The 144,179-nt window shown below is 34.3% G+C and overlaps 6 protein-coding genes across 12 annotated transcripts; 2 read left to right on the forward strand and 4 right to left on the reverse strand.

Annotated features, from left to right (window-relative positions):
• The first annotated feature begins 6,064 nt into the window (after window positions 1–6,064).
• LOC135122964 (protein NDNF-like) lies at window positions 6,065–30,391 on the forward strand. The gene is made up of 6 exons (XM_064047459.1): window positions 6,065–6,153; window positions 12,829–13,004; window positions 28,653–28,973; window positions 29,199–29,748; window positions 29,798–30,078; window positions 30,133–30,391. Exons 2-6 carry the CDS (start codon window positions 12,829–12,831, stop codon window positions 30,281–30,283), a joined length of 1,479 nt encoding a protein of 492 aa, XP_063903529.1. The 5' UTR covers window positions 6,065–6,153; the 3' UTR covers window positions 30,284–30,391.
• A 955-nt stretch (window positions 30,392–31,346) lies between these two features.
• Window positions 31,347–32,541, forward strand: LOC135123176 (atypical chemokine receptor 3-like). The gene is made up of 2 exons (XM_064047670.1): window positions 31,347–31,614; window positions 31,660–32,541. The coding sequence occupies exons 1-2, from the start codon at window positions 31,357–31,359 to the stop codon at window positions 32,539–32,541; spliced, it is 1,140 nt and encodes a 379-aa protein (XP_063903740.1). The 5' UTR covers window positions 31,347–31,356.
• Window positions 32,542–33,455: 914 nt separating this feature from the next.
• Window positions 33,456–62,892, reverse strand: LOC135123295 (uncharacterized). 5 transcript variants are annotated; one of them, XM_064047819.1, is made up of 8 exons: window positions 62,803–62,892; window positions 62,580–62,744; window positions 56,304–62,325; window positions 51,903–56,271; window positions 51,575–51,849; window positions 51,426–51,520; window positions 51,301–51,366; window positions 33,456–34,023 (listed from the first exon to the last, which is right to left on the reverse strand). In XM_064047819.1, exons 2-3 carry the CDS (start codon window positions 62,586–62,588, stop codon window positions 56,500–56,502), a joined length of 5,835 nt encoding a protein of 1,944 aa, XP_063903889.1. In that variant the 5' UTR covers window positions 62,589–62,744; window positions 62,803–62,892; the 3' UTR covers window positions 33,456–34,023; window positions 51,301–51,366; window positions 51,426–51,520; window positions 51,575–51,849; window positions 51,903–56,271; window positions 56,304–56,499. The 5 variants fall into 5 exon arrangements, 4 of the variants coding, with proteins under 4 accessions (XP_063903889.1, XP_063903890.1, XP_063903888.1 ...); XM_064047821.1 differs by lacking the exon at window positions 33,456–34,023 and adding exons at window positions 50,734–50,973; window positions 51,060–51,246 and having other exon boundaries at window positions 51,575–56,271; XM_064047820.1 differs by having other exon boundaries at window positions 51,653–56,271.
• Window positions 38,211–44,052, reverse strand: LOC135123300 (uncharacterized). Its single transcript, XM_064047827.1, has 2 exons — window positions 43,985–44,052; window positions 38,211–41,245 (listed from the first exon to the last, which is right to left on the reverse strand). Exons 1-2 carry the CDS (start codon window positions 43,997–43,999, stop codon window positions 39,068–39,070), a joined length of 2,193 nt encoding a protein of 730 aa, XP_063903897.1. The 5' UTR covers window positions 44,000–44,052; the 3' UTR covers window positions 38,211–39,067.
• Window positions 62,893–78,930: 16,038 nt separating the features above from the next.
• On the reverse strand, window positions 78,931–90,303 carry LOC135123294 (uncharacterized). 2 transcript variants are annotated; one of them, XM_064047817.1, is made up of 6 exons: window positions 90,244–90,303; window positions 80,227–89,210; window positions 80,058–80,177; window positions 79,933–79,992; window positions 79,286–79,849; window positions 78,931–79,168 (listed from the first exon to the last, which is right to left on the reverse strand). In XM_064047817.1, exons 1-2 carry the CDS (start codon window positions 90,256–90,258, stop codon window positions 80,952–80,954), a joined length of 8,274 nt encoding a protein of 2,757 aa, XP_063903887.1. In that variant the 5' UTR covers window positions 90,259–90,303; the 3' UTR covers window positions 78,931–79,168; window positions 79,286–79,849; window positions 79,933–79,992; window positions 80,058–80,177; window positions 80,227–80,951. The 2 variants fall into 2 exon arrangements, with proteins under 2 accessions (XP_063903887.1, XP_063903886.1); XM_064047816.1 differs by having other exon boundaries at window positions 79,933–80,177.
• A 28,759-nt stretch (window positions 90,304–119,062) lies between these two features.
• Window positions 119,063–127,037, reverse strand: LOC135123297 (uncharacterized). 2 transcript variants are annotated; one of them, XM_064047822.1, is made up of 8 exons: window positions 126,792–127,037; window positions 126,569–126,733; window positions 120,538–126,317; window positions 120,367–120,489; window positions 120,185–120,319; window positions 119,809–120,056; window positions 119,440–119,754; window positions 119,063–119,313 (listed from the first exon to the last, which is right to left on the reverse strand). In XM_064047822.1, exons 2-3 carry the CDS (start codon window positions 126,575–126,577, stop codon window positions 121,236–121,238), a joined length of 5,091 nt encoding a protein of 1,696 aa, XP_063903892.1. In that variant the 5' UTR covers window positions 126,578–126,733; window positions 126,792–127,037; the 3' UTR covers window positions 119,063–119,313; window positions 119,440–119,754; window positions 119,809–120,056; window positions 120,185–120,319; window positions 120,367–120,489; window positions 120,538–121,235. The 2 variants fall into 2 exon arrangements, with proteins under 2 accessions (XP_063903892.1, XP_063903894.1); XM_064047824.1 differs by having other exon boundaries at window positions 119,809–120,064.
• Window positions 127,038–144,179: the final 17,142 nt, after the last annotated feature.

Below are 144,179 nucleotides of genomic sequence, written 5' to 3' on the forward strand. Positions count from 1 at the left end.
TGTTAGTTAGCCGTATGCATTTTACCTGGACTTGACCATTGAAGTACACGTACTCAAGACCCTTTCTGTGAATAGATTCCGGTGGTTTGGGTAATAAAATTTTATTATAGGATTGGAAAAATACTCCATAGATTTTATGACTTTAAATCCTTACTTCCGTTGATAATGAATCAAAGCTTTTAACCGGATGTTCTTTTTCGGCATTTTGCGGCAAGACGTTGAAGATTTTCTAGAAAAAAGGATTATTGTACCCAACTACCTACCTTAAAATTTTTCTAATGGAAACTTTTAAGTAAATGAACCGTTTATATCACAACCATCAGTCTATCGCATCTGTCGTAGTACAGTGTTATACGTGGTTCTCCCTTGTTACATGTTGAGTTCTTTTTGGTAATATTACTAATATTTTAAAAGAATGCCGAAAGCAAAATCGACGCCGGATGAGTGAATAAGGGATTTTCCAGAATTAAAATTAGAAAACAACAAAATATTCTGCAGAGCTTGTGTGAAAACCGTAAGCCCACTAATTTTTTTTATCTATTTCCTTTGTTAATCCTGTATATGTACGTTGTTTTAGATTCAAAGTGATAAAAAATATAACGTGACGCAACATGTTAGAACGACTCTTCATGTAGAAAGGAAGAAAATGTTTGAAGTTTCTAAAATTAAACAGCAGACCATACATGAATCTGTTGCATCTACTTCCACAAAAGATGAGCAGTTTCAGTTTAATTTCGAATTATGTAAAATGATGATCCAGTCCAATATACCTTTAAAAAAATCGGAGAAAGGCCCTCTTCAAGAATTCCTTGAAAAACACTGCAATCGACATATTCCGGTTGAAAGTATTCTCCGAAAAAATTATGTAGGGCCAGTGTTTCAGCAAGTCTACAATGAAATTAAACATCGCATTGGAGATAATACTTATTTATGGTTCGCTGTCGATGAAACAACCGATAGTTGTGGAAGATACGTGGCAAGTTTAATTGTTGGAATCTTAAATGAAAATTTCCCTAGTCGAGGGTATGTAGTAAGTTTGAAAATGTTAGAAACAAATTTACTATTTTTGCCAAATGCCGTACCGGCGAATAAAATTTTATTGATGATCTCGGATGCAGCTCGTTATATGTTGAAAGCAAAGGAGAGAAGCTTCGAAGAAAGAATCAATAATTTAGAGAAGAAGGTGGAAAAAAAGAGAGGCAAGAAAGAAGAAACAATTTCATAATTACGGGTATGGAAATAAGGGAAAGAACAGATGCAAAAGAAGTAGAGGAATTTTTGAAAAAAGAAAATGAGGTAGAAGTAAAAGTGTTGGAAACAATAATTATAAGGAAAAAGGAAAGCAAGAAAATACTGGTTAAGACGCTTTGGGAGGAAAAACAAGAGGTGATGAAGAATAAAAATAAACTGAGAGGAAAGAGAATATATTTTGATAATGATTGGACAGTACAAGAGCAAAAAATTCAAAAAGAAATTAGGGAGATAGCTAAAGAGGAAAGAAAAAAAGGATACACAACAAGGGTGGGAAATAAGAAGCTGGAAGTAGGGGACAAAATGTATATATGGAATGAAAATAAAAGACAATTGGAAGAAAAATTTCTCAAATCAAGTCAGCACTAACCGAAGAAAGAAACACAAAGGGGAGGGGTAGTAATGAGGGGAGAAATAAAGAGTTTAGGTTTAAGAATGTACATTTTGTACATAATAGGGGAATGGGAAAGAAGAATGGGGAAGATAAAAGTGGTTTAAAATTACTCTTTTGGAATATTGCGGGTTTGAAAAAGAAAGATAATTTATTTTGGAACTACGTGAAAAATTTTGATTTTGTGGAAGTAACAGAAACATGGATACTAGAGAGAGACTGGAACAAACTGAAAGACGTGTTGCCAAAGGAATTTCAGTGGAAATTGCAAGAGGCAAAAAAAGAAAAACGCAAGGGTAGAGGAAAAGGTGGAATCATAACAGGAGTGAAGAAAGATATAAAAGAAATAGGAGAGGGGGCAATAGAAATGGAAGGCTTAGCTGAAAGAAAACTGATTGTAAATAAAAAAAGATGGAGAATCTGCACAATATATAGTAGAGGAATGAGAAACACGAAACAAGAAATACAAGAAAAATCGAAGAGTCCGAAGAAGAATTTCTATTGTTAGGAGGGGATTTTAATGTCAGAATAGGGAACAAAAGCAGGGAAAAAGACGGGGAAAACACACGAAAATCGAAAGATAAAGTAGAAAATAAAGACGGAAAATTGCTATGGGAATTAATTGAAGAAAGAAGTTGGGAAGTCTTGAATGGGATGAAGGAAGGGGACGAGGAGGGGGAATTTACCTAGATAGGTAAAAGAGGGGAATCGGTAATAGACTACGTAATAGTAAACGGATTAGCAGAAGAAGAGGTAGAAACATTCAAGATAGGAGAAAGAGTGGACTCCGATCACATGCCACTAGAAGTAAAAGTGAGGGGCATAAGTAGAGGAAGCGGATGCTTAAGGAATGAAGTAGGAAAAAAGAAGAAGATATGGGTATGGAATGAAAAAGAAATTGAGCATTATAAAAAAAAATGTTGGAAGTGGAATTTAAAGAAAAAGGAACTGAAAAGAAAATGGAAGAATTAAAAAGAGAAATTGAAAAAGAAGCCATAAGAAAAGAAATTGTAACGACAAATTCAGAAAAGAGAAACAGATGGTGGGATAGCAGATGCAGAGATTTAAAAACAGAAGCAAGGAAATGTTTACGAATGTGGAAAAAGGGGAAAGGTATAAAAGAAGAGTACTGGCAAGCAAAAAATAATTATAGAAAACGATGCAAAGAAAAGAAAGGAGAGATACAGCAAGAAGAAGAAGAAAAAATTAAAGCCATAAGAACTGAGCAAGAGGTATGGCAGTATATAAATAAAGAACGGAAGAACAAAATCACGATTAGTGAAGACATACCTATAATACAGTGGAAGAAGCATTTTATGGAACTGTTGAATGGAAAGGAAGAGAGAATTGTAGCGCAAGACAGTAAAACCGGGAATGGTGGTAGAGAAAGGGAGGCGGAGATTCGAGTAGAGGAAGTAGGAAAACAAGTAGGAAGACTGAAAAGACCGCGGGATGGGTTGGTAAACGAAGTGTGGATATTTGGGACGGATGGGATGATTGGAAAATTGAGCGAGTTAATGAATGATGTGTGGACGGGTAAAGGTTTTCCCAGGGAATGGAGAATAGGACAAATATGCCCAATTCATAAAAAGGGTAGTAAAGAAAAAGTAGAGAATTATCGGGGAATAACTCTTCTAAATACGGCATATAAACTGTACGCAATGGTGTTAAATGAAAGGTTGGTGACAGAGATGAACGAAAAAAGTATATTACCGGAAAGTCAAGCTGGATTTAGAAGAGGTAGAGGGGCTATGGACAATGTATATATCCTGCATCATCTAATAGAAAAAGAGTTGATAAAGGAAGGAGGTCGGGTATATGGACTGTTTGTAGACCTAAAAGCCGCGTTTGATACGGTGGACAGAGAGTGTTTATGGGAATGCATGGAAAGAAGAGGACTGAGTGAAAAGTTAATTGTAGCAGCAAGAGAGATTTATAGAGAGACAGTGACTAGTGTGAGAGTGCGAGGAATAGAAAGCGAAATGTTTTGGACGACGAAAGATTGAGACAGGGATGCCCATTAAGTCTCAGTCTGTTTGCTTGTTACATACGCGATATCGAGTAAATGTTTAGAGGAGTACAAGCGGGAGGAATTGTGGTGGGGAGAGAAAAGGTATGGTGTTTGGCATTTGCAGATGATTTGGTAATATTGGCGAAGGGTGAATGTGGAATGAATGAGATGAAAAAAAATCTGCAAACATACTTTAAAAGAAAGAAACTGGAGCTAAATGTAGAAAAAACAAAAATGATGGTGTTTAGAAAAAAAGGGAGAAAAGGGGAGGAAAAAGTGTGGCGTTGGGAAGATCGAATCATAGACACAGTAAAGGAGTTTAAATATTTAGGATTTAAGTTTACAACAACTAACACGGTAAAAGCACACATAAGAGAAAGAAGGGTCAAAGCAATGCAGATAATGGGAATGGTGTGGAGTATAGGTGAGAGAATATTTGGACATGACGTAAGAAGAAGGATGAAAATGTTTGATAGTTTAGTTAGGAGTGTATTAATCTATGGAGTGGAGATATGGGGATGGAAAGAATATGCAGAGATGGAAGCAGTACAAGAAAAATATTTGAGGTGGATGTTAGGGCTACGGAAAGAGACGCCAGGCTATATAGTAAGAGAAGAATGTAAACGAGAGAAACTAAGAGTATACACTGGGAAAAGAGCTGTAAAGTATGATGAAAGGTTGAAAGAAAGAGAGGAATGTAGGATATTGTATGAATGCTGGAAGGAAAAAAAAAGGAAGCAGGGAAAGAACATTACAAAGGTAGACAAGGATATTATAAAAGACTGGGATACGCATGGATGGAAATAGAGAGAAAGAGAGAAATGGGGCTGAGTATGAGAGAAGAGTTGTTTATGCGTGACAGAGACATAGATAAACAAGAGAGAAGAGCGAGTGTAAGTAAATCTAGGTACAATGCAGACTATAGAAAGATAATAACAGAAACAATACCAAAGTACCAAGACAGAGAAAGCGCGAAAGAAAAAAAAATAATTGCGAGATTTAGGTGTGGAAATGAAGAAAGAAATAATAAGTTTTGGGTAAGCGAAGGTGAGAGAATGTGTAGGATGTGTGGAGAAGGGCGAGAGACGATAGAGCACATGCTGCATGACTGTGAGGAAAGCAAAGAAAGAGAGGAGAGTGTGACAGAGATATTGAATGAAGACGGAAGAGGGGTGGAATGGATGAAAGAAGTGGAGAGGACAAGAGTAAGGCTGGGGCAATGGGGGATGTGGTAAAGGAAAGAAAAATTAGTTATTTAGTTTATAAAATGTATTTATTTGGTTTTTGTTAACTAGTGAAAAAATTGTAGTGTCAAGAATCTTTTTAAGCCCGTAGGGTAAAAAATAAACACTTACTACTGCTAATCTTTACTAATCCTAATATTTTATTTGCTTTAGAAACAATATTATTTATATGAAAAGTAAAACAGAGTTGACTATCTATCAGTAGTAATTAATACCTAAGGCACAGTGTTGGGGACAGATACTTTTAAAAATATCTAGATACAGATGTAGATATATGGAAGATAAAATTATCTAAATACAGATACAAGAAAATAGATACTTTTTGAAGCTTTTTCGAATAAAATAACTGGAAACATGTTTATGTATTTTTTTATGTATTGTTTAATGAATTTTTTAAAATTAACAACATTTCGAACGTATTGTCACCTAAATTATTTCTTCTTGGTGTCAGAATTTTCAATTAATGAGAAATCGATTGATAATTTAAAGGAACTGTATCAGGGAACTTACAATTTAATTGTTTGAGTTCAAAGATTGAATATAATTCTCCATATTGTCTTAGCAGGTACTAGCCCCGCCCACCCACCCTCTCTTTACTTAGAAGGTATGTTATTTGCCAAAATCAGTTTTATCTTAGCAGATACTAGCCCCGCCCACCCACCCTCTCTTTTCTTAGAAGGTAGGTTATTTGCCAAAATCACTCTTATCTTAGCAATTACTGATGACTAACTCTTACAAAAAATGATCAAAATTTGGAGACATTGCGAGCTTATGCACAAGGCAGAAATTTTGAACATCTTCTCTAGTGTTGAGATGATATGCTTTAATTAATTTTTCTTTTGTTGGTTTTGTTTCTGTTTGTAATTTATAATTTTGCTCATTGCCTAAAATCGGAGCTTCTCCCCCTGTTAAAATAATCCCCAAACGCATGCCACACTTTTCCCTCCTCCCGAACCCCACGAGCCAGCTCTCCTCTCGCCTCCCGTCCCACCCCATCCCCCCTTTCGCGAAACAATCGCACAAAACGCTCCTGTCGCAGGTTTAAATTTACACACTCATTTCGGTTTGAATGAATTTGTAAAATGAGGAGGGGGCCGGCGCGGCCGGAGGGGGGCTCCTCTAAGGACTCCCATGAAACACTATTGTAAGTGGCAAGAAGTCGCTGAAAGAATTACAGCAGGCAGTGAGCTTTCAGGCCTGAAAAGTGACAGTGGTGTCGTGGTCGATTTTCAGTCTTCGCCGGCATTAAGGTCAAGGTAATTCTATTTTCAAGACAATGCGGATTATGCTAAGTCGGGTAATGGATACGCTGTGAGGTTTCGGATTAATAGTGTCTTTGTCGTTTTTGAGGCTCCGCTGGCTTGTGTGGAGAGTTGCTGATCTAGTTTGTTTTTGTTGGTTTTTTTTTCGGCGATGGGCCGTGTTTTAATTAGGAACTAATTTAAATCTAATTATTTTTAGTGGACCGGTCGGCGAATGACTTAATTGTGTTAATTAGGAAGGATAGTAATGGAAATGGAATAGAAGTGGGCGGGACTGAGGGACACCTGTTGGATGATTTTGGCGAAATTAACATAATTCGATTAGTCGAGATAATTGGGTTATTATGTAAACATTAGCTTGCGGTTTTTGACAGTCGGAGTAACGTTTCTTTTGTCTTGTCGAGGGTTAGATAATGTTTTATAAATGATCACACATATTTTTGTTCAAACACCCAGTATTTTTTTCCCAAGACTGGTCCTGGAATCAGTTTCCACTTCGCTTAAAAATGCTCATATTTACATGTTTTACACAAAATTGGTGTATTTCAGGCACGTATTTGTATTTGGAATAAAAATACACTCACAAAACATGTTCGAAATTAACACAATGCTTTGCAATTTGAACTTTGAATAATTCAAAACTGAAATGGAGAATATATTAGCGATCGTCGATGTATAATTGTTGTGTGCAGTTTCAGCTTTCAAAATAAGTATGTATTGTTAAAATTAGCAACGAAATTTTCAAATTCTTGACTGTAGAAAAGTTTTTTTTCATTTTGTCAGTTTCAGTTTTTGGGTCACAACATTAGAAAAAAATCATAAGTTTACTACGAAAACTGTTTTTTTTTATCAGATTTTATCTTAATTTATGAATTCGTTTTATGTTATTCAGTTAACTCAAAAATTAGCCAAGAAAAAAATCATGTTTCTGTTATTGAAAAGAAATATTCAGCTTAGGTCACAAACAGAAATTATCGGTTTCGTTGTTTGACAACGCCCTATATTTACCTTGAAATATTTTGAAATAACAGTGACAGTTACAGAAAATGAAATTCTCATACGAAATACTGGGTGATTATTCATGTTTGTGATTTTTTTTTGGTAAGGTTGGCAACATATTTAAAACTGACAATCGTCATCTGAAATGTTAACATTGCTGCCAAGAATTCAGAATGGCCAACACAAAAATTTGTTGGCCTCTTTTTAGGCTTTACAATCACATTTTATTTTTGAAATTACGATGCGACGTTGCCAGGTTATTCCAATTTTCCTGAAATTTTTTGACATTTTTTTCACAAAAATTCACAGTATGGTTATTTTTTTTTTAATTTGTATTACAACATTTTGTATAGAGATAAAGAAAGGTACGTGCTTTGTTGTGGTATAAATGGATTAAATTATCATATACAGAGTGTTTATAAAGATGTTTTGATTTTTACAGTTCTAAAATATCGATATTTCAGTTTTTTGAAATAGAACATTTTTCTATTTTTGTTTTCTTTTTTTTTGGTGAGATTTTCTATATATAAAGTCGAAAGTTATAGGATTTTTATACTTCTTTAATAGACACATCGACATATTAGAAGAATGAGAACAAAAAACTGAGTAAGATGCAATAATAAAATACAGGGTGTTTCGTTTGAAAAAACCGAAATAACGATATTTGAAAGTTTTAAATTTTTTAGAAACGCTCTGTATGGTTAAATTTGATTGAATTTAGCTAACTTTAGAATGTAGTCCTCAAAAAACCGTACAACTTTGTTTTTTTTGGATAAAATCTTCATTTGAAAATAATATCTTTGAAATTAAATATATATCCAAGTATAAAATTAATATTCAATCATTTTTTGCTTTTAGTTAACTTAAAATGAAAGAACAAAATCTTATTTATGTTATTGAGAGATATAACTTTCAGCTTAGGTTAAAAGATGAAATTATCGGTTTCGTTGCTTGACAACGCCCTATATTTACGTTCAGATTTACAGAAAATGAAGGTCTTATATGAAGTACCTAGAAATTAATTGCAAGAAATTTTCTTAGAATACTCTCTAATTATTTCAGAAACAATTTTTGGGCAAAATTTTCCCTTCGGAAAGCACATGTTGAAAATTTAAAATATGCACTTGTAAAATTAATAATCAGACTATTTTGTGTTATTTATTTAACTCAAAAATTAAAGAACCAAATCATGTTTATGTTATTAAGAAGATAAAATATTCAGTTTAGGTCACAGGCGAAATTATCGGTTTCGTTGCTGAATAACGTCCTAGATTTACGTTGAAATATTTTCAAATAACAGGGTTACTTACAGAAAAACAAATTCTTCTACCAAATACTCAGCAATTAAAGTTAAAAAAAATAATAACAGAGTACTTTCTATTTTTTTCAGAGACAATTTTTTGAATAAAGTAGTAGTACTTGTCAAGATAAGACTGATCTTGGCAGATGACCCACTCTTCTAAGAAAATAAAGGGTGGGTGGGCGGGGCTAGTACTTGTCAAGATGAGACTGATTTTAGCCAATGACATATCCTCTAAGAAACTAAGGGAGGGTGGGCGGGGGGCTAGTACTTGCTAAAAATTACAAAACTTAAAAATCAAAAAATGACAAATTGAAAAATTGGATAAATGAGAAATCGGAAAATTGTACAACTGTTTAATCGGAAAATCAAAGACTGAAATATCGAAAACTTGAAAAAAACAAATCTTATAAAATCGAATTCAGAATTCCAGTTTTCATTTTTTTCTTAGTTTTTAGATTTTCCAACTTTTGAATATTTCTTTTGATAATTTGTTTGACAATTTTGCAGTTTTTAATTCCAATTTTTTGATTTTTCAAGTTTTCACTTTACAATTTTGGAATTTTTTGATTTTTAATTTTTCAAGTTAAAATGTTTCCTTTTCACTATTTGTCATTTTTCAATTTTTTAACCAAGAAAAGAAATTTATTCGAACCGAAATTATGAAAAAAAACTTAAAAATCAAAAAATGACAAATTGAAAAATTGGGTAAATGAGAAATCGGAAAATTGTACAACTGTTTAATCGGAAAATCAAAGACTGAAATATCGAAAACTTGAAAAAAACAAATCTTATAAAATCGAATTCAGAATTCCAGTTTTCATTGTTTTTTTAGTTTTTAGATTTTTCAACTTTTGAATATTTCTTTTGATAATTTGTTTGACAATTTTGCAGTTTTTAATTCCAATCTTTTGATTTTTCAAGTTTTAACTTTACAATTTTGGAATTTTTTGATTTTTAATTTTTCAAGTTCTCTAGTTAGAATTTTTCCTTTTCACTATTTGTCATTTTTCGATTTTTTAACCAAGAGAAGAAATTTAATCGAACCGAAATTATGAAAAAAACTTAAAAATCAAAAAATGACAAATTGATAAATTGGATAAATGAGAAATCGGAAAATTGTACAGCCGTTTAATCGGAAAATCAAAGACTGAAAAATCGAAAACTTGAAAAAAATAAATCTTTTAAAATCGAATTCGGAATTCCAGTTTTCATTTTTTCTTGGTTTTTAGATTTTTCAACTTTTGAATATTTCTTTTGATAATTTGTTTGACAATTTTGCAGTTTTTAATTCCAATCTTTTGATTTTTCAAGTTTTAACTTTACAATTTTGGAATTTTTTGATTTTTAATTTTTCAAGTTCTCAAGTTAAAATTTTTCCTTTTCACTATTTGTCATTTTTCGATTTTTAACCAAGAGAAGAAATTTATTCGAACCGAAATTATGAAAAAAACTTAAAAATCAAAAAATGACAAATTGAAAAATTGGATAAATGAGAAATCGGAAAATTGTGCAACTGTTTAATCGAAAAATCAAAGACTGAAATATCGAAAACTTGAAAAAACAAATCTTATAAAATCGAATTCAGAATTCCAGTTTTCATTGTTTTCTTAGTTTTTAGATTTTTCAACTTTTGAATATTTCTTTTGATAATTTGTTTGACAATTTTGCAGTTTTTAATGCCAATCTTTTGATTTTACAAGTTTTAACTTTACAATTTTGGAATTTTTTGATTTTTAATTTTTCAAGTTCTCAAGTTAAAATTTTTCCTTTTCACTATTTGTCATTTTTCGATTTTTTAACCAAGAGAAGAAATTTATTCGAACCGAAATTATGAAAAAAAAACTTAAAAATCAAAAAATGACAAATTGAAAAATTAGATAAATGAGAAATCGGAAAACTGTGCATCTGTTTAATCGGAAAATCAAAGACTGAAATATCGAAAACTTGAAAAAAACAAATCTTATAAAATCGAATTCAGAATTCCAGTTTTCATTGTTTTTTTAGTTTTTAGATTTTTCAACTTTTGAATATTTCTTCTGATAATTTGTTTCACAATTTTGCAGTTTTTAATTCCAATTTTTTGATTTTTCAAGTTTTAACTTTACAGTTTTGGAATTTTTTGATTTTTAATTTTTCAAGTTAAAATTTTTCCTTTTCACTATTTGTCATTTTTCGATTTTTTAACCAAGAGAAGAAATTTATTCGAACCGAAATTATGAAAAAAAACTTAAAAATCAAAAAATGACAAATTGAAAAATTGGATAAATGAGAAATCGGAAAATTGTGCAACTGTTTAGTCGGAAAATCAAAGACTAAAATATCGAAAACTTGAAAAAAACAAATCTTTTAAAATCGAATTCGAAATTCCAGTTTTCATTTTTTTCTTGATTTTTAGATTTTTCAACTTTTGAATATTTCTTTTGATAACTTGTTTGACAATTTTGCAGTTTTTACTTCCAATCTTTTGATTTTTCAAGTTTTAACTTTACAATTTTGGAATTTTTTGATTTTAATTTTTCAAGTTAAAATTTTTCCTTTTCACTATTTGTCATTTTTCGATTTTTTAACCAAGAGAACAAAGTTATTCGATCCGAAATTATGAAAAATCAAAATTACTTTTTACTCCCTTCTAAGAACTTGGTGACAAAAAATCAAAAATCGAAAATTTTAAAAAATAAATATCTATTTTCGGGACATTTCAAAAAATTAAATAATTGAGAAATCGGAGAACTGCCAAAATTATGAAATTAAAAAATCGAAAGTTTTTTTCAGTTGGCCAGAGATATAAAAAATCGAAACACAGATCAAAAAATTGAAAATTGAAAAAGCAAAAAATTGAAAAATTCTAAAATTGAAAAATCGAAAAATTGAAAAAGTTAGTAGTATCCATTATGATAAGACTAATTTTGGCAAATTAGAAAAAAAAAAATCTTTAAGACAACAAAGGGCGGGTGGGTCGCGCTAGTATTTGCTAAAATAAGACTCATTTTGGCCAATGATACTCTTAGTCAGCAATGAAAGTTTAAAAAAATTCACAGAATACTTTCTAATTTTTTCAGAAACTATTTTTTGGATAAAATTTCTCCTTGAAAATCGAATGTTGAAAATGAAAAATATGCAATTATTACAAAATTAATAACCAGTCATTTTGGGTTTTGGTGCCTAACAACGTTTTATATTGAAATAACACTGATAGCAATAATAGTGACACAAAACGAAATCAAGTGGAAATTTCACTTAAACTCTCCAATAAATTCAAACTCAAGTCTTTGGTCAAAATTCTTTATTTAAAAATCGTGTATTGAATTAATAATTATTAACAATTAATCGAAGCAGCTCTATATCTGTTTTTGGGTCAAATTAATTTTATTTATATTTCTTTTCCGAACCGATTACGTAATGCTAATGACATTTTCATGTAGACTAAACTAGGTCCTGGTTAATTATTAGTTTCAAATTAATGGAAGCTTAAAAGCCACCAACAAATTGTTTTTGTATATTTTACTTACTATGAGAAATCTCTAGCCGATCAAACCTGAAACGATTTCATTAGTAGTCTTGTTTGTATGTTTAATAATGAATTTAGTTCAATACATCAATCGTTTATTATTTAAACAAATACTGCGTTTTTATCAGAGCACATTCTTACCTAGCACAGCCAAATTTTTGAAACTTGAAGAAGTTTCTTAAAAAAAAATCTTTCTAAAGAATAAAAGCAATCCATTGATGGTAGAGTTAGCAGCAACCGATAGCAGGTTATTATCCAGATCGATAAAGTAAGGTACGATAGTACCTATTCTTAAAAATAATTGTGCGATTGTTTGGTTTGAATTATCGTTGGCGTCGATAGACCGATGATGTTATTTCAATTGCTTCTGTTATCACTATTTTTCTAGCAATGTCCACAAAGAACTATTTGTCTTCGTTGTGTTGAAAACTAACCACGTCGTTAAAGAGTGATATAATCAGAATCTCAATTAAGTGTGTGAATTGTGTGATAAAAAAATAGTAAACACGAGATAAAATTGATACTGATCATTTCGCCTGAGATATCCTTAAATGAAGATAAACGAAGTTGTTTCAACTCGATAAATAAAAAAGATGTTCCTCTTTTAAATCTTAAATCTTGATGCTGCGACAATATCATTCTCCAAGTACCACTTTCACCGTCATCCCAGCGAAGAGAAGCACTTCCTGGTTTCCATTCCCGTTAGGAATTAATAAATATACCAATATATTTCAACATTAGCAACCGTACATACCTACATATATAATAAACGCACTAACAAATCGGAATTTATTAACGAATCCGGCCCATTGTCATTCTAATCAGCTCGAACCAGAGTCGTAACGCTTTTTTCTCGTAGATGGTGGCCAGGATGCTGAGTGCGTTGGTCGTCCTCCATTCCGTCTTCGAGTCCGGTAGCTGCTGCGGGAAGAAGCAAGAGGCCAAAATGGGACCTTCCTACCATGTGCATCCCAACGATACGCTGCCCAGCGATTTGCAGATTACGGCCTTCTTGGTCAAGGGTGAAGGGAAAAGGTAAATGATAATACGTGTTGTGTTTTCGTTAACGATATTGATTTTCTTAGTACAGACACGAAGAATTTTAATTTTACATTACAACATTTGACAAATTTATAATCTGTTTTAAAAAATTAGTCGACAGTTATTTCAGTATTACACTACGGCCAATAAAACAAGTTTCATTTTTTTAGTTACGACAACAATAAATTAGTGTATAAAAGAGACAAAATATAAGACTTTTCCAAGCTTCTTTTTAATTATTTAAAAAATAAAAGACTAGTACCCTTCAAGTTTGTCCTGAATTTTTTTGAACAACAAAACCTTAGCTCAGTTACAGGAAGTTCCTAGTATTTTTTCTATATTCTTAAAAGAAGACACTAGAGGCTCTCAATACTGCTTCAAATTTTTTTAAAATCACGAGGGTATTCCAAAAATCTATCACTTGATCTCAAACACATGGATTCTGAAGATTTTTTTCAAATTATATCAAAAACAAAGTAACAAAGGGCCAACAAGATCGTTTAAATTTTCTAAAAAAAAAAAGTTTTCCATATTCATACAACTTTTTTGCGGATTTTTGAGTCCATTTCTTTGTCGCTATTTTTATTCCCTTTTTTTTTATTTGTTATTTTTTACGGTCTTGGCCGTTTTCGTTTGTCGCTTTTTTGTAGGCCTTTTTGTCGCCTCTATGTGGCGTTTCTTCCATTTGTTTACGCCTTCTTGTTCTTGTTGGTGCTTTTTAGTCGCGGTTTTTATCGCCTTTCTTGTCTTTTTTTAATGACTTTTTTCTCCACTTTATTATTTAAAATTTTTGTCCATTTTTACTTTTGTTGTTTTTTTTTTGTCGTAACTTTTTGCCTTCATTTTTGTCGGCTTTTTAAGCACTTTTTTGTCACCTTTTTTTTGGCCCTTTTTGACGGTATCTATTTATTCTTTTTTTGTTTTTTCTCGTCGTTTTTCTTGTCGGTGTTTTATCCATTTTTTTTGTCCTTTCGTGCCTTTTTTTATCAGGATTTTTTTGGCACCTTTTTTTCGTTTTTTTTTCGGTTATTTTATTTTATTATTCTTTTTTTTACATGTTTTTTTGGATTCTTTTTTGGCGCTTTTTAATGCCTTTTTTCTGATTGTTTATTCCTGTCCTTCTTTCGTCATCTTTTTTGATCGCTTTCGCTTACCTCCTTCCTGGTAGCCTTTTTGTCGTCCATTTTATTACGTTTATCTTGGAATTTTGTTTGTCGCTTTTATTTTTTTTTTCGTCGTCTATTTTTTGTCACTTATTTTTGTCCCTATTTTTACCTCCCTTTTTGCTGAAATTTTTAGTCGCTTTTTGTCATCTTTTTTGTAATCTGTTGTCTCGTCTTTCCTTTATGACGTTTTTTTTCGATTTTTTTTATTGTCGTCTTTTTGTCGATTTTTTGTCGTCTTTTCTTGTCCTCTTTTTGTCATTTTTGGGTTCCGTTTTCTTGTCTACATTTTGTCGCGCATTTTGGTAAGCTTTTCACACTTTTTTAGTCACTTTTTTATGGTCTCTTTTCTGTGGATCTTTTTCTTGTTACTTTTTTGTCAGTTTTTTTGTGTTTTTTTGTTTTCCTTTCTTGGTGTTTTATTAAGGAAAATGACACAAGTGTTGTTTCTATCTCTTTTTTCGTCACCTATGTGTTGTTGCTTATTTTGTCGTTTTCTTGTCCCGTTTTTTGTGGTTTTTTGTCACCTATTTTATCGCAAACTTTTGTAATCGTTTTCCACTTTTTTTGGTATTTCCTTGTCGCTTTTTTATGGCCCTTTTTTTGTTTTTCCTCCCTCTCTCTTCGTCACATTTTTTTGGCATATTTTTCTGTTATTTTTGGTCCCTTTTTTGTCGCTTGTTTATGTCACTATTTTTTGTCTCATTTTTTGTTAGCGTTTTTAGTTGCTTTTTTGTCATCTTTTTTTTTTTTAGTGGGTTTCTTTTATCGATTTATGAGTTTTTTTTGTGACATTTGTTTGTGCTCTTTCTTGTCGCCTTTTTGTCGTTTTTTTATCCTCTTTCTTGTCGCCTTTGTGTCGTTTGTGGTCCCGTTTTTTTCTCTACATTTTGTCGGCCATTTTGGTAAGTTTTTTGCTTTTTTGATGCTTTTTGTCCAGTGTTTCCTTGTGTATTTGTCGTTTTTTTTCTTTTTTTGTCGCCTTTGTGTGTTGTTTTTTGTAAACTTTTTTATCGCGATTTTTCACCTTTTTTTGGTCGTTTATGTTTTTGTCGATCTTTTTCTTGTTATTTTTCGTTACCCTTTTTGTACTTTTTTGTTCTTTTTTCTTTTCTTTTTTTTTGGTGTTTATTAATGAAAATGACGAAAATGACGTTGCTTTTTTGCCTCATTTTTTGGCGCCTTTTTGTTGAAGTTTTTTTCAAAACTTTTTTGCAGCTTTTTTTTCGTCACCATTTTTTTCTTTTTTTTGTCGCCTATTACTTACTTGCCAACTCACTTACTCACTGACTCACGCACTCACTGACTCACTCACTCACTCACTCACTCTGTTTTGTTGTTTTCCATTTTTTCGAGTTTTATGAGAAGTGTCGTTTTTGTCGTCGTTCTTGTCGCCTTTTTTGTAGTTTTGTTATCTTTTTTTGTCCAATTTTTTTAGCTAATTGTTTAAAACGTTTTTATGAATTTTGACGGTTTATTTATCACCTTTTACGACAAAAAAAAACACAGAGATATTTTTTTATCTCTTTTTTACCGCTTTCTTAGTGTTTTTTTGTGTCGTATTTTTCGGAAATTGGATTAGTACCGTTTTTTGTTAAGTTTTTGGCGCTTTTCTTTTATCGCTTTTTTTTCGTGTTTTTTGTCAACTTTTTGCAGTTTTTCTAGCGATTTTTGTCTCCTTTCTTGTCGCATTTTTGTTTTCTTATTTCGCTGCTTTTATTGGAAACTTTTTTGTCGTTCGTTTTTCACCGTTTTTTATCCCCTTTTTTAGCGATTTTTAATGACTTTTTTTGACTTTTATTTCGCCCATATTTTTCTTATTTTTTTGTTGCTTATTTGTCACATTTTTTAATCACGTCCTTTTGTTGATTTTTGTTGCCTATTTTTGTAATTTTTTTGTGATCTTTTTTTCCTCTTTTTTTGTGGTATTATTTTAACGAATTTTTTCTAGTGTTTCTTTTCTTGACTTTTTTACTTTTTTGGAGCATTTTTGGTGTTTTTGGTGGCCATTTTTGCTAGCTCTCTTTTGTCGCTCTTGATTTTTTTTATAGTTTTTTCTTGTTAATTTTTATCACCATTTTTTTTATTCCATTTGCTGTTGTGTTTTTTTTTATAACATTTATTGCCTAAGCACTGAAATCATACATAATATTTGTAGATGAATCAAAGTTTTGTCTTTTTTGGTGTTTCCTTTTGTTCAACTTTTTCTTGTATTTTTTTCTCTTTTTCCTTGTCGTGTCTTTTCCAACTTTTTTGTCCTCCTTTTTGTCTCGTTGTTTATCGCCTTTTCTGTTAATTGTCTCTTGTCGCTATATTTTTTTTTGTTGCGTGTTTTGTGGATATTTTATCGCCTATTTTCTTGTCACATTTTTGTTTTCCATTTTTTATCCAATTTTATGAGAAAACGACAGAAGTGTATTCTTTCTTGTCTTTTGTCATTTTGTTCTGTCCTTTTTTGTCCTATTTTTTTAGAAAATTGTTTAAGACTTTTTTGGTGAATGAAAATGAAGTTGAGTTTTTATCATCTTTTTTGTCTCTCTTTTTATCGCTTTCTTAGTCTTTTTTGTCGCATTTTTCGGAAATTTGTTTAGGACTGTTTTTTTGTTGAGTTTTTTTTATCCTTTGTTTTTTACCGATCGTTATCTTATCTTTTTATTGGTTCTTTGCCATATTTTTTGTATTCCCCTCCTTTTTTGTTGTTATTGTCTCCTATCAGCTTTCTGTCGCATTTTTATCACGTTCTTTTGTTGATTTTTGTACCGTTTTGTGATTTATTTTTCCTTTTTTTTATGGAGTTTTATTTTTTGCGATTTTTTTCTGGTGTTTCTTTTTTTTGACTTTTTTTCTTTTTTTAACGCAGTTTTTGTCGCTCATTTTTTTCTCGTGGTTTTTTTCTTGTAGCTTTTTATTACCATTTTTTTATTCCATTTGCTGTTGTGTTTTTTATTATAACATTTATTCCTTAAACACTGAAATCACACATAACATTTGTAGACGAACCAAAGTTTAGTCTTTTTTGGTGTTTTCTTTTGTTTTTTTGTTGCATATTTTCTTGTCGTGTTTTTTTTGTAGCTTTTTTGCCCTTTTTTGATTTTTTTCTTCATTGTTTTCTTGTCTATTTGTCGCTTTTTTCTTTTTTGTCGATGGCTCTTTTCTTCCCGTTTTTTGCCCCGATTGTTGACCCTTTTTTTGGTCACGTTTTTATCGTCCCTTTTTTGTCGATCTTTTTCTTGTTTCTTTTTTTATCAGCTTTTTGTGCTTTTTTGTTTTCCTTTCTTGGTGTTTTATTAAAGAAAATGACGAAATGTTTCTGTCTCTTTTTTCGTCGCCTATTTTTTGTTGCTCATTTCGTAGTTTCATTGTCACGTTTCCTTGTGGTTTTTTTGTCACCTATTTTATTGCAAAATTTTGTAATCGTTTTCCACCTTTTTGGCATTTCCTTGTCGCTTTTTTTTACCCTTTTTTTTGTTTTTTCTCCCTCTCTCTTCGTCACATTTTTTTGGCATATTTTTCTGTTATTTTTGGTCCCTTTTTGTCGCTTATTTTGGTCACTATTTTTTGTCTCCTTTTTGTTAGCGTTTTTAATCGCTTTTTTGTCATCTTTTTTTATTTTTTTTTTATCGTCTTTCTTTTATCGATTTATGAGGTTTTTTGCGTGACATTTGTTTCTGCTCTTTCTTGTCGCATTTTTGTCAATTTTATTGTTTTCCATTTTTTTTTTCGAGTTTTATTGTCTTCTTTCTTGTCGCCTGTTTTGTAGTTTTGTTGTCTTTTTTTTCTTCTATTTTTTAAAAAATTGTTTTTTGTGAATTTTGACAGTTTATTTATCACCTTTTTTATCTCTTTTTTACCGCTTTCTTAGTGTTTTTTGTCGTTTTTTATCGTATTTTTCGAAGATTTGTTTAGCACGGTTTTTTGTTAAGCTTTTGGCGCTTTTCTTTTATCGCTTTTTTCGTGCTCTTTGTCATCTTTTGACAGTTGTTTCGTCGATTTTTTGTCTCTTTTCTTGTCGCATTTTTGTTCTTTTATTTTATTGCGTTTATTGGAAACTTTTTTGTCGTGCGTTTTTCACCTTTTTTTCTCCCCATTTTTGGCGATTTTTAATGCCTTTTTTGTCTTTTTTCTCGCCCATTTTTTTCTGATTTTTTTGTTGCTTATTTGTTGCATTTTTTAGTCACGTCCTGTTGTTGATTTTTATTGTCCATGTTTAGAATCTTTTTGTGATCTTTTTTCCCCTTTTTCTTGTAGTATTCTTTTAGCGATTTTTTTCTAGTGTTCTTTTCTTGACTTTTTTACCTTTTTGACGCATTTTTTGTGGCCATTTTTGCTACCTCTAAGGCTCCTGTTTTTTGTAGTTTTTTTTGTTGCTTTTTATCACCAATTTTTTATTCCATTTATTGTTGTGTTTTTTTTTATTGTAACATTTATTTACTAAGCACTGAAATCATACATAATATTTATAGACGAATCAAAGTTTAGTCTTTTTTGGTTTTCCTTTTGTTAGATTTTTTCTCGTATTTTTTTGTTCTCTTTTTCCTTGTCGTGTCTTTTCCAACTTTTTTGTCCTCCTTTTTGTCTCGTTGTTTATCGCCTTTTCTGTTACCTGTCTCTTGTCGCTATACTTTTTTGTTGCGTCTTTTGTGGATTTTTTGTCGTCTATTTTCTTGTCGCATTTTTGTTTTCCATTTTTTCTCGAATTTTATGAGAAAACGACAGAAGTGTCTTTTTCCTTGTCTTTTGTCGCTTTGTTTTGTCTTTTTTTTGTACTATTTTTTTAGAAAATTGTTTAAGACATTTTTTGTCGTATTTTTCAGAAATTTGTTTAGGACGGTTTTTTGTAGTTTTTTGTCGCTTTTTTTTGTCGCTTAGTTTTGTAAACTTCTTTCATTCTCCTTTTGAAGTTTTTTCATCGCTTTTTTTTCGTGTTTTTTGCCATCTTTTTAACATTTGTTCTTGTCTCATTTCTTGTCGGATTTTTGTGCTCTTTTTTATTACGTTTATTGCAAACTTTTTTATCTTTTGTTTTTCACCAATTATTATCTTATCTTTTTACTGGTTCTTTGTCACATTTTTTGTATTCCCTTCCTTTTTTGTTGTTTTTGTCTCTTATCAGCTTTCTGTCGATTTTTTATCACGTTGTTTTATTGATTTTTGTCTCGTTTTGTGATTTTTTTTCCTTTTTTTTTGGAGTTTTATTTTGGCGATTTTTTTCTCGTGTTTCTTTTTTTGACGCAATTTTTGCGCTCATTTTTTTCTCGTGTTTTTTTTTTCTTATAGTTTTTTAACACCATTTTTTTTATTCCATTTGTTGTTGTTTATTCCTTAAACATTGAAATCATATATAATATTTGTAGACGAACCAAAGTTTAGTCTTTTTTGGCGTTTCCTTTTGTTAGATTTTTTTTCATGTTTTTTGTTCTCTTTTTTTCTTGTCGTGTTTTTTTTTTCATCATTTTTTATATACTTAATTTTTATTACAACTAAACACTGAAATCACCCAAAATATTTGTTGGCGAACTAAACTTTAGTTTTATGTAGATGCCAACGTGGTTGGCGGAATGCGTCAATAAATATTTTGTATGATCTGAACATTTTGGGAATAATAACAAATTTGTTTAAATTTTTTTTATCTTTTTTTTGTTGTATTTTTTGTCGCATTTTGTTTTGTTTTTTCTAGTGCTGTTTTCTTTTCAATTTTTCTTTCTTACTTTGTCACTTTTTTATTACTTACTTTGTCGTTTTTTTAATTGTCTCTTTTTTGTGTGTTTTTATTCATCTGTATTGTCGACGTCGTCGCAAAATTTTGTTAAACACTTGAAACGAATGGTTAACGTACTTTTTGACCTATAATTTAACAATTCACACATATTTTTATTTGAACTTAAAGAAATTTTCTTAAAAAATAAAATGAAACTGACAATTTTTTTTATTTACCCAAGAAATTCGCTTTATTGACTTTGACCCCTAAAATACAACTACTATTTCGAAATTTTTTCCGCAAACCTATAAGCACAATGTTAAAATTAAAAAAGTTTGATTACGAAATAAAGGTTACAAAGGCAATATTATTTTACCCATTTTGGCGAAATTTGGAATACGTCATCATAATTTTAGTGGAATGAAGACACAAATTTTGAACAACAAATTTCCAAACTTGAAGTTAGTATCTACATAAAAAAAGAATTTCCCCACCATATTAAAAAATTGAGAAATTGAAAATTATCAGTTTTCTCATTTATTTAAGTAAGCTTTCTTGGACACCATATTCATGTGGAAGTTTACTTTACTTACTGAATTCATAAGGTAATGAGGGTTAATGTAGTAAACAAATCTTGCTGATTTTGAAAATTTGGACCCAATAAAGAAAAAAATGACGAAAGTGAAAATATTTAGTCCAGACATGCGACAATTGTAAAAAAATCGACCTCACATCTGGTAACGTAGGTTTAGGCGAAGATTTATGTAATTTGATTTACCAACAACGAAAATAAATACTCGGTTGTAGTCTCAGTTTCCACAAAGCTGAAATACTGCACAAGTGTTAAAGCATATGTTATTGTCGTGTACATTCATAAATCTGAATAATTTCCTCGGCGCTTGTAAATTACCAGATGCACTTTATTATTGTTTGAATGTCAAGCACCAAAACATCAGTTAAAAATTTTTGATAAATGTGAAGCGAATTTTTGTGCGCCACACAAACTCCGTCACTAAATAGTAGTCAAACAAGACTGGAGTGTCAGACCCATAAAAATAGGCAAATCAACTAATAGTAAATAAATCTGAGCCCACCTCCCAACCTCGACCACCGTGGCCTAGGTCTAGGTCCTTCGGCCATCTGTCGCTGGCACGGCGGCGGCTCTCGCCGTTTGTTTGGGTTTATTTGTGAACGTGCGTAAATATATTTAGATGGCGACGGACTTTATGGGTTTTGGATGGATGAGAATTGGAGTAGTTTACGGTCCTGGGTTTTGTTATGACGGCCGACTCTTGGCACCAACAACCCGACCCCAACCACTCGAATTCTTACGCAAATTTCCACCTTAGCCCGTAATCGGTGCCCGAAATTTCCGTTTCGTCACCTCTCATATTTTCGTCTTCGACTCCCTAGCCTCTAGGTTCTTTGTTGCCGGCCGTAATTTATACTCCTCGCAGGTGGCGTTTTTCTGCGAATCTGGCGATTTGCTGTCCTTGCACAATTAAATTTAAAATGATTTCGTTTGAATGCGGTTCGGGCCACCATTAAAACTGTCGCTTTTGTGAAATATCGCGGTTTCCGACTTCATAGACGACCATTAAAGATATAATATATCGACAAGGGATGCCAAAATGTCTCGAAATAAAAAATTCAGCCAGACGATCAGCGGGTCTATTTCGGGCGGGTATGGAGATGTGGACAGAGATGGGTAATTAAGGGGTTTATGGGCGAAGAAAGACGTTAAACTTGCTTCGACTGGGAGGCATTTACATTGTATGCATTATGTATCGGAGGATTCGGAACGGTGTCACGCTGCTGGGAAGTGGGACAGGGTGGGACACGAGGGCCGCGTGGACCGAAGGTAATGGGCTAAAGTAAACAGGTAAAGCGTAGGAAGTGCAATGAGCAAAAGTCAATGGTGTGACGGAAAAAGAGTAAGGAATATTCTGCATCCTAATCCTCTTGTGGCAATATTTATTTCATTTCGTCATAATTTGGAAACAAACCAACCCAAAGAAAAGCTTTAGCATGTCGGTGGTTAAACCAGAGAACATAGAGAAGCGTCATAGTTTAAATTAAATGACGGTTGAGGACTCTTCGACTTATGTTGGCAACAGTGTTTGTTTCTAACTAGGAATAAAATTAATGTCATAATATTTTTAACGACTCGTTTTACTTTCGACAAATTGACACTAGATTTATCAAAATTTTACAAGCTGCTTAGTGTTTCCTTCATTTTAATTCAGGTCACACGAATTACAGTTCGTCGTCTGAGAACTTGTTTGATCTACAGACCAGAGCGCACTCAAGCCAAAGTCGACTCTAAGCGTTCGGAAACGATTTGATTTATAAGCCATGATTCGTGATCTGTTACTCTGTTAATTTTTGGATTTTACAATTTCTCAATTTTTCAATTTCTCGGTTTTCTTTATTGGTCGATTTTTCAATTATTTGATTTTTCAAGTTTTTTGGTTTTTCAATTTTTCTTTTTTCTCAGGTTTCGATTTTTCAACCTTTTATGATTTTTCGATTTCTCATTTTTTCAATTTTTTAATTTTGGGATTTTCAGTTTTTCGATTCGTTAGTTTTTCTTTCATTTTTCAGTTTTTCGATACTTCAGTTATGGGATTTTGCAATATTTCTGCTCTTCGACTTTTCCATTTTTGACTTCTGGATTTTTCGATTTGTCGACTCTTTACTTTTTTGATTTTTAAATTTTAGATTTTTCGATTTCTCGATTTTTCATTTCAGTTCTTCGAATTTCAGTTTTTCAAGTTTTAAAATTTTTCAAATATTTTGATTTCTTAATCTATCTATTTTCCGACTTCCCTGTTTTAGATTTTCTGTTTTTCAACTACCGTTTTTTCAAATTTTCGATTTTTCAATTTTTCAAATTTGACATTTATAAACTGCCAATTTTTCGATTTTTCAATTAATCGATGTTTTGATTTTTCCATTTCTTGACTTTCGAGGGTTTCGTTATTCCTCATTTTTCAGTTTTTTAAGGTTTCGATTTTTTGACTTCACTCTTTGGATTTTTCGATTGCTTAATTTTTCGACTTGTTAGGTTCTTAGTTTTTAGATATTTCAGTTTTCAGATTTTTCAGGTTTTCCATTTTTCAGTTTTTCGATATTTTCAGTTTTGGAATTTTTCAATATTTCGACTTTTCGAAATTTGGCTTCTGCAGTTTTCGATGTGTCGATTTTTTTACTTTTTCAATTTTTCAATTTTTCGATTGCTTAACCTTTAGATTTTTCGACTTCCCGGTTTTAGATTTTCTGTTTTCAATTGTCGTTTTAAATTTTTCGAATTTTCAATGTTTTGATTTCCCCGATTTAGTTTCCCATTTTTAGTTCTTCTTTCATTTTTCAGTTTTTCGATATTATAATTTTGGGATTTTTCAATATTTCTATTCTCCGACTTTTCGATTTTTAACTCCTGTATTTTTCGATGTGTCGACTTTTTACTTTTTCGATTTTCAAATTTTAGATTTCTCAATTTTTTGGTATTTTAATTTTTCAATATTTAAAATTTTAGATTTTTCGATGTCTCGATTTTTCATTTCAGTTTTTCGATATTTCAATTTTTCAAGTTTTCGAATTTTTCAAATGTTTTGATTTCTTAATCTATCGATTTTTCGACTTCCCTGTTTTAGATTTTCTGTTTTTCAACCACCGTTTTTTCAAATTTTCGATTTTTCTATTTTTCAAATTTGACATTTATAAACTGTCAATTTTTCGATTTTTCAATTAATTGATTTTTCAGGTTTTTTGGTTTTTCAATTTTTCTTTTTTCTCAGGTTTCGATTTTTCAACTTTTCAATTTTTTTTTAGATTTTTCAGTTTCTCGATTCGTCAGTTTTTCCTTCATTTTTCAGTTTTTAGATATTTAAGTTTTTGAGATTTTTCAATATTTCTGTTCTTCGACTTTTCCATTTTTGACTTCTGGATTTTTCGATTTGTCGACTTTTTACTTTTTTGATTTTCAAATTTTAGATTTCTCAATTTTTTGGCATTTTAATTTTTCAATATTTAAAATTTTAGATTTTTCGATTTCTCGATTTTTCATTTCAATTCTTCGATATTTCAGTTTTTCAAGTTTTCGAATTTTTCAAAAGTTTTGATTTCTTAACCTATCGAGTTTTCGACTCCCTGTTTTAGATTTTCTGTTTTTCAACTACCGTTTTTTCAAATTTTCAAATTTGACATTTATAAACTGCCGATTTTTTGATTTTTTTCAATTAATCGATGTTTTGATTTTCGCATTTCTTGACTTTCGAGCGTTTCGAGATTCCTGTTCTTCAATTCTTTAATTTTTCGATTTTTCAGTTTTTTTAAGGTTTCGATTTTTTGATTTCACTTTTTGGATTTTTCGATTGCTTAATTTTTCGACTTTTTAGGTTCTCAGTTTTTGGATATTTCAGTTTTCAGATTTTTCAGGTTTTCCATTTTTCAGTTTTTCGATATTTTCAGTTTTGGAATTTTTCAATATTTCTATTCTTCGACTTTTCGATTTTTGGCTTCTACAGTTTTCGATATGTCGATTTTTTTTCTTTTTCGATTTTTCAATTTTTCGATTGCTTAATCTTTCGATTTTTCGACGTCCCAATTTTAGATTTTCTGTTTTCAATTGTCGTTTTAAATTTTTCGATTTTTCAATGTTTTGAGTTCCCGATTTAGTTTCCCATTTTTAGTTTTTCTTTCATTTTTCACTTTTTCGATATTTCAGTTTTGGGATTTTTCAATATTTCTATTCTTCGACCTTTCGATTTTTGATTTCTGGATTTTTCGATGTGTCGATTTTTTTACTTTTTCGATTTTTCAATTTTTCGATTTTTAAATTTTAGATTTTTTAATTTTTAAAATTTTAGATTCTTCGATGTCTCAATTTTTCATTTCAGTTTTTCCAGTTTTCGAATTTTTCAAATGTTTCGATTTCTTAATCTTTAGATTTTTCGACTTTCCGGTTTTAGATTTTCTGTTTTTCAATTGTCATTTTGTCAAATTTTTGAAACTCTCAATTTTTCGATTTTTCAATTAATCGATGTTTTGATTTTCCCATTTCTTGACCTTCGAGTCTTTCGATTTTCCTGTTCTTCAATTCTTTAGTTTTTTTGATTTTTCAATTTTTCGAGTTTTTAATGTTTCTATATTTCGACTTAATTTTTTTGATTTTTCGATTTTTCAGTTTAAGGATTTTTCAATATTTCAATTCTTCGGTCTTTCCATTGTTGAATGCTAGATCTTTCGATTTGTCGACTTTTTACTTTTCTGATTTTTAAATTTTAGATTTTATAATTTCTCAATTTTTCAATTTCTCGGTTTTCAGTTTTTCTCTTTTACGATTTTTAAATATTTCGATTTTTCAATTTTTGACTTTTATGAACTCTTTATTTGTCGATTTTTCAATTAATTGATTTTTTGGGTTTTTTGGTTTTTCGATTTTTCTTTTTCCTCAGGTTTCGATTTTTCAACTTTTCAATTTTTTTTTTCAGATTTTTCAGTTTTTCGATTCGTCAGTTTTTCCTTCATTTTTCAGTTTTCAGATATTTCAGATTTGAGATTTTTCAATATTTCTGTTCTTCGACTTTTCCATTTTTGACTTCTGAAGTTTTCGATTTGTCGACTTTTTACTTTTTTGATTTTCAAATTTTAGATTTCTCAATTTTTGGTATTTTAATTTTTCAATGTTTAAAATTTTAGATTTTTCGATTTCTCGAGTTTTCATTTCAGTTCTTCGATATTTCAGTTTTTCAAGATTTCGAATTTTTCAAAAGTTTTGATTTCTTAACCTATCGATTTTTCGACTTCGCTGTTTTAAATTTTCTGTTTTTCAACTACCGTTTTTTCAAATTTTCGATTTTTCAATTTTTCAGATTTGACATTTAGAAACTGCCAATTTTTCGATTTTTCAATGAATCGATGTTTCGATTTTCCCATTTCTTGACTTTCGAGGGTTTCGATATTCCTGTTCTTCAATTTTTGATTTTTCATTTTTCAGTTTTTTTAAGGTTTCGATTTTTTAACTTCACTTTTTGGATTTTTCAATTGCTTAATTCTTCGACTTTTTAGGTTCTCAGTTTTTGAATATTTCAGTTTTCAGATTTTTCAGGTTTTCCATTTTTCAGTTTTTCTTTCATTTTTCTTTCAATGTTTCGATTTTTCATTTCAGTTTTTCGAAATTTAAATTTTCCAAGTTTTTGAATTTCTCAAATGTTTCGATTTCTTAATGTTTTGATTTTTGGACTTCCCGGTTTTAGATTTTCTGTTTTTCAATTTTCATTTTGTCAAATTTTCGATTTTTTAATTTGTCAAATTTGTCTTTTATGAACTCTCAATTTTTCGATTTTTCAATTAATCGATGTTTTGATTTTCCCATTTCTTGACCTTCGAGTGTTTCGATTTTCCTTCTTCAATTCTTTAGTTTTTTGATTTTTCAATTTTTTGATTTTTTAAGGTTTCTATATTTCGACTTCACTTTTTTATTCAGTTTTTAGATATTTCAGTATTTTCTATTTTTGACTTCTGGGTTTTTCGATGTGTCTACCTTTTTACTTTTTCGATTTTTTAATTTTTGTATTTTAAAATTTTAGGTTTTTCAATCTTTTGATATTTTATTTTTTTCGATATTTCTTAATCTTTCGATTTTTCGACTTTCTGGTTTTAGATGTTCTGTTTTTCAATTTTTCGATTTGTTAATTTTTCATTCCCGATTTATCGAGATTTGATTGTTCTGGTTTTCGATTTATCCATTTTTTCAATTTTTTATTTTGGCCTATTTCGATTTTTCAGTTTTTCCAGTTTTCCATTTTTTCGTTTTTTGATTTTTCCGCTTTTCCAATTTTTCAACTTTTAACTTTTTGTTTGTCGATTTCTCTATTTTTCGATTTTTCGACTTCATCACTTTTTGATTTCTCGTTCTTTGAATCTTTCAATCTCTCAATTTTTCAATTTTTCGAATTTTTAAGTTCTTTGCTTTCTCGATTTACCGAGATTTGGATTTTTCGATTTTGACCTATTTCGGTTTCTCAATTGTTCGAATTTTCGACTCCACGATTTCTTGATCTTTTGATTTTTCTATTTCTCAGTTTTTCGATTTTCCAGTTTTTTGATTTTTCGATTTTTCAGTTTCAGGATTTTTCAATATTTCAATTCTTCGGTTTTTCCATTGTTGAGTTCTGGATTTTTCGATGTGTGTACCTTTTTACTTTTTCGATTTTCCAATTTTTGGATTTTTAAATTTTAGATTTTTCGACTTATGTTTAATTTTTCAATATTTCTTAATCTTTCGATTTTTCGACTTCCTGGTTTTCAATTTTTCGATTTGTTAATTTTTCATTCCCGATTTATCGACATTTGATTGTTCAGGTTTTCGATTTTTTTAATTTGGCCTATTTCGGTTTCTCAGTTTTCCATTTTTCGTTTTTTGATTTTTCCGCTTTTCCAATTTTTCAACTTTTAACTTTTTGTTTGTCGATTTTTATATTTTTCGATTTTTCGATTTTTCGACTTCATCACTTTTCGATTTCTCGTTCTTTTAATCTTCCAATCTCCCAATTTTTCAGTTTTTCGAATTTTGAATTTTTTGATTTCTCGATTTATCGAGATTTGGATTTTTCGATATTTTGATTGTCAATTTCTCAATTAATAAATTGTTCAATTTTTAACTTTTCGATTTTTCGATTTTGGCCTACTTCGGTTTCAAAATTGTTCGACTTTTCGACTCCACGATTTCTTGATCTCTTGATTTTTCGATTTAAATTTGGGAGTTTCGATTTCTCGATTTTTCGTTATTCGGTTTTTAAATTTTAGATGTTTGAATTTTACATTTTTTCGATTTCCTGATGTTTCATTTTTAGATTTTCAGTTCTTCGATATTTCATGTTCATTTTTTTTCACTTTATCATACAGTGTATCTAAAAATATTCACTTAGTCGTTGTAAAAACCGACCAAACAACTAAACAAGAAATTATAGTCTAAACCAACCAAATCGCTTCTGAACGCTTAGAGTCGACATTGGCCTGAGCGCGCTCTGGTCTGTAGATCAAACAAGTTCTCAGGCGACGAGTTGTAGTGAAACAAGTTTTAGACTATTTAAATTTGGCGCTTGCCTTTGGCGGTTGAGGACTCCAATGTCAATAATGATGGTTTTGCAAAATCAGCCTGTATGTCGCATCTATATTAATCTATGGTCAAACCACACTGATACATGTCAAAAATAACAAATTCCAAGGATGACTAGATTACAAATTATGTTGATAGCAGTTTTAAAAAGTAATGCATTACAATTACATATTACTTTTTTTACAGGAATTCATTAGTTATATGTATTTCCCTACGCTGGAATATGCTTTAGCTCACATGTGTAATGTTGGTTGCATACTAACATAAATCAATTTCCAAATAAACAGCTAAAATCAGCTGTTTCCTATTGAACAATGATAAAAATAGCTTCCAACAAGGTGGGGCTACAGCGCATACTGAAGATGCAGCAGTAGATTATCCGTAATAATTTTTTAATAACATAATAATAAACAGAGGAACAAAAGGATAATAGAACGTGCCTAACTCATTCATTAGAAATTTACAATTACAAGTATTAAACTGTGTAACTAGTGAAGACAACAAAAAAGTAAGCATAATGATAAAAATAACAAATACTACACTACAATCTATGCAATGATGTGGGAATACAGTGTCTATAGTATATACTAATTGACAAACAAAATGTAAAACATGGATTATTCTTTCCACTAAAATATTTTTTTCAACTGTTACAGATACTTCTACACCCCTCCTACCGACTCGGTCCCCTTAAGCCTCACCCTCACCACGTGCACCTCCCCCGTGTCCTGGTCCTTCGCCCCCAACAACTCCACCGACCCCACTTTCGCCACTAACGCCACCAGCACCCGCCACTTTTCGCCCTCCAAACACACCTTCACGCTCCACCTCCTCGCCCAGAAACACGACACCTTCGTCCACGTTTACGTGAGCACGGAAGTCGGGGGTCCGCAGGCCCTCCAGAAGGCCAAATCCGTGAAAATCCGGCTCCTGAAGAGACAGAAAGGGAAGCGTCTAACTGTGAAGTGGAATCCCAGGTATGTATGGTAGGTCAGGATCAAGGTGATTAATATGGCGAAATGTGGTCGCTTTAGCGATTCTAATTGATTTCGCTCGCTGAATCGGAATTAGTTCGTTATGTCGGGATTTTTTCCGGTTTGGTGAGTCGACGTGGATGGATGTAGTGGGAAAGAGATTTCTTCGGTTTTTTAACTAGATGCTTTTGCAGACGTCACAAAAACAAAAGTTCAAGTTTTTTCCAGTTTAGTGGACCCCCAAGGAACCGATTACTGTCTCATCACTAGTATCCACTTCCCCCACACCACTCTTTGCGCCGCCCAGCTTGCCACCCCCAGCAACACCACCGTGACGTGCACAGGCAGCAAAACCCATCACACGATCACTGGTCTGACGCACGACCAAAAGTACTACTTCAGCATTTGGGCCATCAACCGTCAGTCCAACCTAACGTACTCTTATGGCACCACCTCCACTATTTTTGATGGACGGTTTAGACACACCAGTCTCAAAGACGGGAAGCCGGCCTTTGCCAACTTGAAGCAACTGGATGGAAAAGCAGTCTTCAGGTACAAAGTTAGCGAGAACAACAGCAAAGCGCTAGATCTGTTTGTAATACCTTGTGGGGGGGTGATCGACGTGGAAGTGGTGTTGAAGGACGTCACGATAATACAGCCTAAGAGGGTGGAGAGTTTTGAGAGGTTGACGATTGAGCATCCGGTGGCGGCGGGGAGGTACTACGTCAAGGTGTTTGCGTCGAATAGAGAGGAGCTCAAGAAGAGTTCGGGGGTTGAGGTAGAATATTAGTATTGGTTAAATGTGTGCAGTACGTTCGAGGTTCCAGATTTACGCCACCACGAAGTACCCAGCGATTCCTTTGCCCAGCATGCCCAAGCTCCTCAAAGTCCAAGAGTACGGGAGCTTGACGACTTGCGACAGCGTGACTGTGGGGTGGGCTGTAGCCCCAAACCTCAAAACAGTACAGTATTGTCTGTCAGCCAAAAAAGGGAAAATCAGGGAAAGCGAGGAGTACCGAATGCCAAATCAGTGCGGCTTGGAAAACAGACTGAAGAAATCGACGGACTTTGTGGTGAAGTATTGCACAGATGTCAAACCCAACAATGAGTGAGTTTATTTGCGACATTTAAACAGTCACTATTGACTCTAAATTTTTTGTAGATCTATCCTTCTGCAAAAAATCGGCCAACTGAAGCCCAACCGGCTCTACATCATCCAGGTCACCGTGAAAAAGCCCAAAGGCAAGACTCTCTCTTACGATCTGCTGCAAATCCGCACCAGACCGTCGTGCAAGCGGAAGAATCTGGACTAGGAAGCGTCCATTGTTCGAGTTTTTGTTTTGGCGTTTGTTTGATTCCTGCGAAGAGGCTCTGTTTATTTATTTTATTGATTTTGTACTTAAGTTTTATATTATTATATTTTTTCACAATAAATATTTTTGTAAAAATGTGCCGGAGGTGATTTGGTTATCAGTAGTCGTAAAAAATTTATTAGGTGCATAATGCGAAACATTACCAACACTTGACGCGATTATCTATCTAATAAATAAATTTAGAGTGTCAAACGACTGATAATAGCAGTACTTCTGGGTAAGCACTGGCGACAAACAAAGGATGGAACACGACGCGACATATCTGATAACAGATGGTAATGTGACGGTTCGATGGTTAGATTGGTGGTTGTGACGCACATTTCGGGTTTAGACAGACGAAAAATTTCGAATTTAGGTTTCGAATTTTGAAACGGCTGTAGATGTATTTTGTTTTTGTTTCGTTTAATATGTTTATTTTTATTGTAATATACAGGGTTATGATAAAGTAATTCATAAAATTCATATTTTTTTATAAAGCTTATTTTTCTACATATTGATCCAGATATGCATGGGGCACTATCACATTATTAGGAATAGAAGGATGCAATTTAAGACTCTTTAAATTTAACAAGTTTTTACAGAATTCTATCTAAAGACTCTACTTTTAACGCATGGTCACTCCAGACGAAATATAAACAAGTGTGCTTTCGTAACATGGTATGGGTAATTAAAGTATAATACATTAATGAATTCAGAAAAACAAGGTCCACAAATATCTGAAAAAAAAAATAGAGTTAGGTGTTACTGTTAATGGTATTATCTATCTATTATATTTGTTTTAATGTATAATCCAGCAGTCTTGCATTTCTAATTTTGTGTTTGATAATAATGTACATGTACAAGCCACGTCTATCTCTATTATCACTAATATCTGAACAATGCAAAACCGTCCATAACAAATTACCGTTTCCAATATTTACATGCTGATTAAAAAAGTTACATGAACCTATATTAAAGAACTTCCATCTATCTCTAATTCATCACACGCACTAAAACCCTCAGTTTTGGTCCCAATGCAACGTACATTGAGCAACGTTAGCGACCCGTTCAAACTAGACCCAAACACCAGAAGAACATTCTTGTGGATCTTCATACCTCTGACAACGTTTTCAGTAATTGCTAACAGCGCAACCGTCTACTCAATTAGCAAAAGAAACTACAGAACATTCCAAAAAACATGCATCATATCCTTGGCCTTGTCGGACCTTTTGAGTACCGCAGCCGTCGCCACCCTCAACATGGTATATTTCACTCAAGAAAATATAACTTGGGTAAGTACGTTCACTTCAGTTCTACTCTTGGTAACGATGTTTTAGCCCCTAGCAGGATTCCTTTGCAAGTTTCTCCCCATGTGTCAAATGCTTGGAATCCTAGCGAGTTCTGTAGCCCTGACGATCATCGCTATCGACAGGTACAGGAACGTGGTGTACGCTTTGAGTAAGAGGTGGAACCCTCGAGTCTACATCTGCCTGGTGGTCGTAGTAGCGATTTGGTCAGCTTGTATTGGAATCTCGTATCCGGTGCTGAGTTTCTACGAATGCGTCGAGTGGCCTCAACTAGACGACTTCGTCTGCGTCATGTTCAAGCCGGAGCGCTTCAGAACCTACATCGTCGCGATGACCGTGATCACGTTCCTTCCTCTCTTTTGCGTCTTCCTCTGGTCGTACTACAGCATCGCGTTTATCGTTTGGAAGCACCGCAAACCTATATCGTCGATCTTCAACAAGAAGACCCTCCAAGAACCATCGTCATCCGCCAGCAAATCTTCTCCAGTTATGAAGAACCTCAACAAACCGAAAACCCAAGAAGACATCAGAGTGGGGCGGAAAATTCGCACTTTTAAGATTATCATTGCGCTGATGGTGGTTTTTATCGTGTGTCGACTGCCGTATTTTACTATACAGATTATGAAGTATTCGGAGACTCCTTTTCGAGACCAGGAAGAATTCTGGAATTTTATTTTTGCGTTCATGGCTCTGCATATTGTCAACTGTTGCTTGAATCCTTTGCTTTACACTTTTTTGAACGTGACGATGCAGGTGTGGCATAAAATTGAGAATTTTGTTTTGGAGGTTTGTTGCTTTTGTTGTTCGGGGAGAGAGTTTGAAAGTTTCGAGAAGGAGAATCCTTTTGTTATCGAGGATTATGGGAAGAAGAGGAGTTCGAAAGTGAGATTTACAGATGAAGAGAAATATTAAATAAACGAGTTTGATGTGAGGAACTGTTGTGTTATTTAATAAAATGCTTAAAAACAAGTAGAGATCGGATTGTATTGTGTCTCAGCATATTTTTTTAGTAGTATTACGAGCAATAATGATAGCCGTTGATATAATAATGCTAGAAAACATGTTGTATGCACTACTTTTTTAATGAGGCTACTGTCACGAAACTCTTAAGATACATTTTTCTTGCACCGAAAAGTAGGTACTAGGTTGGTACTTCCCACACTCAAAATGTCTGTCTCTTTAATTTATAACTTAATATCACTTAGGTTATTTAACAATACCGGTTTATTTCATATTAAAATACCTTATACACGGATGTAATTAATAAAAAATGTATGTTTTCTTAACACATTGTTTGCCGGTAAGCAAGGATACCATAAATAAAAGATTAACCATCGGTTTGAGAGGATAATTCTCATCACGTCCATAGTGGTCGATCTCTAAGTATAGGTGTTAAGCAAACGCACCTGTTTTGCTGGTTGCCTATCTCCAGAAAATGTGTCTTGGAGACAAGATCTATCTATTAGGTGACGTCGGACACTTTTTTCGTTTCGTTCATGGTACAAGTTAAATTCCATTACCAATCGTTGTCCAAAAACGATATTCAAAACTTGACTATTTTTTAGTTTTAGTTATTAGGTAAATTTAATCCCTAAAGCAAAAACAGCGAATTTTGAAACATACTTAGTATGATTTTCTACTCCCACATTCTTTATTAAGTAGTACTTTTACAGCTTTTTTCTTTCGGTAAAAAAGCAGATTACAACATGTCAGGTTTTATATGAGTGTTCAATTAATCAGTTTTATTGTTAAGATCGAAACTTGGTCCGTTTAGTAAATTAATCTGCAATAATTAATTAATAGTTGAACAAGATAAAACAAGAGTGTAATTATAATAAATTTAATAAACATGGAAGTCCAGTTGTTACTAAAATAAGAGAAAAACAAATATGTTTCGAACATGTTTTTTAACATAATTCTACCACTAAGTTAAGATATATACAGTTTTTACATTTTAACTAGGACACTTTTGTTTACATATTTGACTTTCTTCTGGACTAGACTGATTATTATAGACTCCAGATTTTACAAACTATTATTAATAAAAATAACAATTTGGTAAGAAAGAGTAAAATACATATTTTTTTTAATTTGAACATAAAAAATATGCCTGCGTTTCGAAGACGATTCCAACGCGGAAGCCAAGTAGAAAAATCATTTATTATTTTGGTGATCCTTCCCAACTTCTTCATCAGAAAATTTGTCCAGACCAAGCCTCAAACATTATGTTGTGCGCTTCTCACGTCAAAATCAAAAAACATTTGTCATGCTTTTCGAAGACGATTGTGATTCTTTCCAAATCTTCATCAGAAATTCGTCTAGACCAAACCCCAAATCTTACGATGTGCAGTTGCCACGGTCCAAAAATACATCAAAAAACATTTGTAGATGTTGCTGAAATTTCATTTTTTTAATAGATTGTTGAATTCTTCTTCTAACACTTACGTTTTAGAATGATTCCATTTCGTCGGAAGAAAAAATATTCGTCCAAACTCCGTCGAGAAGATGTTTCTTCTTTTTTGGTTGACTCTAAGATTAAAATACCTTCATAAGAGGCAGGGCGGTCTCCCAAAGTCATGAGGACATGACTGAATGTTTCTGAACTCTGTGAGAAATGTCGCTGATTGCTTAAAATCGGGTCGCTAATTGCTAAGGCTCCTAAGTACTTGGGCAGTTTCGGGTAATTTGTCTGTCACTGAAAAAGTGTACATATATAATGAAATGATACAAAAATAGACTCACTATTATTATTAGTATTTAAAAAATGCGAGCACAAAGTACCTTCAAAAACATTAAGCAAAAATAATGGCAGATTTTACTTACACAGAGTAAAGAATCATCGAACCATTGTCCCATTTTGGTAGTTTTAGCCTTGTATTCGAACTACAATCCTTACATCAATTTATCGAATTTTGATATTTGTGGGAATTTTCTATTTATGTTGAGACCTTCGTTATTTCGCAGCAATGTGTTGGATTTCGTAATATACTTAGAAAAGTAGATTATATAACTAAACTGAACTATTTCTTTGGAACTAATAATAATTTAAGCTGTCCTGGAAGAAAGCGTTCTGAAAATTGAATTTTAATTTATTTTGTTTTCACAACAGACAACGTACCTAAAATTATTTCCATTTCTTAGTAGTGGTATTGTCACTTCCTTGTTTTCAATAATTTTCTTACAAATCGATTCAGTTAATTTGTAGATAATACTAAACGGTACCATGCATCGCGTTGTTTTTATTCAATAATAGAGAAAACACAATAATTATTATGTATATTTTTTACGAAAATTTTGTTTTGTTGGTGATTGTAAGCAACATTAATAACTTTTCCATGTTTTTTGTTTAAAATTAAAAATTAAGGTGCACTTAAATTTAACATTTATAGCTACAGAGATGATAATCGATTACAATTTTTTATTGGAGTTACAAATTAGGGAATATTTTGTAATCACTCGTGAACAGAAGACCAAGCAAACGTGATGAAGTCATGTAGAAGAATTTTCAATAAGTAATTTCATTTTTATTGGTCAGATAACGTGGTAACTTGTAATCAAAGATACTGGAATGAGTAAATATATTTGTATGGGTAGAACATACGTTTGAGTCGTTTGATATCACCCAAATATTTAAATTAGGGCTATTTGCTTTCAAAATAAAACATATACCTATTATTGTTTCCGGATAACAATTATTTAATTAAAAACTTCGGCATTAACTGCAATTTTTCTACAAATTCCTTGGGATGTAACTAGGTTAGTTTATTGGACACTGTTTTTCATACCTCGTCCAGTTTAATGAGAAAAACAAGTGACATTCTGCTTACTACATTACAATGCATCTGCACAGTTTGGGGAAGTTTTTCTCTTACGATTCTTTGTAAAGGAATGATGCCCGGTTTGAGTGCCGGCTCTTATTAAACATTCTACAATTTTTGCGTGACCTGCTGCGGAAGCTAGGCAAAGTGGTGTTCGACCGTCATTCAGTGCGCGATTGATTTCGGCGCCGACTGTGGCCAAGTATTCAACAATTTTTTCATGACCCTTAAAGGAAGCTATGTGAAGAGGTGTCCAGCCGTCATTGTCAGCGCGATTGATTTCGGCGCCGACTGTTGCCAAGTATTCGACAACTTTTTCGTGACCCATTGTAGAAGCTATGTAAAGCGCTGTCCAACCGTCTTTATCAGCGCGATTGATTTCGGCGCCGACTGTCGCCAACAATTCGACAATTTTTTCGTGACCATTGAAAGAAGCCGTGTAAAGTGGTGTCCAGCCGACATTATCAGCGCGATTGATTTCGGCGCCGACTGTCGCCAAGTATTCGACAACTTTTTCGTGACCTTCGTGTGAAGCTATGAAAAGTGGTGTTTGACCGTCATTATCAGCGCGATTGATTTCGGCGCCGACTGTCGCCAAGTATTCGACAACTTTTTCGTGACCTTCTTGTGAAGCTATGAAAAGTGGTGCTTGACCGTAATTATCAGCACGATTGATTTCGGAGCCGACTGTCGCCAAGTATTCGACAACTTTTTCGTGACCCTCTTGTGAAGCTATGAAAAGTGGTGTCACACCGTCATTCTCAGCGCGATTGATTTCGGCGCCGACTGTCGCCAAGTATTCGACAACTTTTTCGTGACCATTGAAAGAAGCCGTGTAAAGTGGTGTCCAGCCGACATTATCAGCGCGATTGATTTCGGCGCCGACTGTCGCCAAGTATTCGACAACTTTTTCGTGACCTTCGTGTGAAGCTATGCAAAGTGGTGTTTGACCGTCATTATCAGCGCGATTGATTTCGGCGCCGACTGTCGCCAAGTATTCGACAACTTTTTCGTGACCTTCTTGTGAAGCTATGAAAAGTGGTGTTTGACCGTCATTATCAGCGCGATTGATTTCGGCGCCGACTGTCGCCAAGTATTCGACAACTTTTTCATGACCCTTAAAGGAAGCTTTGTGGAGAGGTGTCCAGCCGTTATTATTAGCGCGATTGATTTCGGCGCCGACTGTCGCCAAGTATTCGACGACTTTTTCGTGACCCATTGTAGAAGCTATGTAAAGCGCTGTCCAACCGTTTTCATCAGCGCGATTGATTTCGGCGCCGACTGTCGTCAAGTATTCGACAACTTTTTCATGACCATTAAAGGAAGCTTTGTGAAGAGGTCTCCAGCCGTTATTATTAGCGCGATTGATTTCGGCGCCGACTGTCGCCAAGTATTCGACGACTTTTTCGTGACCTTGTTGTGAAGCTATGAAAAGTGGTGTTTGACCGTCATTATCAGCGCGATTGATTTCGGCGCCGACTGTCGCCAAGTATTCGACAACTTTTTCATGACCCTTAAAGGAAGCTGTGTGAAGAGGTGTCCAGCCGTTATTATTAGCGCGATTGATTTCGGCGCCGACTGTCGCCAAGTATTCGACAACTTTTTCGTGACCTTCATGTGAAGCTATGAAAAGTGGTGTTTGACCGTCTTTATCAGCGCGATTGATTTCGGCGCCGACTGTCGCCAAGTATTCGACAACTTTTTCATGGCCCTTAAAGGAAGCTGTGTGAAGAGGTGTCCAGCCGTTATTATTAGCGCGATTGATTTCGGCGCCGACTGTCGCCAAGTATTCGACAACTTTTTCGTGACCTTCATGTGAAGCTATGAAAAGTGGTGTTGGAACGTCATTATCAGCGCGATTGATTTCGGCGCCGACTGTCGCCAAGTATTCGACAACTTTTTCATAACCCTTAAAGGAAGCTTTGTGAAGAGGTGTCCAGCCGTTATTATTAGCGCGATTGATTTCGGCGCCGACTGTCGCCAAGTATTCGACGACTTTTTCGTGACCCATTGTAGAAGCTATGTAAAGCGCTGTCCAACCGTATTCATCAGCGCGATTGATTTCGGCGCCGACTGTCGCCAAGTATTCGACAACTTTTTCGTGGCCATTGAAAGAAGCTGTGTGAAGAGGTGTCCAGACGTTATTATTAGCGCGATTGATTTCGGCGCCGAGTGTCGCCAAGTATTCGACGACTTTTTCGTGACCATTTTGAGAAGCGATGTAAAGCGGTGCTTCATTGAATTTATTAACACAATTGATATCGACACCTGATTTTACAAAATACTCAACGATTTTTAAATTACCGTTTTCGCAGGCCAGTCCGAGAGGTGTTTGAGCATTTTTTGCAGTAACAATTTCCACTTCACTCAAAAAATGATTCAACTCTTCAACTGTAAGGAGTTTACACACGTTGTCGTAACCCAGTAAAGCAGAATAATATATAACATTAATTATGTCATCACGAGATTGTCTCAATTCAAATTTTTTTGTTTGAAGTAATTGTATTTGTGCTCCTAGGCTCTCACTTTTTCGGGCATAAGCCAAAGGAGTCGCATCTAACAACATATCACGTTCGCCACCCTCATTCGTACTTTGCAAATACGTTATCGTGTCAAAGTATATTTCGTTCTCCGCTTTTTTATTGAAATTGCTATTTTCGTGCACAATACACTTGTCCTTTACATGCGTTACTTTTACACGCGGATGTCTTTGCCCCCATGACGAAATCAAATGTAAAACACTTCGTCCACCTTTATCTTTACAATTCAAAATTTCGTCGTCGTACGTTTTAAGTAACTCGTAACGTTTATACAATACAGCAATGTGAGCTTTTGAGTTTTTAGCCAACAACATGTCAAAAAAGAATCGAACGTTGTTATACCTTGCGTCAAACAACAAGTCCGCAATTGTGTCTTTAAAATTATTAATATTTTTTGAAAAGTTTCTAGCAACTAGATACTCTGCGAAGGAACTGTGCACAAAACGTGGAACATCATTTTGAAAGTCATTTACAAGACACAGAGGGGCATAATTTCGTAAAAGTTTTTGTACACATTTTTCGTAATCAATATTCAGTCGCTGCGTAATTTCTTCTTCAAATATTACTCTAAAGGACACACGTTCGTAATATTCTGCAGCCTTTCGTTTTTTTTCACAGACTATAACTTCCATTTGGGGATTTCCTAAATCGTATCCAATTTTGTCTTTGTAAAAGTTATTAAATTTTTCCTGAATAAAATATTCGTAAAGGTCAGTCAAGACGAATGTGTTATCGAAAAGTTTCAAATATTTTTCGTTATTTTCACGGAACAGTTCGGTAAGCATGAATATTTGGAGAGGGATACCTAGTATATCTATGTGTCCTACAATCGCAAAAGATGATTTGATTTTTTCGAGCGTTACGTCAATGCTGGTTTCTGAATTAAAAGATTTTAGACGTTTTCTGATATATTTTTCTTGTTCGTGTTCATTAAATTGATTTATACCAAGTGACAACAAATTGAATTTATTTTCTAGAGTTGATTTTAAATGTCGTCTGCTTGTAACCCACTGACGGAACCCTTTTGTTGAAAGATGGAGAATTATATTTAAAGCGGCATATAAATTGTCATTTAAGATTTCATCGAGTGCGTCCCACACGTAAATTACGATGTTTTTCTTTATACATTTCGTAAAACAATAGGTCTAGTTTTTTGAGCGACTCATATTTTTTATTTATGATGAATTTTACAAATAAATCTGAACAATTATTATCTGTTTTAGAGAAATTGGGTTTGTGAAAAAATAAATTAACGTCCTTGGGAGTAATCAAAACCGTCCAGTATTCGCAAGAACATGTATTTTTTAAGCTTTTCACCAACTCGGTTTTACCCATTCCTGGATCTGCAGTTATAAGATTGATGTTATAATCTAACCGAGAAGACCACAAGGCATTTTCTTCGGTAGGATATGCGTCAGGCAATTTGTACGCCTCTAGATTACTAACATCACCTCTGCTACAAAGCCATTCTAAATTTCCGTCACTCAAAATTTTAAAATAATGAAACTGTTTTGTTGTTTTGTGCTCGTTATAAATTTGTTGAAGTTCAGAATCATTATAGTGTCTAGTACCAACGTAAACTTTGTTATTAAAACTTGATTTATCAAACATAAATTCATATTTGTTGTCGTGAAGATTAGAATTTAGCTCAATTTTTTTCCTGTTACCTACGTAATTTATGTTATTAAAGTTAGGTTCATTAACGTTAAAGTCATTATTTTTAAAATTTTCGCCATTCGGATTTTTTTTCAGTAAGAAGTTATTAATGTCAATTACTTCACATTTATCGAGTTTGCTTTTAAGTTTGTTTATATTATTGGCAGAATTTAAAATAATAATTGTGTTTTGGTGAACTTTTTCTAAATATGTATTATCAATGACATTTCGCGAAATATAGCGTTCTATATAAGCTTCGGCTAGTGTTTCTTTTGTTCCTCCAACGCAACATGTACCGTTCAGCATTTCGACGAGGATATCAGTTGAAACATTTTTGAAAAAATCTTCATCACTGCCAAAAGATGTTACAAGATCAAGTTCGCCCTTTCCCTGAATCGAAATGGTAAAATTTTGCATTACATTTTTGTGAATTTCGGGCTTCAAACTCAAGTCTGACAGATTTTGGAACACGGAATAGTTTTTCACCCATTCCTCATCTTTAGTTCCTCCAACCAAAACGAATTTTTTGTCGGGACACAGCTGTATTATATTTTTCATCTTTTCCCATGCACGTAAAATTAATGGACATTCGTCCATTAACCACAACAGTTGAGTGAACGCTTTGGGATCTACGGTATCGATGTCGGTGTCTTTAATATGTGCGAGAGTAGGTAGATATCTCCTTCTAACTTTATTTAATTCCTTAAAGTCAACAGTTTTTTCCTGTCCGACATCACCCCACATTTGCTTAACCGTTTCGACTGATTCCTCTTCAATCAGTGTGACACCAAAGAAGGAAATCGCTTCCCGAAAAATTTTCATTTTCTCATTAACTGGACCGAAAGAAAGAGACTCAGTATGAGAGGACAGCAGATGCAGCGCAAGCACAAGCTGTGCCCACTTTTTATCTATCTTTTCTTTCTTCCCATCTTCGACGTTCCACGCAGCCACTGTTCTGAGGAATTTACCGAATGTTTCGTTATCCGAACAATATGTTGTCTTGAATTTGTTAGCGGTTATTGTTTTCAGAGTATCACAATTTTCTTGGTCGGTATAGAGAAAAAACTTGCGAAAAAATTCCTGATATTCTTGAATTCTGGGAAAATTCTCCACTGTCGATTGATCATCTACTGTTTCAAACTGATAAACGTGACTAATATTTTCTGAAATCTCTGAGCTAACTTCTCTTTTAATAAGCTTGACGTAAAATCCTTCGTCCTCAAGTTGGAAGGTTGCGTTTTCGGGTGGGTTAAACGCCCGATTTGTAAACAAAATCAATTCATCCGGCTTTTTCTTAATTTGTTGGTAACTTTTAAAATATTTTGTAATACTAAAATCTCCTTTTGCGGTTCGCAGATTTTCTAGAGAGAGTACTTTCCTCTCGGTGTGTTTTAACTGCACCGCTTTAACCTGAATGTCGTTTCCCTTATCCGATGCAAGTTTAATGACCAAATCATCAAACGCCCCAAAATCAATATCATTTGATGAAATATGGAACGTTTTTACTGTGGAGTCGTTTAATAGTCTTAGCACAACATTGGCGAGTACCACATCTTCATAGTCTCTACCCTTGTCCGTTGTACCGGGTCTTTTTTTAAAAGTCTAGAAAGGAATAGACGAACAATTGTTTTGAAAAGGAACTATTCAGTAATTATTTTGTTTGCATGATCAAAAAATTATGTAATAGTCCCTCCGTCCAGAAATAAGTGTCCGATTTCGATGTTTTTCTTGTCCAAAAATAAGTGTCCAATTTCATTCAATAAATTAATCTCAATAAAAACATCATTACACATTTTATTCAAACTTAGCAACAAATAATATTCATTCTAAATTACTTAAACTGAACTAACGATGTCTTGTACATGTTGATAAAGGGCGAAGTCAACATTTACAGAAATGGGAAGCCTACCAAATCTTTGTAAATGGTATTTTTTCATATGACGCAATTTATAGTTGTTACCTCCATTTACTTTCATAATTTCTACCATACATTGGTGGTGAGAAAGGAAAACCTTGTTCAAAATATCGGAGTTCAATTCAGAACACACGTTTTGAACAGCATGGATTAATGCATCTTATTTGGACTTACATTGGGTCTTCTAAAATCGTTGAAAATTCCTGATTTTTGATCACGAACTTTATTTTCCAAGAGAAATTACAGAACTTTGTCCCTGTTGCCAAAAATTTCACCCGTCTAAAGTGTTTCCAAAATCACGGTCAACTTTTAAAAACAATGCCTACTTGTCTTAATTTTTGTAAAAAATCAAACTCGGAGACGTATTTCTGGACGGAGGAAGTAGCAATTTTACTTCCCGAACGTAAGCGAATGCTTTGAAATTTGCAGATGTTTTAAAGTTACCATAGGTATGGTAAATTTTTGTTCAAAATGTATTTGCTCATCCCCCTAAAAAATTGATGACGCCACCACAAAATTTTGCTGAAAAAATGCGCAAGCTATGATGCGTCTATACTTGTGATTCATCACTGCATAAATATTTTTCAGATTTGCTTATACGGAGTGTCTCAAAAAAATTAATGACTGAGTCGATTTATTTTATTGATTAAATCAAGAATTGCAAAACTGAATACTTTGAAATCTTGCAGACGTTTTGAAGTAATTGTAAGCATGGTAACTTTTTAATCAAAACGTATCTGTTTATCAACCCCAAAAAATTGATGGCTTCATCTCAAAATTTTGCCGAATAGATCCTTTCGAAAATGTGCACAATATGATCAGCCTGTACTTGTAATTTATCAGTGAATTCATATTTTTTAGATTTGCTTATACGCGGTGACTTAAAAAAAAATCAATGAGTCAATTTATTTTATTGACTCCATTTTCCCGAAAAATTTTGGGAATACAACACTATTATTTTTAGTATTACACTGCACTAATCCAAGTTGATATATGTGTTCTTATAAAAATGTTGATGAAGTCATCACAAAATTGTGTAAAGGAAAAACTCATCTCGAAAATGCTGGGTTTGGTTCACTGTACTTCAGGAGCGAGGGAAATTCTGTTGAAACAACTTTCGACCATTTTTTTTTTGTATTTTAATTTATACCTAACAATATCTCTGCCATCAATCTATAATAATTTTTATTGTATGTGGAAGAATAATTGTCTATTTTCAAGACGTTAAAGAGAATCTTTATCTACGATTTTGTGAATTTTGTTATTTGAAACGTTTTACTGAATTTATTTATATCACTTTATAAAATATATCTATCATTTTATAAATATTTGAAAATACATGTTTAAATTAATTTAATCGTCAAACAAATATACCAACTTGATCAGAACGAAAGCAAACCTTGTGGGTTTTTGAGATAAATCAAAACTAACTAAAACATCCTTATCTTGTTACGTTTCCGCTCCCGGCTGGGAGTTTTTTTCAAACTTAAATATCATGACGTGATTATAACGAGAAAAACTCTATACGATTAGAGGCTTCATCTTGCGTCATTTATTTAAACGATGAGACTTTGTTAAATAAATGACGCAAGATGAAGTCTCGAATCGTATAGAGTTTTCTTCTTTTACTTTTGTTGTTTAAGACATGTGAAATATAATATTTAAGTTTGAAGAAGACTTGAAACGTAAAAGATAAAGAATGGCTTAATTAGTTTTCATTAAAAATACCACCAGAAGGTTAACTTTCAATTTGATTAGATTAACAGAAAGGGTCACAAAAAAATAAAAAACCAAGTAAATCAACCTCCCCATGCTGATGTAATCTCAGTCTTCGAGTACAATTTCAGATTGTTCCGCTATTTTTAAAATTATGGGAGCCTTTTCGTTAATAGACCAGTTTATCAGAAAAACTTGCTAGTGTGATAGTTGGCAAGCGGCAAAAAATATCGACTTCGACGTATTGTTGGCTATATTATACAGAACTTTAAAGTTTTAACATATAAATTTGTGAATATTAATTTAGTGAATAAAATTTATAAAACTTGATTGTTTTTTTCACTCTGTACAACAGACCGAGGACAGCTGTGAATATGGCCTAAAGTAAAAAAATACCCAAAAAAATTGTACGTATTTGTTGATTTAGAAGTTTTAGAAAAATATAAAAATGTGAATCTTAATTTAGTGAATAAAATTTATAACTCTTGATTGTTTCTTTTACTCTCCACAACAAATCGGGGACAACTGTTAATATCATGGCTTAAAATAAGTAAAGTGAAAGAAAAAAAAAAAAATCACAAAATCGGTATACACAAAAAAAAATAGTATTCGTTGATGTAGAATTTTAACAATGCACTTAAATAAAAATCACTGCACTGTTAGCAACCAAGTTCTATATACCTATATGTATAAATAAAAAAAACACTCACCTCAGTTTTCTCCATTTTTCAAATTTAAGTCACCAACAGAAGCCAGATTTTTCACTACACGACTGTTTTTACACGAGGAAGAGAAAAACATCCTTTTATATATGTGCGGTAACAAATTCGTTATTTGTTTTTGATAAGATAATAAGTAAACAAATTTTTAGAATCAGGTAACATATTTTCAATTACTTATCTCAAACCGAAATATTAAATAAATATGATCACTACAAATTGGAAATTCCGTTCTGATTTTGTAGTTCTGGAGCTTCTTCAAATACTCAAATTCTGTACACATCCTCTTAATATAAAATTTTACAACTTTGAAATTTTTCAAAAAATTGTCAAAATCGTACTCGAGTTTAAAATATCCATAATACTAAATAGTAACTTAAAATATTCGCATCTGATTCTTATCTTGGTGGTTGGCTGTTCGTTGTTGCCATTATTAAATAGTACAAGTGTGTGGTACCACCCGGAGTTCTCGGCTGCTCGGCTCTCGTCGGGTGTTCGGTACCACCCCCAAATTTATTCATCACCGCCCTCCTGGACGAACGGGTGGCGGACCAGAGTCACCAACAACCCGTCAACGGGCACGCGTCGCAAAAATACATAAATGTTTCATTATCAAGTATATATATTGACATGTACATAATAATCAATAAATCGTTGTTAAAGGTGCACGTCGTTCCACAATTAATAATCACTACAGTTTCCACAACAAGTGTATTTTCGTAAGATAATGCGTCCGAATCGTAGACAGTGGCGGAATCTAGGTGGAAACTGATTAAAGTATCATACGTTGATCGTTGATGTTTTCAGAAAAACAAGCTCTATACAAATTCTTGAAAATATATAGGTATGTAGTCTCTTCAGTATTGTGAATAAAAGAAATAAATCTCTCTGACTGTGTAAATTATTACCTAAATCTAAATTTGTTAATCAACCGCATTTTAGCGCTCCAAATTTTGGGTTTATGTATATATATATATATATATATATATATATATATATAGATAGATTAAAAGTGGATTTTCCCTATTTACATTTTTTTTAAATCAGAACTATATACACACATGTAGGTAGTACTAAATAAATAAATACACACCTTTAAAATCCATTCGACATATTTGGTTAACTAAATATTTATACGAAATCGTTAAATTGAGGTACACTTTAAACAAAGATAAGTAATTAAATTAAAAAAGAAGACATTTTCTTTAGTTTCGAATCAGTTGTCTTGGAGGTTATTCAAAGATTAAAATTCTGTACGACGTCATTTTAACATGCAATTTTCTATTGCTTTTTGCTTTTAAATTGTTATCAAAATCGTACTCGAAAGTAAAATTATAGATGAACATGAATTTCTGTTTAACAATAAACTTGACATAAAATACAGACTTGTTTCGTTCCAAAATCTAGAACGATGGTACCATGTACCATGGTGTTTTTGTACCAACTATATCAAAATGGTTCCAGTTATTAAAGTAAAAAAATAAACACAAAAACCAAACCGACGAAGGGTGGTCTGACTGCCACGACGAACAAGCGACAAACTCTATCTGGAGGTTATTTTGAAAAATATTCGGCAGGCTAGAGGGTGGTCTATGCGGAGTGTGCTTAACGATTGGCAAACAATAAACATATGGTTCGAAAATATGCGAAAACGCAAAAATATAGAATACAACATCTCAGATAATTCCAAAATGAAAGCTGATCATTGCATTAATTTTAAAAGAAATTAGAAAAATCTCCATTGGTTGTTGAAAATCTACATCATCCTCCTCTATGTATAAAAATTAACAAGATTTCCTTTCGTTCTCCTCGAGCTTTTCAAATGAATAGTTTGGATAACAACTTCATCTTTACAAAGGCGAATTTTTATCTACTTTAACAGCAACATTTTACTATCGATTGGGGATTTATAAAGGATATTGACAATGTGGAAGAAACATGTTCCAAACTTTATGACTTCATCACCGTAATAACCTTCCTTGGTTTACCAGTGACGTCATTCAATCTATTTGCTTAAAAAAATATGCTTTCAAAAAATATAAAAAGAGCGGTTCTTCACAAACCTATGACTTATTTAAACTTTTTTCTTCCAACTCTAAAATATTTATTAATACTGTTTATCCAAGTTAATTTTTTGCCTGATTTAGAAGAATCCATCTGTTGATTCTTACATTTAGAATTTCGGGCTTGGCGTTTTATTTAAAATAAAAAAAAAAACATTCAGAGTTCCGGGCTTTATGATTTATAGAGATAATGAGTTTAATGAAATTGTTGAATTTTCAATAGTGTTTTTATTGCTTCTAAACCTATGGAGTATTTTCAGGTTTCTTCAAATTCTAGTGTTAATATTTCTATTCCACCGTGTCAAATTTTTATTGAAGATGTTCTATTTTTTATCCCACAGACAGTTTAATAGGATAAATGCATTGTAATTATAACAAGTCTCCTAATAGTAACTATTACAAAAAAAATACAATTAAGAAATATTATGTGATACAACATGAATAAATATATTTAATTAAGACAGTATAATTGTTTTGCAATTTCGCCTAAATGTTGTTACATTATTTTCAAATACAGGGTGTTTAAAACCTAAGTTTAAACAATATTTTTTTAAATTTCAACTTCCTCTTTACGCAAGCAATAATGAGGTCAAGAAAACGACGAGCTTGCAGAACGCGGAAACGCCGGTATTGCAAGCACCAGCATTATGAAGGGCTGACCCATGGTAGAAGGAGACATGGTATAGGCATACGCATCGGGTGTGACGTCAAGTGGGGTGAAATTAGCGCGAAATTTAAAATACATTCTTTAAATTGCAAAAATTTATTTGTGATTATTCAGTTGTTGCAGTCGTATGTCTGATCTGATCACAGAATTTAGATTTGTGGAGAGAACTGAGCATAAATACATACGTCAAAAACCTCTTTTGAACACTCAAGAGATAAGAGCAAATTGGTATTTGCATTTGCTCATGTCCCACATTTATCGAAATTGATACGAAACCACATTTTTGGACCGTTCAACTTTCAATAATTATATTTTTATCATTATTAATTTCATTAACTTTCGTTACCCGACAACTAATTAACGTATTGGACAGAGCAATGAGCAATGACAACTCAAGCTGAAATTCCCTAGACTTCCCTAGCGAAGCTCACAAGAGTCACAAGGTCGTTGATGCCACCTAACGTCACAAATGGATGCGCAGACGATTTTTAAATTGGTACATCGAATGCCTATACCATGTCTCCTTCTACCATGGGCTGACCATCGCAACAGCAGCATCGTCAGCTTTACGAAGACAGCGGCACCAGAACAATAGAAAACACCAGAAACTGGGACGCCATATATTTTCATATTCAATATTACTTACTGTTAGTTCACTGCTTTAGTTTAATAATTATATATAAAAATTTCGCCAAAACTTTTTTATAAATCGATCCTTCGACGCATGGAACGGTTTACCTTCTTCCGCAGTCACTGCACAGACTCTATCGTCTTTTAAGAGAGAAATTGACACAATTATTTTTCAATGTTAAACAAAAATCTATCTATCTATTTATTTTATATACATATATCACCCGACAATAGGCTCTTATAACGTTGGGCCCATACAAATTAATTTTTCTTGCCTAACTTTTATTGCTAAATAACAATAATAATAATATTAATAATTTTGACAAATCCTATGTAATGTCTTACACAAATAAAAATTCACAGATATTATACAATTACACGTTAAGTAACATTTTAGTGTCTCGGGTTGATTGATACTTTTAAAGATCTTGGTGTTGCCTTTGATTCGAGACTCACTTTTCACAATCATATTAATGCAGTCACTTTAGAAACTTTCAAATCTCTTGGCTTTGTTATACGATTTGGTTATCATCTAACCGATATAAATTGTCTTCGTATCCTATATTTCGCCTACGTGCGTTCTAAACTTGAATACACAAGTGTCGTCTGGTTTCCTTTTCAAAAAACCTATAATGATTCTTTGGCAAAGATTCAACGGAAATTTTTAAAGTATCTAATGTTTAGGGCTGATGGCAACTACCCCCCTAGATAATTTCCACTTACGGGTTAAGGCAGCTTTAAACTTCCTAAAAAAGTTTATTGCATTTGACATTGCTTGTTCTTAATAATAATAATAATAATAATTAGTGCCCCCCTAGGGCATTAAGAATAGTTGGCATTGTAACGTCAACCGAACACGCTATTAGCTTTGTGAATGTTATGCAACCAACATGGCCGGTTTTAGTTGGGTGCACAACTAATGTTTACTGTAAAATCGAGAATTGGTTAATTTTGCAAATTAATCTGCATTAATTCATTCAGTAAAGCTAAACATGAGTATATAGATAAATTATTGCCGAAACGTTAACTCTTTAAAAAAAAAGAAACTAAGTAAATTACGTGCTTAAGTCATTTATAAGAACAAGTATTACGGAAAAAAATTGGTCTAAAGAGTTTAGACAGTACTTCCCTCGCTGTCGGAAACTTGACGACTGCATGCCTATTGTGTTTTTTTTCTCATTACATTTTTGTAGTGGGAATTTAAAAAAAAATTGCGATGACGTCATCAACATTTTTGCAAGGACACGTATATCAGTTGGGATAGATGTAGTGTAATACTAAGAATAAAATTATTATATTCTCAAATTTTCGGGAAAATGAATTGGGTCGTTTGAATATTGATTTGTAATAATCAATAAAATAACGAAACAATTTACTCACGTATACCTACGTATCAGAGGCAACTGAAAATCGTGTATGTATAAACATTGTTAATTTAAGATGACAGGCGTAACAGCATACGTGAGAGCCAAACACAGAAACTGTAAACAAAACGACCGTCGGTTTTATTGCTTCGACTTCCGCTTATTATATAAAACATTGGGTTTTATTTTAATTCTTGACGGTGAAATTCACAATTGGTTGATTATAAACATGTCTATTTCACATTCGCGGAATCAAATGAACGCATAAAACAAATGCAGGTCTGTAATGTTAAAGTCGATGTAAATAAGCGTGCTACCCTTATGTTTCAACCGAGTTTTTCCTTTAACAAATTTTGTGTCTACCAAATTGGGTTGGTTGGGGTGTAATACTAATAATAAGTGTTGCCTTTAATTTAATCAATAAAATAAATTGACTTCATTAGTTTTTTTGAACCACCTCTTAAGAAAATCTAAAAAATATGAATGGAATGATAAATCACAAGTACAAACTCATCATATTTTTTGCATTTTAGATAGGATTTATTCAGCAAAATTTAAGGGTGACGTCATCAATTTTTTTAGGAGGGATGAACAAATACATTTTGAACAAAAGTTTACCATGCTTATAATAACTTTAAAATATTCCCAAGATTTCAAAGCATTCGGTTTTGTAATTCCTGATTAAATCGATAAAATAAATTCACGCCTTCATTAATTTTTTTGAGTCACCCTGCATATGCAAATCCAAAAATATGAATGGAATGATAAATCACAAGTACAGACTCATCATATTTTGTACATTTTAGATACGATTTATTCGGAAAACTTTTGAGCTGACGTCATCAGTTTTTTGTAGAAGATAACCAAATATATTTTGACTAAAAATTTATTGTGCTCTTTATAACCTTAAAACATCTGCAAGATTTCAAAGCATTCGGTTTTGTAGTTCCTGATTAAATCAATAAAATAAATTTACGCATTCATTAATTTTTTTGAGTCACTCTGTATATGCAAATCCAAAAAATATGAATGGAGTGATAAATGACAAGTACAGGCTCATCATATTTTGTACATTTTAGATATGATTTATTCGGCAAACTTTCGAGCTGACGTCATCAAGTTTTTGGAGGGGATAAGCAAATATATTTTGACTAAACATTTATTATGCTCTTTATGACCTTAAAACATCTGCAAGATTTCAGAGCATTCGGTTTTGTAGTTCCTGATTAAATCAATAAAATATATTTACGCATTCATTAATTTTTTTGAGTCACCCTGTATATGCAAATCCAAAAAAAATTAATGGAGTGATAGTTCACAAGTACAGACTCATCATATTTTGTACATTTTAGATATGATTTATTCCACAAACTTTTGAGCTGACGTCATCAAGTTTTTGGAGGGGATAAGCAAATATTTTTTGACTAAAGATTTATGATGCTCTTTATACCCTTAAAACATCTGCAACATTTCAAAGCATTCTGGTTAGCAGATTAAAAATTAAATTTCAAAATGTTGTTTTATAATTTTGATTTTTTTTCCAAAAATCTGGACGTTTCGGGTGAAAAGTCGATTCAGAGTTGTAAACTACATGTGTAGGACTATGTTATTTTATACAATTGAAAACCCATTTACTATGTACAATTTTGAAGTGACGTCATCGCATTAGTGGTGGGGATGATTAGACAAATTTTGGTTAGCGTTTTACCATGTACATGATATTCTTAATATAAGTACAAAATTTCACAACAATCGGTCGTGTACTTTCGGAGATTATCTGTTTAATAAAAATCCGTGACAACAGACGGACAGACGGACAGACGGACAGACGGACGGACAGACGGACAGACGGACAGACGGACAGACGGACAGACAGACGGAAATGGGAGACCTATTTCTTCGTCTTCTAGGGGTCATGAAAGATCGAGAAAACGTAAAAGTAGAGAGTCGGCCGACGGACTCGATTACAATACTTCCTTTGCTTACGCTCGGGAAGTAAAAATTAAACTACATATATTAATTTAAAAATTATTTATTACAATTTAGAATGAAAGTAAGGTACAACTAAAATCACAAAAACTGCACGTATATCTAAATTAGTTGTGTTTTGATGATGTTTTTTAATATAAATAAATCACTAAATTAAAATATAGGAGTATATTTTATACATATACGTAGAGCACTTTTGTTAACATGTTTAATTTACTTCTGGAATGGACTGATGGAGCGTTTCGACTCTTGGTTTTCCTTCGATTCCTGTAAACATAGTCTCATTAATAAAGACCAAAATTATTATTTTTGAATTTTACGTATAGCATAGTTTTTGAATATAAAAATTATACCTGTGACAATTTCTGAAAAAAACCGTAGTCTTCTTCAAACTTCTCGAAGATGATTCTTTCGGAGAAAGATCGGTCTTATTTTGGTGATGCTTTCCAACTGTTCATCAGAAAATTAGTCTAGACGAAGCCCCAAATATTAGGTTGTGCAGTTGTCACGGTCCAAAAATACATCAAAAAATATCAGTTGCTGAAATTTCATTTCTTTCTTAATAAATTGTTGAACTCTTCTTTTAAAATTTACCTTTTAGAATTATTCCATTTCTTCGGAAGAAAGATAATCGTCCAAGCTCCGTTGAGACCATGTTTCCTGAAATAGTTGATCAGTTACTCTGAGTATTGCATTTGTTGATTCTAAGGTGAAAATACCTTCATGAGACAGTGTCATAGATTTTACAGAATTCAAAAGAAGGCGGTCTATATCTTCGTAGGTTTCCCAAAGATGACGACATGATAAGTTTAATCTGCAAAGTTTAGATATAATGAAATGGTACAAATATACTGGCTATTATTATTACGAGTAGTATTTGAAAAATGGAAGCACAATGGAAAACATAGAAAATATTGTTTCGTTTTAGTCGAATCACAATCCTTACATCAATTTATCGAATCATCAGGTCTTGTCCTCTTGATATTTGTAAGAGTTTTGTCAAAAATTTCGACATCAAAATTTATTGGAATGCTAAAACCCAAGTGTGAATTGTGGGAGTCTTTGATTTATGTTGTTATCTTCGTTATTTCGCATCACTGTGTTGCATTTCGTTATGGGACTTATTTTAAGAAAGAAGGGGTCCTGCAAAATGATATTCTAATTTATTTTGTTTTCACAACATATAACAAATTTACCTAAACATATTTCCATTTCTTAATTGACGTATTGTCATTTCATTGTTTTCAATTTTCTTACAAATCGATTCAGCAAATTTGTAAGTAATACTAAACGGTACCATGTAGAGAAAACACAATTATTATGTTTGGTTTTTACAAAAATTTTCTTTATCAGTTATTGTAAATGACATTAATAACTTTTTCATGTGTTATTTTTTAACATGTGTCGTTACAGTGTTTTGCAGCTGCACTTATTGGAGTCACAAATTAGGAAATATTTTGTAATGACTAATGACTCATCACCAGAGGACTAGCCAGACGTGATGAAGTGACGTAGAAGAATTTTCAACAAATAAGTATAACGTTTTGTTTTACAATTAACCCCGCAACTTATAATCAAGGATTCTGGAATGGGTGAATACATTTGTCCGGATAGAAGATACGTTTGATATATCACAAATATATATAATCGTGCTATTCTGTAGATTAATGGTATTGAAAGAGGAATTCATTAATGTGGCTAATGGTTTGGGTACCACAAGGTTGTCTTGTAAAACATTATAAAGTGGTATGCCATCTAAACCTGGGACAGTGTTGCTTTTTGTTTTAGTTATATATATGATAAAACAATGTTTTCAGTAAATTTGGCATTACAAAGTTGGTTTTCAATGCTTGTTCTGAATATGGGTAAGTCTTCCATTGGTTCACGATGCGTTGGTATTTGCCAAAAGCTCGACTACCTCGAAATCGGAGTTACATAAGTTACCGTTTGATTTTTTGAGTAAGGGAATGCGTACTTTTGATGGAATAGTTGTTCTAACATACTTGTAAAATTTTTTATGGTAGTTGCTGTTTATTATATTCTTTTCGTAATTTTACCTAAATTGTCTGATTTTTTCTGACTGTCTTCGAGTGTTGTCTATAGCGAAGAAAATTGTCCGGTGTTAGATTTATCAAATACGATTTGCATATTTCTTTGTAATACTATATGATCGGATGTTCCAATATTGGGTATATACTTGATTTCTCTGAATAGTTGAGGATTGGTTGTCAAAATTAGATCTAGAAGCGTGTAAATTGACTGACTAAAGTAAGTTTGCAGTTTCTAGGATGTTGAGAAAATCCTCAAACAAAGTGTTCCTATCAGGAAAAGGCTAATACAGTAGTAGGGTAGTTAAAGTCTTCAAATATAATAATTAGGTGATTGTACCGTTGTGATGAAGCGAGATGTTGGTGATTTTGAAGCCTTTGAAGCCAATCTGATTATTATAAATGCTTCATCCTCCTCCTGTTTAATTTAAGCGGTCACATCGATAGGTATAGTTACGAATAGAAATAAGAGAATCGGGAATTTTACAGAAAAATATGTTTCAGTGATAAGCATAAAGGTTAGTTGCAATAATAATAATAATAATAATTTTATTGTCCAACAGGTTACCCTAATGACAGAACAAATCCAAATAATTACTTACATGAATAACCAACAGAAAAATTATAACAATAACAAAAACATAATACCAAGTATAAACTAATTTGAATAAAATATATCAGCTACATATCTATCTGCACATCGACACATTGTAGTAATTGGCGTCGATTAGTTCGGGCGGTGGAGATATGAAAGGTGTTAACATATCGCGATGCTGGCCGAGGGACATTAAATCTACTAGTCTGTGATAATAAATATGGGCAATCAATTTTGTTGTGAATAAGCTTGCACAAGAAGTTAACCGCATGCAGATCCTTTCGAACCATCAAAGAGGACATCTTGTGTCGTTGGAGAAAACTTTCCATCTCAGTACCTCTGTCCGGATAATTACCATCAATTTTGAACGAAAGGAATTTTAAAAATTTCCTGTGCACTTTATCAAGAAGCATGTGCTGACACATATATATGGCATACCATATTAGTGAGGCGTATTCTAATTTCGAAAGAACATATGCAAAGAAGAGGGATTTAATTACGTCAATGTTGTTGAAAAATTTTCAAGTTCTCATGACAAACCCCAACCATTTATTTGCAGTATTGCAAATGTTGGTAAGATGAATATCAAAAGTCAAGCAGCTATTAAAACCTAGGTCTTTGATCGATGTTTTTCGTTCTAACGGTGTACCTTCTATTGAATAAGAAAAATCAACGATATTAAGTTTCCGACAATATGAAATGTAGCAACATTTACTAATATTAATAATAAGTCTATTTTGATTGTACCATTCCACGATTTTCATAAGTTCACGTTGTAAAAACTCAGCATCATAAAGACTTGAGATTTTAGAATCAATTTTCAGATCATCAGCATAAGCTAAAATACTGCAATTTAAATATTCCAAAAGGTCATTGATAAATAGACTGAAGAGGAGAGGCCCAAGGTTAGAGCCTTGTGGGACTCCAGACCTTGACAAAAAACGAAAAGACGTAAAACCATTGTAAAATACATAGTTGTTACGGTTTATTAAGTAAGATTCCATCAGTTTGAGAAGGGGATAGTTAAATCCAAAGTTATTAAGTTTGCCTAACAGAATGTCGTGAGGAAGAACATCAAAAGCTCTGGAAAAGTCAGTATATATTACGTCTATTTGTTCTCGTCTATCAAGTGCAACACTTAGATCTTGAACAAGCACTGCAAGGTTTGTAGATGTAGATCTATCAGTTCTGAATCCATGCTGTCCTAAACTGATATGCGAACGAGTATTATTGTAAATGCAACTATATAATGCCTGTTCAAAAACTTTGGCAAATTTGCTTAGAATGGAAATAGGACGATAGTTCGCTAGTAAAGATGGATCACCCTTTTTAAAAATAGGACTGATTCTTGCAATTTTCCAAAGGTCCGGGAATGTACTTGTTTTAAGTGCCTTGTTAATTATGATGGATAAAGGTTGGATAAGTGCATATCTACAGTCACGTATCAAAAAACTAGGGACTAAGTCATCACCACATGTTTGTTTGTTGGATAAATTTGACATGATCAGAATTAAATCCTCTATGCTGACGGAAGACATTGAGAAAGAATTTGAAGAAATAGAAGTAGACTCTATGTGCGTAGAGTTGTTAACAGTAAATACATTGGCAAAGGTAGCAGCAAATGCATCCACAATATCCTGAGGTTCCGAAAATATATTTCCATTATTGTCTCTTAACTGACCCGGTATTCTAGAAGTGCCATTTTTCAAATGTATAAAGCTCCATAAATATGAAGGATCAGATTTGATATTGCTCTGGACATGATTTAGATACAGTTGGTAGGCATTATCCATTTGTTTTTTAACAATAGCTCTTAATCGTTTGAGTTCGATATAGAATTTAGAATCTTTAAATTTAATCCATTTACTCCCGTAACAGTCTTTTGTTTTTATATTCTGCTTAATCTCAGAAGTAAGCCAAGGTGGAAATTTCGAAGAGCTAGAGGTTACACGTGGAACAGATGTATCAAATAACTTATAAAGACAAGAATAAAAACCCTCAAGAGCAATATTTACATCTTCCTGACTTTCTAAAAAAGACCAATCCGCGTTGTTGATGTCATGATATAATTTTAAAAAGTTGGCCTTGCGAAAGTTATAGCGAAGTTTTTTTGCTAACGGAAACTTAGAAGTGATACTAGGCATAGCAAAATTAAAGTTTAGATGGAGAATCCAACTAATACTCCACCTCCTCTAGAGGGACGAACCAATGAAAATTTTCTATCACAACGAATGACACTATAATAAGAAGGAAATATTTCAGAAGTGAGAATGGAATCATGTAACCAAGTTTCACTAATTGCGATAATGTCAAAAGACAGATCGCAACAACTGACGTAAAAAGAATGAGATTTGGAAGGAAGTCCACGAACATTTTGGTAATACAGACTTAGTGTTGAATACCTGCTGGACTGATCTAGTTTTCCGACAAGTTTGCAATAGTAGTAGGTATGCCATTACGATATTGAATTTTCAGATTTTTTTCACCCTGAGCCAAACGATTGTCAAGTGCTGCCCTTAGCGATTTATATGCATTAATTTGCATAGGAGTACGATCCATTGAGATGTTAATGTGAGACCATTTACCCATTGATTTTAAAGTTTTAAAGTTTTTGATCATACTTGAAACATCTTCAGGACTGGACAATGTAACTTAAATAGGACGCGCTCTGTTGACATTTGTTGCATCAAATTTACCAAGATGAACCGGTGGAACAATTGGCAAGTTAAGTTTTGATTCAGATGTAAAATCATTGACAAGAGAACAATCAACAACATTTTGTTCTTGTTTTGAGATACCGTTAGATGAACAACAACAAGGAATTCATCAAATTTAGCAAACAAAGAGTTTAGATTTGTGTAGAAAAATGGTAAATTTAGAAGCAAAATTTCGGCTATTACTTTTATGCGATGGTTGCAGTACCTCTGAAATTTTTAATCGTAGGATGTTCGTACATGATCTTCAGAAGTGACTCCTGCACAGCTGAAATGCAGTGATCGACGGCATGGTTGCAAACAGTTTGCTCAGGTACTTATTTTTTCGGAGAGGGGTCCCACAAAAACTTATCAGTTAATAAATAAAAGGAAAATTTGAGACAACTCACAAGGAAATGCATTTTCGCTCAAGGTGGAAATATCCGTATTCTGAGCTTCAGTCTAATATTAAATTATGTCCGGTTTGAGCGCCGGCTCTTGTTAAACATTCCACAAGTTCTTTGTGACCTTTTTCGGAGGCTACGTCAAGTGGTGTTTTTCCGTCATTATCAGCACGATTGATTTCGGCGCCGACTGTCACCAAGTACTCGACAACTTTTTCTTGGCCGTTGAAGGAAGCTATGTGAAGTGGTGTGCAACCCTCATTGTCCACACGATTGATTTCGGCGCCCAGTGTCACCAAGTATTGTGCAATTTTTTTATGACCGTTTTGTGAAGCTATGTGAAGTGGTGTCCAACCATCATTATCAGCGCGATTAATTTCGGCGCCGACTGTCGCCAAATATTCCACAACTCTTTCGTGGCCTTGTGTGGAAGCTATGTAAATTGGTGTTCGACCGTCATTAATAGGGTGATTCCTATCGGCGCCGTCTGTCACCAGATAGTCCACAACTTTTTCGTGGCCGTTGAAGGAAGCTACGTGAAGTGGTGCCCACCCGTCATTATTAGCGCGATTGATATCGGCGCCGACTGTCGTCAAGTATTCGACAACTTTTTGGTGGCCGTTGAAACAAGCTGTGTGAAGTGGTGTCCAACCGTCATTCTGAGCGCGATTAATTTCCGCGCCTACTGTCGCCAAGTACTCGACAACCTTTTGGAGACCGTTTTGTGAAGCTATGTGAAGTGGAGTCCAACTGTCATTATCAGCAAGATTGATTTCGGCGCCGACTGTCGTCAAGTACTCGACAACTTTTAGGTGACCGTTTTGTGAAGCTATGCGAAGTGGTGTCCAACCGTCATTATCAGCTCGATTGATTTGGGCACCGACAGTCACCAAGTATTCGACAATTTTTATGTGACGGTTTTGTGAAGCTATGTGAAATGGTGTCCAAGCGTCATTGTCAGTGCGATTGATTTCAGCGCCGATTGTAGCCAAGTATTCGACAACTTTTTGGTGACCGTTTGCGGAAGCTATATAAAGTGCTGTTCGACCGTCATTAATAGCGCAATTGATTTCGGCGCCGGCTGTCGCCAAATATTCGACAACTTTGTCGTGGCCGTGTGAGGAAGCTATGTAAAGTGGTGTTTGACCCTCATTATCAGGACGATTGATTCCGGTGCCGACTGCCACCAAGTATTCGACAACTTTTTCGTGACCGTTTCGTGAAGCAATGTGAAGTGGTGTTCGACCATCATTATCAGCACGATTGATTTCGGCGCCAACTGTGGCCAAGTATTCGACCACTTTCTCGTGGCCGTTTGCGGAAGCTATATGAAGTGGTGTTTGAGCGTCATTATCAGCACAATTGATTTCAGCGCCGACTGTCACCAAGTATTCGACAACTGTCTCTTGACCGTTTTGTGAAGCTATGTGAAATGGTGTCCAACCGTCATTATCAGCGCGATTGATTTCTGTGCCAACTGTTACCAAGTATTTGACAACTTTTTGATGACCGTTTGCGGAAGCTACGTAAAGCGCTGTTCGCCCGTCATTCGTAGCACGATTGACTTCGGCGCCGACTATTGCCAGGTATTCCACAACTTTCTCGTGACCGTTTTGTGATGCTATGGAAAGTGGTGTCGCACCGTCATTCTTAGCGCGATTTATTTCGGCGCCGACTCTCGTCAAGCATTCGACAACTTTTTCGTGACCATTTTGTGAAGCTATGTGAAGTGATGTCCAACCATCATTGTCAGCGCGATTAATTTCGGCGCCGACTCTCGTCAAGTCTTCGACAACTTTTTCGTGGCCGTTTGCAGTAGCTATGTGAAGTGGTGTTCGACCGTCATTATCAGCGCGATTGATTTCGGCGTCGAGTGTTGCCAAGTATTCGACAACCTTTTTGTGGCCGTTAAAGGAAGCCATGTGTAGTGGTGTTAAACCTTCCTTACTAGGCCGATTTATCTTGGCGCCGACAGTCGCCAAGTATTCGACAACCTTTTCGTTGCCGTTAAAGGAAGCCATGTGTAGTGGTGTTAAACCGTCATTACTAGGCCGATTTATCTTGGCGCCGACAATCGCCAAGTATTCAACAACCTTTAGGTTGCCCTTAAGGGCAGCCAAGTGAAGTGGTGTACAACCATCAATATTAGGGCGACTGATCTTGGCGCCGACAGTTGCCAAGTATTCGACAATATTTACGTTGCCGTTTAGGGAAGCCATGTGCAGTGGTGTCCAACCGTCATCATTGGGGCAATCGATATCGGCGCCGACTGTCGCCAAGTATTCGACAACTTTTTCGTGACCATTTCGAGAAGCGACGTAAAGTGGTGTCTCACCGAATGTATTAACACAATTGATGTCGACACCAGATCTTACAAAATAGTCAACGATTTTTAAATTGCCGTTTTGAGACGCCAGCCATAGAGGTGTTTCAGCATTTTCAGCAGTAACAATACCCACTTCGCTCAAAAAATGATTCAACTCTTCAACTGTAAGGTGTTTACACACGTTGTCGTAACCCAGTAAAGCAGAATAATATATAACATTAATTATGTCATCACGAGATTGTCTCAATTGATCTTTTTTTGTTTGAAGTAATTGTATTTGTGCTCCTAGGCTCTCACTTTTTCGGGCATAAGACAAAGGAGTCTCATCTAACAACTTATCACGTTCGCCACCATCATTCATAATTTGCAAATACGTTAACGTGTCAAAGTATATTTCGTTCTCCGCTTTTTTATTGAAATTGCTATTTTCGTGCACAATACACTTGTTCTGTACATGCGTTATTGTTACACGCGGATGTCTTTGCCCCCATGACGAAATCAAGTGTAAAACACTTCTGCCACCTTTATCTTTGCAATTCAAAATTTCGTCGTCGTACGTTTTAAGTAATTCGTAACGTTTATACAATACAGCAATGTGAGCTTTTGAGTTTTTAGCCAACAACATGTCAAAAAAGAATCGAACGTTATTATACCTTGCGTCAAACAACAAGTCCGCAATTGTCTCTTTAAAATTATTAATATTTTTTGAAAAGTACCTAGCAACTAGATATTCAGCGAGGGAACTGTGTACAAAACGTGGGACATTATTTTGAAAATCATTTACAAGTCCCAGAGAGGCATAATTTCGTAAAAGTTTTTGTACGGATTTTTCGTAATTAATATTCAATCGCTGCATAATTTCTTCCTCAAATATTACCCTAAAAGAGACATTTTCGTAATATTCTGAAGCCTTTCGCTTTTTTTCACTGACTATAACTTCCATTCGGGCATTTCCTAAATCATATCCAATTTTGTCTTTGTAAAAGTTATTAAATTTTTCCTGAATAAAATATTCGTAAAGGTCAGTCAAGACGAATGTGTTGTCCATAAGTTTCAAATATTTTTCGTTATTTTCACGGAACAGTTCGGTAAGCATGAAAATTTGAAGAGGGATACCTAGTATATCTATGTGTTCTACAATCGCAAAAGATGATTTGATTTTTTCCAGCGTTACGTCAATACTGTGAGATTCTAGACGTTTTCTGATATATTGTTCTTGTTCTTGTTCGTTAAATTGATTTATACTAAGTGACAACAAATTGAATTTATTTTCTAGAGTTGATTTTAAATGTCGTCTGCTTGTAACCCACTGACGGAACCCTTTTGTTGAAAGATGGAGGATTATATTTAAAGCGGCATCTAAATTATCACTTAAGATTTCATCGAGTGCGTCCCACACGTAAATTACATTTTTTTTTTTTATACACATTTCGAAAAACATTAGATCTAGTTTTTGGAGCCACTCATATTTTTTATTTGTAATGAATTTTACAAATAAATCTGAACAATTATCCGTTTTAGAGAAGTCGAGATTGCGAAAAAATAAATTAACATCCTTGGGACTAATTAAAACTGTCCAGTATTCGCGAGAACATGTATTTTTTAAGCTTTTCACTAATTCACTTTTACCCATTCCCGGATCTCCAATTATAAGACTGATGTTATAGTCTAACCGAGAAGACCACAAGGCATTTTCCTCGGTAGGATATTCGTCGGGCAATTTGTAAGCTTCTACATCACTAATATCACCTCTGCTGCATAGCCATTCTAAATTTCCGTCACTCAAAATTTTAAAATAATGAAACTGTTTTGTTTTTTTATGCTCGTTATAAATTTGTTGAAGTTCAAAATCATTATAATGTCTAGTACCAACGTAAACTTTGTTGGTAAAACTTGATTTATCAAAGCTAAATTTATTGTTGTCGTTGAGATTAGAATTTAACTCAATTTTTTTCCTGTTACCTACGTAATTTCTGTTAGCAAAATCCGGTTCATTAACGTTAAACTCATTATTTGTTAAATTTTCGCCATTCTGATTTCTTTTCAATAAGAAGTTATTAATGTCAATTAATTCACAGTTATAGAGTTTGCTTTTAACTTTGTCTAAATTATTCGCACAATTTAAAATAATAATTGTGTTTTCGTGAACTTTTACTAAATATGTATTATCAACAACATTTCGCGAAATGTACCGTTCTATGTATGGTTGAGGTAGTGTTTCCTTTACTCCTCCTATACGGTATGGACCGTTCAGCATTTCAGACAGATTATCAGTTGTAACATTTTGGAAAAAATCTTCGCAATTGCCAAACGATGTTACAAGATCAAGTTCGCCCTTTCCCTGAATCGAAATGGTAAAATTTTGCATTATATTTTTACGAATTTCGGGCTTCAAACTCAAGTCTGACAGATTTTGGAAGACGGAATACTTTTTCACCCATTCTGCATCTTTAGTTCCGCCAACCAAAACGAATTTTTTGTGGGGACACAGCTGTATTATATTTTTCATCTTTTCCCATTCACGTAATATTAATGGACATTCGTCCATTACCCACAGCAATTGGGTCAATACCTTAGGATCTATGTTGCCGATATCGGTGTTATCAATATGTCCGAGAGTAGGTAGATATCTCCTTCTAACTTTATTTAATTCCTTAAAGTCAACAGTTTTTTCTTTTCCGACATCACCCCACAGTTGTTTAACCGTTTCGACTGATTCCTCTTCAATCACTGTGACATCAAAGAAGGAAATCGCTTCCCGAAAAATTTTCATTTTGTCATTAACTGGACCGAAAGATAGAGACTCAGTATGAGAGGACAGAAGGTGTAGCGCAAAAACCAACTGAGTCCACTTTTTATCTATCTTTTCTTTTTTCCCATCTTGGACGTTCCATTCAGAAACTGTTCTGAGGAATTTACCGAATTGTTCGTCATCTGAACAATATGTTATCTTGAATTTATTAGCTGTTATTTTTTTCAGAGTATCACAATTTTCTTGGTCGGTATACAGAAAAAACTTGCGAAAAAAATCCTGATATTCTTGAATTCTAGGAATATTCTCTACTGTCGATTGATCATCTACTATTTCAAACTGATAGACGTGACTAATATTTTCTGAAATGTCTGAGTTGACTTCTCTTTTAATAAGCTTGACGTAAAATTCTTGGCCGTCAAGGTGGAATGTTGCGTTGTCGGGAGGATTAAACGGCCTATTTGTGAACAAAATTAACTCATCTATATTTTTCTTAATTTCTTTGTAACTTTTAAAGTATTTGCTAATACTGAAGTCTCCTTTTACGGTTCGCAAATTTTCTAGAGTGAGTACTTTCCTCTCGGTGTGTTTTAACTGCACCGCTTTAACTTGAGTATCGTTTTCTTTATCCGATGCAAGGTTAATGACCAGATCATCAAACGCCCCAAAATCATCATCGTTTGATGAAATCTGGAACGTTTTTACTCTGGGGTTGTTTAATAGTCTTAGTACAACATTGGCGAGAACCACATCTTCATAATCTCTGCCTTTATCAGTTGTCCCTGGCCTTTTTTTAAAAGTCTGGAAAGGAATAGACGAACAACCGCTTTGAAAAGGAATTATTCAATAATTGTTGTGTTTGTAATGAGCAAAAAAATTATGAACCGTAATAGTATTTTTTTTCAAATCAGGTAATGTACTTGTTAATACTGCTTATAGAAAAACTGATCGAAGGTTATTTCGACGAAACTTCCCTCACCATTAAAGTACAACCAAGCATATCCAGCTTTTTCAAAAAATTATAAGCTTTAATTTTGCGAAAGAAAAAGACTTACCGACTCCATTTCTCTCAGGCGGTCACAACATACAAAGTGACGTGTTTCTGTACAAATAAGTAATGATTTATTTGAAAACTTTCATAATTCTCACACGGAATCCTACTTGTCACACAATTTCTTCAACGTAACAATAAGGGGCGATAATTTCAAATTAATGTTACACTACAACAAAATAGATTTTCTTACGTCAGATTTACAGACTGTATGACCACAGACTTACCTACTTCACGGTTTCCAATCTCTGTGGTGTTAAACTAAATTTTTATACGTTAAATATAACACTTTACCTACGAATGTTCTACACGACAATGTTTTCTTTGAATCAGACGAGAATTGGACAAAGTTATTTTGTTGCTACGTTTTAAGGATATTTTTTACGGATGCTCGGTTATCCGTATGATAAGATTGTCGTATGGGAAAACCTGTGAGAATTTAAAATGTCACTGAATCACCACTCGGGCGTTTCCATTTCATTTCATATTTCAAAAAACGGTCGAAAATTGTTCCGACAGAACTTCCCTCGCTCCTGAAGTACAATGAAACATATCCAGCATTTTTGAGTTGAGTTTCTTCCGTACACAATTTTGTGATGACATCATCAATAACACAAATTGACAAATTCATTAATTTTTTTGAACTACCTCTTTAAAGCAACTCTATAAAATATGAATGCAGTGATGAATCACAAGCAAAAATTTATTAAGAAAGAAGGCTAAATTAGTGAAGCAAAAGGTGTCGAGTTTCGTGGTCAAGTTCCAAAGACGTTGTGTCTGAGATGCCAAACGTGACAGTAAACGTACATCAAGGCGTTAAAATTGTATTTGTAAATCAAAATAGAGAGATAATTTTTGGTCTATATGACACCGATATTTCAACTTTTGATAGAAGAGAACCCGACGAAGTGGTTATAGTGATCTCCATCTAAGAAGGAATAAACAGTGTAACGATTTGTAACCGTTATAGAAAAAGAAAACTTCATCATCGTATTAGAAAGATTTTTAGGAAATAGGTGAGAAATTACATACATATGTATAGTTATGTTTTTTTTTAATTAGAAATCATCAAGACTATTTCGGTCAAATTTGAATTAACTGCGACTAACACTTCGGTAGACAAATAAATATCTACGGCAGTAGAAACGGTTTTACTGGTAAATTGTTTTGCTCTTCCTTGATATTAACACTTTGAATATGATAATAAAATTACCTTTACCACCCTTACAAGATAAATAACAGTCATTTAATCGCCACGGAAATAAACGAATAGTGCTCATACACGACACTGTTTCCCAATTGAGGACAGACGATAAAATCACTCGCAAAAACAGCAGACACCAGCAGCAAGGGAAAAACACAGGAATTACAAAAACTCACCAACCCCTCACAAAAAGCACAAGAGCACAAGAAAAGCAGATTTATAGTTCCAACAGTTTTCGAATTAAAATCTATCGAAAACTCCACCAAAATAGCACTAAACACGAGCACCTAATGGGACGCCATTTTTCAATTCTCATCCTCCATACTTCAATACAATTTAGAAGAATTTTCTGTTTTTATTCAAAATAAAAAAACAGTGAGAATTCAGATTTATAAAGATAATGAGTACTGAAATTGTTGACGCTTTTGGAGATTTCTTCAGTAGTGTCTTTATTGCTTCTAAACCAATGCAGTCTTCCTAGTTTTTTTCTAATTCTAGTGCTAATATTTCTATTTCACCGCGTAAAATTAATATTGAAGATGTTCTATTTATTATCCAACATGCAAACAATTTAGTAGGATAGATGCACTATAATTATAACATGTCTACTAGAAGTAACTATTACAAGAAAAGTAGTAGGTGGTTTAGAATTAAAAAGTTGTATACGTGATGAGTTCAAAAAAACTATCTGAGGATGGAGAAATAAAGAAATTGATGATATTCATAACTTTATATCTTACTGGTTTCTTATCGGTTTATAATAATAAGCGATACTGCGACAAACATGTGCGTGTGGTGAGTGCTCCGTGATTAAGATTGGTGTTAGTGAATATTTGAACAATTAGTTTTCAATTTTGGTACCGTTCTACTAGTTAAGATAGGTAGAATTTATTTTACTCAGTTGAGAGACAACGGCGGTTACAAAACATGGAGCTGTGGATTTTGTAGTGCTTCATCAACAATAATAAATACCTAGTCATCTTTATTATTAAATCAGAAAAATCGTGCTGAGCTATCAACTTGATTTTAATGTGATAAAGTTCCCACCAACGTAGCTGCATTGTTTCAGGAATTTACAAGAGTTGTTTCTGGCCATTTTGAGCATTTAAATAAACAAATAGCTTTTCTTCAACAAAATCGTTAGACTATAACTTTAAAAAGGTGAAGTTTCATCAATTATACCAAGAACTTGTTTGTGTAAACTGGTCTTTTCTTGATGACACGGCTGAAGTGGATATTGTTGTAGAAAATTTTTACAGCAAAATTTATAATATACTTGATAAGCATGTTCCAAGAAAATTAAATTCGTTAGGTTCGTTTTCACCTTAGTTTAATGGAAATATTATTCAATTAATGAAAAGGCCTGGAATAAATATAAAAAACATGGAAGACAAAATTTTTACAATGAATTCAAAAATCCAATTAAAACGTGACAAGACTATATTTGTAAACTAAATATGGATATTAGTTGTAATCCAAAATGTTTCTGGTCTTAATAAGAAGGACATTTCAGATTCCCAAGAAATTGTCCAAACTTTTGCTAAGCACTTCTCCTCTTCATTTTCAGCTTCAACAAAAGCCTCCTCTAGTAGTCAGGTTTCTTATGAGAGTTCTTTATTAGTAAAAGCTATACCCGAAGATGAGATTTTTAAGGTCTAAGCTTAAACCTGGTTTAACAACGGGTCCTGATCTTATACCATCATTCTTAGTTTCTGATTGTAAAAACATTTGGTTACAACCGTTAATATTAATTTTTAACAAAATTATTAGTTCCAGTCGGTTTCCCACTCAATGGAAGATTGCCGGTGTTTAAAAACGGACATAGATCTGATATTGCTAACTACAGGCCGATAGCTCTTATTTCAAATTTTTCAAAGGTATTTGAGATAGTGTTACACAACAGAATTTACAACCATATTTCAACAAGGATAACAATTGGCAACATGGTTTTATAGCTAAGAGGTCGACGGTGACCAATTTACTTACGCTTACACAATTCTAATGTGAGAGTTTTGACCAGAAAAATCAGGTGGACGTAGTCTATATGGATCTTTCTATGGCCTTCGATCGGGTAGACCATTTAAAACTTGTTGATAAGCTGGATAATTTTGGAATTTCTAATAACTTGCTTATTCTTTTTTTCTTATCTTACAGACAGCTCTCAGTATGTACAATACAGGGGATTTAAATCAACATTATTTAAACAATTATCAGGAGTTCCACAGGGCTAAGTCCTTGGTCCGTTGTTGTTTGTAGTATATATAAACGATATCTCAGAATTATTAAATGAATACCAATGTCATAATTAATTATATAATAATAATAATTTATTACCAACAGGTTATAGAGCACCCAATTACAGGGAATAATAAAAAATCGATACATTAATAAAAAATTCAATAAGGTAATAAAAAAGAAACCAATACCATTCTCGATGATCAAACGAATTAATTAATCCCATATTTAGTTAACATCCAACTTTTTAAACTGCCAAAGGAGTCAATGCTTATATCACAACAGTTTGTCACTACGTTGAACAGATCACACATCAAAAGTATTGGAGATTTGCGCAAGATGTTAGTTCTACTTCCTGAACAATAAAACAAAAAATGTTGTCGAGAGCAAAGTTTTGGGATATTAAAATTTTTTAAATTAAGTAGCATGGGGCAATCAACTTTATTGTTCAGCAAATTGAACAAGATTTTCATAACGGAAATAATTCTTATTGTCTTCAGTGAGATAAAATTAAACCTATTTAATAATTCGAGGTGGTCATATCTTCTTGGTGGGCACACCCCATCTAAGACGCAACACAGAAACTTCAAAAATTTTCGTTGGACCGATTCTAAGTTAGAGATGTGTACATCGTATGTAGGGAACCATATAATGGCACCATATTCAAGACGCGATCTTATTAAATAATTGTAAAAGCGAATTTGAAAACCCAAAACGTCTAAGTTTATCTAACAATATAAAATCTATTCTATCGAAAGCTTTCCTGAAATCCGTATAAATTGTGTCAACTTGGCTTTTTCTGTCTATTGACTCTGAAGTATATTGAATGAAGCATGCCAAATTAGTTATCGTAGACTTTTTTGGAACAAAGCCGTAAATTTGTTAGAACGCTAAAATGCCAAAGTGTGAATATTGGTAATTTTTGATTTATTTTGTTACCTTGGTTATTTCGCATCTTTGTGTTGAATTTCGTAATAGGGCCTATGTTCCTAGAACCGTAGACTATATAAATAAACTGAATTATGCTTTTCCAACCAGTAAATTTTGGTTTGGGGACTTTTCAGTTTACTCCTGTTTACTTTTCAATTTTTGAATTTTACAATTTCTCAATTTTTCAGTTTCTGGGTTTTCAGTTTTTCCCTTCAATTTTACGATTTTTAAATATTTCGATTTTTCAATTTTTGACTTTTATAAACTCTTTATTTGTCGATTTTTCACTTAATTGATTTTTCAGGTTTTTTGGTTTTTTAATTTTTCTATTTTTTCAACTTTAGTTTTTTGATTTAATAATAATAGTTTATTAACGGAAAAGAAACTCCTATTACATAAAACAAGAAAGCAATTCATTAAGTAACTTATAACTAAAAATTTAGGATGTACATGAAATAAAACTAAAACTAAAACTAAATATAACATTCTTTGATGCAGATATTAGCACACCACAAAACCTAATGTCGCTATAATAATGATAATCTATATTCACGGGCAAGTAAGTATCCCATTTACAATAATAATGATACAGATTACATTTACAGTAACTTTAAGAACACAGTAAATGATGGACACGATTTTTAAAAACAGCATAAGATTGACAATTAAAAAAATCCAATGAATCAGAGAACTCATTGCAAGTACGGAGTGCTGTGTTCAATGGAGAATTTAAAGTATAGTTTCTCCTACAGCTTTCTATACTAAACAATGGACTTCTCCTCACAGCAAACTGCGGAACATAAAAAAATAGGGAATGCAGAATTTCGTTACAGTCCAAAAGATTGTTCATGACTCTAAAAACAAAGCAAAGTTGAAAGTATTTTCGTCTAGTACATAATGTTGTCATTCCAAGATAGCTCAAACTTAAATTGTAATTGAAGTCTATTTGTAAATTGTTAGGCAATTTATGCTTAACACAATTAAGAAATTTTCGTTGTATCGCCTCTAATCTGTCGATATGGATTTTATATTGAGGTGACCAAAGTATACATCCATACTCCGTTACCGATCTAACTAGTGTAACATACAAAGTTTTTATTGTTTGTAAATTTTTGAATTCGCTACCGTATCTTGTTACACACCCTAAGATTTTATTAGCTCTACATACAATTTTTTCGTAATGTGGTATAAATGTCAACTTCGAGTCCAAAGTGATACCTAAGTCTCTAACTTCAGAAACAAAGTTAAGTATTTGGCCATTTAAAATGTATTTAACCTTGCATGATACAATTTTCCTAAAAAAAAAAAAAAAAAAAAAATTTATTTTTTTTTCCTACCTGTGGGTTGAGCTACCTATCAGGCGCGTCCCCAGGGTTGCGGATAGGGGGAGACCGGCATTGTCTGGGGAAGGGAGGTCTGGGGAGGGCGGATATGCCCCCCGGAACTAAACACTCCTGGGGGTGGTGGAAGTCCGACCTGGATTTTTCCCTTCTCCAGATATGTAGGTTAGGGCTGAGGCTCGTCTTGCCTGGACATGCCTTGGTGGTTGTGGGTTTAGACGACCGCGAAGGCGGTTCAGTAGAGGAGGGCTGGAAATAAACGTGCCCCCCCGGGATTAAACCCCTGGTGTGGGGTCGTCAAAACAGCCCCGCGGACAAGCTCCCACGTGTTTGTGCCGTGCGTGGAGACCCGTAAGGTGGGATGAAGGAATCCTGGAGGTTGAGCCCCCCTTGGTGCAGTGTGTCACCAAGGCTGGGCAACACGCCTCTTTGGCCTGAATTTCCACCAAAACGGGAGGTCGAGACTAACCCATCTCAGATCAATCGGCTGTGTCGTCGGGTCAGACCGCCGACAGGGTGAGTCCTTGGGGGAAGTGTAGTCTGAGCACGAGTAACCTCACTAGTTGAGGCTGCGTACTGCAGGATGAGCTTCCCTGGGGGCTATATCCTTCTGCTAGCCCTGACGTCGAAGTTCGACGTCCCCTTGTTGGACTCCGTGGTGGGTGGGGACGCAGGAGGACGAAATCAAAATCCAGATCATGGAAAATAATAAAAATAAAAAAACCACTGAGGAAGTGCCTTCGGGTGCACCTCAAACAGAAAACCCGGCCAATGTGGGGTCGCAGCCTCCTAGGAGGAAGCGAATCTGCGGGGCTGAGGTAAAAAGGCGGAGGAAGGCTCGTTTGCAGGCGGAGGCGGCGAATACCGACCCGCCGAAACCGAGTCCATCCTCCTCCGGGATAAACCCCAAGGGTAAAGGGCAGGCTACGATAGCCAACCCTAAACAACTCGCGGGGAAAAAGACCTCAGGGTCAAAGAAGAGAGTGAGGTCTTCAACCTCCACACCTCCGGCAGCTGAAAAGCAAAAGAGGATGAGGAGGCAGGAGACTACCTCTAGAGAACAGAGCTACAGGGAGGCGGCTGCAAGTCATCTCCGTGTAGCTGTGATTGATGTGCAGCATCCACTTGGTAAGCTGACTGCTGACCAGGTGGAGATAGTACAAAAGGGCCTGATGGGAGCGCTGGACAGGCAACTTGACCAGTGCTTGGCATCGGGTAGACAAGCAGCCACTTTCAGGGGCATGAAGTACACAGGGGAAATCCTAAGGATAACCTGTGAAGACGAGTTGTCCCTGAAATGGCTACAACAAACAGTGCGCTCCCTAACACCCTTGTGGGAGGGCGCACAACTTAACGTGGTCCCCTTGGCTGAGCTACCAAGGCTGGTGAGGGCGACCCTGTGGATACCCGGACCACCGGTGGACGCAGGAGTCGTACTTCGCCGCCTGGAGGGTCAGAACCAATGGGCCCACGTCAAAAAATGGCTTCTTTTCCATCGCGAGGCCAAACCCGAGGCTGCCTCTCCAGGCAACCTCTTTGTGTTTGGTCTTGGGATGGAAGAGGCCAAGATAATCAGGGAGAGAGAGGGCAGAATCAATTATATGCTGTCCTCTTTCAACCTGAAACTCAAGGAGAACGAGGCGTCGGCTCAGGAAGGGCGGACCCCTATGGAAGAGGTAGAAACCCCAGGGGGTGAAGCCTCTACCAGTGGGGGCGGGCCCGCCTGAGACATGTGCGTCGTGTCTCCTAGGACAATTATGGGATTTTTGGTTGCAGAGATGGCGCTGCAGCAGATAAATTTCATTCAGATTAACCTGCAGCATTGTCGCATGGCGACGACTGTTTTGTGTCGTCGTCTAGACAAGATGCAGAACATTATAGCAATAATCCAAGAACCATGGATAGTAAAATCCAGGATCGCAGGGTTGAGCAATTTAAATGGCACTGTTGTTTCAGGTACCACAATAGAATCTCCAAGGACATGCGTCTACATTCCGAGGAAAATTAAAGCCGTCCTCCTACCTCAGGTCAGCTCCAGGGATGTGACTGCGGTAAATGTTAAGTGTAACATAGGAAGAGGCGAAGAGCAACTGGTAATAGCATCCGTGTACTTACCACAGGGAGCACAGGAACCATGTCCAACATGGGAAATGGCGAACTTGGTGGAACACTGTGATACCGGAAATATAAACCTCATCATCGGGGCCGATGCGAATGCCCACTGTCTGTTGTGGGGGAGCAAAGACACTAATGATAGAGGAAGAACACTAGCTGAATATCTTTTATCAACAAATCTAGAGATTCTCAACCGAGGCTGCGAACCAACTTTCGTAACATCACGTAGTCAGTCAGTAATAGATATTACACTGGCTACATGGGATATCTCACAATATATAATGGGATGGCACGTCTCTAAAAAGGCGTCAGTGTCAGACCATAGATGGATCATGTATACATCAAAATGTATAGACATGGAGATAAAGACGTACAGGAACCCTAGGCTGACGAACTGGGCTTTATACAACGAAGAACTGGACGACAGACTGGGGACCTCCGTGCAGTCTATACCAACAGAATACAGATCGACAGAAGACATAGAGAAAACCTTGACCATTATCAACGATTCTCTAATGTCAGCGTATGAGAAAAGTTGCCCCCTAAAGAAGGAAGGTCTGGGCAAAGGTACACCATGGTGGAACCGAAGGCTCAGCCTACTTCAATCGGGGCTAAGAAAACTTTTCAATAGAGCAAAAAACACTAAGAAAACTGAAGACTGGGAAGCCTATAAAGAGCACCGGAAAGAGTTTAAGAAAGAATTAAGAAAGAGGAAACGGGAAACGTGGAGATCCTTCTGCAGCGACATAACGTCGACTGCTTCGACCGCAAGGCTGAAGAGAGTTCTCTCGAAGGACCACACACATCAACTAGGTTTCCTAAAGAAAGAAGATGGCACCTTTACAGCCACCTTAGAAGAGTCCGCAGAACTTTTGCTGCAGACCATGTTTCCAGGCAGCACAAGGACTACCTCCCATTCCAAAAGGGATGTAGTCGGTACTCAACCTTCCCCGAAGGACTGGGCGCTGGCTGCAAAGGTAGTCACGGAGGCAAGACTGGAATGGGCAGTGGACAGCTTTTCCCCATACAAATCTCCAGGAGTTGACGGTATTTATCCCGCCCTCCTGCAGAGGGGAATGAGCAGACTACGCCCTATTTTGTTGCCAATGCTTCGGGCGTGTCTGGCTTTCAGCTACATACCGAATGCATGGCGAAAAGTAAAGGTTATCTTTATACCTAAGCCAGGACGACAAGATTACACCTTGGCTAAATCCTACAGACCAATTAGCTTAACATCATTCTTGCTGAAAACGCTAGAAAGACTAAGCGAAAAAGAGATTCGGGAGACTGCTTTGAGCAAGCAACCTCTACATCCGAACCAACATGCCTACATCCAAGGAAGATCCACCGATACGGCCCTACACACAGTTGTAAACCGTATAGAGTGGGCGATGGAGAACAAACTCTTCACCTTAGGAATGTTTTTGGATATTGAAGGAGCGTTTGATAAAACGACCTTCAAAAGCATAGAGCTAGCCCTACGAGAGCACGACGTGGACCCCACCCTAAGTAGGTGGGTGGCCAGTATGCTGAGGAACAGGGAAGTAATGATTAATGTAGGTGGCACTGAGATCGAGGCTGTTGTAGACAGGGGATGTCCTCAGGGAGGAGTTCTCTCTCCTGTACTGTGGGATACTGTCGTTGACAGCCTGATACGACGCCTCAATGATCTTGGCTACCACACAATTGGATACGCGGACGATCTAGTCATTCTGCTAACAGGAAAAAACGCAGATACATTATGTGAGATAATGCAAGCTGCAGTAAAAATAGTCGAGGAATGGTGCAGTAGACATACCCTCTCCGTTAATGGAGAAAAGACGAAACTAATCCTGTTCACCAGGAAAAGGAAAATTGGTACACTACAGATGCCAAAAATATTTAACACAACGCTTCAACTTTCGGACGAAGTCAAATACCTGGGAGTTGTATTGGACTGGCGACTGAATTGGAAGAAGCATGTAGATGATAAAGTAGAAAAGGCACGCTCGGCTCTTTGGCAATGTCGTAGGGTGGTGGGAAGGTCGTGGGGTTTAAATCCCAAGATCGCCCTCTGGATCTACACGGCAATAGTCAGACCGATGCTGTGCTATGGAGCTTTAGTTTGGTGGCCCAGAGCCAGACAAAAAACAACAGCCCTGCAACTTGAACATGTTCAGAGAATGGCGTGTCTCAGTGTTACAGGAGCAATGAGGACCACTCCCACAGCGGCTCTGGAGACTCTTCTTTGCTTAGCACCTCTTAACCTTTACATAGAGGAAGCGGCAATGACGACGTCTCTAAGACTTCACTCTCTGGGAGTATGGAACAAGCAAGGCCGCACAACGAAGCACACTCGGATCTTAACGGAGGCGTTCAACAGAATACCCTTGTTAACCTTCAAACTACCGGGTGGGAAAAATTACACATCGTTTCGGGTGGGGTCCGTTTGGACCCCATGGCCTTTTTTAGCCAAAATTAAAGAATTAATCAAACATTTTTGGCAAATCCAAATTATTTATTAATTTTAAACACAACCAAGTTAAAAAAATTACATAACAATATTAAATAAGCATTTTTCGTTACAGTTTTTTGTTCCGGCATTCTTGACATTCAACAGTACGAGTAGAATGTTCTCGGCAAACAAATCTTTTGCAGGAAATGCAAAAATTTCCAGATTTCTATCCATGCAACTTATATAGACGAAACAGCGTCCGCGGGATTGTAATGATATGGATTTTGATAACGTGCCATTGATAAAACAAAATTTAATTTTTTACAGTGATTACATTGTCACACTGACACCTATACTAACACCTGCAAGTCTGTATCAAAACTGCAACGCCGTCTATAAACTAGTAAAGAATAAAACAATGGTTTTTGTAAGACTAAATTCTCAGAATAAGACCTGCAGGTGCAATAAAATCTCCAACATATAGACAAAAAAATGGCAACATAAAGAACCAGGTGGGGTCCATGCGGACCCCAAGAGACTAATTTTTTTTTTTGTAACAAACTGTTACATCTATACAATTGATATTTTTTGAATGCATAGCAAAAGGCCTTAATCGAAGCTACTAAAAATACCACGATCGTCAAACCAGAAATAACGGGAAAAAATAGGAAAATGTGTCAATGGGGTCCATTTGGACCCCACCCGGTAGTTTGAAGGTTAAGGATGGGTTGTGACCGAATGGGCACAAAATTAATATATGAGAAGACATATAGAATATCAATGAATGATAATTCAGAAGGACGAGCCGACATAGATATCTATGTCGATGGTGCCAAAACAGATAGTGGTTCAGGAGCCGGCATCTACTCCGAACAACTGAACGCACAAATCAGTGTACCTCTCGGCACCCACACGTCTGTCTTACAAACAGAACTGATGGGAATAATGCTGGGAGCTAGAATCATTGCTGAACGTGAAATCGGCAACAAATCAATACGCATACTTACTGACAGCAAGTCTGCACTACTAGCCCTGGACAGCTGTATGGTTCGATCCGGGCTGGTTTGGGAGTGCAGACAAACGCTAAAGTATGTAACGCAGAGGAATAGTGTGGAACTTTGTTGGATCAAAGGACACAGTGGCAACGAAGGAAACGAGAGGGCAGATGAGATGGCGAAGCGAGCCGCGCGCATGCCCTTCTGGGGACCCGAACCGGCAATCACGCCTTCGGTCGCCCTCTCGAACGAACTCGTAAAGCAATATACCCAGAGACGCCATGAGCAGATATGGGTGAAGTTGAGCAGCTGTCGGCATAGTAGAGCTTGTATGGCGACACCAGACCGTAAGCTGGCGAAATTTTATCTCTCACTTTCAAGGAACAAACTGCGTAAACTGGTAGGATTCCTTACGGGACATTACCAGTTTAACAAACGTCTACATACGATAGGGGTGGTAACAGACCCAATCTGTCGTGGATGCAATGAAGAAGAGGAAACAGCTGAGCACATTCTTCGTGAGTGTCCAGCCCTAGCCTCCTACAGGGAATCCATACTAGGGGACATCTGGCCTAGTATGGCAAATATCAGGGAGTTTCCACCCTCTGCATTACTCAAGTACATTCAAGCAGTTGGGTGGCTTGACGAGTAGAGGAGCGGAAAAACACCCTGATATGGACTTGGGGAAGGTACAATGGGCCCAAAGGCGAGGCCTAAGTGCCGGCTGGCTACGGTCAGCCCCCATAAAATTAAGAATCCAGAAGAATCCAGATACAATTTTCCTACTAATTTAGATTTTTATTGCGTGACATTTATCTTCATTTAGTAACATATTGTTGGAAACACACCACTCTTCCAGATGACCAAGATCTAGTTGTAGAGTTGTAACGTCATTTCTAGAATTTATAATTCTAAAAATTTTTAAATCATCAGCGAATAGACGATAAGGACTTTCAAATTTATATCCTATGTCATTAACATATATCAAAAATAATAGGGGCCCCAGAATTGACCCTTGGGGAACTCCCGAGGTTACATTCACCATATGTGACAGACAATTGGCTATCTTAACCTGTTGCGATCTATTGGAAATATACGAGATAAACCATGTAAGTAGGGACCCTGATACACCGTACTCTTCCAATTTATGAATAAAGATGGAATGGTTCACTTTATCAAATGCTTTAGAAAAGTCCATATATATTGAGTGAACCTCGGAACCTCTACCTAACGCTGTTAAAATGAAGTTGACGTACCTGAATAAGTTAGTAACTGTTGAACGTTGTTTATAAAAACCATGCTGTTCAGGAATAATTAAAGAATTAAAGATAGGTGTTAGTTTTGTGATCAAGCAAGATTCAAATATTTTACTTACAGCAGATAAAATAGTTATTGGACGATAATTGTCAACTTTGCTGGTAGCACCTGATTTGAAAATAGGTATGATAAAAGTGTGCTTCCATTTACTAGGAAAAATACCCTGATTTAAAGATTTGCTAAACAGTAACTGTAATGGCCAAGCTATAATTGATTGAGTCTTTTTGTAGAATAATGGAGGTATTCCGTCCGGACCAGGCCCCTTGTTTGTATTAAGAGCACTTAAACAACGATCAACATCTTCCACACTGATGTCAATTTTTCGATTTCTCAATTTTTCGATTCTTTAGATTCTCAGTTTTTGGATTTTTCAGTTTTGGGATTTTTCAGTTTTTCGATTCGTCAGTTTTTCTTTCATTTTTCAGTTTTTCGATATTTCAGTTTTGGGATTTTTCAATATTTCTGTTCTTCGACTTTCCATTTTTGACTTCTGGATTTTTCGATGTGTCGACTTTTTACTTTTTCGATTTTTAAATTTTAGATTTCTCAAGTTTTTGGTATTTTAATTTTTAAATATTTAAAATTTTAGATTTTTCGATTTCTCGATTATTCATTTCAGCTCCTCCATATTTCAATTTTTCAAATGTTTCGATTTCTTAATCTTTCGATTTTTCGACTTTCCGGTTTTAGATTTTCTGTTTCAATTGTCGTTTTTTCAATTTTCGATTTTTAAATTTTAGATTTTTCAGTTTTTTGATATTTTAATTTTTCGATATTTAAAATTTTAGATTTTTCGATTTTTCATTCAGTTCTTCGATATTTCAATTTTTCAAGTTTTCGAATTTTTCAAATGTTTCGATTTCTTAATCTTTTGATTTTTCGACTTCCCGGTTTTAGATTTTCTGTTTTTCAATTGTCATTTTGTCAAATTTTCGATTTTTTAATTTTCCAAATTTGACTTTTATAAACTCTCAATTTTTAGATTTTTTAATTAATCGACGTTTTGATTTTCCCATTTCTTGACGTTCGAGTGTTTCGAGTTTCCTGTCCGTCAATTCTTTAATTTTTTTATTTTTCAGGTTTTTGATTTTTCGATTTTTCGATTTTTTTAAGTTTCTATTTTTGAATTCTGGGTTTTTCGATGTGTCTACCTTTTTACCTTTTCGATTTTTCAATTTTTGGATTTTGAAATTTTAGATTTTTCAATCTTTTGATATTTTAATTTTTCAATATTTCTTAATCTTTCTATTTTTCGACTTCCTGGTTTTAGATGTTCTGTTTTTCAATTTTTCGATTTGTTAATTTTTCATTCCGGATTTATCGAGATTTGATTGTCCTGGTTTTCGATTTATCATTTTTTCAATTTTTTATTTTGGCCTATTTCGGTTTCTCAGTTTTTCCAGTTTTACGATTTTTTAAGGTTTCGATTTTTCGATTATTAGATTTCTCGATTTTTCGAATTTTCCATTATTTTAATTGTTTATCTTTTTTCTCACTGTTAATATCATCAGTGTATCGAAAACAACCACAAAAATTGTCACTAAAAACATTTAAAAAAAATTCATACAAAATACAACAGTGTTTCCAAAACGTTTTCCCGAAAAAAATCCATTTGGTTATTACGATTTCAACAATATTTTTAGTTTAAGACGTTTTGCCGGTATAAAACACAAATAAAGAATTAATTCTTAGTTAAACAAAATATATAAAATCATCTAAATATGCAGTGGCGGCTGGTGACCTTTTGAATTGGGGAGACACAATTTGATTGATGAGTTAAATATGAAGATATAAAACAGGTATTCTATTACCATTGACGAAATTGTGTGATGGAAATAAATACAAAAATACATTGAATAAAAATAAAAAAGGATTTCTCCACATACCTTTTTGCCTTCGGTGTTCATGGCATCCAAATGTTCATTTTGGACAGTTTTAGGTTTTCCTTTAAAAACCGTTGCTTCTTTCAAATGATCTGATAAAGTCCAATTCAGCCATAAAATCAGACGTCGAAATATACCAGGATTTCGTGATTCCCTACTTCAATCGGCGTAATATATGGCGATTTTTGTCGACCCTTGCCTTATGTGCCCGAATATTATTAATATAAGCGGTGTGTAGTTGTTTCCGAATGTCTGTATTACCGAGAAGATTATCCAAGAATATTTATCATACGTGTTCGCGCAGAAGGAAAATTAAAACCCGCAATAGTAACTCAATCCTCCAGAGCACCGTCGCAACGGGCTCAGAATCCAGTTGTATCAGGCGCATATCAGGCGGCTACGACGTGTAGTTTTCATAGCAACGGTGTAAACAAAACATCTAAATCAGCTCTTAATAGCTCCCCAAATAAGACATATAAAATTCGGCATCTATACTATAACGAAAGTATAATTATAATTTATTAAAGTTCAGGGGTGACTGGCAGATGTAATTAAAAAAATATGAATGTTTTCTAAACACAATGTTTGCCGAGAAACAGGGATACCATAAATAAAAGTTCGGTTTGAGAGGATTCAATACTCATCACGTCCATAGTGGTCGATTTCTAAGTATAGGTAACGTACATGTTTTGTTGGTTGCCTATCTCCAGAAAATGTGTCTTAGAGACAAAATGTATCTGTTAAGTGACGTCAGATACTTTTTTAGTTTCGTCCATGGTACAGGAAAACTTGGTATGATGTTGCGCATTTTGTGTGACGTCAGGTGGCTGTTATGACCGCTAACTTTAAATTCTGGCTTGTTGGATGTTTCTATTACCACTATCAACGAACGATGCCAACTTTTGAAAGCATGTTATTACTTATTAGCATGGCAAGAGCAATACAAGAAAAATCAAAGGTAACCAGGATTTTTGAAGATTTGTCAATTTGAAAAACTGAGTTGAATGTCACAGGCTTTCAAAAATTCAAGGTTGTCTTTTATCGTGTTTTTATTGCTACTATGATGATTTTTTTTCTTGCAGTCACTAGTAAAAATGTATATTCTGTGTATAAAAAGAAATATTTTTTTTATGTAACGGGTGTTCAATTGACAAATCAATTAGAGTAGGCTTACTCCGTGAAATATCGTTTGACACAAACGGCATGTCTGTTCATGGCCGACTAGTATAAAGATTATGGCCTGTCCAAGAGGTACGATACGTGTTGCCATCTATTAATAATTACACTTAATAATTTAGCAAAATTTTAATTTGACTTGACATTATAGGACTTCAAAACGTGTAATGGTGGTTTGTTTCGGTATGAATGCCTTTGTGCCTTTCAAAAAATGTTAATAATTCTTTTGTGGTTTTTGAATTATTAATAGATGGCAGCACGTATGGTACCTTTGGCATTCCTTTGGAGAGGCCATAATCTTTATACTAGTCGGCCATGGTCTGTTCTTATAACATATAGCATGTTAGAGGTTATGTTTCTGTCAAATGGAAGTTATAAGAACAGACATGCCGTTTGTGTCAAACGAAATTCCAACGCTTTCTCTAAATGATTTTTCAATTGAACACACATTACCAATCGTTGCTCAAAAACGATATTCAAAACTTGACAATTCTTTAGTTTTAGTTAGAAGGTAAATTTAATCCCTAAAGCAAAAACAGGGAATTTTGAAACATAGTTATTATGATTTTCTACTCCCACATTCTTTATTAGGTACTTTTACAGCTTTTTTCTTCGGTAAAAAAGCAGATTACAACATGTCAGGTTTTATATAAGTGTTCAATTAATCATTTTTATTGTTAAGATCGAAATTTGGTCCATTAATAGTTGAACAAGATAAAACAAGACTGTAATTATAATAAATTTAATAAACATGGCAGTACAGTTGTTACTAAAATCAGAAAAAAAAACAGATATGTTTCGAATATGTTTTTTAACATAATTCTACCACTATGTAAAGATATATATATATATATATATATATATATATATTTTACATTTTCACTAGGATACTTTTGTTTACATGTTTTATTTTCTTTCGGACTAGACTGATGGGAGGTTTTGACTATAGGTTCTCCTTCGATTCCTGCAAAGATATATTTATTAATAGATTCCAGTGTTTACAAACTATTATTAATAGAAATAACAATTTTGTAATAAAGAGTAAAATACTCATTTTTTTAATTTGAACTTAAAAATATACCTCTGCCAATTTCCAAAATCCCTAATATTTTTCATGCGTTTCGAAGACGATTCCCAACGCGGAAACCAAGTAGAAAAATCATGGATTATTTTGGTGATCCTTCCGAACTTCTTCATCAGAAAATTTGTCCAGACCAAGCCTCAAAACTTTATGTTGTGCACTTGTCACGTCAAAACCAAAAAACATTTGTCATGCTTTTCGAAGACGATTGTGAAATTTCATTTTTTTTTTTTTAATAGATTGTTGAACTCTTCTTCTAAAACAAACGTTTTAGAATGATTCCATTTCTTCGGAAGAAAAAATATTCGTCCAAACTCCGTTGAGACCATGTTTCTTCTGTCACAGATTTTGTACAACACAAAAGAAGGCGTTCTACATTTTTGGAATACTTTTCCGTGTATTACACTTGGAAGAAAAAAATCCCCCAGGGCGGTCTCCCAGTGTTATGACGACATGACTGGATGTTTATGAACTCTGTGAGAAATGTCGTTGATTGCTTAAAATTGGGTCGCTAATTGCTAAAGCTCCTAAGTACTTGGTCAATTTCCGGTGATTTGTCTGTCACTGAAAAAGTGTACATATATAATGAAATGATACAAAAATAGACTGACTAACAATAAGCAAAATTAATGGCAGATTTTACTTACACACAATAGAGAATCATCGAAACATTGTCCCATTTTGGTAATTTTAGTCTTGTATTCGAACTACAATCGTTACATCAATTTATAGAATTTTGATATTTGTGGGAATTTTCTATTTATTTTGTTACCTTCGTTATTTCGCAGCAATGTGTTGGATTTCGTAATATACTTAGAAAAGTAAATTATATAACTAAACTGAATTATTTATTTGCAACTAATAATTTAAGCTGTCCTGGAAGAAAGGGGTCCTGCAAAATTAAATTTTAATTTATTTTGTTTTCACAACAGACAACGTACCTAAAATTATCTCCCTTTCTTAGTAGTGGTATTGTCATTTCCTTGTGTTCAATAATATTCTTACAAATCGATTCAGGAAATTTGTAGATAATACTAAACGGTACCATGCATCGCGTTCTTTTTATTCAATAATAGAGAAAACACAATTATTATGTATGCTTTTCACAAAAATTTTGTTTTATCGGTGATTGTAAGCAACATTAATAACGTCCAAAAATTAAGGTGCAATTAAATTTAACATTTTTAGCTACAGAGATGATAATCGATTACAATTTTTTATTGGAGTTACAAATTAGTTGAAATTAGGGAATATTTTGTAATCACTCGTGACCAGAAGACCAAGCAAAAGTAATGAAGTGATGTAGAAAAATTTTCAATAAGTAAATATAACGTTTTATTTGTCAGTTAACGTGGCAACTTATAATCAAGGATACTGGAATGAGTGACTACATTTGTCCGGGTAGACCATAAGTTTGAATCGTTTTATATGTCCCAAATATTTAAATTAGTGCTATTTACTTTCAAAATAAAACATATAGCTATTATTTTTCCGGATAACAATTTACAGACGTTAAATTACTATTTAAATTAATTAAAAACTTCGGAATAAACTGCACTTTTTTTTCAGATTCCTTAGGATATAACTAGGTTAGTTTTTAGACATTGTTTTTCATGCCTCGTCCAGTTTAATGATACACGATTTTCAAACAAGAACATTCTGTTTACTATATTAAAGTGCATCTGGACAGTTTGGGGAAGTTTATTCCTTCTTTCCTTCTAAAGGAATCATGCCCGGTTTGAGCGCCGGCTTTTGTTAAATATTCTACAATTTTTTGGTGACCTTTTTCGGAAGCTATGTCGAGTGGTGTTCGACCGTCATTAAGAGTGCGATTGATTTCGGCTCCGACTGTCGCCAAGTATTCGACAACTTTTTCGTGACCTTGGTATGAAGCTATGGAAAGTGGTGTCACACCGTCTTTATTGGCGCGATTGATTTCGGCTCCGACTGTCGTCAAGTATTCGACAACTTTTTCGTGACCGTTTTGTGAAGCTATGTAAAGTGGTGTTTGACCGTTATTCATAGCGCGATTGATTTCGGCGTCGACTGTCGCCAAATATTTGACAACTATTTCGTGGCCTTGGGCGGAAGCTATGTAAAGTGGTGTCGCACCTACAATGTTAGCGCAATTGATTTCGGCGCCGACTGTCGCCAAGTATTCGACAACTTTTTCGCGGCCTTTTGCGGAAGCTATGTAAAGTGGTGTCGCACCGTCAATGTTAGTGCGATTGATTTCGGCGCCGACGGTCGCCAAGTATTCGACAACATTTTCGTGGCCTTGGGCGGAAGCTATGTGAAGTGGCGTTGCACCGTTATACCAAGCGCGATTGATTTCGGCGCCGACTGTCGCCAAGCATTCGACAACTTTTTCGTGACCGTTCAAAGAAGCTATATGAAGTGGTGTAACACCGTTTTTTTCAGAGCGATTGATTTCGGCGCCGACTGTCGCCAAGTATTCGACTACTTTTTCGTGGCCTTGGGCGGAAGCTATGTGAAGTGGCGTTACACCGTTATTCTCAGCGCGATTGATTTCGCCGCCGACTGTCGCCAAATGTTCGACAACTTTTTCGTGGCCTTGGGCGGAAGCTATGTAAAGTGGTGTCGCACCGTCATTCGTAGCGCGATTGATTTCGGCACCAACTGTTGTCAAGTATTCGACAACTTTTTCGTGACCTTTTTCTGAAGCTATGTAAAGTGGTGTCGCACCGTCATTGTTAGCGCCATTAATATCGGCGCCGACTGTCACCAAGTAATCTACAACTCTTTCGTGACCACTTTGTGAAGCTATGTGAAGTGGTGTCCAACCGTCATTTTGGGTGCGATTGATTTCGGCGCCGACTGTCGTCAAGTATTCGACAACTTTTTCGTGACCTTGGTATGAAGCTATGTAAAGTGGTGTCCCACCTACAATGTCAGCGCGATTAATTTCGGCGCCGACTGTCGCCAAGTATTCGACAACTTTTTCGTGACCTTGGTATGAAGCTATGTAAAGTGGTGTCCCACCTACAATGTCAGCGCGATTAATTTCGGCGCCGACTGTCGCCAAGTATTCGACAACTTTTTCGTGACCTTTTGCGGAAGCTATGTAAAGTGGTGTCGCACCGTCAATGTTAGTGCGATTGATTTCAGCCCCGACTGTCGCCAAGTATTTGACAACTTTTTCGTGGCCTTGGGCGGAAGCTATGTGAAGTGGCGTTGCACCTTTATTCTCAGCGCGATTGATTTCGGCGCCGACTGTCGCCAAGCATTCGACAACTTTTTCGTGACCTTTTGCGGAAGCTATGTAAAGTGGTGTCGCACCGTTAATGTTAGTGCGATTGATTTCAGCGCCGACTGTCGCCAAGTATTCGACAACTTTTTCGTGGCCTTGGACGGCAGCTATGTGAAGTGGCGTTACACCGTTATTCTCAGCGCGATTGATTTCGGCGCCGACTGTCGTCAGGCATTCGACAACTTTTTCGTGACCGTTTTGTGAAGCTACGTAAAGTGGTGTAAAACCCTGGTTATCAGCGCAATTGATTTCGGCGCCGACTGTCGCCAAGTATTCGACAACTTTTTCGTGGCCTTGGGCGGAAGCTATGAGAAGTGATGTCCAACCCTCATTATCAGCGCGATTGATTTCGGCGCCGACTGTCGCCAAGTATTCGACAACTTTTTCGTGGCCATTTGCGGAAGCTGTGTAAAGTGGTGTCGCACCTACAATGTCAGCGCGATTCATTTCGGCGCCGACTGTCGCCAAGTATTCGACAACTTTTTCGTGGCCCTGAGCGGAAGCTATGTGAAGTGGCGTTGCACCGTTATTCTCAGCACGATTGATTTCGGCGCCGACTGTCGCCAAGTATTCGACAACTTTTTCGTGACCTTCTCCGCAAGCTGTGAGAAGTGGTGTGAAACCGTTTTCTTTAGCGCAATTAATTTCGGCGCCGACTCTCGTCAAGCATTGGACAACTTTTTCGTGACCCTTTTGTGAAGCGATGTAAAGCGGTGTCGCACCGTCATTTTTAGCGTGATTGATTTCGGCGCCAACTGTCGCCAAGTATTCGACAACTTTTTCGTGACCGCTGAAGGAAGCTGTGTAAAGTGGTGTCGCACCTACAATGTCAGCGCGATTGATTTCGGCGCCGACTGTCGCCAAGTATTCGACAACTTTTTCGTGGCCCTGAGCGGAAGCTATGTGAAGTGGCGTTGCACCGTTATTCTCAGCACGATTGATTTCGGCGCCGACTGTCGCCAAGTATTCGACAACTTTTTCGTGACCTTCTCCGCAAGCTATGAGAAGTGGTGTGAAACCGTTTTTTTTAGCGCAATTAATTTCGGCGCCGACTGTCGCCAAGTATTCGACAACTTTTTCGTGGCCATTTGCGGAAGCTGTGTAAAGTGGTGTCGCACCTACAATGTCAGCGCGATTGATTTCGGCGCCGACTGTCGTCAAGCATTCGACAACTTTTTCATGACCGTTTTGTGAAGCTATGTGAAGTGGTGTCCAGCCGTTTTTTTCAGCGCGATTGATTTCGGCGCCGACTGTCGCCAAGTATTCGACAACTTTTTCGTGGCCTTCGGCGGAAGCTCTGTAAAGTGGTGTCGCACCTACAATGTCAGCGCGATTGATTTCGGCGCCGACTGTCGCCAAGTATTCGACAACTTTTTCGTGGCCTTGGGCGGAAGCTATGTAAAGTGGTGTCGCACCGTCAATGTTAGTGCGATTGATTTCGGCGCCAACTGTCGCCAAGTATTCGACAACTTTTTCGTGGCCTTGGGCGGAAGCTATGTGAAGTGGCGTTGCACCGTTATTCTCAGCGCTATTGATTTCGGCGCCGACTGTCATCAAGTGTTTGACAACTTTTTCGTGACCGTTTTGTGAAGCTATGTGAAGTGGTGTCGCACCTTCGTTCTGAGCGCGATTGATTTGAGCTCCGACTGCCACCAAGTATTCGACAACTTTTTCGTGACCGTTTTGTGAAGCTATATAAAGTGGTGTCGCACCCTTATTTATTGCGCGATTGATGTCGGCGCCGACTGTCGCCAAGTATTCCACAATTTTATCGTGACCGTTTTGTGAAGCTACGAGAAGTGGTGTCACACCGTTTTCTTCAGCGCAATTGATTTCGGCGCCAACTGTCGCCAAGTATTCGACAACTCTTTCGTGACCTTCTTGGGAAGCTATGTGAAGTGGTGTCGCACCGTCAATGTTAGTGCGATTGATTTCGGCGCCGACTGTCGTCAAGTACTCGACAACTTTTTCGTGGCCATTTGCGGAAGCTATGTGAAGTGGCGTTGCACCGTTATTCTCAGCGCTATTGATTTCGGCGCCGACTGTCGTCAAGTGTTTGACAACTTTTTCGTGACCGTTTTGTGAAGCTATGTGAAGTGGTGTCCAACCGTTTTCTTCAGCGCAATTAATTTCGGCGCCGATTTTCGTCAAGCATTCCACAACTTTTTCGTGACCGTTTTGTGAAGCTATGTAAAGCGGTGTCTCACCCTTATTCATTGCGCGATTGATGTCGGCGCCGACTGTCGCCAAGTACTGGACAACTTTTTCGTGGCCATTTGCGGAAGCTATGTGAAGTGGCGTTGCACCGTTATTCTCAGCGCTATTGATTTCGGCGCCGACTGTCGTCAAGTGTTTGACAACTTTTTCGTGACCGTTTTGTGAAGCTATGTGAAGTGGTGTCCAACCGTTTTCTTCAGCGCAATTAATTTCGGCGCCGATTTTGGTCAAGCATTCCACAACTTTTTCGTGACCGTTTTGTGAAGCTATGTAAAGCGGTGTCTCACCCTTATTCATTGCGCGATTGATGTCGGCGCCGACTGTCGCCAAGTACTGGACAACTTTTTCGTGGCCATTTGCGGAAGCTATGTGAAGTGGCGTTGCACCGTTATTCTCAGCGCTATTGATTTCGGCGCCGACTGTCATCAAGTGTTTGACAACTTTTTCGTGACCGTTTTGTGAAGCTATGTGAAGTGGTGTCGCACCTTCGTTCTGAGCGCGATTGATTTGAGCTCCGACTGCCACCAAGTATTCGACAACTTTTTCGTGACCGTTTTGTGAAGCTATATAAAGTGGTGTCGCACCCTTATTTATTGCGCGATTGATGTCGGCGCCGACTGTCGCCAAGTATTCCACAATTTTATCGTGACCGTTTTGTGAAGCTACGAGAAGTGGTGTCACACCGTTTTCTTCAGCGCAATTGATTTCGGCGCCAACTGTCGCCAAGTATTCGACAACTCTTTCGTGACCGTTTTGTGAGGCTATGTGAAGTGGTGTCGCACCATCGTTCTGAGCGCGATTGATTTCAGCTCCGACTGTCGCCAAGTATTCGATAACTTTTTCGTGACCGTTTTGTGAAGCTATGTAAAGTGGTGTCTCACCCAATGTAGTAACAAAATTGATGTCGATACCAAATCTTACAAAATACTCAACGATTTTTAAATTACCATTTCGACAGGCCAGCCACAGAGGTGTTTCAGCATTTTCTGCAGTAATAATTTCTACTTCTCTCAAAAAACTGTGCAAGTCTTCCACTGTGAGGTGTTTACATAGGTTGCCGTAACCCAGTAAAGCAGAGTAATATATAACATTAATTAAGTCATCGCGAGATTGTCTAAATTCATCTTTTTTTGTTTGAAGTAATTCCAGTTGTGCTGCTAGGCTCTCACTTTTTAGGGCATAAAACAACGGAGTCGCATTTAACAACATATCACGTTCGCCAGAATCGTTCTTTCCTTGCAAATACGTCATCGTTTCAAAGTATATTTTGGTTTCGGGTTTTCTATCGAAATTGCTATTTTCGTGCACGATACACTTGTTCAGTACACGCGTTACATTTACACGCGGATGTCTTTGCCCCCATGATGATATCAAATGTAAGGCACTTCTGCCACCTCTATCTCTGCGATTTAAAATTTCGTCATCGTACAATTTAAGCAACTCGTAATGTTTATACAATACGGCAATGTGAGCTCTTGAGTTTTTAGCCAATAACATATCAAAAAAGAATCGGACGTTATTATACCTTGCGACAAACAACAGGTCACCAATTTGATCTTTAAAATTATTAATATTTTTTGAAAAGTATCTAGCAACTAGATATTCAGCGAACGAACTGTGCACAAAACGTGGAACGTCATTTTGAAAGTCATTTATAAGTCCCAGAGAGGCATAGCTTCGTAAAAGTTTTTGTGCGCATTTTTCGTAATTAATTTTCAGTCGTTGCAAAATTTCTTCACCAAATATTACTCTAAAGGACACACTTTCGTAATACTTTGAAGCTTTTCGTAATTTTTCACAGATTTCATATTCCAATTGGGGATTTTCTAAATCGTATCCTTTTTTGTATTTGTAAAAGTTATTAAATTTTTCCTGAATAAAATATTCGTAAAGGTCAGTCAAGACGAATGTGTTATCCATAAGTTTCAAATATTTTTCGCTATTTTCACGGAACAGATCGGTAAGCATGAATATTTGCAGAGGGATACCTAATATATCTATGTGTTCTACAATGGCAAAAAACGATTTGATTTTTTCGAGCGTTACGTCCATGCTGGTCTTTAAATTAAAAGATTCTAGACGTTTTCTGATATATTTTTCTTGTTCTCGTTCGTTGAATTGATTTATACTAAGTGACAACAAATTGAATTTTTTTTCTAGATTTGATTTTAAATGTCTTCTGCTTGTAACCCACTGACGGAACCCTTTTGTTGAAAGATGGAGAATTATATTTAAAGCGGCATTTAAATTATCATTTAAGATTTCATCGAGTGCGTCCCACACGTAAATTACGTTGTTTTCCTTTACACACATCTCGAAAAACATTAGGTCGAGTTTATTAAGCGACTCATATTTTTTATTTGTAATGAAATTTGTAAATAAATCTGAACAGTTATCTGTTTTAGAAAAATTGGGTTTGTGAAAAAATAAATTAACGTCCTTGGGACTGATCAAAACTGTCCAATTTTCGCGAGGACATTTATTTTTTAAGCTTTTCACTAACTCACTTTTACCGATTCCAGGATCTCCAATTATGAGATTGATGTTATAGTCTAAGCGAGAAGACCACAAGGCATTTTCTTCGGTAGGATATGCGTCAGGCAATTTGTAAGCCTCTACATCACTAACATCACCATTGCTACATAGCCATTCTAACTTTCCATCGTCCAAAATTTTAAAATAATGAAACTGTTTTGTTTTTTTGTGCTCGTCATAAATTTGTTGAAGTTCAGAATCATTATAGTGTCTAGTACCAACATAAACTTTGTTGGTAAAACTTGATTTATCAAACATAAATTTAAATTTGTTGTCGTTAAGATTAGAATTTAGTTGAATTTTTTTCCTGTTACCTACGTAATTTTTGTTAGCAAAATCCGGTTCATTAACGTTAAACTCATTGTTTGTTAAATTTTCGCCATTCTGATTTTTTTTCAATAAGAAGTTATTAATGTCAATTAATTCACATTTATCGAGTTTGCTTTTCACTTTACCTAAATTATTCGCGCAATTTAAAATAATAATTGTATTTTCGTGAACTTTTTCCAAATATGTATTATCAACAACATTTCGCGAAATATAGCGTTCTATATAAGGTTCAGGTAGTGTTTCATTTACCCCTCCTATTCGACATGTGCCGTTGACCATTTCGACAAGGTTATCAGTTGTAACATTTTTGAAAAAATCTTCATTACTGCCAAAAGATGTTACAAGATCAAGTTCGCCTTTTCCTTGAATCGAAATGGTAAAATTTTGCATTACATTTTTATGGATTTCGGGATGCAAACTCAAATTCGACAGATTTTGGAAGACGGAATTTTTCATCCATTCCTCATCTTTAGTTCCGCCAACCAAAACGAATTTTTTGTCGGGACACAGCTGTATTATATTTTTCATCTTTTCCCATTCACGTAAAATTAACGGACATTCGTCCATTAACCACAACAGTTGAGTGAACGCTTTGGGATCTACGGTGTCGATGTCGATGTCTTTAATATGTGCGAGAGTAGGTAGATATCTCCTTCTAACTTTATTTAATTCCTTAAAGTCAACAGTTTTTTCCTTTCCGACATCACCCCACAGTTGCTTAACCGTTTCGACTGATTCCTCTTCAATCACTGTCACATCAAAGAAGGAAATCGCCTCCCGAAAAATTTTCATTTTGTTATTAACTGGACCGAAAGATAGAGACTCAGTATGAGAGGACAGAAGGTGTAGCGCAAGAACCAGCTGCGTCCACTTTTTGTCTATCTTTTCTTTTTTCCCATCTTGGACGTTCCAGTCAGAAACTGTTTTGAGGAATTTACCGAATGTTTCGTCATCGGAACAATATGTAGTCTTGAATTTGTTAGCGGTTATTCTTTTTAGAGTATCACAATTTTCTTGGTCGGTATAGAGAAAAAACTTGCGAAAAAAATCCTGATATTCTTGAATTCTAGGATACTTTTCCACTGTCGATTGATCATCTACTATTTTAAACTGATAAACGTGACTAATATTTTCTGAAATGTCTGAGCTAACTTTTCTTTTAATAAGCTTGATGAAAAATTCTTCGCCCTCAAGTTGGAATGTTGCGTTGTCGGGAGGGTTAAACGGCCGGTTTGTGAACAAAATAAATTCATCTATTTTTTGCTTAATTTCTTGGTAACTTTTGAAGTACTTTCCAATACTGAAGTCTCCTTTTACGGTTCGCAAATTTTTTAGAGAGAGTCCTTTCCTCTCGGTATGTTTTAACTGCACCGCTTTAACCTGAATGTTGTCTCCTTCATCTGATGCAAGTTTAACAACCAGGTCATCAAACGCCCCAAAATTAACATCATTTGATGAAATGTGGAACGTTTTTACTCTGGGGTCGTTTAATAGTCTTAGTACGACATTGGCGAGAACCACATCTTCATAATCTCTGCCTTTGTCAGTTGTTCCTGGCCGTTTTTTAAAAGTCTGGAAAGGAATAGACGAACAACTGTTTTGAAAAGGAATTATTCAGTAATTATTGTGTTTGCATGAGCACAAAAATTATACACTGTAGTAGCATTTTTTTTTTTTTTTGTATTTTAATTGATCCCTAACAATATATCTATGTTATTCGATTTGTAATAATTTCTATTGTATGTGGAAGAATAGTTGTTTATTATATCTACAAGCCATTAAAGAGAATCTTTATATAAGATTTTCTGTTTTGAAACCTTTTAATTAACTTATTTGTATCACTTTAAACAATATCTTTATCATTTTATAAATATTTGAAATAAATATTTAAAATAATTTAATCGTCAAACAAATAAATCAACTTGATTAAATGAAAGTAAACCTTCTAGGGGTTTTGTGTCAAATTTCAGTCCCAGAACGTTTACTTTAATTTTAATCAAATTAACAAAGAGGCTCACAGAAAATTAAAAAACAAATCCGGAACGTTTACTTTTATTTTAGTCAAATTAAATACTCAGAAAAAATTAAAAAAACAAATAAATCAACCTAACCATGCTGATCTAATCTTATTCTCCGAGTATGATATAGATTGTTACGCAATTTTCAAAAATATAGGAGCTAATTCATTAATAGATCAGTTTTTCGGAACACCTTGATGGTGTGGTAAATGGAACTGATAGAGAGCAAGTGATGGTAACTATTAAAATGTTAACAAAACAAGACACCGACTTCGACGTATTGTCGGTTATAACATACACAAGTTTTAGACAAATATAAAAATGTGAATCTTAATTTAGTGAATAAAATTTATAACTCTTGATTGTTTCTTTCACTTTCCACAACAAATCGGGGACAACTGTTAATATCATGGCTTAAAATAAGTAAAGTGAAAGCAAAAAAAAAAAAAAATCACAAAATCGGTATACACAAAAAAAAAATAGTATTCGTTGATGTAGAATTTTAACAATGCACTTAAATAAAAATCACTGCACTGTTAGCAACCAAGTTCTATATACCTATATGTATAAATGAAAAAAACACTCACCTCAGTTGTCTCCATTTTTCAAATTTAAGTCACTAACAGAAGCCAGAGTTTTAACTACACAATTGTTTTTACACGAGCAAGAAAAAAACATCCTTTTATATATGGGCGGTAATAAATTCGTGATTTGTTTTTGATAAGATAATAAACAAATTTTTAATATCAGGTGACATATTTTCAATTACTTCTCTCAAACTGAAGTACTAGATAAATATGATCACTACAAATTTGAAATTCCGTTCTGAATTTGTTGTTCTGGAGCTTCTTCAAGGTCTCAAATTCTATGCGTCATCCTCTTAATACATATAAAATTTTACAACTTTTAAAAAATATTTCAAAAATTTGTCAAAATATACTCGAGTTTAAAATTTTCATAACAGTAAACAGTAATTTAAAATATTCCTAAATTGTAGATTACCTAAAAGTATCGCAACTGATTTTATCAAACATTCAATGTTCAAGTATTGCAGCCTCGATATAAATCCAGTATCACTCATGTGAAGAGGTTTGTTTTCGACCAGAGACAAAAATAAACCCTTAAAAGACAGTTTATATATTACAAGAAACGCAAATGGCTTCGATGTACTAAATTCACACTTCGACTGGTCGTTAGCAGAAATCTTATTTTTCTTTTATTTTCTTAAGGGATATTCAGATGTTTCTTTATTATTATTATTTTCTTGGTGGTTGTGTGTTCGCTGCTGCCATTTTTAAATGTTGTACAAGTGTATTTTCGTAAGATAATACGTCCGAATTTTAGACAGTGGCGGAATCTAGGTGATTATTGATTAAAGTATGACCTATAAAAACGTCTTCTTTAGTTTCAAATCAGTTTTCTTGGAAGTTATTCAAAGATTAAAATTCTGTACGACGTCAATTTAACATAAAATTGTCTATTGCTTTTAAATTGCTTTCAAAATTGTACTCGAAAGTAAAATTAAATATGAACATAGATTTCTATTTATTTTGCCATCTCATCCTATTTAATTTCGCGCTGATTTCAAAATTCATAGATTAGATAAAAACAGAAAAACCGACTTTCTCAGAATTTCGATGATCACGCTTTAATCTTGAAACCTATAGTGGAAAAATTTTTGTTGCTATAATTAAATAACTTTTCGGAAAATAAACTTGACGTAATTAAAACAGACTTGTCTCGTTCCAAAATCTAGAACGATGGTACAATGTACCATGGTCTTCTTGTACCCTGTCTAGAACTATATGAAAATGGTTCCAGTTATTAAGGTGTAAATAAACAACAGCAAAGGTATGCGCAAAACAGTGCACATTCACAGTGTAGAGATCATGATCTTCATACTGTATGTTCTTCACACAAGATTGCTAATAGTTCATTTATGGCAGTTAAATCAATCTAACATTCCCCCACTCTGGGAAAAGACAGTGGAATTCAGAATATCGTGGACTGAGGTACAGGGGATTATACATTTTTCCCTTTAGGCAGTTATCATCGTTATTATCATCATATCATCATCAGATCACCGAGATATTTTTTCGCAACGTGCACAGCTATATCACCGAGACCTATTTTCTCGCAACGCCAAAAATTACACTACCGAGACGCCCATACCTCGCAGCGCTGATTGAATATTTTTGTGTTTATTTATCTATCATGTGTTTTGTCTGGGATATGCTGCGGATAGTCCATGATATAAACACTCAAAAATAATTGTTTTAAGTGACCAACCATATTGATAAAGTGTGGCATAATTTAACATAATGTAAATGCTTTGTTTGATGTTTTAAAGATTTGAGGATTATGATGTTCTGAGGATTTGGGGATTATGATGTTCTGAGGATTTGAGGATTATGGTGTCCTGATGATGTGAGGATTATGGTGTTTTGAGGACTTGAGGATTATGCTGTCCTGAGAATTTGAGGATTACGATGTTTTGAGGACTTGAGGATTATGGTGTTTTGAGGATTTGAGGATTATGCTATTCTGAGGCTTTGAGGATTATGCTGTTCTGAGGATTTGAAGATTATGCTGTTCTGAGGATTTGAGGATTATGGTATCCTGATGATGTGAGGATTATGGTGTTTTGAGGACTTGAGAATTATGATGTTTTAAGGATTTGAGGATTATCCTGTCCTGAGAATTTGAGGATTACGATGTTTTGAGGACTTGAGGATTATGGTGTTTTGAGAATTTGAGGATTATGCTGTTCTGAGGCTTTGAGGATTATGCTGTTCTGAGGATTTGAAGATTATGCTGTTGTGAGGATTTGAGGATTCTGGTGTTTTGAGGATTTGAGGATAATGGTCTTCTGAGGATTTGAGGATACTGGTGTTGATGAGAGGATGAGAGGATACGAGGATGAAAGGATGATAGTATGAGAGGATAAAAGGGTAAGAGGACGAGAGAACGAGAGAACGAGGGGCGAGAGAACGAGAGGACGAAAGGACGAAAAGCACGAAAAGAACGAAAAGGAGGAAAAGGAGGAAAAGGACGAAAAGGAAGAAAAGAACGAAAAGGGCGAAAATGAAGAAAAGAACGAAAAGGACGAAAAGGACGAAAAGGACGAAAGTGAAGAAAAGGACGAAAGTCAAGAAAAGGACGAAAAGGACGACGAAAAGGGCAAAAAGGACGAAAAAGACGAGGTTGAGGATTATGCTGTTTTGAGGATTTGAGGATTCTGGTGTTCTGAGGATTTGAGGATTATGCTGTTCTGATGATGTGAGGATTATGGTGTTTTGAGGATTTGAGTACTATGGTGTTTTAAGGATGTGAGGATTATCCTATTCTGAGAATTTGAGGATTTGAGGATTATGGTCTTCTAAGGATTTGGGGATTATGGTGTTATGAGGATCTGAGGATTATGGTGTTTAGACGATTTGAGAATTATGCTGTTCTGAATATTTGAGAAATATGGTGTTTTGAGGATTTGACAATTATGCTGATCTGAGAATTTGAGGAATATTGTGTTCTGAGATTTCGAGGATTATGTATAGTTTTGAGGATCTGAGGATAATGGAGTTCTAAGGATTTGAGGATTATGCTGTTCTGAGAATTTGAGTATTTGAGGATTATGGTGGTCTGAGAATTTGAGGATTATGGTGTTCTGAGGCTTTGGGAATTATGGTGTTTTGAGGATTTGAGGTTTATGTAACAAATACAAAAACACCGTATATATTTTTTTACCAAGTATCCAGTTGACTCAACAGAATGTTCTAATTTCCGTAATACATGACAAATCCAGAATTGGCATTATTTTATACAGCGTGTTTATATGATATTGTTACGTTGATTGAATGAATAAAATCGGGAGTAGGTAAAACTCAACAATTTTTACTTACTAACTCGAATATACACGACTAACTATTACAGCGATTTATGTACAAACTATTTCCGGCGCAACTGGGCTGCCTCTGCTTAACATTCTCTGGACTCGTGGTTCGACTGAATGAATCCTGTTTCCAATGGTGACCTCTATTTATACCTATGCGTGCCTCTCGATGGATCCAGAACGCGGCTTCGAGTGTTTTCTGGACCCGCAATCGAGACTTCCGGTTAGTCGCTCTTGACTTGGCTTTATGGGATGCCGCGTCGACACCATCAGCAGTGATAACTCACCTATCAACACCCTGCATACGACCAGAAAGCTCTCGATGGCCATAGGCGTCGTACCAGGGCGGCGTAGGGTGTATTTCGTAACAATATATATGTATATCCTTATGTATGTTTAGCGACATTTAATTTTATAGCAGATAAACGATTGTTCGGTGTTTATAGTGTTTATATATTTATCGTCACACCGGTATCCCTAGCCATTGACCCCTATTCTTACACATCCGTTTCTCTTCCTCGTCTGTCATAGCTCTCTGTAATCATGTTTTTTATTACACAATTTTTAAGCTGTTGTCAATTTCCGTTCCAAAAATCAGAAGTAGATACTTCCAGAGATCGAACATCCCAATTTACAATAAGTAGACTAGGGGAAAGTGGGGCATAACTGGGTAGTTAGTGTTTGACGGTCTGCCAACATGAAACTGTTGCTTAAAAATTGAAAAATGTTTTTAAGGTATAGGTATGCAGATTTAATTCTAGTTTAATAAATAATATTAAATTTCTCAGAAAGTAATCACACATTATTTTGTACCAGTTTTTTAGGAAACGTTGCACTGCATTGCAATATATGCATTCTGCATCACTTTCAGAATCTTCTTGGGAGGAAGAAGATTCTTTATGATAATAATAATAATAATAATAATAATAATACTTTATTCCCAACAGGTAATAATACACCCAGTAACAGGGAAAAAAATTAACAATAATTATGAAGTAGTGCAGTAAATACAAAGAAAAAGAAAAAGAAAAAAAATATATATATGTATAAAATATTAACTCAAATAAAATTAGGTAAAAATAAGTCACAAGTGAAAACTTAATCCAAAAACGCAACTTTTAATTAATGGTTCAATTATAATATTATGATCGGAACAAAAGACAAAATAAATTATTTATTACAGTAGACTTTATAAATGGTTTGAATAACAGTAGGGTAAATGTGTACAAGAGTGCGCATATGTATAAGAGTACGCACTGATGATTTCTGCTTATTAGTGCCATCTGGGTAAGATGAAGTTATACCATTCAGAATTTAATGTTAAACCTGAGATAAAGGTGCAAAAGTGACCTGAATATAGTTTATAGTTTGGTCGTACTGACGATTTTATGTTCACACGTTGTGTGGATGTAATTTTTACCACTCATAGTTTTAGTTTTTTGTAAGGTACGTACCAGTTCTTTTATTTTACAGTAATAATTTCCATTAGTTGTAACTTTTAAGGTGTCGTTATACACTAACAGTTTTACACTTTCTGTCCATCAAAAGCTTTTAACTTTGAAAACATTAGGTTATGTACAAATGTACAAGAGTGCGCAGCGAGGTATTGTATAAGCGTGCGCATTGCTTGCAATATGTAGTCTAATAGTCTTGGAGATACATATCATACGGTAATGAATTATTTAACTCTACTACTTTGTACTGCTTCTCGAGTTGTGGGGTGGTGGTTATGGTGATTTTTTTTTTATTTTTACTTCCTGAGCGTGTTGTAATCGAGTCCGTCGACCGACTCTCTATTTTTACGTTTTCTCGTCTTTTCAAGACCCCTAGAGTACGAAGAAATAGGTCTCCCGTTTTATGTGTAGTCTGTAGTCACTTATTCCCATTTATTTTCACCTTAGAAACAAATATTTTTTCATAAAATGTAATGCGTACTCATAAGCGTTCAAATGCGCACTCTTGTGCAATGAACTGTCTAACAGTGCGCATTTACACATCTTGACAAAAATTGAAATTACTCTTAAAATATAGTGGTGTTGGGGCGTACAATTAAATATATCTGATCTCTAAACATGTATATAACGAACCCATATCATAAAATTTGTCTATCCAAAAAAATTAAAAAGTTGTTGACAGTTTTACACTAAGTGCGTACTCTTGTACACATTTACCCTACCTAAACTATCAGCATTTATGTCGCAAAATTTAGATATATGATTAAATAGTTCACACATGAGAATTATAGGTGATCTACGTAACACATTTGTTCTGGTTGCTAATGAGTAAAATGTTAAAAACTGTCGAGAATGAACACGAGGTACAATGAAACGAATTTTATCTAAAAGAATTATACAGTCTATTTTGTTATTAACTAACTTATGTAGAAAGCTGATGGTATGAATAATACGCCTAATTTCTAAGGAAATACAGTTGAATTGATTTAACAGTTGTAAGTGATCACACCCTCTGTCAGGATATACCCCAGATGAACGATATGACAGAAATTTCAGGAACTTACGTTGGACGGATTCTATATTTTTTATATGAATTTCGTAAATTGGAAACCATATTAGTACTCCGTATTCAAGTTGAGATCTAACTAATGCGTAATACAGATTGCAAAGAGTAGAGATGTTGAGAAAATCATTACAATTTCTGTAAATGAAACCATACATCCTGTAAGCTTTTGACACTATTTCTGTCATATGATCATTAAACATCAGCCTACTATCAAAGGTGATTCCAAGGTCTTTATACTTTTCTCCACGATTTAGGGTAACTGCATCGATATTATAATTGAAGATAATAGGTTCCTGTTTTTTAGTATACGAAACTACAAAACATTTATTTTTATTTAGTGATAAACGATTAGTGTTGCACCACTCGACTACAGTATTAATGTTGGTTTGAAGAATCCTACAATCATCAATGGTGTTAATTTCAAAAAACAATTTCAAGTCATCTGCAAATAATAACTTTTCGGAAGATATATGTTCAACAATGTCGTTAATAAACAATAAGAACAAAAGTGGTCCCAAATTAGATCCCTGAGGAACTCCAGATGTCGGTGAATATATTTCCGAATAGAAGTTACGATATCGTACTGACTGCACTCTACCAATAAGGTACGACTTGAATAATTTAAGTAATGACTCAGAGAAGCCAAATTGGCGCAGTTTGTCTAGGAGAATAAAGTAATCGATTTGGTCGAAGGCCTTAGAAAAGTCCATATATATCGCGTCGACTTGACTTCTACTATCGATTAACTTAGATACGTATTGAGAAAAACAAGCCAGATTCGTCACAGTCGACCTCTTCTCAACGAAACCATGTTGGTATGGTGTTATAAAAGATTTCACAGATGAATAAATTAGCTTATACATTACTGATTCAAATGTCTTCACAAAATTACATAATAAACTTATGGACCTGTAGTTCTTTACATCAGCTTTATCCCCAGACTTAAATATGGGAGTAATGCAGGATTTTTTCCAAAGTTCTGGTACCTGACAATCTTTGAGAATAAGATTAAATATTCTAAGCAATGGAGTCACAAAGATATATGCACAGTCCTTGAGTAGAAAGCTAGGAATGCCATCAGGACCGGATGTAACCGACTTTATATAAACATTACTAAAATGATGAGCAAAAGCGTTGACTATAGCTTGTGGACATGATAGTTCTCTGTCATCATAGCGCATTAAGCTAGGAATACGTGTGCTACCTTTTTTGTTATGAAGAAACATCCAAAATGACTTAGGATCTATAGAAATATTATTTTCAATCTTACGCATGTACATTCTATAAGCATTTTGAATAAGCACTTTACATTTGGAACGATGGAATTTAAATAAATTATAGTAATGAGCAGTTTTATATTTTTTATACAGTTTGTGCAATGAGTATTTAGTGCGTATAGCATTTCTTATTTCCTGATTAAACCAGGGAGGATATTGTCGACGGTTAGTACTCAATTTGATTTTAAATTTAGGAACAGCAAGATCAAAAATTTCATGGAGTTTGGCATAAAAAAGAGAACAAATTTCATCAACGCTACCATCGGTATCTAGGAAATCCCAGTTGCAAGAGTAAAGCATATCATAAAGAACTGGAAAGTTTGCCTTTCTAAAGTCATATTGTTCTAGATTATTTATAGGGAAAGATTGATCAAGGGGGATTACAGATTTTATAACTATACAAAGAGAAGGATGGTGAACATCATCATCGACGAAATTGAAATCAGAAGCCTCTACCTTACACTCGATATTAGAGAAAACTAAGTCTAGAATATGGTGATATTTATTTTGCACATTATTATGCTGCTCTAAATTAAGGAAAGATTGGAAATTATTAAGAGATAGAGTGAATTGGTTTATTTTACCCAAGGTGAAATCCGGAATGTTAAAGTCACCACAAATCAAAATTTTATTATTTTCTTGAATGTCTATTCTACTTAGGGCTTCAAGAAATAGTTGAAATTCATGTACTGATACCTGAGGAGGTACGTAAAGGACAATAAGAATTAATTCCTGCTTAACACTGAACAATTTAACTCCTACAACATCTATAGTCGGAACAATATCCCCTAAATAAGAAAGATCCAGAGCAGATGATTTCAATGTATTATTAATACCTAAAAGTACCCCACCTCCTCGAGAGACGCCCATCGCTTGTAGATCCCTGTCTTTCCGATAAACAACAAAATCATGAGGAAGAAATTCAGTGTTACTAATATCACTGGCCAACCAAGTTTCAGTTAACGCTATTATATCAACATTGATTAATTCAGAAACAGAATTGTAAAAGTTAGATATTTTGGATCTTAAGCCCCGAACATTCTGGTAAATACAACACAACGAAGACGTGCAACTGGGTGTTCTTTTTAGTTTACCGAGACAATTTTGGGTGAGCCATTTATATATTTTATTCTCAGATTTGTTTCCCCGTTGCTTATTCTAATGCCAAGTTGTTCTTTGACTTGTCTGTAGGATGCGTTTTGCTTAGGAGTGCGATCGAAGGACAGAGTAATGTTGTTATAGTTTACGTTGCTTTTCAGTACCTTGGCATTACGAATAAATTTTTGAACCTCGAATTCATCATTCAAGATAACTCTTATGGGTCTAGGTTTATTACCGGGATTTTGTTGAGAAAAGCGACCCAAACGTTGAATCTTAATACCAGAAACATCAGCATCAGGCCGGACTAATTGTAAAATATTTTCAACGGCAGACTTATCTATTGCAGAACGCTGATTATTATTATTAGTAGAAATCTGTGGTTGCTCTTCAACACCAAATACGATTAAGTTTTGTTTTCGATTTTGCCTTTCCATTACTTCGTTAACGATTTCTTCAAATTGATTGCTGGGGCTACGCTGGTCTTCATGAAGCGCGGACCGAAGAGTGGCTAGTTGAGTGTCAAAGTCTTCTTTCAGTTTCTCTATGGCAGTTGTAAACTCGGTTTGTAACGATGAAATTAAGGTTTTGAAATCTTTATACTGAGCCATATTATTGTTGCATGTATTGCACACTACTTTTATTGACCTAGATTTAGCTCGTGTTATCTTCACGTCATTTTCGGAGAGCCCCACACAGGCAATATGCAATATTCCTTGACAACCATCGCAAGTTATGGTATGGGCATTAGCTTTGCATACAATACCACAATTTAAGCAAATATTATTCATTATGATTAAAAAAAAGTGGAATATAGGATATAACAAGGACACAAGTTCTTCACACCCAAGGGTCTGTTCGGGTAGCTAACTTTCGACAAACAGGAAGACCACGGGAGGTAAAACATAAGAGAACAAAGGATTAATTAAAAATGTTGTACGACCGCAGTCATTCACCTTAATGAAAGAAACACTATCGGTACGTAAAAACGTCCCCGTGGTAACAGCCAGCACTTGAGTAGATATTGGTATATATCAAATTAACCATCCGTTGGATTCAAAAACCGTTTTGGCCTTTGGAAAGATAACACAAAGCACAAAAGATTGGTATAGAATCCACCCTAAAACACTCGATGATACTTTAACACCACTGAAGGTCACTCAGAGCAACACTTTATACGTGTATTAGCTGCACTGACACGTATAATTATGATCGCGACTAGATCGTTTAACGGCTATGATCGTCTTATGCTTTTTTCCCATTTGTACTTTTTTAGGAAGAATAGGGTTGCTAAAAAGTTTTCTTTTTTCTTTGGATACAATTTTTTTCTTGCATGCTTCTTGTTGAGCAATAGCATTTTCCAAGTCTACTTTATAAGGCGTAGAAGTGAGAACAACTGTTTTACCTTTGCGCCTGTCGTTCGTTTTTCGTTCATTCCTTTCTGAATAAGGGGGTGGCTTGAGAGTTGCAGGTGAAACGGTGAATGACGAATTTAATGAACTAATTTTAGAAGTTGAAGGTGTAATATTCTTAGAAGTGGAAGCCTCAGGCGGAGGAGTTGTACATAGTAACCTAGCAATAGATGTTTTTTCTGGACTTCTTAAAGAAAGTCTTTTATGTCTCTGTAATAATCCATAAAGCCAGTCTTTTCCAGCGAGTTTTGTTTCATTATTGAATGGATGTTGAATGTTGTTTTGAACAGCTAATTCATAAGCTAAACTTTGAAGTTCCTTGAAAGTTAAGCCAAAGAGTCTGCTTTCTAACAGCAAAATATATTCCACCAACTCATTTTCTTGCTCATCTGAAAATACTGTTTTATATCGGCCCATTCCTTTTTTGCTAGCTTCTTCCAAACTTGCTCCTTGCCGAGCTTTTTTTACTCGATTTTCTAGAGTACTTTGTGGTACATTATAAGATTTCGAAGCTTTTAAGTAACCCATTGTGCCAGACAATACTGCATTTATTGCCCCTAACATGCTAGCCTGCGCTCATGACTGTCTTTTCGTTTTCCGTTGATAATTTTTTGGCATGTTTTGGTTCTGAAATACAAGATAAAAATAGATATACAGGGTGATGAAAAAAAGGCGCCGACGATTTTAACTAAAATGTCCTTTTCTGTTAAAGCATCATGAAAATTGCAGCAAAAGTGCTATAAATATCTTTTCTTTTACTTTAAACCATTTTTCTAGCAGCAGAAAATGGCATTACTGCATAAATTTAATTTTCTTTTTTGTAAAATTAATAATTCACAGGGGTGCGTTGGTCTCCAAGAAACTGAAACTGACATCTACACAAAACGTTCGAGGTCTCCGATCTAAGGTTTCACATTTTTATAATTCTGTGTTGGAAAATGATTTTGATTTTATTGGTTTATCAGAAACATGGCTTACTCCTGATATAAGTAATACTGAATTATTTTCTAATAATTACGTTGTGTTTCGAAAAGACAGGAGTGCTGAATTAACAGGACTATCCAGAGGTGGTGGTGTTCTGCTAGCTATAAAGCATATTTTTAAGTGTAGCGAATTAGATGTGAGCAGTATTTACTAGTAGCTTTCCGTTCATTGATATGATATGCATTAAAGTTAGTGATTGTCGAAATATTAAATTCTTTGTAGTAGTATTATATATACAGCCTAATATTCCGTTTCTAGAGTTTGAACTTTTTATTGAACTCATTAGAACCTTTGAAACATGAAAATAATGTTCTATTCATAGGCGATTTCAATGTACCTGACTATATTACTAGTATTGAAAATCGATTCTGTACCACCTTAAACCACTTTTGTAATCTTCATAATTTACATCAGTACAACAATATTCTTAATGTTCATGGAAAACTTTTAGACCTAATTTTTTTCAATTCTGAATGCGTGGTCGAGAAAGCAGTCTCGCCATTGGTAGATGAAGATTTACATCACCCCGCTTTTATTTACGCATAAAAACAATTCTTAAGAGTTCCTCCCTTCCTTTTCATTTGAATAGATATAAAAAATTATGGAGTTTTATAAATAATAAAAAAGGATCGACACGTATTCCAGGCTTACTATATCATGATAACATCGAGATTTCAGATCCTATTGAAATAGTTAATGCTTTCGGCCATTACTTTAATAGTGTTTTTATTCCTCCGTCTCCTCTTGCTGCTGACAGCATCTCTGTACATTGCAACTCCGGATCGTCGATAATCTCTGTAGATCATATTTCCATATCTGATGTAGTAGCACACTTGCAACAATCCAAAAACTCGTTAACATCGGGAATTGACAATGTTCCTAGTTTTATACTTAGAGGCTGTCCTTGCTGATCCTCTTTATACTATTTTTACTTTAATTTTGCAACGTTCAGAGTTTCCTGGTATTTGGAAAAAGGTCATGATTTGTCCAATTTTCAAAAAAGGTAAAGCTAATTAAATTTCGAATTACAGACCTATATCCTTGCTTTGCAATTTTGTGAAAACTTTTGAATCAATTTTATATAAATACATCTACAGTTCAATTAAACATATAATATCTCCTTACCAGCATGGATTTATGTTAAACCGTTCAAGTGTCTCCAACTTAACAGTATTTTCACAGTTCGTCTCAGAAACGCTCGATGCCAAAGGACAAGTTGATTGTATATATACCGACTTTTCCAAGGCATTTGATCAAATCAATCACCATATACTATTACAAAAGCTTCGTATTCTAGGTTTTTCTGATTCTTTACTAAAATTATTTTTGTCTTACCTCTCTAATCGTGAATTTAGGGTCAGATATCGTAACTTCACGTCCTCTGCTTTTTCTCCCACATCTGGGATACCCCAAGGGTCTAACCTGGGGCCGTTGATTTTTCTTTTATTTATTAATGATCTTGCAGATGTGGTATTGTGTGACAAATTAATGTTTGCCGATGGTTTTAAACTTTATTCGAAAATTGAGTCTTTATATGATTGTGCATTACTTCAACGAAATATCGAAAATATTGTGCAGTGGTGTCTGGAAAATCGTCTGTCTCTGAATAAAAGCAAATGTAATGTAGTATCTTATTCAACACATAAATATTATTTACGAGTATAACATTAATGGTTCCACTATTGAGAGATGTCATACAGTCAAAGATTTAGGTATAATATTTGATAGTAAACTCACCTTCGTGCAACACATTCATGCGTCTATTGCTGCTGCACTTAGAACCTATGGCTTTATAATATAGGAACTTCAGTAATTTTTGTAATATTAGAACACTTAAAATATTGTTTTGTTCCTTGATTAGGTCGAAGTTGGAGTATGGTACTTTAATTTGGTATCCGATTTATGAAATACATTGCCGTCATTTAGAATCTGTTCAAAGACGATTCCTCAAATTTTTAGTATATTTGGAGGATGGTGTTTATCCCCCTCAAGGTTATGAACACTCCCTGTTACTTTCTCGTTTTAATTTTTTGTCTTTGGCTGTACGACGAAAAGTAATAGCGGTCAGATTTTTATGTAATTTATTTCACAATAAAGTAGACTGCATTGATATTCTAAGTAGATTTAATATACTTGTACCTAGACTTAATTCTCGTCAACAAGTTCTGTTTTATATTGTTGATTCTAGCTGTACAAACGTCTCAGTTCGCTCTCCAGTGTCGGTTATGTGTAATTTATTCAACAAAATTGCACATTTATGTGATATTAATTTTGATTCTAGTTTTAGTATTTGTAATTGCATCGTAAATTTGGGTTAATGTTTAATTAGCTGTAGATACTTTTGTTTTTTCAATATTTATACTTTTTTAGTTACTGTCATGAATTAGTTTAGTTAGTTTGATATTATTCCTGTAATTGGGTGTTACCTGTAGGAATAAATATTATTATTATTATTATTATTATTAAAAAACAAAAACGACTGCCAAATTGCATAAATTTTATTATTTTTATAAATCTTAATTTATTTTAATTAAAAACTACAAAAATTATTAGAGCAATTGCTCGAAATGCTTGCCTTCCACTTCAATGCACAAATTTGCCCTTCTAATTATATTTTCCTTCACTCTTTGGAGCATAGGGGCATTTATCGTTCCAATAGCTGCATTTATTCTGTCTCTTAATTCTGCCAAGCTATTTACCGGGGTAGCATATACGAGATCTTTGAGATGACCCCAAAGAAAGAAATCGCACGGATTTAAGTCTGGTAACCGAGGAAGCCATGCAATCGCACCACCTCTACCAATCCACCCATGTGGATAAGCCTCGCCGCACCAATTCCGGACTATTCTTCCAAAATGAGGAGGTGCGCCGTCCATCTGCAACCACACATTCCTTAAATTAGCGAGGGGCAAATCCTCAAGCAAAACTTGAAACTCATTTTGTAAGAATTCTAAAAAAATTTCTGCATTTAGTCTTGCAGGCAATTCAAATGGCCCTAGAAGATTCATGTTAATAATGCCAGCCCAGAGATTGAGGCTAAAACGTCGTTGATGGGCACGAGGACGGACAACGAATGGGTTTTCAGTTGCCCAAATGTGATTATCGTGCTGGTTGAATACACCATCCTGAGAGAAAATTGACTCATCTGTCCATAAAATGTTGTCAATAAATCTAAGGTCGTTCGCATGACGTTGAAGAAGCCATTCGCAAAATTGCACTCTGGCAGGGTGGTCACCTGGACGAAGAACCTGTACCTTGATGTAATGATAAGGATGATAATGTTCATCAGCAAGTATAGCTTGTATCGTTCTATAATCTACTTCAAACTCTCATGCTAGTCCTCTAATGCTTCACCCTGGTGCATTTTCAATAGCTTCCAAAACAGCTTCCTCTAAAGCTGGCGTACGAACTTCACGCGGTCTTCCACGATTTACATAGATCGGCATCATTTGACCATTTTCTCGTAATCTTTGCTCCACTCGTCTAATAATTTTATCATCTGGATGACGTCGTTGGGGATAAAGTCTAGCATATTCTCTTGCAGCTTCGGCTGCGTTATTAGCTGCTGCGCCTAAACAGAGCACCATGTCAAGATACTCACTGAAACTGTATGTGTATTCCATTACAATTTTTTTTGAATATTTTTGATTGACACACGTTCAAATGTGACAAAACAAAATAACAATGAAAATAAAAGTATTGTCTTGTTACTATGGTTCACAACAATGAATATCCTAGAAAGTTCGCAATGTTGCATGATTGCTAAATTTTCTTTGGGGTCGAGAATTGGCACTTTTATATCTTTAATAAAATTGGTTTCAAGAGGTTATTTGTTTGTTTTTGTGGCAGTTATTATCAATTGCATCAAAATGTAAACGTTAACAAATAAATTATCATAAAATTCGTTATCCTATAGGTTTCAGTTACCAAAAAAGGAAAGCTTACATCTTCGTTAAAAGGCAATGAAATTAATTTTTGTTTTCGGTTTCTTCTACAGTTAAAAATTACTTCTAACATGACGATTAGCTTCGGCGCCTTTTTTTCATCACCCTGTATACATAACCAAAAAACAAATTGCTGCCTAAAAACGACATTATTTACTAGGTTGTACCTATATTAAAAAATGAATGATTGGGTAACATCGGGTACCCGGTTCTATCCGCTGATAAGTAGGGGAACTAGGGGCTTGTTTTAACAGGGGTAAGTTGTAACACTAAATTTGTACCCACAATTTAAACTCTTTAACGTCAGGTATTTTACTGAATTTAATTCTTGCACCATAAGACATCATGTCATCACAACCACTGTTCCTTGAGCCAGCGCAGTAAGTGGATGTGTGCACGTGTTTCGTTTTGGCCAAGTAATGTAAAATATTGCTTTAGTAAAATTTGGTTTTTCGTATCAGTTATTAATTAATTTAAAACTTTTAGTTTTGCATGTAGCTCAAAAATTACTCAGCTTTGATATTCCTTACACATTTTGACGCTAAGCCACATACTTTTGTCGAAATGTAATTAAATGTAGAAAATTGTGCTACGGGGCATGTTGTAACAATAGCTTTGGGGCAAGTTGTAACATGTTACAACTTATCCCAAATTCACTTCTACAAATCTCGTACCTGGCATACGAAAAGCGAGCCAAAATTTTGACCTATGCCATATATCGCTTTCCAGATATATTAAGAAAAAGGAAGACAACACTCACATTTTTAATGTTAACTCTTTTTCTAAAAGTTTATTTCAGTTTTACTGAAAAAAAATCGTATATTATAAAGTGTTGTGTTGATTTTTGAAAAATAAAGTCTAAATATGTATCAACATCAGCTTTATTTTTACTGTTACTACCTGTCTCATGGCTGTTACAACTAGCCCCAACCACGGGGCAAGTTGTAACAATGCACTTTTTTTAAGAAAATGCCTGGTGTGAAGTGAAGATGAACAATTTTGACCTTTTGCCTGTTCAGTCCAATAGGGGAATAGTTAGACTACCGATAGATACTTTTATAATGGTCAAACAGCTAATAGATACCAAATTATATTCGTTTTCCTAAAAACTGTTACAACAAGCCCCTCGTTCCCCTACCCGGTTTTACCTCTTCGTCACGTGTGAAATGAAACATGATATCACTCATCATACACAAATGTTAAAGATTATATTAAGAGTTCAAATAAAACATCAATAACTATGAAACAACATAATTCACTTACCAGAAATTAGAGCTCTCTTAAATGCACGTCACAAGAGTATTAAAATCACATGAAACATCAAAAGTTTTGCACCGAAAACTTTCAACGAACGCTAGTGTCAAACAAGCATGGATGCATGTCTATTGACTAGTCCTAACTACCTTATCGCTTGTGAAGAAAACGTATTGGATACCCATCGCTAGGTGGTATGAGTTGTAGGGGCTGTATAAACGGTACCCGGTTTGATCCAACCACCCGGTTTTGCACGACTTACCCCTATAACTGCTACAGTTATGAGCAGACAGCTATGGTCACAAATCAGAATTTTCGTCAGTGGACCACGGGTAGAACTAGTTAAAAAAATTTTGTAACTTACATTTTTCGTCACGATTCAAACAGGGTCTATATTTGTAGTCAAACTTTGATATAAAATGGCAAACTAATGCAATAGCACATTGTTCAAGTATTTTGTTGGTAAACTAAGTCCACAGATCTTGTTTCAAAAGTTACAGACAATTTAACAGGAATTAATTATTATTTATAATACTATTTAACGAAGATAAAAATCCAAAGAATTGCATCAAAAATGCTTACATTGAACAGACATTTTGAGTGTCGGAAGTACCAACCTACTGCTTTCCCCTGCAAAGGAATGTTTTAATGTCCAAGATAACCATTACTAAAAGGGGAAAATTTATGATAAGGCCTAATGACTTCTAGACACAAGGGTGGGTAATTATTATTATCTTTCTTTTGAAATAAGTATTTGTTTTTAAAACTATATTACCGTAAGTTGTTTGAAAATTTATGGGAATTAACTACGTTTTAATGGATATCATGTGTGTATTTTGCTGTTTATTTAACTAATTATTCACCGAAGATTACAGTTATCCTTACAAAAGAATTCAAAATTACATGAAAATATTACCCACGAGAAACAAGCACTTCATACTCTTTGAAAGTAACTTCTCTGTCATCATATGGGACATAAAGACATCCGTGGGATGGGTGCACTTTTCCGACAACTGCAGCCTTATCCCACGTTGACCTCCCTACATAAAGGGTTTCACCATATGTCGTCTTTCCGGCAGGTATTGCTCCATTTGGGACACTTCCATTGCGACTAGGTAACCAACGTAATGAATTCCCACACAAAACCTGCAACAAAATTGCAGTTTGGGGTGTTGTCGACAAAAAACCTCTTCATAATTATTAATGGAATTCGATATCAGACCCTAAGTACTATAAAAAAAGATACTGATGCGAGGTGCATAACAGAAATTTTTGTACAGCTTTTTAAATTTTGAATTATAATTTTTACAAAATATGTTTCTTGTAAGTTTTCTATTAAAACAATTCGAAAATAGCGCCACAAATCGTTCAGTTATATTTACCTTAAAATTCGATACTTTTATCTCCTTACCATCGTATGATACATATGCCTCCTTTCGTCTAGGTACAATTTTGCACGGAAGTTGATCGCCGTTATGGTGACTTTGACCCACATAGATTGCACTTCCATCCAAATCTTTTTCCACATGGGACCGCATTAGTTGGCATGTTGAAATTACTGCAAGGAACCCAATTATGACCTGGGGACATCCGAATAGTTAACGACAATATGCGAGTTGTTCAAGACTCATATTTAGTTGGTATACATCTTGGGTGACGAGGAAACATTTGCAAAATTACAGATTTTTTTATTGACATTTGTATACACTCAGTGAACAAAGAGGTAAAAAAAATAAAACATTGTATTTATGATAAATAGGTATTATGTTTTTAGCTTATATTCACTGCCTAATCACATCATAGAGAAGAAAGTCACAGATTTACTAACGTTCGGTGGTAATTGTTACCAATATCTAGGAAATGTAGCGTCATATTCTCTTTTCCTAACTTTCACTTAAGCTTAATTTGACTAGTGAAGGTTAACAATCACTGATTTCCGGCTTCCTCTGTAACATGGACATATATTAAAAAAATTGGTCTAAAGAGTTTAGACAGTACTTCCCTCGCTGTCGGAAACTTGACGACTGCATGGCTATTGTGTTTTTTTCTCATTACATTTTTGTAGTGGGAATTTAAAAAAAATTGCGATGACGTCATCAACATTTTTGCAAGGACACGTATATCAGTTGGGATAGATGTAGTGTAACACTAAGAATAAAATTATTGTATTCCCAAATTTTCGGGAAAATGAATTGGGTCGTTTTGAATATTGATTTTTTATAATCAATAAAATAACGAAACAATTTACTCGCGTATACGGCAACTGAAAATCGTTTATGTATAAACATTCTTAATTTAAGATGACAAGCGTAACAGCATACGTGAAAGTCAAACAAAGAAACTGTAAACAAAACGACCATCGGTTTTATTGCTTCGACTTCCGCTTATTATATAAAACATTGGGTTTTATTTTAATTCTTGACGGTGAAATTCACAATCGGTTGATTATAAACATGTCTATTTCACATTCGCGGAACCAAGTGATCGCATAAAACAAATGCAGGTCTGTAATGTTAAAGTCGATGTAAATAAGCGATGCTACCCTTATGTTTCAACCGAGTTTTTCCTTTAACAAATTTTGTGTCTACCAAATTGGGTTGGTTGGGGTGTAATACTAATAATAAGTGTTGCCTTTAATTTAATCAATAAAATAAATTGACTTCATTAATTTTTTTGAACCACCTCTTAAGAAAATCTAAAAAATATGAATGGAATGATAAATCACAAGTACAAACTCATCATATTTTTTGCATTTTAGATAGGATTTATTCAGCAAAATTTAAGGGTGACGTCATCAATTTTTTTAGGAGGGATGAACAAATACATTTTGAACAAAAGTTTACCATGCTTATAATAACATTAAAATATTCCCAAGATTTCAAAGCATTCGGTTTTGTAATTCCTGATTAAATCGATAAAATAAATCCACGCCTTCATTAATTTTTGTGAGTCACCCTGCATATGCAAATCGAAAAAATTTGAATGGAATGATAAATCACAAGAAGAGACTCACCATATTTTGTACATTTTAGATAGGATTTATTCAGCAAAATTTTGTGGTGACGTCATAAATTTTTTAGGGGGGACGACCAAATACATTTTGATCAAAAATTTACCATGCTTATGATAATTTTAAAATATCTTCAAGATTTCGAAGCATTCGGTTTTGTAGTTCCTGAGTAAATCAGTAAAATAAATTTACGCTTTCATTTATTTTCTTGAATCACCCTGTATATGTAAATCCAAAAAATATGAATAGAGTGATAGATCACAAGTACAGACTGATCATATTTTGTACATTTTAGATATGATTTATTCGGCAAATTTTCGAGCTGACGTCATCAAGTTTTTGGAGGGGATAAGCAAATATATTTTGACTAAACATTTATTATGCTCTTTATAACCTTCAAACATCTGCAAGATGTCAGAGCATTCCGTTTTGTAGTTCCTGATTAAATCAATAAAATATATTTACGCATTCATTAATTTTTTTGAGTCACTCTGTATATGCAAATCCAAAAAATATGAATGGAGTGATAAATGACAAGTACAGGCTCATCATATTTTGTACATTTTAGATATGATTTATTCGGCAAACTTTCGAGCTGACGTCATAAAGTTTTTGGAGGGGATAAGCAAATATATTTTGACTAAACATTTATTATGCTCTTTATGACCTTAAAACATCTGCAAGATTTCAGAGCATTCGGTTTTGTAGTTCCTGATTAAATCAATAAAATATATTTACGCATTCATTAATTTTTTTGAGTCACCCTGTATATGCAAATCCAAAAAATATGAATGGAGTGATAGATCACAAGTACAGACTCATCATATTTTGTACATTTTAGATATGATTTATTCCACAAACTTTTGAGCTGACGTCATCAAGTTTTTGGAGGGGGTAAGCAAATATTTTTTGACTAAAGATTTATGATGCTCTTTATAGCCTTAAAACATCTGCAACATTTCAAAGCATTCTGGTTAGCAGATTAAAAATTAAATTTCAAAATGTTTTATAATTTTGATTTTTTTTCCAAAAATCTGGACGTTTCGGGTGAAAAGTCGATTCGGAGTTGTAAACTACATGTGCAGGACTATGTTATTTTATACAATTGAAAACCCATTTACTATGTACAATTTTGAAGTGACGTCATCGCATTAGTGGTGGGGATGATTAGACAAATTTTGGTTAGCGTTTTACCATCTACATGATATTCTTAATATAAGTACAAAATTTCACAACAATCGGTCGAGTACTTTCGGAGATTATCTGTCTAATAAAAATCCGGGGGCAGACGGACAGACGGACAGACGGACGGACAGACGGACGGACGGACAGACGGACGGACAGACAGACGGAAATGGGAGACCTATTTCTTCGTCTTCTAGGGGTCATGAAAGATCGAGAAAACGTAAAAGTAGAGAGTCGGCCGACGGACTCGATTACAATACTTCCTTTGCTTACGCTCGGGAAGTAAAAACACTCATCTTTCTCCATTTCTAGTTGTAATCACAAATAAAAGTCAAACGTCTAGCTATAAAAAATTGGCAATAAACTAATTTAGAAAATCTCTATGTATATATAGGCGGTACTCAATTGATTATTTATTTTTGATAAGATAGGTAACATATTTTTAAAATAATGTTACACATTTCCAACTACGGCTATTTATCCCACACCAATGAAATTAGAAATTCAAAATTCCATTAGTTATGAATTTGTTGTCATAAAGCCCATTCAAAAGCTCAAATTTTGTACGATCTGCATTTAATATATATAAAGCATTAGGAAGAAGTTTTTAGTTAAAAAAAAAATATATCAAAATCGTTCTCGAGAATAAAATATTCTGTCGGGTTTACCACACATTTTCTTATTCATTCTACTGTTGTTTTAAAAAATTTCTGAATTGTAGATTAGATCTAAAGCTAGGAACTAATTTTGTCAGGAATTCTATGTACACTCATTATAATCTTGATCAAATTGTTGATAGTAAATATTATCTGAGTTATTGTCCATAATTTGTACGTTAAGACGACGTAACATTTGTTTTGAAATATTTTTTAAACACTCTAAATAATTTCATGTTTTCGTGTATTTTATCAACAAAGGATAAAGTTTGTTTTTCGTATTACAAGTGTTTTTTTCGTGGAATTTAGACATATCTGCACCATTTAATCGTTTGATTTAATCACAGTTACAAAGCACCATTTAAACAACTTTGATAAAAAATGACGAACTAATTCATTAGCACATTGTCCAAGTATTTTGCTGGTAAACTAAAACCACAGATCTTGTTTCAGACGTTATAGACAACACTATTCGAACGAGGATAAGAAGAAAAGCACTTATGGTACCAACCCTTTGGATAATCCAGCAGTCGAAATAGTTACGTGTACAAGCCATGTCTATGTCTATTATTATTAATATCTGAACAATGCAAAGCCTATATTAAAGAACTTCTCTAAATCATTACACGCACTAAAACCCTGAGTTGTCCTTTGGGGATTTTTCAGTTTACTCCTATTTATTATTCAGTTTTTGGATTTTACAATTTTTCAATTTCTCGGTTTCCAGTTTTTCTCTTCAATTTTACGACAATTTATAAACTCTTTATTTGTCGATTTTTCAATTAATTGATTTTTCAACTTCATTTTTTTGATTTTTCGATCTCTCAATTTTTCAATTTTTTAATTTCTCAGTTTTTGGACATTTCACTTTTGGGATTTTTCAGCTTACTTATTATTCAATTTTTCTATCTTACGATTTTGCAGGTTTTTGATTTTTCAATTTTTCGATTTTTTTAACGTTTCGATATGTCGACATTACTTTTTTGAGTTTTCGATTTCTCAATTTTTCGATTCTTTAGATTCTCAGTTTTTGGATATTTCAGTTTTGGGATTTTTCAATATTTCTGTTCTTCGACTTTTCCATTTTTGACTTCTCGATTTATCGATGTGTCGACTTTTTACTTTTTCGATTTGTAAATTTTAGATTTCTCAATTTTTTGGTATTTTAATTTTTCAATATTTAAAATTTTAGATTTTTCGATTTCTCGATTTTTCATTCCAGCTCATCCATATTTCAAATTTTTCGATTTATTAATTTTTCGATTTTTCGACTTCCCGGTTTTAGATTTTGTGTGTTTCATTTGTCGTTTTTTCAATTTTCGATTTTTAAATTTTAGATTTTTCAGTTTCTTGATATTTTAATTTCTCGATATTTAAAATTTTAAATTTTTCGATTTCTCGATTTTTCATTTCAGTTCTTCGAAATTTCAGTTTTTCAAGTTTTCGAATTTTTCAAATGTTTTGATTTCTTAATCAATCGATTTTTCGACTTCCAGGTTTTAGATTTTCTGTTTTTCAATTGTCGTTTTTTCAAATTTTCGATTTTTCAATTTTTCAAATTTGACATTTATAAACTGTCAATTTTTCAATTTTTCAATGAATCGATGTTTTGATTTTCCCATTTCTTGACTTTCGAGGATTTCGATATTCCTGTTCTTCAATTCTTTAATTTTTAGATTTTTCAGGTTTTTGATTGTTTTATTTTTAGAGGTTTCAATTTTTCCACTTCACTTTTTGCATTTTTCTATTGCTCAATTTTCTGACTTTTTAGGTTCTCAGTTTTTGGATATTTCAGTTTCCGGATTTTTCAGGTTTTCCATTTTTCAGTTTTTCTTTAATTTTTCAGTTTTTCGATATTTCAGTTTTGAGATTTTTCAATATTTCAATTTTTGACTCCTGGATTTTTCGATGTGTCGATTTTTTTTACTTTTTCGATTTTCCAATTTTTCTATTTTAAATTTTAGATTTTTTAATTTCTAAAATTTTACATTTTTCGATTTCTCGATTTTTCATTTCAGTTCTTCAAGTTTTCGAATTTTTCAAATGTTTCGATTTCTTAATCTTTCGATTTTTCGACTTCCCGGTTTTAGATGTTCTGTTATTCAATTTTTCGATTTGTTAATTTTTCATTCCCGATTTATCGAGATTTGATTGTTTGGGTTTTCGATTTACCAATTTTTCATTTTTTTATTTTGACCTATTTCGGTTTCTCAGTTTTCCATTTTTTCGTTTTTTGATTTTTTCCGCTTTTCCAATTTTTCAAACTTTAACTTTTTGTTTGTCGATTTCTCTATTTTTCGATTTTTCGACTTCATCACTTTCGATTTCTCGTTCTTTGGATCTTCCAATCTTTCAATTTTTCAATTTTTCGAATTTTTAAGTTTTTGATTTCTCGATTTATCAAACTTTGGATTTTTCGATTTGGACCTACGTATTTCGGTTTCTCAATTGTTCGTCTTTTCGACTCCACGATATCTTGATCTTTTGATTTTTCGATTTCTCAGTTTTTCGATGTTTCGATTTTTCAGTTATCCGATTTTTTTAATTTGGGAGTCTACATTTCTCGATTTTTCGTTATTCGGTTTTTAAATTTTAGATTTTTAAATTTTAGATTTTTTCGTTTTTCAGTTCTGCGATATTTCTATTTTTCAATGTTTCGGTTTTAAGATTTTTTAAGGTTTCGATTTTTCGATTATTAGATTTCTCGATTTTTCGAATTTTCGATTATTTCAATTGTTCATTTTTTTTTCACTTTATTATACAGTGTATCGAAAACAACCACAAAAATTTTTCACAAAAAACATTTAAAAAAAATTCATACAAAATAGAACACAGTGTTTCCAAAACGTTTTCTTGAAAAAAAATCCATTTCAATAATATTCTTAGTTTAAGACGTTTTACTGGTATAAAACACAAATAAAGAATTAATTCTTAGTTAAACAAAATATATAAAATCATCTAAATATGTACCAAAACTATTCACTTAGTCGTTATAAAAACCGACTATGAGTATATACCTATTGCCTCGCGCTCGCACCTATAATAGACTTTCAATACCTCTGGCAAGATGTAAAAACCATTAAAACTCTGAAGTAATATTTTTTTGATAGTTCTCCAAATAACATATATAAAATTCGGTTTTTATAATAATAATAATAATAGGTTTTATTTTCCCAACAGACACAAGGTCCATATAGAGTACAGTCATACATTGATAACTAATGGCAAAAAAAATTAATAGAAAAAATAATTAAAACTAATAATAATAATAATAATAATAAAAAAAACAACATAAACATAATTTCCAACCTCATAACAACTAAACAAAATATACTATTAACATTGCATATAGTAGTCAAGTAATTGATCCTTAACCTTACGTTTGCTCAAATCATCATGAAAAATGTCAATTTTATTTTGAATACAATTCCATAATTTGAAAGAATTTAACATTGGCGAGTTGTAATGGTGAAAAGTGTTTGGGATGTTATAGAAGAAGGTAAGTGGCGATCTGCTTACAGCCCTAGGGACAACTATTTTTATTTGATTAAGTAAATATTCACTCCTAATTGAGCCATTAACTATTTTTTGAATGAACACTAAACTAGCCACATTTCTTCTACTCACCAAAGACCTTTCATTAACTAAATTAAGAAGCACATTTTGATTACAATGTAGAACTGGATATTGTCCGAACATTTTAAAAAATAAAAATTTGCAATATTTGCGTAAGACATTTTCAAGTAGTGTAACATACATTTGTTGTGCAGGACTCCATATACTACTGCAATATTCAAGTTTGGTCCTAACTAAGCTATTAAACAATAACCTTATGGAGAATATATTACGAAAATCTGAACTGTTATGTATTATAAAACCTAACAATTTTAAAGCACTATTTGTAATATATTCAATGTGCGGTACAAATGATAATTTTGTATCAATGATAACACCTAGATCCCTAAATTGATTACAACGTTCCAAAACATTACCATTTATATTGTAATTGTAATTAATTAGGTTTGTTTTCCTGGTTATCGACATAATCTTACATTTTGATTTATTAATGACAAGACAGTTTAGTGAGCAATATTTAACAAAGGAGTCAATGCTTTCTTGCAAATCATAACAGTCAGACGATGAATTTATAAACTTAATGAGCTTCAAGTCATCAGCGTATACAAAAAATTTGGAGTTGATGTATTCAGAAATGTCGTTAAAAAATATAATGAATAAAAGCGGTCCTAGATTTGACCCTTGCGCTACTCCACTATTACAACTAAATTCACGCGATTTGTAACCATTATATTCCACGTACTGGAATCTGTTCATAACCATGGCTTTTAACAATGAAACTAAGCTGGCACAAAAACCAAATCTCTGCAGTTTTTTCAGTAGAATACAATGGTGGACTTTATCAAAAGCTTTAGTTAAATCGGTGTAAATCACATCAACTTGTAACCTATTATCCAGTGCTTGAGATACCAACTGAGTAAATTCAAATAAATTAGTTGATGTTGATTTACCCTTAATAAAGCCGTGTTGATCCTTCGAAATAAGATTAACTACATGTGCATATATGACATTGGATAAGATACTTTCAAACAATTTAGCAAAATTTGATAATATAGCTATAGGTCTGTAATTATTAATATCGAACTTATCACCATTTTTGAAAACTGGACAGACTCTGGATACTAACCAGCTAGTGGGATATACAGATGTTTTTATGATTAAATTAAAAATATGAAGAAGAGGTACTAAGAAACAACTAATACAGTCAGATACAATAAATGCAGGAACCCGGTCAGACCTGCAATGTTATTAGACTTAATTCTTTTAACGGCCTTAACAACGTCAGACTCATTTATTTTAAAAGGATGTAGAACAGAAGAAGATTCACAGCTAGATTTCAATTGTAAAGATGGGCAGCACCTTTTATCACAGAATTCACAACGAATATTATCACAATACTGACCACATATATGATTATCACTAGAACTAAATACCCCAGCAAATAGGTGACCAAAGGCGTCAACGATGTCTTGCGACGATGTGAATGTGTTACCATCAGAAATCATATTTCCAGGGATCCTACTTTGATTTTTCTTATTAGTAACAAACGCCCAAAAATTTTTTGGATTATCTTTAATGGAATGTTCAGCATTTTTTAAAAACGAAGAATATGCATTACGTATATCATACTTAATTTTTCGCCTCAGTTCTTTGTGTTTGTCTAAGTGATTAATTATACCAGTTTTCTTGTACTTATTCCAGTGATATCGCCTTTGTTTGATTGTATCGATTATAGATTTAGTGAACCATATAGGATAGTTATGTCGTTTTGAATGGCCACTACTTAATGGTACAAACTGTGAGAACAAATCAAACAATACATCATAAAAATATATAGTTGCAAGCCGTATCAACTTGTTTAATTTCTTCTATTTTAGACCACTCAAACGTCGATATTGATGAATAGAGGCCAACTAAATCAGCTTTCTTAAAATTAAAATAGAATGAATTTGGGTTATTCCGAAAATATGAGCTTTCAACTAGTTTAACTGTAATATTTATACTTAAGCAGGGATGATGTAAATCTTCACGAACTAATGGGAACTCCTCTTTGGAAATGTCAGTGATAACATCCTTGGTTGACACAACCAAATCAAGTAAACGTGCATTGTGATTCAGAATTGTATTCCGCTGGGTGAGGCCATTAAGGCTGAGAAAGTGCTTAAAAATATTGAAAAGATACGACATTCCCATACCATTTAAGCAGTCAACAAATTCAGGGATATTAAAGTCACCTGTTATAAGTACTGGGTGCGTAAAGGCAATAGTTGCTTCCAAATATTCTAATAGACGATGATATATATTGTGTACAAGTTCTGGTGGGATATATAGCGATGCAATTACGAAGCTCTGTAAACCGCTAGATATTTTTACAGCAACTAACTCTATTTCCGGAATAGGTGATTTAGAAATAACACAGCATGCCGAATATTTATCCTTAATAGCTATAAGGACACCTCCCCCTCTTGATGTTAATCTATCGCAGCGAAATACGTTGTATCCCATAGGAAAAAGCTCAGAATTAGCAACTCCTTCATGCAACCATGTTTCACTTAACAGTACTATGTCAGCATCACTTGCACAAATATTCATATAAAATTCATTTACCTTTGAGTTGAGTCCACGAACATTTTGATAAATTATATTGAGATTAGTTGAGGTGACTTGGTCAATAATAATTATCCGTTGGGATGTTATTGGTTTTTTTTTATATTAGGCATACCGTTGCGATATTTCAGTGTGATGTCATTCTCTCCTGCTGCAATCCTTCTCTTGAATTCATTGCGAATGCTGTAAGCCTTCTTTTGCTGCATCGGAGTCAGATCTCTGTTGATAAATATTTTATCAGAAGTCCTATAGTTAACAATGACATTACGAGCAATACTAGACGATGAGAAAACCACACGAATGGGACGTATTTTTTGATTCGAAAATTTACCAATACGATGATGCTTAACAATATCAGAGGAAACAATACTGTTGTTGTTAAGTACTTTTTTTATTTTATTAAGATCATCAGCTACTTTGCCATCCATTAAATTTTCCTCTGATTCAGGCAAGTTGCTTATTATTATATTATTGGCACGAGTTTGTCTCTCCTCGAGTTCATTGAACAGCATTTCTTCATCAATAAGAGTTTGCGATAACAACTTACTATCATTTTTTGGTATCTGTTTTATTTCGGCGATTTCTGTTTTTAGAGCTGTAATTTCGGCTTGTAGCGTATGTACAACTTCCACAATATTACACTTTTTGCAGAAAAAGTGTATTTTACGATTAACACTACGAAGACACCCAATTTCTTGACGAGATAGTCCATAACAAGCTTCATGTAATACATCTTTACAGATGTCACAAACTACTTTGTCTTCTTCTTCTGGATTCTGGATTCTTAAATTATGGGGGCTGACCGTAGCCAGCCGGCACTTAGGCCTCGCCTTTGGGCCCATTGTACCTTCCCCTTCTTCTTCTTTAATAACAATATTACATGTGTTACAAACTGGTTGAGGCATTATGTTTTATTGTATACCACTTCAATCAGAAACTTTAGTTAAACCTAGAACGAAAGTATAATTATAATTTAATAAAGTTCAAGGGTAACTGGCAGATTAAAAAAATATGTATGTTTTCTAAACACAATGTTTGCCGGGAAGCAGGGATCCATAAATAAAAGATTAACGATGGGTTTGAGAAGATAATTTTCATCACGTCCGTATGGTCAATCTCTAAGTACAGGTAGTAGGTAAACGTACCTGTTTTGCTGGTTGCCTATCTCCAGAAAATGTGTCGTGGACAAGATCTATCTACTAGGTGACGTCAGACACTTTTTTAGTTTCGTACATGGTACAGGAAGACATGGTATGATATTGCACATTTTGTGTGACGTCAGGTGGCTGTTATGACCGTTAACTTTAAATTCTGGCTTGTTGCATGTTCGTATTACCACTATCAACGAACGATGCCAAATTTTGAAAGCATGTTATTACTTATTAGCATCGCGAGAGTAATACAAGCAAAATCAAAGGCAGCCAGGATTTTTGAAAATTTGTCAATTTGAAAAACTGACAATAGAACTAATAACTTAAAATGTATATGCTGTGTATAAAAAGAAATAATTCTTTTATGTAACGGGTGTTCAATTGACAAATCAATTAGAGTAGGCTTACTCCGTAAAATATCGTTTGACACAAACAGCATGCCTGTTCTTATAACATATAGCATGCTAGAGGTTATGTTTCTGTCAAATGGATGTTATAAGAACTGACATGCCGTTTGTGTGAAGCGAAATTCCAACGCTTTCTCTAAATGATTTTTCAGTTGTACACACATTACCAATCGGTGTCCAAAAACGATATTCAAAACTTGACTACTTTTTAGTTTTAGTTAGCAAGTAAATTTAATCCCTAAAGCAAAAACAGCGAATTTTGAAACATACTTTTGTTGTAAAACTTATTATGATTTTCTACTCCCACATTCTTTATTAGGTAACAACCTGTCAAGTGTTCAATTAATCATTTTTATTGTTAAGATCGAAACTTGGTCCGTTTTGTAAATTAATCTGCAATAATTAATTAATAGTTGAACAAGATAAAACAAGAGTGTAATTATAATAAATTTAATAAACATGGCCGTACAGTTGTTACTAATATTAGAAAAATTGTACATATGTAACTATATTAAAAACAGATATTTCTCGAACATGCTTTTTAGCATAATTCTACCACTAAGTTAAGATATATATATATATATATATATATTTTACATTTTCACTAGGACACTTTTTACATATATATTTGACTTTCTTCTGGACTAGACTGATGGGACGTTTTGACTATAGGTTCTCCTTCGATTCCTGCAAAGATATAGGAGTATTTATTAATAGACTCCAGTTTTTACAAACTATTATTAATAGAAATGACAAGTTGGTAATAAAGAGTAAAATAGTATTTTTTTTTAATTTGAACATAAAAACATATACCTCTGCCAATTTCCAAAAATCCGTAATATTTTTCATGCGAAGACGATTCCCAACGCGGAAGCCAAGTAGAAAGATCATGTATTATTTTGGTGATCTTTCCGAACTTCTTCATCAGAAAATTTGTCCAGACCAAGCCTCAAACATTATGTTGTGCACTTGTCACGTTCAAATCAAAAAACATTTGTCATGGTTTTCGAAGACGATTGTGATTCTTTCCAAATCTTCATCAGAAAATTTGTTTATACCAAACCCCAAATCTTACGTTGTGCAGTTGTCAGTGTCCAAAAATACTTCAAAAAACATTTGTAGCTGTTGCTGAAATTTAATTTTTTTTTTATTAGATTGTTGAATACTTCTTCTAAAACTTACGTTTTAGAATTGTTCCCTTTCTTCGGAAGAAAAAATATTCGTCCAAATCCCCGTTGAGACGATGTTTCTTCTTTTTTGGTTGAAGATTAAAATACCTAGATAAGAGGCAGGGCGGTTTTTCAAAGTCATGAGGACATGACTGGATGTTTATGAACTCTGTGAGAAATGTCGCTGATTGCTTAAAATTGGGTCGCTAATTGCTATATGGCTCCTAAGTACTTGGTCAATTTCGGGTAATTTGTCTGGCACTGAAAAACTGCACATATATAATGAAATGATATAAAAATAGACTCACTATTATTATTAGTATTTAAAAAATGCGAGCACAAAGTATCTTCAAAAACACTAAGCAAAAATAATGGCAGATTTTACTTACACATAGTAAAGAATTATCGAAACATTTTGGTAATTTTGTATTCGAACTATAATCCTTACATCAATGTATCGAATTTTGATATTTGTGAGAGTTTTCTCAAAAATTCCGATTAATACATCCAACTTTGTTAGAATGCTAAAACCAAAGTGTGAGTGGTGGGAATTTTCGATTTATTTTGTTACCTTCGTTATTTCGCATCAATGTGTTGGATTTCGTGATATTTACACCCAGAAACATAGACCATATAACTAAAGTGAATAATTTCTTTGCAACTAATAATTTAAGCTGTCCTGGAAGAAAGGGTACTGAAAATTAAATTTTAATTTATTTTGTTTTCACAACAGACAACGTACCTAAAATGATTTCCATTTCTTAGTGCTGGTATTGTCATTTCCTTCTTTTCAATAATTTTCTTACAAATCGATTCAGCAAATTTGTAGATAATACTAAACGGTAACATTCATCGCGTTCTTTTTATTCATTAATAGAGAAAACACAATTATTATGTACGCTTTTTACAAAAATTTAGTTTTATCGGTGATTGTAAGTGACATTAATAACTTTTCCATGTTTTTTTGTTTAAAATCAAAAATTAAGGTGTATTTAAATTTAACATTTATAGCTACAGAGATGATAATCGATTACAATTTTTTGTTGGAGTTACAAATTAGGGAATATCACTCGTGACCAGAAGACCAAGCAAACGTGATGAAGTGATGTAGAAGAATTTTCAGTAAGTAAGTATAACGTTTTATTTGTCAGGTAACGTCGAAACTTATAATCAAGGATAATGGAATGAGTGAATATATATTTGTCTGGGTAGAAGATACGTTTGAGTCGTATAATATGTCCCAAATATTTAAATTAGTGCTATTTGATTTCAAAATAAAACATATACCTATTATTGTTTCCGCGTAACAATTATTTAATTAAAAATCTCTAAACTGCAGTTTTTTTTAAAATTCCTTAGGATATAACTAGGTTAGTTTTTTGGACACTGTTTTTCATACCTCGTCCAGTTTAATGAGAAAAACAAGCAACATTCTGTTTACTACATTACAATGCATCTGCACAGTTTGGGGAAGTTTTTTTTCTTACGATTCTTTGTAAAGGAATGATGCCCGATTTGAGCGCCGGCTCTTATTAAACATTCGACAATTTTTGCGTGACCTGCTGCGGAAGCTATGTCAAGTGGTGTTCGACCGTCATTCAGTGCGCGATTGATTTCGGCACCGACTGTCACCAAGTTTCCGACAACTTTTTCATGACCGTTTTGTGAAGCTATGTAAAGTGGTGTCGCACCGTTATTAGTAGCGCGATTGATTTCGGCGCCGACTGTCGCCAAGTATTCGACAACTTTGACGTGGCCCATTGCGGAAGCTATGTAAAGTGGTGTTTGACCGTCATTCTGAGCGCGATTGATTTCGGCGCCGACTGTCGCCAAGTATTCGACAACTTTTTCATGACCCTTAAAGGAAGCTATGTGAAGAGGTGTCCAACCGTTTTTATCAGCGCGATTGATTTCGGCGCCGACTGTCGCCAAGTATTCGACAACTTTGTCGTGGCCCTTTGCGGAAGCTATGTAAAGTGGTGTTTGACCGTCATTAGTAGCGCGATTGATTTCGGCGCCGACTGTCGCCAAGTATTCGACAACTTTTTCATGACCCTTAAAGGAAGCTATGTGAAGAGGTGTCCAGCCGTCATTATCAGCGCGATTGATTTCGGCGCCGACTGTCGTCAAGTATTCGACAACTTTTTCGTGACCTTCTTGTGAAGCTACGTAAAGTGGTGTCTCACCGTAATTCACAGCGCTATTGATTTCGGCGCCGACTGTCGCCAAGTATTCGACAACTTTTTCATGACCCTTAAAGGAAGCTTTCTGAAGAGGTGTCCAGCCGTCATTATCAGTGCGATTGATTTCGGCGCCGACTGTCGCCAAGTATTCGACGACTTTTTCGTGACCCATTGTAGAAGCTATGTAAAGCGCTGCCCAACCGTTTTTATCAGCGCGATTGATTTCGGCGCCGACTGTGGCCAAGTATTCAACAATTTTTTCATGACCCTTAAAGGAAGCTGCGTGAAGAGGTGTCCAACCGTTTTTATCAGCGCGATTGATTTCGGCACCGACTGTCGCCAAGTATTCGACGACTTTTTCGTGACCCATTTTAGAAGCTATGTAAAGCGCTGTCCAACCGTTTTTATCAGCGCGATTGATTTCGGCGCCAACTGTCGCCAAGTATTCGACAACTTTTTCATCACCGTTAAAGGAAGCTGCGTGAAGAGGTGTCCAGCCGTTATTATTAGCGCGATTGATTTCGGCACCGACTGTTGCCAAGTATTCGACGACTTTTTCGTGACCCATTGTAGAAGCTATGTAAAGCGCTGCCCAACCGTTTTTATCAGCGCGATTGATTTCGGCGCCAACTGTCGCCAAGTATTCGACAACTTTTTCATGACCGTTAAAGGAAGCTGCGTGAAGAGGTATCCAGCCGTTATTATTAGCGCGATTGATTTCGGCGCCCCCTGTCGCCAAGTATTCGACAACTTTTTCGTGACCGTTTTGAGAAGCGATGTAAAGCGGTGCTTCATTGAATTTATTAACACAATTGATATCGACACCAGATTTTACAAAACAGTCAACGATTTTTAAATTACCGTTTTCGCAGGCCAGTCCGAGAGGTGTTTTAGCATTTTCTGCAGTAACAATTTCCACTTCACTCAAAAAATTATTCAACTCTTCTACTGTGAGGTGTTTACACACGTCGTCATAACCCAGTAAAGCAGAATAATATATAACATTAATTATGTCATCGCGAGATTGTCTCAACTCATCCTTTTTTGTTTGTAATAATTGTATTTGTGCTCCTAGGCTCTCACTTTTTCGGGCATAAGCCAAAGGAGTCGCATCTAACAACATATCACGTTCGCCAACCTCATTCGTACTTTGCAAATACGTCATCGTTTCAAAGTATATTTCGTTTTCCGCTTTTTTATTGAAATTGCTATTTTCGTGCACAATACACTTGTGCTTTACGTGCGTTACCTTTACACGCGGATGTCTTTGCCCCCATGACGAAATCAAATGTAAAACACTTCGTCCACCTTTATCTTTGCAATTCAAAATTTCGTCGTCGTACGTTTTAAGTAACTCGTAACGTTTGTACAATACGGCAATGTGAGCTTTCGAGTTTTTAGCCAACAATATGTCAAAAAAGAATCGAACGTTATTATACCTTGCGTCAAACAACAAGTCCGCAATTGTGTCTTTAAAATTATTAATATTTTTTGAAAAGTATCTAGCAACTAGATACTCTGCAAATGAACTGTGCACAAAACGTGGAACATCATTTTGAAAGTCATTTATAAGACCCAGAGAGGCATAATTTCGTAAAAGTTTTTGTACACTTTTTTCGTAATCAATATTCATTCGCTGCGTAATTTCTTCGTCAAATATTACTCTAAAGGACACACGTTCGTAATATTCTGCAGCCTTTCGGTTTTTTTCACAGACTATAACTTCCATTTGGGGATTTCCTAAATCGTATCCAATTTTGTTTTTGTAAAAGTTATTAAATTTTTCCTGAATAAAATATTCGTAAAGGTCAGTCAAGACGAATGTGTTATCCATAAGTTTCAAATATTTTTCGTTATTTTCACGGAACAGTTCGGTAAGCATGAATATTTGAAGAGGGATGCCTAGTATGTCTATGTGTTCTACAATCGCAAAAGATGATTTGATTTTTTCCAGCGTTACGTCAATACTGTGACATTCTAGACGTTTTCTGATATATTTTTCTTGTTCTTGTTCGTTAAATTGATTTATACTAAGTGACAACAAATTGAATTTATTTTCTAGAGTTGATTTTAAATGTCGTCTGCTTGTAACCCACTGACGGAACCCTTTTGTTGAAAAATGGAGGATTATATTTAAAGCGGCATCTAAATTATCATTTAAGATTTCATCGATTGCGTCCCACACGTAAATTACATTGTTTTTCTTGATACACATTTCGAAAAACATTAGGTCGAGTTTATTAAGCGACTCATATTTTTTATTTGTGATGAATTTTACAAATAAATCTGAACAATTATCTGTTTTAGAGAAATTGGGTTTGTGAAAAAATAAATTAACGTCCTTGGGACTAATCAAAACCGTCCAGTATTCGCGAGAACATGTATTTTTTAAGCTTTTCACTAACTCGGTTTTACCCATTCCTGGATCTCCGGTTATAAGATTGATGTTATAATCTAACCGAGAAGGCCACAAGGCATTTTCTTCTGTAGGATATGCGTCAGGCAATTTGTACGCCTCTAGATCACTAACATCACCTTTGCTACAAAGCCATTCTAAATTTCCGTCACTCAAAATTTTAAAATAATGAAACTGTTTTGTTGTTTTGTGCTCATTATAAATTTGTTGAATTTCAGAATCATTATAGTGTCTAGTACCAACGTAGACTTTGTTGGTAAAACTTGATTTATCAAATATAAATTTATATTTGTTTTCGTTAAGATTAGAATTTATGTCACTTTTTTTCCTGTTACCTACGTAATTTTTGTCAGCAAAGTTCGGTTCATTAACGTTAAACTTAGTATTTGTTAGATATTCGCCATTGTGATTGTCTTTCTGTAAGAAGTTATTAATGTCAATTAATTCACATTTGGCGAGTTTGCTTTTAACTTTATCTAAATTATTCCCACAATTTAAGATAATAATTGTGTTTTCGTGAACTTTTTCTAAATATGTATTTTCAACGACATTTCGCGAAATATAGCGGTCTATATAAGGTTCGGCTAGTGTTTCCTTTGTTCCTCCTATACAACATGTACCGTTCAGCATTTCCACGAGGTGATCAGTTCTAACATTTTTGAAAAAATCTTCATTACTTCCAAAAGATGTTACAAGATCAAGTTCGCCCTTTCCTTGAATCGAAATGGTAAAATTTTGCATTATATTTTTATGGATTTCGGGATGCAAATTCAAATCGGACAGATTTTGGAACACGGAATTTTTCATCCATTCCTCATCTTTAGTTCCGCCAACCAAAACAAATTTTTTGTCGGGGCACAGCTGTATTATATTTTTCATCTTTTCCCATTCACGTAAAATTAATGGACATTCGTCCATTAGCCACAGCAGTTGAGTGAACGCTTTTGGATCTATGGTGCCGATGTCGGTGTCATTAATATGTCCGAGAATAGGTAGATATCTTCTTCTAATTTTATTTAATTCCTTAAAGTCAATAGTTTTTTCCTTTCCGACATCACCCCACAGTTGCTTAACCGTTTCGACCGATTCCTCTTCAATCACTGTGACATCAAAGAAGGAAATTGCTTCCCGAAAAATTTTCATTTTGTCATTAACTGGACCGAAAGATAGAGACTCAGTGTGAGAGGACAGAAGGTGCAGCGCAAGTACCAGCTGCGTCCACTTTTTATCTATCTTTTCTTTATTCCCATCTTGGGCGTTCCATTTAGAAACTGTTTTCAGGAATTTACCGAATGTTTCGTCATCTGAACAATACGTTGCCTTGAATTTGTTAGCGGTTATTTTTTCCAGAGTATCACAATTTTCTTGGTTGGAATAGAGAAAAAACTTGCGAAAAAAATCCTGATATTCTTGAATTCTAGGAATATTCTCTACTGTCGATTGATCATCTACTATTTCAAACTGATAGACGTGACTAATATTTTCTGAAATGTCTGAGTTAACTTCTCTTTTAATAAGCTTGACGTAAAATTCTTCGCTGTCAAGGTGGAATGTTGCGTTCTCGGGAGGATTTAACGGCCTATTGGTAAACAAAATTAACTCATCCATATTTTTCTTAACTTCTTTGTAACTTTTAAAGTATTTGCTAATACTGAAGTTTCCTTTTACGGTTCGCAAATTTTCTAGAGTGAGTACTTTCCTCTCGGTGTGTTTTAACTGCACCGCTTTAACCTGAATGTCGTTTTCCTTATCCGATGCAAGTTTAATAACCAGATCATCAAACGCCCCAAACTCATCATCGTTTGATGAAATCTGGAACGTTTTTACTCTGGGGTTGTTTAATAGTCTTAGTACAACATTGGCGAGGACCACATCTTCATAGTCTCTGCCTTTATCAGTTGTTCCTGGCCTTTTTTTAAAAGTCTGGAAAGGAATAGACGAACAACCGCTTTGAAAAGTAATTCAGTAATTGTTGTGTTTGTAATGAACAATAAAATTATGAACTGTAATAGTATTTTTTTTCAAATCAGGTAATGTACTTGTTAATACTGCTTATAGAAAAACTGATCGAAGGTTATTTCGACGAAACTTCCCTCGCCACTAAAGTACAACCAAGCATATCCAGCTTTTTCAAAAAATTATAAGCTTTAATCTTGCAAAAGTAAAAGACTTACCGACTCCATTCCTCTCAGGCGGCCACAACATACAAAGTGACGTGGTTCTGTACAAATAAGTAATGATTTATTTGAAAACTTCCATAATTCTCACACGAAATCCCACTTGTCACACAATTTCCTCAACGTAACAATAAGGGGCGATAATTTCAAATTAATGTTACACTACAACAAAATAGATTTTCTTACATCAGATTTACAGACTGTGTGACCACAGACTTACCTACTTCACGGTTTCCAATCTCTGTGGTGTTACACTAAATTTTTATACGTTAAATATTTAATACTTTTACGCTCTTTGTCGTCCGAACGTACTCGTGCTTTTTAAACATTCTTCCACCCACATTAAACCATTTTGAAATTCACACACTTTACTAACGAATGTTCTACACGACAATGTTTTCTTTGAATCAGACGAGAATTGGACAAACTTATTTTGTTGCTACGTTTTAAGGACATTTTTTACGGATGCTCGGTTATCCGTATGATAAGATTGTGGTATGAGAAAACCTGTGAGAAGTTAAAATGTCGCTGACTCACCACTCGGGCGTTTCCATTTCATTTCATATTTCAAAAAACGGTCGAAAGTTGTTCCGACAGAACTTCCCTCGCTCCTGAAGTACAATGAAACACATCCAGCATTTTCGAGTTGAGTTTCTTTCTTACACATTTTTCTCGATTCAGATGCAAATTATATTTACGTAATCGTTCAAGGACTTTAATTAAACGAAATTTACATTCTTCAATAGAAGAACCTTGAACCATTACATCATCAAGATATGTTGTGGTACAAATCGTGAACAATTTTGATACCAAAGAAGAATCGTTTAGCTAAATAGGTACCTCGATGAGTTGAAATTGTCCGTATTCGTGCACTTGCATCATCAACAGGAACATGTAAATATGCTAATGTACAGAAATATTTGCCATTTTTCATTTTATTGAAAATATCTTCTATTCTGGGAATAGGATAACGATTATCTTGAAGTTTATTGTTCATAGTTACTTTGTAATCAGCACTCAGTCTAATGTCATCATCCTTCTTCGGCACAATAACCAAAGGTGTTCCCCACTCGGAGTGATAAGTTTTCTTAATAATACCTTGATTTTCTAAGTCATCTAGTTCCTGTTCAACCTTCTCTTGGAGAGCGTGAGGAACTCGGCGAGGCTTTATAAAAATTGGTCGTGCATTAGCTCGAAGAGATAAAGAGCATTGATAGTTTGGAATTTCACCAACTTTTGGTTGAAAAACCTCGCTGAATTGATTGAAAATTTCTGACATTAATGGTTGAAAAGTAGAAATAGAATAAAAGTCATGAAGACTTATCTGGAGGTTTCGAATCCATCTTCTTCCCATAATGGCTATACCATAATCAGAAACGACAAATAAATCTCCCATGAACTTCTTCTTTTTATATGTAACAGGTATTCTTATGTAACCCAGAAGTTTAAATATTTGTTTTGTATAGGAACGAAATTGAATGTTTATACTTCGAAGAGTCACTTTAAAATTCAATGCATCGAAGATTTTCTTTGAAATGATGTTGACTGGATTGCCGGTATCACACTCAAATTTAACTGGTTTGCCGAGACTTTGTACCGTAATGAACATTCTTGGTTCATAAGCTGACGAAGTAGGTACTATTGAAAATGTCGATAATATTATTTATGTATTGGAAATTCTTCATCAACAGAGGAATTTGAACCGATGTCGACGTTTTTGACAGTTCGTCGATTTTTTTGAAGCAATGGAGAAATACATACTTTATTTGTGTGCCCTTTTTTCCTACAGAGTTTACAGTGAAGTTTTTCTTTGATGCGACAGTTGTCAGTTTGATGATTCTTTTTGCCACAATTTAAGCACAATCCGGATAGATCCAATTCTTGTAAATTTATGGTTCGACCTGTTATTTTTTAAGATTTTTGACGTGAAGATCCATTTTGATTATATTTTGATGCTGATTCTCCTTTAAGAGTAAAACCAATTTTATGAACATTATTTGACCCATGTAATAATAATAGTTTATTTCCCTACAGGTTACACCCAATTACAGGAAAATATACAATACTTAAGATTAAGGCAAACGGCGTGAAATTAAAGACAATAATAATACTAAAAATTAGGCTTATTCTAAATACTTAATAACATAATCTGAAATCTCTTTAAATGGTGTAAAATGAAGATCACATTCATTAGCTATTTGATTAAAATGCTCACACATAACACTTACCGGTGAATTGTTTGATACATTTGTTCGGCCTATTTTGGGGTAAAATGTAATATGTTGGCGGGAATTATGTCTAGGTACCGCAAAGTTTAATTTTGATAAAAGCAGAGAGCTATCAATGATGTTATTAACTAGTTTGTATAAAAAGTGAAGGCTTAAAATAATTCTTCTAGTTGATAATAAATTCACATTAAATCTTCTTAGTAACATATGATGGTCACAGCCTCTTTCAGGATATCTACCGTCAAGGAGAAAACTTACGAATTTTAAAAATTTTCTTTGAACAGACTCGATATGCCAACTATGAGTCTCATAAATAGGGAACCAAATAAGACTACCGTACTCTAATTTTGACCTTACAAGACTACAATATAAAGTAATAAGGGATTTCACGTTCGTAAAATCTCTACAATTTCTGTATAATATAAAGCCATAGTTTACAAATGCTTTTCTGACAATGTCATTCACGTGATTGACAAAAGTGAGTTTTTCATCAAACAAAATACCTAAGTCTTTAAACTCAGTAGTTCGTGTCAAGTTAGTGCCATTTATATTGTATGAAAATTCAATAAACTTTTTCTTATTTGAAAATGACATAACTTTGCATTTATCTAAGTTTAAAGCTAGACAATTTAGGGTGCACCATTTATATAAATTACGTAAATTGTTTTGTAGTAGTAGACAATCATTTAGACTGTCTATCCTGTGGAATATTTTAAAGTCATCTGCGAATAATAACTTTTCACTGAAGATCTCATTTGGTAAGTCATTTATAAACAATAGAAAAAGAAGCGGACCTAAGTTGGAGCCTTGTGGTACACCTGAATTAGGGGTAAAAGTTTGAGAGGTATAATTTCTATATCTGAGACAATTTATTCTGCCGCGAAGATAAGATTTTAACAAAAGTATTAGTGATTCAGAAAAGCCAATTAATTTTAGTTTATGTAATAATATGAAATGATCTATTGTATCAAATGCTTTAGTGAAATCCGTAAATATCACATCAACTTGACTTTTTCCATCTATAGCTTCAGAGACATATTGCGTAAAGTAGGCTAAGTTGGTAATGGTGGATCGTTTTTCTACAAAACCGTGTTGATATGGTGATATTGAATGTTTCAGTGTAGAATATATTTGTTTATAAATGGTTGATTCAAAAACTTTTGAGAAATTGCATAGTAATGCTATTGGACGATAGTTTTCAATCTTGGCTGGATTATCCTTCTTAAATACAGGTGCAATACAAGCTTGTTTCCAAACAGAGGGAAAATGAGATGTTTTTATAATTAGATTAAATATGGAATGCAATGGTTTTGCAAATATTGCAGCACAATCTTTTAAAAGAAAATTTGGAATTTCATCTGGACCTGCTGTTAAGTTATTTTTAGTCCTTTTTAAAGTATTTAGTATTTCCTCCTCACTTATATACTTTACATTAACATAATCGTTTGATACATTTTGTATCATCTGCGTATGTTTACAACTAATGTTTGAATTAATAAATGTACTACAGAAGTAATCACAAAAAGCATCAACTATTGTGGTAGGAGTTGATACTTTAACATTCTTGTAGCTTAGTTCACTTGGTATTCTAGTCTTGTTTTTTTGTTCTGCAGAAAAGACCAAAATTTTTTAGGATTAGTACTGACAGAATTTTCTACCTCTAATACATAATTTTTGTAAGATTGCTCAATAAGATTCTTGCTCATTGTACGGTATTGTTTAAATATTTCGTAATGATGCTCGGAAGGACAGTCTTTGTAATTTTTATGAGCAATAAACTTTAATTTCAGGCAATGTCTAACTTCACTACTGTACCAAACGGGATAAGCCGCTTTTTGGGACGAATATCTGCGAAACTTTGGAGTTGTTGTTGCAATAATTTCATCAAGTATACTGTAGAAAGCATTGCAGGCGTTTTCGACATCTGTTGCTAAATATACAGAGGTCCAATCAGCATTAGATAACATATGATACATAAGTGGAAAGTTGGATTTCTTAAAATTATATTGATCTGTTGAATTGTCAATAGGAAAATTTTTAATGCGGCGAATAATTTCTGTACATTTGATATTTAATGTGGGATGATGTAAATCTTCATTGACTAACGACCAGTCAGATCTATTAACATGACACTGTATATTAGAGAAAACTAAATCTAAAATATGCCCATACGAATTGACTATTTTATTGTGTTGTTTGATATCATTTAGATAACTGAAGTTGATTAAAGCTTGAACATTACTGTTCATTAAGTTGAGACAATAATTGGGGGTATTAAAATCGCCGAGTAATAAGACTTTATCTGCGTTATTATTACAATAAAGCTGAAGTAAATCAAGAAATGTTTCAAAATTGGAAGAAGATGTCGATGGTGGAATGTAAACAACGAAGATGTATAATTTCTTGTTGTTAAAGCAAGTAACTTTAATTCCTACGATATCTATAGTTGGCACTTCGTTAGTAATAAATGAAAGATCTAGTTGTGCTGTTGTATAACGAATGTCAATAGCTAAAAGAACTCCACCTCCCTTACTTACTCCACCATCTTCAACATTTCTATCCTTGCGATAAACAGCATAATTATTGGGAAAAATTTCGGCATCAAAAATATCCTTAGTTAGCCATGTCTCTGAGATTGCAATGAGATCCGTATTAGACGTTAAAACAGAATTGAAAAATTATATAGTCTTAGTTCGTAGGCCTCTAACATTCTGGTATATACAACTTAGCTGACAATTGTAATTAGGTGAATTATTCAGTTTAAATGAACTATTTTCGGTACTCCATTGAAGTGGCGTATTCTTAAATTATTTTCGTCTTTCGCAATTCTCTCTGTTAACTGTTGTTTTAGCAATTTATAGTATTCCAGTTGTTTGGGTGTGCGATCGAGTGACAAAGAAACCATATTGAATTCCGCCTTAGATTTAAGATTTTTACCGTTCCGAAGAATGTCAGATATCTCAGTGCAGTTGTCAAAAGTGACTTTAATTGGCCTAGCCCTAGTGTTGTCTAAGTTGTAACGTCCCAGTCGTTGAATTTTTATCACTTTAGTTTGCAATGAGGGTTTAACTAAATGCAAAACGTTATTAGTTACTAAATTATCTTGTTCCGTGCGTTGAGTATTATCAAGAGAGTTGTCTTGTTCAGGAATTCCAAATATTATGATATTATTTTGTCGCTTTTGTCTTTCTATGACTTCCTGGATAATCTCTTCCGTTTGAACGACAGGCGAGAGGGGTATCACCGAAGTCATTGACATTTTTAAATTATTTATTTGGGCTTCAAAATCAGCTCTAATTAAATTCAAGGAGTTAGTGAACTCATGTCGTAAAGAGTTTGTCAATTCCTTGAAGTTTTTAAATTGGTTCATGTTACAACTACAATTATTACATACGACCTTGACTGACTTAGATTTTGATCTAGTAAATTTCATATCTCCTTCTGTTAAACCTACACATTGTAGATGTAGATTATTGTGACATACATCACAATGTATTGTTGTAGAGTTAAGTTTTATAGCACCGCTACAATTTATACAATTATTCATTGCAATTGTGGAAAAAAGACAGGGATGGAAAACAAATGTAATGAGTTGTTATAAACTTCTCCATTTTGAATTCTTGAAGCTTCGATTGCCAATGCTTTTTTCTAATGCTTTATCAAAGGAGACGTTTATTAATTGAAGAATTCTTTCTCTAATGCTGGAATCTTGTAATCCTCGGATAAACTGAGCTCGTAGTAAACATGTCGATCACAGATTTCGAACAAATAAAACAAGGAGGTTGTTTTTCTTTACATTCCGTTTTGAATTCACAATTTTTAATTAATTCTTTCAATCTTGCAACGAATGTAGAAATTGATTCACCTGGTTGTTGAACTCTTGAAAAGAATTTATGTTGTTCAGCTAAAACATTTTTTTTTCGGTGCAAGATGATTTCTTAGAAGATTTTTGTAGCTGGTAGTTGATACTAAAATCTGCACTTTTCTCAAATGTTCCATGGAATTTTGGAAGACTGTAACAATCACGAAGTAATTGTTACATTTATTTCGCACTTATTTCAAATTCTTGCGCTTCTTTTTTACTGACATGACGCTTGGCCGTGTAATTGATAAGGCGCGAGGATCAGCGGAAAAAGACACACAAAAAGAGAGGGGTTCTGAAAAAGATTTAAAAATGGTGGCGAGTAATTCTGTGAGCTGAATTTTATTAATAATACCACCTTACAATTGTTATACGCTAAAATTAAGTGATTAAAAAGGACCAATAACACCTAGGTAACATTTTTATTTGGTAAAATTAAAATAGATTTCTAATCATTGGGAATTCTCTAGGTCCTTTTTTTTTATGTCTCATTTGGTGTAATTTTGGCCATGAAGTCAGAGTGTGAACCATCATAGTGTTGCTGCTATACACCCCTGCTTTTGTGTGGACTGGTTCCGTTGAGATCCCGAATCTTATGGGCCGATGGTACGTCTGATATCTTGGTGCTGTCATTGGTGTCATATTGGTGACTCCCTACCAGGCTCTGGAGTCAAGAGAGTCAATTTGAAATAGCCGTGGGATGTGGTAGCTGCCTTTTTTTTTTGATTAGCCCGAGATACCATCCCCTAACAACTATTTGGAGGTATTTACTGTACAATTTATGGTTTATGGTGGCAAAGAGGTCCACAAAATGTGATTGTTATAATTGTTATAATTGTTAAGTTATGGTTTTGCCTAGTAGTTATTAATTCGTAGCTTTAATCAATAATTGTTAGTAGGTACGTTAATCATTTAGGAGCATTTTAGAAGGCACTTACCTATTTATGGTTTCGATCCCAGTATTTATTACTAGTTAAGAAATTTATTATAACATACAAGAGTGGCGGCATTGGGAATATCAGTTTTCGTGGCATAAGCACATAAGGTAATCAAGAATCAAGGTAAAGATTGTTTTACCCACTTTGTAAATCTTAAGGGTCGTTTACACGCTTAAGCGTCATGTCATTGCCGATCTAGAGTAAGCCATTTCGGAAGTTCAGTTTCAAAATTATATTGTTATTGCATATTTAAAGCAAGTCATTTCGGAAGTTCAGTTTCAAAATTATATTGTTATTGCATATTTAAAGTAAGTCATTTCGGAAATTCAGTTTCAAAATTATATACATATCAGCGAGTAGGTGTTGTTTCTGTCATTCAACTACCTCTTCTTCCCTCTTCGCCTAAACTTTACTTTTTCATTTTCTCGTCGACATTCTGTCGACTGGCGCCCAAAATATTGTCACCACCCCAAATAATAAAGATCCACGGCCTTGCCCCGATTAAATCTAGCTGCCGGTGCTGTAGTTGACGTCAGACGGGAGTGACGTCACAAGACCACCCTCCAAATAACCTTAAATGAACAAACAATTCAGTCAGATCCAATAATGATCCGAAGAGGAATTTTTCAAGGCAATTCTCTTAGCCCGTTATGGTTCTGCTTAGCAATAAATCCCCTCTCCGATATCCTGAACAGCTGCAATTATGGGTTCAATATAAGAATTAACAAACAAAGAGAAAACAGAATAAGTCACTTGCTGTATATGGATGACATAAAAATATATGCAAGTACACAAAATCAGTTAACAAACCTATTAAATCTGACTGAACAGTTTTCCGGTGATATTGGTATGTGTTTTGGTATTGAGAAATGTAAGACCCAAGCAATCAGAAAAAGCGTCCAACACCAAGTACCACATATAACCCAGAATAACGAAATAATCGAAGCCCAAGAACGAAATGATACATACAAATATCTGGGTTTCTGTCAATCCTCCCACATCAATCATACCAAAACGAAAACACAGTTGAAAGATCAATACGTAGCGAGATTAAAATTAATATTGAAGACACAGTTAAATGGAAAAAATTTAATGAAAGCAGTAAATACATTCTGCGTTCCACTGCTAACATATTCTTTTGGAGTCATTAAATGGTCCAAAACTGATCTTGAAAATTTAAACATCGCAACAAGGAAAATCTTCACACAGTATAGAAGACATCATCCAAAATCGTCCATTAAAAGATTCTCATTACCAAGACAGAATGGAGGAAGGGGTTTCCAGAACCTAGAAAACTTATATCAGAGACAAATCTCAGATCTGAAGAAGTATTTCTTGAAACGAGCAGAAAGAAATGAAATGTTTTGCACTATCACAAGGGCAGATTTGAATCACACACCCGTAAATCTGTCGAACACCCAAGAAATCCACACCTCCCTCACAATAGACAAAATAATAAGTGGGTTAAAACAAAAACAACTACATGGAAAATTCTACAAAAACTTAGAAGAAACTCATGTCAATAAGAAGATGTCATTGATTTGGTTAAAAAAATCAAGTTTGTATGCCGAAACAGAAGGATTTGTGTTTGCTATTCAAGACCAAGTAATCAATACCAAGAATTATAGAAAATACATCATCAAAGATCCGAATATAAGATACGACTGCTGTCGCCTCTGCAAAGCAAAACCTGAAACGATCCAGCACATAATCTCCTCCTGCAGTATCCTGGCACAAACTGACTACAAAGCTAGACACGACAACGCAGCCAAAATCATTCACAAAGAATTAGCAACACTTATGAACTTAATCGAAGATACGACACCCTATTACACTTACATTCCATCTCCGTTCCTTGAAAATAACAAATACAAATTACACTGGGATCGCACAATACTTACAGACTTAAACATTACAGCTAACAGACCAGGCATCATACTTATCAAAAAACACACGAACGAAGCCATTCTCATTGACATTGCTATTTCTAACACAAACAACATTATTCAAACATACCACACCAAGATTTCAAAATATCTACAATTATCGATAGAAATGAAATCCATGTTAAATCTTAAAAAAATTTCAATTCTACCCCTAGTTATCTCTAATGTAGGTGTAGTTCCAAATAGCTTAGTTGAGAATTTAAAGTCTTTGAATTTGAATGATTCAATAATTGTCAAAATTCAAAAAGCTGTTTTGTTAGGAACATGTCATATTGTTCGTAAGTTTCTCGAACAGTCTGATCATGTCAGTCAGATTAGATTAGCACCAGTAGGTCAGAGTAGTGTAGGTCACTTTCCAAGTGATGCGCGGATTAATGATCCGTAGTTACGCTAGACTTTTGGGGATGGGGTGAGATTAGAGAATAATAGCATACTAATTTGTATGCTTTAATTCTAGAATCTCGAAAGTTGTTTTGTTAGTCTAATCAATGCATATCATTACTTGGTCGTAATACCCGTAATGATAGAAATCTTGCCTGAATGCCGGTCATTTCCGGGTCAGTGGTGAATCTTAATAATAATAATGCTTTGAATTTGACGTATGTTATTGACCAAATAATCCCCTAGGGCATTAAGAATTGTTGCAATGGTAACGTCAACCGAACACGAAATCGGCTGGAAACCAACTATTATATTATTGTATTAGTGCCTGCAGTGAGGTCGGTTCACGCTCGCTCGTGCTCTGTGCTTAACATAAATTTTAGGTGGTTTTTTGTGGACGATATTTATCAAATTTATATGCTCAGGTGAGGAGTATCTTGATTTATTTTTGACTGTTTGGGTAATCGGTCATTTTTGAATTAGGGTTGATCACATGTAAGAATATTTAGCAAGGCTCATTGTGTTGATATCTCCAATTCTCGTTTTTGTGTGGTGAGTCTCCATAGTTTTTGTTTAACTGAGAGATAAGATAGAGTTGTGTATCTGTTTCTAAAAGAAAAGGGTGTGATATCAGCACCTCAAGTACATATACAACTCACAAATAGCACGAATTCATCATGACAGTTTTTTGTGAGACATGCAAGGGCGCAATAACACCCACAGTACCTGGAATAAAATGTAATATATGCACTTTGTATTATCATATTAAATGTGTGGGTATTACTAAAAATCAATTTGATGTATGTAAGGCAATGACGGGCTTTACATGGAAATGTGAAAAATGTAATACAAACTCTAACTCTAAGGGAGAGTCGTGCAATTGTTGCATTTTACTCCCTGGCTTATTAGACACTCTAAAAAAACTTACTGAAACAGTTGAGACGTTAAAACAGCAAATTGCATTATTGAGTTCTAATAATTCAAAAACTCCGGATAACTCTTATGATTTTGAAGTTGTAGTTCAAGAAGTATCTGAACGAGAAAAGCGGAAAAATAATATTATATTTTATGGTATTTCCGAACAAGATTCCTCCCTAGATAGTAAAAATCGTAGAGAAAAGGACACTGAATTTCTATCTGACTTTCTACAATTTGTTAACGCCAATCCAAACGACTATATGACTCCAGAATCACAGATTCTTCTTCCATCTCGTCTTGGCAAATTTGTAGCAAATCCTAATAAGTCGCGTCCTATTAAAATAACACTCAATGACAATCAACAAGTACGTAACCTACTGAGTCTGATAAAAAAAAATCGTGCAAATATTGAAGGTAACCCTCGCTTTAAATCTATTCGAGTTTCATTGGATCGCACAAGTCGACAACGTCACTATTATAATGAATTAAAGGACCAAATTAAACAAAGACTGGAGAACGGGGAAGAAAATCTTTTTATAAAATATGTTCGTGGTATACCTACCATTCAAAAATCTTTAAACTAACCTCGCCCAAATGCCATAAACGTAATTTAAATATTTATTATCAAAACGTTAGGGGACTTCGAACAAAAACGCTTAATTTCTTTAACAATCTTTCTATTTCTGCTGACAATTATGACATAATTGGATTGACCGAAACCTGGATGACTGAGGATTTTGCTAATTCGGAACTTTTTCCTACTTCTTTTCATGTGTTGAGATGTGATCGTAATTTATCAATTGTCGGTGGTACTAGAGGTGGTGGTGCACTATTAGCATTCAGTAATGCGTTATCCTATGAAAAGTTAGATCTACATTGTATCACTGACTGTGTTCCAACAATTGATATTATTGGTGCCAAAATTTCATATTCTCCTAATACTAAATTAATAATACTTGTTGCTTACATACCTCCATCCACTGAATTTGCTTCATATGAACTCTTTTTTGAATTACTGTCACATCTTCCATTTATATATGATAATCATGTTATACTGTTAGGAGATTTCAATGTTCCTGAATATAATAGTGACCATCAAAATGACAAACGCGCCATGTTAATTAAAAACTATGAACAACTTTTTAATTTCACACAATATAATTATGTAACTAATTCCATCGGTCGGGTTCTAGATCTTGTCTTATCTAATATTGATAACTGCTCAGTCACTAAGGAATTTCCGCTTATAAAAGAAGACAATTATCATCCATCATTGTCTGTACAATTAACTATTCAAGCAGATAAATATAACAACTTCCAAAGTAATGCAATTCATAAAAAATACAACTTCAAAAAAGCCAACTTTCCTCGATTATACGAGCTTTTGATACAAACTGATTGGACCTTTTTAAACAAATTCTCTGAGATAAACGCAGCATGTCAAGCCTTCTATGATACCTTATATAAAATATTAGATCAAACTGTTCCTGTAGTTAAATATAATAAATCTTCATTTAAATATCCTCCTTGGTTTAGCGTTGACTTGATTAAAAATATACGTAAAAAAGACAGGCTACATAAAAGGTTTAAGAAAACCGGTGGTCATACTGACTATATCAATTTTAGCGCCTTAAGAGCTAGTATCAAGTATCAGTCTAAACTTCTTTATAAAAATTTTATTCGTTCAACTGAAGAAAAAGTTACTAATGACCCTAAATTAATTTGGACATACATTAACTCTCGTAAAAATCGGTCAAGAATACCTAATATTATAACAGATCAACAAAATTTACAACAAGAAGGATCTGATGCAGTTGTTAATGCTTTCTCAACGTACTTTGGTAGTGTATATATAAATTCGACACCCCAGGACAATGGAAACTTTAATAATGGTTCTACTTCCTTGGAATACGTAAATATAAAATATATCTCTGAAGAAGACATAATAGAGGCAATCTTTAAGCTAAATAACAAATTAACATCCGGTGTAGACCAAATTCCAAGTTTTATAGTCAAAGACTGTCGTTCAGTGTTTGTCAGACCACTTCATATGTTATTCAATCTTTCTCTAAAAACCGGTATCTTTCCCAACATTTGGAAGCAGGCTCGTATATGTCCAGTTTTTAAAAAAGGTGATCCGACCATGGTTGTTAACTATAGACCGATTTCCATCTTATCCAATTTATCAAAGGTCTTCGAATCTATATTACATAAGTACATCTATAATGCTATTAAATTGAATACCTCTATTTCACAGCATGGGTTTATGGAAAGACGATCAACGATCACCAATCTTGTTACTTTTTGTCAATACCTTTCTGAAAATATGGATACACAAATACAAACTGATGCAATTTTTACAGATTTCAGTAAGGCATTTGACTCCATTGATCATTACATTTTGTTACAAAAGCTGGAAAAATTTGGAATGAGTACTTCGTTATTAGAGTTATTCAAATCATATTTATGGAATCGCTATCAGTTTGTTGAATTTCAGGGTGTACGTTCCAAATATGTAGTTCCAACTTCTGGCGTGCCACAAGGCTCAAATTTGGGTCCGTTATTATTTCTCATATTTATTGATGATTTACCTGGGCTTCTTAACTGCAGAAAACTACTATTTGCTGATGACCTTAAACTATATTATAAAATTACTACCATTTCTGATTGTCATTTATTGCAAAACGACATTTACACTCTGGTCGATTGGTGTAAGCACAATCGATTACAATTAAATATTGATAAATGCTTCATTATTACGTTTACCAAGTCAAAAAGTCCGATTATGTTTTTCTATACTATAAATAATAACATTCTAATTCGTAAAACATCAATTAAAGATTTGGGAGTACTGTTTGATTCAGAGTTAAGTTTCTCCGGACACATAACATCAATAGTGGCCACTGCTTACAAAACCCTAGGTTTCCTGTTTCGTAACTGCAAAGATTTCACAAATATCCAGTGTTTAATTGCACTTTATAATGGTTTAATCAGATCCAAATTGGAGTATGGTTGTTTAGTTTGGTCACCTATCCATAAATTATATATACAGCAGATTGAAAACATTCAGCGAAAATTTTTAAAATATCTAGCGTTCAAAGAAGATGGATTCTATCCTCACAGAGGCTTTAGTCAAAATATTCTCGTAGACAGATTTCACGTTACTTTTCTCGAACATAGACGTAATAACATTTCTATTAAATTCTTACATAATTTACTGAATAATAAAATTGATTGTATAAACCTATTGTCTCAAATTAACTTTCACGTTCCAAGATTAGGTACAAGAAGCTCTATTTTTTTTTATGTAATGACTCCACGCACGAATGTTTTAGTTCGATCTCCAATACATCTGATGTGTATAAAAAAAAAATATTTCCTGTATTTGGGCTTTGCCTGTTGGGAATAAAGAAGTATTATTATTAAGACCCACCACTGACCCGGAAATGACCGGCATTCAGGCAAGACTTCTATCATTACGGGTACTAAGACCAAGTAATGATATGAATTGATTAGATTAACAGAACAACTTTCGAGATTCTAGAATTACAGCATACAAATTAGTCTGCTATTATTCTCTAATCTCACCCCATCCCCAAAAGTCCAGCGTAACTACCGACCATTTATCCGCGCATCACATGAAAAGTGACCTACACTACTCTGACCTACTGGTGCTAATCTAATCTGACTGACATGATCAGACTGTTCAAGAAACTTACGAACAATATGACATGTTCCTAACAAAACAGCTTTTTGAATTTTGACAATTATTGAATCATTCAAATGCAAAGACTTTAAATTCTCAACTAAGCTATTTGGAACTACACCTACATTAGAGATAACTAGGGGTAGAATTGAAATTTTTTTAAGATTCAACATGGATTTCATTTCTATCGATAATTGTAGATATTTTGAAATCTTGGTGTCGTATGTTTGAATAATTATTATTATTATTATTATTATTATTATTACTTATTGTATTGCTGGTTGTATATGTAGATAGGTCTCTGGTAACGGAAAATTTACTCTTCCTGTAAAAATCATTCGTCAGCAACAAGTAATAAAACAACTAAAACATTTTTTTTATTTGTAAATATCAAATTATACCCTCGGGCGACTTCTTATTAATTGGTCCTATCAACTACTAAATTCTTCAAACTTTCATCATTATTCATCGTTAATTTCGTTTTTAAATTTAATTCATTTGAGTTCAATTAAGAACAAAATGGATAAATTATTGGATTTAGAAATTAATAAAGAGTAAAACTGTCATTTTTAACTATACATATATTTGAACATCTATATATCATTACACACGTAAGACTTCACAAACACGACTACGTCGAGAGATCGGCGTGCAGTTTTAACGAAAAAACTTTAAATCTATCCTCCAGATACCCCCGTAAACGACTTCGACTCGTAATCCACTGAACTCTTTTGGTAGAAACATCATCTATTATCTCGACGATCTTTTCTAACTCTTCGTCGGAAAGTTTGTCGAGCCCGTCCCAAACACAAATCACGTTGTGCTCTTTCAAAAAATTACTCAAAAAAAATTGTGCCGCTGTTGCTAAAACACCCAAATGTGTTCTCTGATAAGAAACGGTCTAACTTGCTTAAAGTTGTTGTCTCACCACTGGTCCTTAAATATTCTAAAAATGACTTAATTTTTTCGAAAGAAAAAATAATCGTCCAAAATTCATTTAAACAATGATTCTTAAAATTTTTCATCAGTTGTGTTTTTCCGGCATTTGCGTCCCCGATTATTATATTTACGTTGTTTTCTGGCTTCAGCCATAAAGCTTTTTCTTCGGTCTCGTAGAAATCTGCTTCTTGTAAATAACGTCTTAAATCGCCAACCAGGCCGCCTATGCTTCGAATCCATTTTAACTGATTGTCTTCTAATCGGAATTGGTGACATTTTTCGACTTTGTTTTTGCCGCAAATTTCGCGAAATTGCGAATAAGTGCATTTCGTAGCACTGAAGAATACTGTTTTGCTAAAATCATCTCTTTGAGGTAGTGATTTGGCGCAATAAACGTTATTAACGTCAACGAAAGTATGACTTTCTGCTAATGTAGATCGTAATCGTGTGATGTTATCACCGTCCGTGTCGACTATAATTAAAGTGTCACTGCTATTATTGTTCAAAAATTCCAGACTGACTGAATCCTGATATAGGTATCTTTCGGTGTACGCATGAGCGAACTTCTCTAAAGTACCCCCAATTAAGTATGGAGTGTCTACCATTTTTAATAAGTCGTCCGTTTTGATTGCCTTCAAGTACGCCCAATCTTTCTGCTTTAGTAAATCAGCCAATCTTACTTCTTTTTTTCCTTGTATGGAACAAAAAAAGTTGTTCGTTATTCCGTTATAGGTGCTCTTTTCCATCGTCACATCTGCTAAACTCCTAAATATTTTCAAGTTTCCGTTGAAACTTCCCTTTCCAAGTAACACAAATTTTTTGTCAGGGCACAAACTAATCGCTTTGTAGACGGATTCATCCTCGAACACAATCAACGGACAGTCGTTTTCTTTCAACCACAACAACTGACTCGCAGTTCGCGAATCAATCTGACTGACATTAGAAACAGGATCCGAATTAATACCATAGTGGTGTATAATTTTGTGAAAGTCGTAAGTCGAAAGTTTGCTTCTAGCGTCGTACCACAGTTGCTTCAGCTTGCAGTACGAATTATGCTCGAAAACGCTAATAGTGAAAAGAGAAATCGCTTGTCGTAAAATCTCCCTCCTGCCGTCCTTCTTGTCGTCCTGCAATAAACTAAGAAGGACTTGTCTTTCATTTTCGCTAATACTGGGATTACTCAAATCGCTGATAATCTTACTACGATAGTTAAAATCCAGCTCCTTGATCTTGTTCGAAAGGATGTTCAAGGCGAGGGCAAGCTGCATCCACTTCTTGGACAGTTTGGGTACTTGGTTGCCCGTTTCTTTGTACCACTCCATGATGATCTTGGCGTACTCGTCAAACTGCTTGTCGTTATCGCAAAACTTTTCCGAAAAGATCCTCTTTACGCACTTTTTGAGTTTGTCCAAATCGTCTTTTTTAGTCAGGAGGAAAAAACTGTCGAGGAATTTTCGGTACGGCAAAACCGATATTATGTCTTGATTGTCGTCGACGATCATCCGAAATTTGTACAGTGTGTGTTTACCTAGCACCTTCGTTAAATAGTTGGATTCTTTCTTGTTTATCTTGTTGACGGAGATGCAAAAATCGGTGTCCTTGAGTTGAAAGGAGCTCTTATCGTTTTTCTGAATTTTTTGATTAGTGTATAGAATGATCCCGTTGACGAGAGTTTTTAGGTTTTGGAATGCTCTGAGGTGTTTGATTATGCTGTAATCTCCATCTGCTCTTCCAAACTGGTCGACCGATAGACAATCGTTTTTGTTTCGGTATTTCAGTTGGAGCGCGTACGTGTTTTGACAATTATTTTCGTGAACTTCGATGACGATGTCGTCGAAATTGCAGACGGTGAAGTCGTCGTTGTTTAGAGATATGTAGAAGTTTTTTATTTCGGTGTTTATTAACAAGTTTAAGACTATGTTAAGCACGTTCCATTTTTCGTATTGGTGGCCGCAGTTTTCGTCGTCGGTGTCTATTTTCTTGGTTGTGCCTATTCGTTTGCGGTAAGTCTGAAAATGCAAAAAGAAAATAAATATAGATGGGTAATACTAGTGACCAGTGGTTGGAAGTAATTGAATTACAAGAAATTAATTACTGTAATTCAATTACTCTTGAAGTAATGAGTAATTTCAAAAAGTGCAGTGAGGAGTTATAATGAATTACTTTTTGTGAGTGTACTTAAGTGTTAGTTTTGTTACTCTATTTCACAAAATCCCCTGAGTTGAAAATTGATTGTCTCTGTTCAAAATTTGTCACTTTTTCGTCAAGTGTCATAGTCGTTTTTGGTTTTGCTTCAGTGTTTTTAATCGTGGTTCCTAATTGCTATTCTTCATTTTCCAAAACAGTCCTTATCTGAACTAACTTGACAGCGATTTCAAGTTAGAAAGAAACACAGATATGGTATTCTCTTGCTAGCTTTGAGAAGAGTATAAATATAGATTTTAGTAGTCCCTAGATATACTTTGGAAAAATTGAAAACAATCTTGATGTTCTAGGTATTCCAGATTGAAAAGATTCCAAACAATTAATTATCGGAAAATTCCCAATCGAGAACTTCAAGAATTGAAAAATCCCAAAACTAAAAATTATCCAAAAATTGAATAATCGTAAAACTGAAAATCGAGAATTTGAAAAAAGAATCAAAAAACTGAAAAATCGAAAATTCGAAAAACAGAGAAAGCTGAAAAAAT

The sequence above is a fragment of the Zophobas morio genome, unplaced genomic scaffold (genome assembly GCF_036711695.1).
Source record: "Zophobas morio isolate AGI-343-1 ecotype UQ-CSIRO unplaced genomic scaffold, CSIRO_AGI_Zmor_V1 ptg000006l, whole genome shotgun sequence".
NCBI lineage: Eukaryota > Metazoa > Arthropoda > Insecta > Coleoptera > Tenebrionidae > Zophobas > Zophobas morio.

Excerpts from the sequence above, each read along its gene's own strand:
- LOC135122964 (XM_064047459.1), top strand. The coding sequence starts at position 12,829 with ATGGTGGCCAGGATGCTGAGTGCGTTGGTCGTCCTCCATTCCGTCTTC. Across the intron at positions 28,974-29,198 it reads ACTGTGAAGTGGAATCCCAG|TTTAGTGGACCCCCAAGGAA; the intron begins GTATGTATGGTA and ends AGTTTTTTCCAG. Across the intron at positions 30,079-30,132 it reads GATGTCAAACCCAACAATGA|ATCTATCCTTCTGCAAAAAA; the intron begins GTGAGTTTATTT and ends AATTTTTTGTAG.
- LOC135123176 (XM_064047670.1), top strand. The coding sequence starts at position 31,357 with ATGCAACGTACATTGAGCAACGTTAGCGACCCGTTCAAACTAGACCCA. Across the intron at positions 31,615-31,659 it reads CTCAAGAAAATATAACTTGG|CCCCTAGCAGGATTCCTTTG; the intron begins GTAAGTACGTTC and ends ACGATGTTTTAG.